At 41.2% G+C, this 123395-nt stretch overlaps 1 protein-coding gene across 2 annotated transcripts; it reads right to left on the reverse strand.

Moving 5' to 3' along the window:
* Window positions 1–17538: 17538 nt before the first annotated feature.
* On the reverse strand, window positions 17539–95422 carry tafa5l (TAFA chemokine like family member 5, like). Of its 2 annotated transcripts, XR_013792939.1 has the most exons (6): window positions 94474–95421; window positions 63706–63855; window positions 46393–46520; window positions 42352–42417; window positions 24932–24979; window positions 17539–17741 (listed from the first exon to the last, which is right to left on the reverse strand). XR_013792939.1 is itself a non-coding variant. In XM_079557780.1 (5 exons), exons 1-4 carry the CDS (start codon window positions 94568–94570, stop codon window positions 24956–24958), a joined length of 399 nt encoding a protein of 132 aa, XP_079413906.1. In that variant the 5' UTR covers window positions 94571–95422; the 3' UTR covers window positions 17539–17741; window positions 24932–24955. The 2 variants fall into 2 exon arrangements, 1 of the variants encoding a protein (XP_079413906.1); XM_079557780.1 differs by lacking the exon at window positions 42352–42417 and having other exon boundaries at window positions 94474–95422.
* Window positions 95423–123395: the final 27973 nt, after the last annotated feature.

Here is a 123395-nt window from a genome sequence, read left to right on the forward strand (position 1 = left end):
GAGATAAAAATAATACGAACTGCGGCATCTGCCAATAGTGTCGCCCCTCTAGCAAATAGAGAAAAAAAAACATCTGTTGTAACAGCAGGAGAAGGGCAAGAGGGAGGGAGACACTGAGCTTTATTGTTGAGCTATAGACTTTAAATTGAGTTCTAATCGACAGCTAACCTGGCAAAAAAACAGATGGATAGTGTTCTTTTTCTATAGACTTATACCCATATTCCACTTGGGATTTCTCCTGTTGAAGACATTTGTAAAGGGGTGAGACATGAGGAAAGGAATGTATGGAAACAAGCTAATGACAGGCGCATTAACATACTTGTGCTTTCACTCAACTTTTTTCCAACGGGTTGTAGCAGCTAAATGGTGGAATGGTGTTGATGTGATTGTTCATATAGTCAACACTGTCATGAAAAATGGCTTGATCTGTCACACCAAGTCATGCGTAGTTAGAAAGAAATGTATTATTAAAGTGCCGTTATTCCGGGAAGTAAACTCGGTCCTTTAAGTAATGCAAATGTGCAAATGTTTTAGACAACATGCACGAAAACAAGCTGCTGTAACAGATTGACTCTAGTTCGTATTATCTTACAATGGATCAAGGCCTAGGCACAGTTCAACATGTGCTTGGCACGGCACCGGCGCACTAACGCACTGGCTCTGTTCTCTGGTTGAAGTTACATCAAGCACCAAGTTCCTCATCTGAGTCAGATCCAGAAATTGTTGAGATGGCTTACGCTTGTATTGCACGTTACAAGCCACATTGTAGTCTTTATTCACATACTCAGTGGTGGTGAGCCAAGGGTGTTCGGGTCCGATCTTTCCACTGAAGGGTTCACTAAGAAAAAGGCTTAGCACCACTGTACCATGTTTAGCATGCTACAATTTGTCTTATTTACTTTCTTTTGCAGAAACCATCAGCCAATTAGGGGTTGAAATCGGAATATTAATAAAACAATGATGAATGTGAGCATTTCCAACAGATAACACAGGGGTACTGACCTGTGCACCAGAGAGACATTTCCAAAGGGCAGAGGAAATGGAATGGCACGACTTTTTACCCTGTCCTGTATTCAGAGGAGCAGAGGACCATCGAATATTGAATAAGCCGCTAAATATATAACACAATTTGAATTTAGTGTAGAGTGTTTAGTTGCTGCCACTGCTTCATCATTGTCTTAATTATGGCCACACTGCCTTTGCTATGCCCAATCCCGTCAGACCTTGGAAGCTAAGCAGGGAAGGGCCTGGCAGGAGTGAGTGAGTGAGTGAGTGAGTGAGTGAGTGAGTGAGTGAGTGAGTGAGTGAGTGAGTGAGTGAGTGAGTGAGTGAGTGAGTGAGTGAGTGAGTGAGTGAGTGAGTGAGTGGTCGGTCGGAGGGGCCGATGGCGCAGACTGGTTGCCTCGCTTCTGTCAGTCTACCCCAGGGCAGCTGTGGCTACAATAGTAGTTTGCCACCACCGAGTATGGAGTGAACAAATAGTGCAATGTATAGCGTCTTTGAGAGTCCAGAAAAGCGCTATATAAAACCAATGCATTATTATTATTATCATTAATTGAATCATGTGGATAGAATGAAAAAACACGCTATAAAACAAGTGACTGCTACATGTGTGAATGCTATTACAAAAAAATAAGCTTTTACTTTCATCAGCATGTCCCAACAGTTTTGGCTTAGAGCATGTTTGAAACCTCTACCACAGCCCACATGGATCTGTTTGGCTTTCCAAACGCATGCCTTTCAATTAGTAATGTAATACACACACACTTAATGTGGACGTATTAGCTTCTCTGCGTGGTCTGTTGCTTAATTGGCTCATCGTAAGTCGAGGTTAAGAAGGTCCAACGTATGAATAATCATTTCCCCTCTCCTTCCATCTCTATCTATGCGTTGGCCCTCCCAGTGCGCATGGTTGATGTATTATGCTATTTAAGTATCCCTTTGCCTGCGTTCGTCGAGATAAGAACTCTATCCGTTGCCTTTCAGTGTCTCATTATGCTAACAATCCCGGCATAGATGTATACGGCTTGTCACGCTAATGCCTTATCGTTAACTGCTGTGGTGCACAAACTGCGGCAAAAACTGTCACGAGCTTTCATGGCCTGAATCAATCACGCATTGGCCTCAGCTAACACGGCGCTGACCACCAGGCCAGGCCATATCAATATGCAATTAGGAATAATGTTTAATCTGAAAATTGCATTGTGTTCGTGCGTTGACGGGCAGTTTTATTGTAATCCATTTTTGCAGTTGATGAAGCCATGTGACTTCAATGAACACTTGATCGAAACCCTTTCTTCCAAGCTGAGATGGCTTAACTCAAATGCCATCAAAGGGTGTTTACTTTCTACCATAGAAGTTTTTTCTTAATAGCAAGCATCCATTTAGACTCGGTGTGTACAAGTTTTGCTTACATGTGGCAACTCCTGCTCATTTGTATGGGTTTGGCCGATAATCAGTGTGTACAAGACATCTCCAGTCATTCCAGTGTCTTTATAAATGTTTTACTATTGTGTTAAACCTATGTCAAAACACTGTTTTACGTTTGTGTCTTACCTTTGGGCCTGCAGCAGCAATTTTAGATCCATGCTAAGTGGTCATTTGCAGAGTGGAACTTGTAAACACAGCTTGCAAAGTGAGTCATTCCTCTTCGGTTTAACAAGACGTGGAGGTCACAGGCGGCTAATGCGGTTAGCTGCCAGGACTCTGCAGCAAGGAGCAGCAGGACACCAGCGCCGTGTGTGTGACTGCTCTGAGACCTGGATGATAAAGACCTTCATTACAGGTAACAAGGGTAGATTGAATATTTCAAGTTTGCTTACTCAAAGAATGTCAAGAGAGCCAGAAGAATGACTTTACACCAAATAATCTCCTTATTACACATCCGTGTTTTATCAGTCAAATCCTGTGGAAACCAAATTTGAGGCATTGGCTTTTACATTGAATATTAAAGCAGTACTCAGTAACTTGTTTACCTTAATAAATCCTTTCCGTAGTACCTCTGGGGTAATACTAGTGTTAATGGGATGATTGGGGGTCTTTCATCTCCCTCTGGTGTCTCTGGCCAGAAAATCGTGCTTGCAACTTTCCCTGCTCCGACCCGGAGGCCCCAGTACACACTAATAGAATCACGAAGAAGAAGCTAACAGGCTAACAGGCAAAGCTAACTTCGGGCTAGCACCACTATAGCAGTATTTACAGCCACGTTTGAGAGAAAAATATTATCCCCATCGTGTAATTGGATGCACCATATCTCTCTCTCCCTTTGTCTTTTCTGTCAGCGTAGTATTTACTCTCACGGACAATTAATGAGTAAAAAAAACGCAACATGCTACGACACCTCCAGTGGCGCTTATGGCCTCTAGGCGGTGAGTTGCTTAGTTCTACTTTAAGTGCATATATTCGGCCTGCAGCTGAAAGTAGTTTTGAGTTCTGGGTTATGTTGAAGCCCGTGGTTATACTACGATCACCAGCACACTATTTGGACTGTCATGTGAATTGTGAAAACTATGGACTGATTCATTGCTTTTTTAAAACACAACTCTACTTCATAAATAAACCAGAGTATTTTTGTAATCATGTCTGTCATTATCAAGCTAGATGAACCTGTGTCTGCCTTTTAGTTAATTGTAAAAAATGTGGGTCAATCATAGGCAGCCCATTGATTAGCTTATTTAGCTCGCTAGATCCTCCCTCTGGTCACACAAATATCTTTAAAAAAAGGGGGCGCGAGAATCAAGTTGAGAGATCAAGGCTAACAGGTTGAACTTCACTACCTCCTCCTTGTATCATTTATTTGACATTTACCATGAAAGAGTCCAGTAGGGCCCACTTACCCAGGCACACTGAGCCTTCATTATACGTTTTGTACATGTTTCATTCCTCACTGCTCTCCACTTATCTCCATATTCAGAATCAGAGCAAGAATTCAAATGGATGCAATTGATTATTTTGAGCTGTATGCTTGTTTTTCTTTCATTCTATCCCTGTTTTCTTGGAAAGCTTATGCATCATGATGAGACACGAAGGCCTAAAATAAGCCTAATAACTCTTGCTTCTCTGCTTTTATGCAACACAGCAGAAATGACATTATGATATGAACTGGCAATACTTCTAAAAAATAAGAGTTCTTCCCTTTTTAAGTGCTCTTGGAGAGCTCCATTATTGGAATTATGGACTTATTCTCTGAGGTTAATGTGCTTCATATAGGCTAATGCACGAGTGCCTTAGCATGCATTAGCATCTAAAGTATTTAAAGAAGTACATGGACCCAAGCTAGGCCTGAGTCCTCCATCTAGTCATCCAGTCTAAGTCCAAGTGAAATGTTCAAAGACCCTCTGAAACCCTCATTTACACCAAATTTAATATCCCTATTTTCTATTGCATGCTGGTCATCACACAGTCACACGCTGAGAAACAACCATGTAGTAACCTTTGTTGTAAAAGAGAGTATTTCCAAATCCTCCACAGGGCAACATCTAAAAAGTACCTTATCTATACATTTGTTATAGAAATCAACCATCACATCATCAAGTAAATGATTATTCTTTTTCTGTGAGCAACATCAAACCCAAACCAGAATGATCACAGACTTGATTCTCGTTATTGATTCATCTGATTTTGTGACATGGAGCTTGGAGCTTGTTCCTTTGAAGAGCCAAAGACTGTTCCCAGTGGGATTCTCCCTCCTGACCCAAGATGGACTCCCCTCGGTCTCAATTACTGCAGCCTCTTCCCGGATTTCCTTCTTCCCACCCGCTCTCTCTTTCTCTCGCTCATGGTGTTTCCAGAGTCTTGTAGCGCCGCTGGAAGCTTGTGTCCTTCACCTTCTGATCTGCTCTGCTCTTTGAAGATAGCAAAGATGGCGGGGGTACTAAAGCGTCCCAGGGCATCGATTCTGCCCCTGCTTATCAGAACAATCTGTAGCAGCACGCCCGCAGTTCTCTTGTTGATGGCACATTGCGGGTGGCAGCAGTAATAATGTTAGATGAACTGTGGGTGTGGGTTGGATGGGAAATGTGTGGGATGTTTGATCTGATGGGAGAGGAGTGCCCGAGATCTGGCTGAGCAGGTTTAAAGCAGGAAACTGACCTCCTGGCTGTTTTGAATTGAGACATATTTTCCTCTTCGATTGGCCATCATTACCTTTGATGCTCATATGCTGAAAAGAGAACTATTAGTTTAGCTTTTACTGCACGTTCCTGAAAAGCCGCTTGCTCATGATCAATGGTGCATCCCTAAAAATAATTAAGCGTTGGTATTTTTATATCAAGATATGTTATAAATTTTAAATGAGCAAATAACTCATTTCTAAAAAAAGTGATTACGTACTTCAGGCCATTTCATTTTGTTTTCCTGACGACAACAGGCACCATTGTGTGTGCTGTCAGGTAGAGAAAACTATTCTCAATGAGAAGCTGAAACGTATCTATATGCAGTAACTATGGAACATAAACAGAGCAAAAAAACAGACACACAGACAGATAATTAGGCCATAACAGTGTATATGTTTGAGTTTGTTCACAAAATGTCGGGTTGGAGGGCAGTCTATGCATCCAGATGGAAATAGTCTAGACTGAGATGAATGCCCTGAAGGTTTATTCAGTAAATGTTTATAGAAACACAGATAGTCTGTTTACCTGTGTGCTGCTGTGTGGGTGGATTGGGACTGAAGCAGACTGACTTTTGAGGGAGACAGAGAAAGAGAGAGTGGTGGGTGGGGGGAAATACAGTAATAATAATAGCTTACTAAGGTATTGCTAATAACAATAACAAATGCCAACTACTTGTACTGAACGATCTACAAGCAAACAGGTGAAAAAGCACCAGTGAAGTGGTATACATGCCTTTCAGTCATGTGACTTTTGTTGTTATGGTGGTCATTTTCAATACCAAAGTAGAATTATGCAGTACTACAACATGTAACAATATCTCTACTCAGGATATAAAAGAGGGACAACTGATTGACACAAAATTAAACAATACGGATCATCTAAGCGGAAAAAGGGGAACTATTGTAAGGCGTAATAATACCAGGAGTAGTTTGACGAGTAATATCTTCACTTTACTGGGCGGATGTCGAACTACTCCTGGTATTATTACACCTTATAAAATAGTTCCCCCTTTTATCCGCTCAGAAAATCCACATTGTTTAATTTTGTGTAATTATACTTTGTAGTGCAACACTTCACGTAACCATATTTAAATAGGGAAAACGTGGAAGAGCTCGGTAGCTTCTATCTTGACCTAGTTTGGAGCTATAGTGGAGAGGGGGAGAGGATAAATGCTAACGCCGTCTGTGCTGTGTTTACGTGACTGAAGGCTCGCGTGAAGACCAGACAAATACAAGAGAACTTGTCTAAGCTAAGGTAAGAACATTATCTCAGTATGTAAAAACGGTGGCCTATTCCTTTCGCGGCCTTCGCCACTATCAAAAAGAGGCTTGAGAAGAACCTGAGGAAGCGCAAATGTCCAAGAGGTGCAGAAGAGTTCCCAAAACTGGAACCGCTCAAATCGTTCAAAAGGTTCGGGTTAGAGCTTATACAATCCAAAAGCTGCCAGAAAGATAATTTAACATAATAATACATAACAGTAATCTAATATATTAAGAAGATTTTTTGACAGCCTTAACTTACTAATTGGAATTTGATCACCACAAGCAAGAATTAGCTCCATCACTGCTCTGATACAGACTGACACATTGAATTCTTACCATTGGCCAATTGTACATCTGCCTGTGACCACATAGTAACCCCTAAAGTATTGTTCTGAACATTCTAGCTTGCACAACGTTCCGGTCTCTACTTTTCATTTAACTCTACACACTTCTCTTAGCATGCAAATAGTATCACACATTTTTTCTTTTTTTTTTTTGGAGTGATTTCCATTCTTCACCATTCAATCAGACGAGCGCATTTGGCCTAAATCACTATGAAACACCCCAGTTCCACTTGGCCGCACACATCTGGCCACTGCTGCTGAACCTCATTTTGTTTGGACTATTCCAATGTGGCAATCAAAATGAATTAGCATGACAATTTTATTCCTCCGAAGGCTCAGGGCGGCGCACATTTTATTGATGAATTTCAATCAGGACTCGACAAAGGTGCACTAAAATGGCTTGGCCCTGTTCAGCTGCTGACCTTCACAGAGCTGTTGTACGGAGGAGGGCTGCAGTAAATGTTTCTAATGTAATCATTTTCTCTCAGGGGCAGGAGCAGTGATGAAACGGGCTGATCTAGTGGTGATGATGGTAATAAATCTGCCCATGTGTTGTATTAGAAAAGCCAAATCACTTTCGTCTAATCTTCGCCTCAATTTGCTGGCTTCAGTATATTGTCATTTGAATGATGAATGCCCTTGGATACTATCAGTGAGACCGAATCTGGTTTTGTGTTAGGCTGCGATTGGAGATGGACTGGAAACGTTCAAAATGTGGGATCATACTTGAAAGATAATCTCCGGGGATGTTATCATTTATATTAGGTCTGTCTGCAAAGTTTGGCAAATAATTACTAGCTGTTAACTACACTAAAGGAGCAGTTAACAGCACTTGAGGACAATCAATTGTAAGTATAAGTTTTGGGACTTAAACTACTCTACGTCCCCAGTTTATACTTTAAACAACTTTACACCGGAGAAACTGCCTATATTCTTTCGGCCGCACAAAGCTCTGGGACTCTTCCTCGACACCCTCAATCTGTCAGAGTGAGGGGCCCCTGGAGCTGATCTGGAAGGCCCCGGGACGCTGGCACCATCAGACCAGCCTCAATGACACTCCATATCAGAATGAGCTAAGGGGATCTCATTTGTGTGGACAGAGATGGTGAGAAAGTTCCCGAGGGCAGATATGGACAGTGCCTAATCAGCCGTCACAATATGGTGACGTCTGTCTGAAGGGATAGACAGCTGGAGGTTACAGAGCGCAGTGATATTTCTCTACAATACACACTGGAGCTTGTGTTTAAAGGGGCTTAGGAAAGAAGAAGGTTGATGACAAATACTGTTTGTATGGAGATTTTTGCCATGTCTGAACGTTCATATATAAGAGAATTCAGTTCAATTAACCAACAGATCTATTAATGACCATTAGGATTTGCAGCCACTGACATTGGTCCGTTGGAAATTATACCATCTTCTTATACAGTATTTTACATATTTGATCTTTATTTAACCAGGACAGTCCCACCGAGAGTCCTGGCCCTTCAGAGATGCCCCTATAGAATATGTTTTTAGTGGGAAACCGAAGCACCAGGTTGAAAGTTACGGGGGAGAACATGCAAACCCCGTACAGAAAGGCCCTCCCGGCCCACCAGTCGAAGGCGAGCGCTGTTCCACCAAGGCGCACAAGCCAATAAAAAGTGATAATAACAGAATAAACTGCAATATGATAACACCTAAAATATGTTACAATAAAAATGTCTGATGACGATGTCCCGTAGTTGTCCCTTGTGGATTTTTTCCTCCAAGCTCCAATATCTCATCTGCTCACCTTTATTAGCCTCTACGCTAAAATGATGAGTCCATTGGTTAAATTCGGCTGGGCCCGCTCTCCTTGACTTACTAAATGAACCGAGTGAAGGATGCTTTGCTCCTCTGCATAAACGCTCGCAGCAAAATCCAGTTTATTAAGAGCCATAAAAAACAACATTAAAATTCACAGCCAGGGGAGCGTCGCCTGACCCCCGGAGAATGATAAATTAGCTTGTGTTGCTCTAGCAAAACGACCATTTTATACCTTCATCTTCCCCCCGGGCGGCTCTAACCCTTGCTCTGCAGCAGTGGACTCCAGAGGTGGGGCCTGTGTCTTCAGCTGCTTTGATGAGAATGATTCAGAGCCGGGAATGACGTGTCAATCAGGCTCTGGGCCAGTGCGTTAGCTCGCCTACAGACAGGTGAGCGGAGAGCGGAAACGGCCTAAAATCTGTTAAAATGTCTGAGTCACTGAAACGCAGACATCAAGGAGAAGTAAATGACAGCTGTCAAGAGATAAACCTGCTCTCATAGGACATTTTCTGTGCAGCTTAAAGACAGGATAGATTGAGCCTAGGCTGCAGCAAATGTAAAGCTGGAAACACAGTGAATTTTAGCACAATGGCCTATATGCACAGAAGCAACTTGTCTTCTGGTCTCCTGCTAATGTTCGTTTCCTATGAGAGGTTGGCCATGCCTTGCAATAATGCCTTGCAGAAAATGTATTTTAAAGACTGACTATTTTGCTTGACAGAGTTTTTCTCCGCCCGTCCACTGGGGTGCTAGACTTTACCATAAAAAAGGTCCTTAGTACTCGTAGCATAGAACTCGTTCAATAGGGCTCGCCTGTGTTACGTCATAAATCAAAATGGCGGTTTATGACAAAATGGCCAATTTATGGATTTGGAGGATTTATTAAGCTGAAGAGTTATCGGACTGTGATGAAATGTCATCAGTCCTATATAAACACAAATTGGACTTAACTGGATTTGAGAATAGGTTCACAAACTAGGAATTTTTCAATCGTGTAACATATAACGCAGACTTTAGATAAACAATAAGCTGTAAAACTTTTAAACTATACGGGCATGTGCATAAACATTCAAAGATTTCAAAGATTAAAATGGAAAAAAAAAGAAAATTTGACAAAGAGCAACAGCGTGATTGTGCAGGTGCATTAAGTGATAGCAGCAGATCTAAGTAGAGCAGAGCAAATGGCTGGAACAGGTTATTCCTTCATGAGTCTGATATAGAGTTATTGGGTATTGTTTTCGGAGGGGAAAACAATACCCAATTGTTTGGATATAGATCAGACGGGATCTATGGGTCTGAATAGACCGTAGCCTCCTGCCTGAGGGGAGAGGGGTGAATAGTCCGTGTCCCGGGTGAGAAGGGTCAGCTGTGATCCAAGCTACACGCCTCCTGGTCCTGGAGGTGAACAGGTCTTGGAGAGATGGGAGCTCACAGCTAATCACCTTCTCAGCAGCACACACAATGCACTACAGTCGATTCTTGTCCTGGTCTGTAGCGGTGGGGAACCACACGGTGATGAAGGAGGTGAGGATGGACTCGATAATGGCCGTGTAGAACTGCAACAGCATCTTGGTCGGCAGCTTATGTTTCCTCAGCTCAGAAGTACATCCTGCCTTATGTTCAGATTTGAAGCACACAACCTCATTTTCTCATCAGTTTTATAAAGCTCAAGCTCTGTTTTAATGTTTAACAGCAGTGAGTCTACGTTTGGACAAGAGCACCTTTTAGCATTTTTCCAATATTTATGAAGTTAGCATAAGAAATGTACGCTTCACTAATCCATCTAACTTTGTGCTGAATTTCATGCAATTAACGTAATGCTGACTAGAAAATGTTTTAGAAGCTCTTTGGAGCCTGATGTGTCCGGCACAGTTACGTTAAACTTTAAAACATAATCCACACAAATTGTTTAGATCTGCAGATGTCGATTCTAATCAGTAATTTACGAGATTGAAGCTGTAGTTCTGACAAAATGGAACATCCAACAGCTTTTATGCAGGATTTACTGAGGATTTACTTTATTCAATTTATCATACACAATTTCATTCACAGTCAAAATCGTTATCCAATAAAGTCATTGTTTTCATCTCCAGGGCCCGTTGCCATTGAGATATCAGAAATTCCCCGGATATCTGGAGAGCCCTATAGCAAACAGTTAGTGAACGAGTTAGTTGTTCAATACCTTTTTTTTTTTTTTTTTTTACCACATTACAAAGTTGTTCAAATCAAAAACATACCTGCAGTATTGTGTCATCTTTGGATCTTCACCGGTGGCCAGCAGCAGCTCCCAAAAAGCTCCTCCTGAGGACCCACGTATAGAGAAAATACTTTCCTCACCTCTCGATCTCTTGCTTTATCCTGTCATTGTGAAATAAAAACACTCGCGCTGCACTACTCTTGTCCAATTTGCTCAGTGTGGTGGCCCATCAACCTATGGTTCAAACTACATTCCTGCATGGGGCTCCAAAATGGCTGGCAGCGGCCCTGAGTTTGAGGCCAAATTATGATCCTTGTGCACATGGCTGGATTTTTGTATTTTTTTCTTTAACTCAGTCATATTGTTGTAAATACATTCTGTCCCGAGCCGTTTGGGTTATGTGACTCAAACATGACTCTTGTAATTTGGTTCTAAGCTGAGCAAAAGTCCATTGACTGGCTCTGTAGTGTAGCAAATTAGCATTTATGCGCACATAAAAATCCATTTACTGAACCATTAGGTTAGCCCTGGGCTGATGAGTCTCGGGTGATGACACACTAGGGAACACGTGTAGCTAGCTCACTGCCATAAAGGCCATCACTTAAGAGATCACATTTTTACTACCTAAAGATATGAGAATGTTTTATGGGGGAGTTTCTTAAATGCCTGCTGTGTTTTTTACTTGCAAAAATGGCATAATGACTTTCGTCCTGCCTGTCACCATACATTGTGGCAAAAGAAGTCAATGTAAATTAATTTTCTTACCCAGGGCACTGATCCTGTGGGTGCTGCCGGGCTCGAGCACCCACCCAAATCTTTGGTCACTTTTGGTTTACAAAATGATATAACCTGTAAATCAAAAGAGCCATCTTTTCATCCCATCTCATGAGCGCGGTTCATCATTACAGTGATATAACAGCGGTGGCGGTGCAGATGTACCACTTGTTTAGCTCAATATGGGGAGCGCCTCATTTGGGAGCAGAAGGAGGTGAGATCGAGCCAGATGCACATGTATTTTTCTTGGGTTTTCGTTTTTTTGACTGGGCACCCAGACTGAATACAGTACTCTGCTCGTCTCTCAGCTGTCATTTAGTTTAGTTTATTGGTTTATTTTACATGAACAATGTACAAAAAACATTCATCTTAATTTACCAATCAGCAAGAAACATCCACCGTAGGTTTCCTTCACAATCTGTGTCAGGCCCACCTCTGTAAAAACTCCTCCTCGTGAAGAATCCGGATGATGGGAATATAGTATGAAAGTAAAGGAATACATTTTGGTAAGTTGAATAATGATTAAACTAAACTGGCTCACTCTGTCGTGGTTTGAAAATGGAAGAAAAATGTCTGCAGGGTTTTTATGTTCTAATTCAAACAGCAGAGGCTTCTTTTTATTATACTAAAATATGAAGTGGCAAGTCATAATTGAACAAATAATATCATAGTGGTCAAAGGAGTGGATTTGAAAGTCTAGGCGGTCATAAACAGCTAGTTCATGACAGCTGTGCTTCGCCACAGTGAACCCAACCTGTACTGTCACACTAAGCCGCTCGCGTTTGTTTACAAAAGATTCCTTATGGACATTGCAATATTTAACCACATAAATTAAATGTCATCATTGTCTGTTTGCTTCCCCCTGCCACTTCCTTATCTGCGTGTCATCTGCTGCTCAGACACCTGCACATGGAAGCGTGTTGAGGCCGGAGGGGATCGGAGGTGCCACTGTCGCACCAAATCTGCTCAACCATCCCTCAAGCTAATGACAAGGCGGTGGCAGCGGCGCTAACAATTACAAGCTGGCCCAGATAGGCAGAGCAGCAGCTGGGGGCTCCATGTACTCTAGACCTGTACTCTCGAAGCAGGTCTCCTTAGTCTATGTTACAACAGCCGAGTGAAATAGAGGGTAAAGTGGCAGACACAGACTCATAAGAGCTCTTCTCTGTGACCTATCTAAAGGCCAATAGGATTTAGTGTTCCACAAGAGTTCCACTTATCATGTTATTTTATCAAAAGTGCGCGACTGGTTTTGAGAACTTGGGAAAATCTCAATCTCTAAAGGAAATGTGAATATGAAACATTTTACATTACAAAAAAAAAGGGATTTGCACATCATTTTGAATGTTGAGGATGTGTCACGTTGAGCGCGAGAACATTGAATACATTTGATGCCACAAAGTATGAATTTTAAGAGCAGTAATAATGACCTAAAAAGTCATGCAGAGTGCGGAAGTGGAGAGAAGCTTCAGTGGGAGCTCATTGACAGAGTGGAGTCAGGCCAGTCAGAGTGTGTGGGAGTGGAACAGTGGGTCTCAGCACAAACACCACTGGAGGAGTTGAAACAGTTACACAGACCCTAGAGCAGAATTACTACTGTGATCACATCAGCAGAGCACTTGCATATACATTAACAACTATGAAGCGCTATCATTAACACCACATAGTCTGATGTTTTTGTAATATAGGCAAATTTAATGATAATCTGTCATAAAGCTGTCCTTTTGTGGAAAAAACGCACTCAATTCTTACCGTAAAACATACAATATATAACATTAATTTTGTCCAATCCAGAATTAGAGCAGATGATCTTAGTGGCTGGGTTAACCTTAACCACCTAAACCTTAAAGTAGGGGCGTCAAACATATGGCCCGCGGGCCTGATCCAGCCTCGAGATGATTTAATCCGGCCCCTGCCCTGTAGAGCATAAATTCCAGAGTGTGTGGAAAAAAAAGTGTCTAGCCCATTCCTTTGCGGAGTTATGAATTTTTTAAGAATAACCAGAATGCTCATTCTTGCCACTAGGGGGCATTAAATAGAAAAAAGAAAAGAGTTCAACACGTGTCCAGCAGAGGGCACTGACATAATAAGAGATCAGGGTGTAAACAACACATTATAGCCATGTGGTAAATGGACAGTCTGCCCTAGAGCGGCCGTGGCTTCAATAACAGCTGAACACCACCACCGAGTGTGGAGTGAATGAATAATTACTACTTTATTATGTAGTACTTTGAGAAACTTGTGACACAGGCTTGTAAAGTGAAATACAAGTGTACGCCGTTGATTTTAATGAAGCTACAGTCAAGTTGGGGCTTTGACCAAATCACAGCTTATTATTATTCATTTATTGGAAAACTGTTCTCTATTATATGCGACCCGCCGTGGGAGCTGAATTTCAGCCCGTGACCCAAAATGAGTTTGACACCCCCGCCTTAGAGGGATATTTCAGGATTTTTGACATAGGGCCTCATAGTTATCCAGAGTGTTGTTGATTTCTGGAGTAGTGCCAGGCTAGTGCATTTCTACAGTAACAGCTAGCCTGCATTATAAACAGTCTACCCCGCTCCACAGTGCACCTGAGGGAAATCACTTATAACACCAGACTACCGATATAAAGGTCTGTGTCGATGATGTGTTGAAATACAACTGACCTCGCATCAAACAAATGACCGGATTTTGTCTATTTTCTAGCAGATCCGCCGCTGCGTAGCTTACAACCACAAAGCTGATGGTGCTCAAATATAAGTTATTTTAAATGCAAAATGGTTAAAATTATTCTATCAACACAGACATTTATATTGGTAGTCTGGTTTTATAAGTGATTTGCCTCCGGTGCACTGTGCTCGGGTCAGACTGTTTTTAATGCAGGCTAGCTGTTACCGTAGAAATGCCCTAGCCTAGCACTAGCCTAGCACTAGCCTAGCACTAGCCTAGCACTAGCCTAGCACTAGCCTAGCACTAGCCTAGCACTAGCCTAGCACCACTAAACTCTTCAAATATATGGACTGCATGAATAAAAAAAAACATCTCCAGAAATCAACAACACTCTGGATAACTATGCGGCCCTATGTCAAAAATCCTGAAATATCCCTTTAACATAGAAGGCTATTTTTAAGAACTTCATATTAATACTTCAAATCAAAAATATTATTTTTAGTCATTTAGTGTTGAGGAGGGGAATAGAAGCCCCTTCTCTCACAACGCCTTTTTGTAGTATTTGAAATAAAATAATTGGGCAGAGGTTTGTTAGCTCCAATGCGGCTTTCAAAAGAAGCGCAGAGTCAAAAGAATACAATCTCATCAAATATTAATGTTTCAGTGTGTCGGAAGTACAAAGGGGCATTTGCTTTCTATCCAATTTCAGGATGCTGTCTCGGCAGGACGCCTGTTATCTTTCCTTTACAACTCATAGGCGATAGTCCCTTGTCAAACTCCATTATAGATAGTTCCAGGTGCGCTGTGTATTCACAAATACTCGCAGACAGTTTACGGATCACAAGATGACCTCCTTTTTGATGTTCCCGCTCTCATTTTGCAGAGACTGGCGATGCTGACTTGAATCAAAGGAATAGGATACACAAGACCAAGTGTACCATGAATGATGTGTGCAATCAAAGCGATGGGTTCAGGTGGAAAAGGGTGTATTCTCGCAGCACGTCCAACATTTAACCTGGAAAGTACAGATGAAACATGCGCACAGACTCCTGGGAGGGCATGTCCTCTTTATATCCTCACATGCATACATTACCATGGAGATGTGCATAATATTTAGTAAGGAAATGAGGGAAATGTGCACAGCTGCAACCTCAAAGGCAAGTGTCTGTGTTGTGCTGTGTTTCTGTATTTCCTAGTGTTTGAAATGCCTCAAAAGTCATGTAAATAACCTTTGCAAAGTGAAATAGAGCTGGATTCTTTTTAAAATCCCATAAAAATTTCAACCAATTTAAATTATGCTTCTTTATTTTTGTGCTCTTTGTTGGTTTTGTGTTTGTGTGTGGGTTGTCCTGTAGTACTCTTACCTGTTCCTCGCATCCGGGAAGTAATTGGCTTCCCCAAAAAAATCCCCCGCAAAAATCCAAACTGCCAGTAGAGAAACATTCACCGAAACAATATCAAAAGAGAGTGATTTCATGTGAACGCTGAATTGAGTCATTTCAATTGTAAGATTGGCTTAACATTGCAGCAGTTGAGAATTTGCTACGGCTATGATGACAACACAATTTCTGGTGACGTATAAACGGCTAAGCAATATTCATTATGGAAACGCAAAGGAGAAAATCTCTGTAGACAAAGATTCCCAAATACATTTAATGACACATGAGTTGATTTTAATTACAGAATTCAACTGATTGTTATATCGTGGATTTTTTCCCCCACAAGTGTCCATAATAATTCTTCCATTATAAATATCTGAGCTGAAACAAAGGCCGATCCAGGTTCATCAGTCCAAACATCTGGATTTTAAACGTCCCATGTGCCCGATGCTCAGCTCTGGTGTGGGCATGTTCCGGAAAATATACAAGTGGATGGAGCATGGATATTTCACAGTGTAGCTCTGAAGTGCGCACTCTCACAAATGGACAACATGCGCTCACCATTCACTCCAGGTCAGAGCGGGACAGGCTGTAGTCGGAATAGCACAGAGGGGACATCAAGGGCCGAGGTCTGTATCAGTTATTAAAGGGATAATAAAGGCTTTGACTATACACCTGCATAATTTACTCCTGCCCCACAATGGGACTTGCAACATGGGTGAAGTGTCTTTCCCACGGAACAACAGCAGTTTGGGCTTACAAAGGCTAATACCTAACTATTGTGTTAGTCTTCTTTTATGTGGGGAGGTTGGAGGATCATTTGTAAATGGTTTTGAGGGTAATGTAAGATTAAATAACGGCCACTTCACGAAAAGAAGAGGAAGAGGGTCGGCAGCGAGCAGGACTATCTATGTCTGCTAAGAACAGAGTCATCGCTACAGGATGTTTTTTCAAAGAATTCATAACTTGTTGCTCACACACAGGTGAAATCTTACACAATAGCTAATGCAAAAAAAACAGAATTTTAAATCAGAACTAAGTAACTCATGCCCCTAGAGGCCATATGCGCCACTGCGGGTGTCGTCTTTTTTTTTTACTCATTAATTGTCCGTGAGAGTAAATACTACGCTGACAGAAAAGACAAAGGGAGAGAGAGATATTGCACATCCAATTACACAATGGAGATAATTTGTTTCACTTAAACTTGGCTGTAAATATGCCTTCGACCCGGAGGCAGGGAAGTTGAAAGTGTGGGTTTCTGGCCAGAGACACCGGGGGAGATATAGATCCCCCCAATCATCCCATTAACCCTTGTATTGCCCCCACAGGGACTACGAAAAGGATTTATTAAGGTAAACAAGCTACTTAGTTCTGCTTTAATGATTTACTCTTAATCATAGGCTCATATAGGACATAATATCGGATCGAATATTGCTTGATGTGTCCCCTTAGTGCATATTGGGAGTACAACCTTAGACAATTAAAATACGCCAGTGTCCACATTTCCCAACCTCTAAGTGCTGTGTACAACATGAGTGACAAAACAGACCCATCTAAATCTAAATTTTCACCACGTTACAAAACATAACTTAGAAGCAAATATGTCCACAACTTCCACATTGTCCCCTTGCGACCGCTCTCATTTCTGTCCGTTCTAGTTCACTCCCATGCATTTTCACCTGTTGAAGTTGCTTTGTTTGTTTTCTTCCAAATGGCAATGTTCAAGGCCGGGCTCCATTGTTCACCCAACGCAACCTCCGTAAACTTTAGCCGTCATTAAAGAAAGTTGTCTGGAACATAACCCTGGGCGCCGATTGGTGATGGTGCTAAAGAAGATGGATACTGTGACTTCTGAACGACCTTTTGACAAGTCGAAACCTCTCCAAGGAACCATCGCCCAAGTAATAATAGCCAGGGACGAAAAAGAGTGAGGGAGATTGAAGACAAATATATTCCGGGGCTGTTTATGAAGTTGGCTTTGCGATGGATCTGGTGAAAGGGTGAGGGCTGAGATGCTGCTCACTTGAGTTATTTTTTTTCTTTCTTTTTTTTCTTTTTACAGTTCTCTCGAATGTCTGAGGCAGAGAAAGAGCAGCAGAAAAAGTAGCAATGTAAAAAGCGCTGAAGGTTAAACCGGTGTCAAGCCTGGTGCGGAGTTCCTTAGAGACAATCGGATACGATGTGGAGGTTGGTGCTGATTGGCCAGGTCCGGTATGAGAACATTGATGGACCTGTTGGGAATAAGGGGACAAGAACAGCATTAAAATTAGAGTTGTTCTGATATCAGCACTCATTCTGGATTTTGCAGTATTACCACAGAATTTCCAGTGATGGTATCGGTTATCAAAACAAATTCACAGATCTGAAACAATGCTGTTTAGTATTTCTTTTGAAGTATACGCAGATGTGAGCCCCTGCTGTTTCTTACTGCAAATGACTAGAGCAGCTTAAACACTGGCCCTGAAAGGTCTAAACACATTCATGTTACCCCTCTGTTGCCTTCACTTATTCTTTAGAGTGGATGATTGGCAGAATTCAGCAACGTTGTGACACAGTTAGCTATGTGGTATCGGGGTAAGCGTCTTTTTACAGGCATCTTTATGGTTTTTATTCACACTGCTAAGTTTAGAAGTGTAAATATTAGGGGCTGGGTTTAATTAATCTATTTCAATCAATTCCTAATGTAAATATTCACATTTTTACTTATGCTTCACAACTAGAAGTTCCAGGTTAGATTCCCACCTGGGACGGGGGCCTTTCTGTGTGGCGTTTGCATGGTCTCCCCGTGTCTGCATAGGTTTCCTCCGGGTACTCCAGTTTCCCCTACCATTAAAAACATGCACAATAGCTGAATCCTCCAGCCAGGTGTTTCTGACCACCAGCCTGGCTCCACATCTGGAGATGGGTCCCCGGGAGCAGCACTTCAGCCGCCCACTGCTCCTTACGGGTGGGTCAAATGCAGAGGACAACTTTTGCTGTACAGTTGATGTATGGTGACAAATAAAGCACCTTTACCTTTAGTTCTTCTGAGAATGTCTTCCATATCCAAGTAAAACTTGTACTGCGTGATACTCTTAACTGAATCGAAAATCAATCAAATTTAATTGTGAATTGTGAATTTAATCCCTTGTGAAGTGAATCGAATCTAATCTATTAGGGAAATCCAAATCGATAGATCAAACAAGAGTCTATAGAACAAGCCAAGTTTATTTGTAAAGCCCAAGAGGAAGATGTTAAAGCTTCACTTAAAACACAAAGTGAAGAGAGCTGATGAAAATACTTTCAGCTGTCATATGCAACAGCTAAACAGTTCAGAGTGTGACTAATAATAACCATTAAATGTTCTCGCAACCATTTTGATAAAGTTTAGATTCATTTATAACATTTTGTACACAATGTTTTGTAATTATACAGTATCTCGAGACAATATAAAATGGGTACTTTGGGTACATTACATATTTATAAAAAACACTGAAAACTGAGCACCCACTCTTCACCCACATCCACTTAATCAGCATAATGGTTAGATTGTCGCATTGCTTTTGTGAGGGCAGAAATGCCGCTAATTTGCCACTGACAGGTGAACTGAACACCACTGATTATACAGTATGGTTACTATGGCATCTGTCAGGGGGTGGAGTGTGCAGCGAAGTTAACTTTTTTAAGAGTTAAGGATAAATGGCAGCTGATTTATAGTTAAGACAAACACTTCCAGCATTTTATCCTGTTCCTACACAATTCTCACTTTCTACAAACCGTAGAGCAATCAGTGGAGTTTATTTTCATTGCTATAATATATAAGAACTACCTATTGGTATACATTGGAGGGAACATCTGTTGCTCACCAGCATTCAGGTTTTCTACCTATTTACACAAACAACTCCGAGAGCTTCAACACTCTGTTAAAGACACATCTGTTCGTACAAACTTTTTTATTTTTCAGCATTTTTTTCTCTTATTGAACTCTTGTTTGTCTTGTTTTTGTAAATGTGCTTTATAAATAAACCTGATCTCTTTAGAAACTAGAAGATATCACACTGGCATATCTCCTGTCAATACGCTGTGAGATTTAACTGTTATCTGCCAAAGATAGAAGCGCAATGCAAAATTCATGAAACCGTTTCAGTAATCCTGAATCTTCCGTTTAAATAGATATTTTTTGTGTGTGTACTGGCCAGTTTTACAACAACAATTTATATCATATTAAAGTATTCTCCAAACATACGTACATTATTTTAAAGTATACTGCAAAACTACAGAGGCTCCATATGTCTAGTTGTGAAAGCCTCGATGAAGCAATTTATCAGACCTTTAAATCAGTGGTTCTCAAGTGGTGGGTCTTGGAACCGTATTCAGTGGACAGTGAGCCTTTTCCAGAAAACATATTTTTTTATATTTATGGTCAGAAAAAGTATAGAATCACTACTCACTCTGTTAAAGCCACACCGCGTAAGATTTGACCCAATAAACAAAATGGAAATACAAGAATTTATTTTATATAAATATTTTCACCATTGAAAAATACCTCAAACAAACATGTACTTTTGGTCTGCGCGGCTCACCTCTGCTAAAACATGACTATAACTTTACCGGGAGTAGGTACGTCTCTAGCTCGTTTCCATGGAGACATCAACTAAAGTCTGTAGAATTGAGAGATAAACAGGTTAAGTCCTCATCCAGATGCATTCTTTGATTATCCACTGCAAAAAAATAGCATTTTCTGTGTCGAGCTGGTCATTGAGAGCAAGTTTTGTGTTGATGGTACAGTATAGTCCAAAATGTTACGCAGTGTGCCTTTAAATGACTGTTATCAGGTTGTTTTTATCATAATAAAAAGACAAGAAAAAAGACAATATTTTACATTAGATTTCATAAGTCTAAGTTGTCAATGACGGTTCTTGAGTCATCATCTGTACTCTGTAGTTGAAGTGTCGAAAGTTTCGCCTCTCATCCAAAAGGCATCATCAGTGACACTAAAGTTTCAGCTCAGTCCACGGACTAGATATAGACCACTGGGAGGAGTTTAGCTTGGCTCAGTCCCTCCCCTCTATTAACGGCTACTCTCACCTCAACATCTTTGTAGCTCGAAGTCTTTGTAGTTTTAAGTCCTTACAGCAGGGGTAGGCAAGTTTGCGTCACGGAGGACCGATTTTCATCATTGCCAAAACACCAAAGGCCAAACCTCACCATTGTAGCCTAAAGTTAAGAACCATTTTGTGCAAATGCCAATGTTTCACATCAGTGGTTCTAAAGTGGTCTGGCTCCGAGACCCGCCATTACCTTAATGACAAGCTGCGACCCAAATAAAACTGTAATTTATCATACATCTTCTTTAATATTGTATTTACCACACATGTTTTTATTGAACAAGACGCAGATTTGCTTTTAAGACTGAAATTATGATCAAAACAACCCAATAATATTAATTTTAAGAAACGTCAGTGTGTTTCCGTGTAGTTTCAGATGGATAACATTGAAAAAAAGTTCCCTGTAGGCTCGCGACCCACTTTTGAGTCCCGACCCACCCGTTCAGAATCACTGTTTTACATTATATATGACCAAGTGGGATGTTTTGAAAGGACATCTAAAAAATACACTATAAAAAGAAACAATTTCTGGCATTTTTAGAGCACTTTAACAGGTATTTGATCCCTTATTTGCATAATAAAGTTTCTGAAAATCATATTGGGGGCCAGGGGTTCTGTGCTGGCCCCCGGGCCTGACGTTGCCTACCCCTGCCTTACAGCCTGACTCACACTTGAGTTTCAGTCTGAACGGCCCTACTCTCAGCTGATAACTGCTAACTACCTGCCTATTGCTCTGTCCTGGGCTGAGTGTCAGCCTCATTAGCATGACAGAGCCCTCCAGACCCTCCACTACAGTACAGAAGATGACTCAAGAACCTTCATTATGATGGAGAACTGTACGACTGAGAGCCTACACATAAGTCTAAGTCGTATTCGTGTCACGGTATGTCATCCCAAGGTGACTGTGGGTCCCGACGCCATACCAGTTGAGTGCTTTAAATACCAAGCACACTATAGACGATGTGTAAGTTACAATCATCTAGGAGCCAGATGGAGTTTACAGTGATTTATTCTTCCCATTATGCAAATAATATGATAATTAGATCATTCAGTTAATGACAGAGCCTGTTTGTAAGAAGTGCAAAGTGAACACATGGCTGCTGTGTTTTCCAAACGGTTAAGCCTTAATGTCGAGGTACAGGACGTAAAGTGAAATGAAACGTTTCACTTCATCAATAATTAATATTCAATTTAAATGTAGACTAGAGAGGAACCAGTGTAATTTAATTGCCCAATACCCACATGCATTAGCGGGGTGATAAATAAAGCGGAAAGTGTGTGGAATTTAGTGCCACTTTAAATCTCAAAGTGTTTACATTGCGCTTTCCATTAATGCTTTTAATTTACTCAGTTTAAGATACAACTGAATATTTCATAGCTTAAAGCCAAGAAGCATAATAGTGTTTTATCTCGGTGTAAGTGCGCTTCAGCTTTTACTGTAATTCTTATCTTAAGCAACCATTGCATTAAGTTCCTCCCTGTAATCCTATTGCTTGAAAATATGCAGTTTTAATAAAGTGGCTGAGTAAATTCAAGGCTTCCCTCACTGACAAGCTAGAGCTGGACCGTCTGCTATTTTGGTGACATTGTTTTTTTTCCTGTTTAATCGAGCTCTATGATCAAATACAGATACTTTTACCCTTCGAGTGGCAGGTATTTAACTAATTACAGTGAATTGTGAACTTTGAGAAGCAGCAGATGGCTTTTATTACCGCTTAAAGGGAGTATTTGGATACGCAGAGCACTCGAATAATGATCAAATCCACTCCTATCATAATCTATTACATTCATTTCTCATCTTCTAAGCACCTCTCAAATCGTTCATATAATTAAATGTACTCCTTGTATTCTGCCTGTATTCTCCACCCCTCCACAGCAGCAAACCCCCAGCCACCTCAGCATTTTATTTTCATACTCTACAACTAAACCCCATGTTTATCCCTTCAATAGACTATTCAGTGCACCGTCTTATAATTAGTCTCCTCACACATGCTACATAAAGATTTCATTCAGGTGTGTAAAGTCTTGCAGCAAATAATTAAAGTGCTGCGCCGCGCTTTGGCCTAGGATAATTAGCTTTTCTCTTTTTGCCTCTGCGCGCTGAAGTACTTTGGTGATTCACGCCGACGGAAAACAAAAACACCACAAAGAACCCACTACTGTTTTTGAAGATGACGGTTTTTGAATGGAAAACTTCCCAAAGCCCTATTGTGTGCAATCTCAGAAATGTCCTTAGTAGTGCTGTCAGCCTGCAGTGGGATAGTGCAGTTAATGACTTAATTCTGTCAATCATTTCAGCGAGAAACCCATTACAATGATAATAGCCTGCCTGTCATGAATATGTTATATGAATAAATCCATAAATGCTCATCTATAAGCGATCATTGGTGACAGCGGACACATTTGACACACAGGTCTGCGACATATAAATCATTTAGACACATAAATATGAGTTGGCAAATCCACACAGGACTGCACAAATTCCCCAGGCTGGCAAATAAATATTTATGGCGGCCCCAATTCCCCTTTTTCTCTCTGTCCTTGGTAATTGTGCATGATTCATTTTGTTTTCTCAGCGGAAGAGTGAGAATCAATCTTGGAAAATATCGGCCGGGAGACATAAAGCATGGAGATTCGGGACGCGGCGGGCTGTGCGGAGTTTAAAAGCTTCGCAGACACTCCGTCATGTTGGCGCGCACGGATTCGCTTCGATCTCTGAGTAGATTTGCTGCTGTTTTATTGGAGAGAACACAAATGTTTCGGGAAGTGGAGTCGGCATGCCTGAAGACGGAGAGTGGGCCCGGGTCTATATGGGAACTTTTAATAGGCCGGGTGAATACTGATGTGCTGGAGGGGGCCGCGAGGCTGGCAATCAAATCATGCAAATGGTGGCACTGCTAAAGCAATTCAAGCTCAAATCAGTCTCCGGCTTCACTTGGGTGTACAACCAAGGTGCAGCTTTCAAATGCAATAAGTCACATTTTCAATATACTTTACTTACATGATATGAAAGGTTTATGCTATTGGGAGGACATTTATTTGTTTGCTGATGCAATACAGCTGGATGGTGTTTCATTCTTACCATCTTACTGCTATGCATGCGTAGTTTGTTTTATGTCATGGAAATACGACAAATCAATTTGGTTTAGATTCGCTGAATCATGGAAGCAATAAAGGAAAGTTGTTAAGGACAACACTAACCTTTACGTGGCCTTGTGGAACACGGTTGCTTTACTTCAGCACCTTTATAGTGCCAAAATAAAGCACTATAAGGCTTTACTTTACAGGTGGCTACCCTTAGTAACCACCTGATACTAAGGGTAGGTGGTTAAATGTTCTCATAGCATATTTGAAAAAAATAGATGTAGCTTCTTTGTAACCGCTGAATGAACGATGCTTTCCCTGCGCTCACTACATACATTTCTCAATTGTTATCTGTGAAATGTGTCCAAACTGTTTTCCTCCAGATCGGTTTGCCAGCTTCAGGCATTTGTGTTGACAAAGACAAAGAAAGGAACAAAATCTTAACCTCTTAACCCCCGCCTAAACCAAGCGCATCATCTTAACCCAAATCTAAATGCCCATAGGTCAGTGTAACGCCTCATTTAAAACTCATTTAAACTGATCTGTTTCCTTGCGTTGTTGCTGCGTTGTAATTACTGAAAAAAACATAATACCCCCTCTTTAACTAAGGGGCTTGATAGTAGCACTAGCAATTGTATGGTTAGATTTTATATTTTGTCTCTCTCTGTTACCTTTAAACTAGTTGTCCATTCTCATTTCATTTTTTTTTATTAGCATTTTTAAAATTTCACACAGGCAGGATTTGAGATCAATATATTGGTCTGAAAAAAAGAAGAAATAAAAAAAATGATAATAAAAAATGTCCCCACCACTCATGTCTCCTATCCTGTCTCTAACCCATTCGCTCTAACCCATTTTTTTTTATGTAAAAAAAAGAAAAAGAAAAGAAAGGGAAAAAAAATACTCTTAATTACTCTAATTACTCTTTTGACATTCCTTTTGATTGTATTTTTGTTTCAGTTTGTCACTTTTCTGTCGCTTTCTTGTTTTTGTTGCATATCTGTTGCTTATTTGTCACTTTTTCATCGATTTATGTTACTTTGTTGTCGTGTTTTTTTTGTGTCCCTCTTATGTTGCTCTTTTGCGGCATTTTTTTTAACTATTGCTTTTTTTTGCACATTTTCCCGTCTATTTGAACCTCCTGAGTGTTTCTTGAGGGCAGATGTGACAAGTGAATTTCTCCTCAGTAAAGTCTTATCATATCATCAACACTTTAAAAACAGATCAGAGCATAGACATCATTCACTTACATCCATCCTGTGTTCCAGCACATCTTACGACGGCTCCTTGGGCAACGGCTGTGGAAGAGAAAAACAAGAAAGTAGAAGGTCAACATCACAGCACAAAGGGTCAGGCTTCACTCACTCCTGTTACCCCAACATCCCTGAGCACGGAGGCCTTGGACGCACAGCAGCATATGTCCGTTTAAAGGCACAGATGGCATGTTCTTCCAATTATATCTACGACCAGCGAGCAGAAGCTGAAGGTTATTTTGTTCTGCCCGGGTTTTTATGACCCCAGAGGACACCGCTCACTTTGCCAAAATGACAGAATATACGAACCGGTAATGGCCGCCTCATCATTCGCAATAACGACCGAGAGACCGGAGCTTTATTTTATCTGAAGCATCGCACACATAGATGTTTTATTACTAGAGCAGTTACAGAGGGAGGTTACTTTAGGTTACAGTGTGTTTTGCTGAAAGCTCAGAGTCCTTGTATGTGTACGGTATGTTTTTATTCCATAGTTTTAAATGCACATTTTAGGCAAAAAACAAACAAACAAAAAAACAGGGACACATGGTTGTAGGCGGCCGACCACCACACAATGCCTTCTAACCTGTGGCTATTTTTGCTGTAGGAAACTTTTGCCTCTTTTTCCATCTGCCCTGTATCATCTACATTGCAGAATACTCAACAATATATTAGTTTATTTGGTTTTATCATGTTCTTGAGAAATGATTGTAGTTTTTCCTACACTGGACCGTCACATTTAGGAGCAGAACAGTGCATTCATTGAAAGTCTTTAAAGCAGAACTAAGTAACTTAATAAATCCTTTTCGTAGTCCCTCTGGGGGTAATGTATTGATGGGATGATTGAGGGGTCTTTCATCTACCCCTGCTGTCTCTGGCCAGAAAACCACAATTGCAGCTTTCCCTGCACCGAGCCGGAGGCCCCAATACACACTGATGGATCACAAAAAAGAAGCTAACAAGCTAACGGGCAAAGCTTATTGTGGACCTAATGCCATTTCAGCAGTGTGTACAGCCAAATTTTAGTGAAAAAAAAATCTGCATTGTGTCATTGAGTTGTGGCACAATGTACAATATCCCTCTCTTCATGTGTCTTTTCTGTCAGCGTAGTATTTACTGTCACAGACAATTAAACTTTTTTTTTTAAAGCAACATGCTACAACACCTGCAGTGGCGCTTAGGGCCTCTAGAGGCCTAAGTTACTTGGTTCTGCTGTAAAATTCCTCACTATATATATTCAAGAGTCATGTACAGATAGGAAACATGTAGCTATACAGTTGACATTGGTGTACTTTAATTTTGTTAAGAATTGTTTGGAGAAAAAACGGCTCAATATCCAATGCTAAGTGATACATGTAAACAAATGCCAAAAGACACAGAAATGAATGGCTGCTAAGCTAAAGTTTCTATAAAAACGCTGCTCCTTTCGACCTGGTACAGCACCAGCAGTCAGATATATTTCGACAATGGATGCATTTAGTTGTAGGATTTTATTCAAGGTTTAAGTGAGTTCTTTTGACTCTAGTTTGACTTTTGAGCACAGCCAGTTTCCTTCCTGCTGCGCTCTAGGAGCGAGCAGGAGCAAGAGGGGCTGCTCTGTGTGTGCAGCCTGGAGGAGACATATCTCGCTTCCATACTACTTTTAGTATCGATTTAGTATCGAGGAATCGATTTCTTTTAACACCCTACTGCCTACACAATACCCCTGCACATGCAAAAAAGAGGTTGGTGTGAGCAAGTTTCCTGCAGTTTATTGCCCACACTGACAAAGTAACATACAACCGATGATGTTCCGCAGTGGAGCTTTAACCTATTGACTGGACATTACTTCAAACACATGATAAACTTAAGGCACCCTTTATTATCCCCATACATTCATTTACCCTTTATTTTTGATGCCTGAGGACCCATTTCCAGAAACACATCCAGAGAGAGACCCACCCAATTCGAGGTTTTAACCCAATGCACTTGTGCCTGCAGCTCTGTAGTTTTACTAGTTAAGGTTGAGTAAAATTGTTCGTCGCACTTGAAAAAGAAAGCCTCTACAAATATTATATTACAGGTAGGATAAAAGTTATTTTTCATTATTACAGTGAAACAGCCCATTGATCCGGCAGCTGGTCTAGTGTGCCATGAGATTGTGTTGGTCTTAAAAAAAACAAAAACATTTATTTTACATTGACCAGAGAGCAGAAACAGCCCTTTGCCTTCTTATTATTGTGAATGAGTCACTTTTGTGAAGATAATGAGTCGGCTAATCATAATCAGGAAGTTAATGATGTGTTTAGCCAATCAGAGGAGCCGACTGGAGACACGGCTGTCTGGGCAGAGCATTGGCATTCCCAGCAGCTCCTCTCAGTGCTGTGCCAAGCCCCTGCAGCAACTTGGTATTCTGCTGCCCACCCTCCCGGTCTGCACCACCCCAAAACACCCCCCAGCCTCGTCTGTGTCTGTGGCTGCGTCTGTCCGAGGCGCTGATCCATCACACTTCTCCACCAGCATGTCATCTAAATGCTAAGTACTTTCACTGCATCTTTAAATCAAAACAGCCAAAGAAAATGAGCACGGGGTGAGCGCGTGGAACTCATGAAAGCTTATAAGGCACAATAGAATCGCCCTCAGTCTTTTGATTACATTCATTTTTGAAGGGGGAACGTTGTAGAAGAGGAGGAAAGTGCAGCTCGGAAACATTATACGATTTAGGGAGTTTTCCGCAGTGAGATTCAGTCTCGGTTTACCCCAGGTCACATGCAAAATGCAGGCAAATGATGTGACTCTAAACACGAATGGTGAACTTCTTAACCAGACGTCAAATGACACAATGTTGCCGATCTCTCACAGTGGTTATAGTTGCACAAGTTGTGTGTGTTGTTTTTTGTTCTTTCTGAAAATGATAGTGTTCAAATCTAAATGGAGAGAGCGTGTGGATCGGAGTTTAAAATTAAAACTTGCAATTATTGCAGCTAATAACATGCTGCAGTGTATCTACAATAACAGCAATCAGCGGAACGGGCAACTCTGTGTTAGCTATGCCGTCATCTGGTTAAACCCGCGCTTCAAAAACTTGTTTAATCACGACACCCAGTACAACCATTATACCATCGCCCATATGATTTGCGTTTGTGGTTTTCAACCCCTGGTGGTTCTTTTCCTTCGCTGAGAACCATGAGCTTAACAATCATAAATTCACACTGTCTTCTTTATTTGAGCAGCTGGAGCTTCTTCAGTCAGACAGGTGTTTTTGTTTACTTGCTTTTCTGCTTATTTCCTGCTGCCTTTATAAGAATCGAGCCTGACGGGAAGTACAGGAAGTAACCAAACCATGTAAAGCAGGTAAACAAACACTGCTGTCTGACAAAAAGATATATCAAATCAAAACATGTCCAAATGACCTCTGGAGATATTTTGCTTCCTCCTATAGACACGCAGCGCAAATCGCAAAGATGACTCACTATTTCAACAGACACACAGCTTTTTGGAATGACAAATTAAAAAAATTTAAGTCTCCCAAAAAAGTAGACCTGCTGTTTAGAAGTGTGAAATCATACTCCTTTTTCCAGGCTGTGTCAAACAAAGGGAAGAGCGCTTTAGCCCCTGCCTGCCTCGGCCCTCTCGGTCGGACTGCAGCCATCGATCGGAGGGCTTCTTGCAGTGCAGCGGAGTGCTGAGGAGGCAGGAGGCCCACACTATTAACTGCTGCCACTAATTAAAAGGGTAACAAGGTGAGAGCACCCCACAGGGACTCAGCCGACTGCCTGGGCCCAGTAAACAGTGCTCAGAGCCTGTGGAGAGTACGACACAGCCCGTCCAAGGACATCCAAGTCACATTCATCTCCCGCTGGCACCGCACTGGGCATATCCACTGATACGGCACACTGACAAGGCACTGAGCAGTAATAAGTGCTCCGCTAATTGCTTATGTTGCTGTAAAATTGAAACATTTGGATGTCGACTCGGAGCTGGAGGTGCCCCTGTTTTTTTCCAAGGCGCTTGTAAACATCAAGAGCTGCGCGCAAATGATAAAGTTTGTTCAGCGCAATTAAAGATGCAGAGCTTGGGTGGTTGGAAGAGCGGCGGAGAAGATTGGCAAAAAAATATTAAGGGATTCAATTAAGTTCTTGCTTATCATCTGGCAGCATATGGGGATACATGTATATTTAAGCAACCTAAACAGGAATACAGTGAAAAAGTACGTGAACCCTTTGGAATTTTCTCACATTGCATTTCTGCCTGAATTGGTCTTAAAATGTGGTTTGATCTTTCTTCAAATCACAATGATGAGTAAACAGTGTCTGCTTAAACTAATACCACCCAAACAATTACATGTTGTTATATTTATATTGGCCATAACATGTGAACATTCACAGGAGAAATTCCTAAGGGTTCACATACTTTGTCCTCCCATATACGAGCCTTTGAAATCAATAGAGATTAGTCCAGCCATGTGTTAAGTGGGTTACAGAGCTGCTCAATTACATAATAAAAGAGACTATAAAATGGCCAATCTTGCCTTCATAGCCACAAATAGAACGATTTTGATTAATTGAGAAAAAAAAACAAAAAATGTACATTTAATTGTTCGCGGTAGACAAATGGTTGTGTGAATTTTCTGATCTGTTAGCCATGGAGCAAGTTATTAATGGAGATAATGTAACATTGTAACTCTGCAACATTGCTGGCATAGTATAGGACACCTCCTGAACACCTGAGAACCTACTTCTTGGACCACCTTCATAGAAACATCTAACAAACTAACAAATATCCGCAACAAAAAAGTCTGAAATTTCAATGTCGTTGCCTGGACTATGGACCCATTGTCTTCTCTGAAGGTGCCCCAAGAGTGGAGACAATATTCAAAACATGTGTGAGATGTTTTTAGGGGTCCCTTGAGGGAATTGTCTCTCTCCCGTGGAGTTGTGACATCACTTCTTGTTAATTTAAAAAGGAAGTTTGGGTCACATCGGTGTTTTAATCTTACATAGAGTTGATAAAAGGGATAGTCATCTTGCATGTAAGTTATCCAAAACCCATAGGAGAAAATGTAGTATCCATTTTTCAGGCAGAGATGAGTTTGAATAATTAAGAATTACTTTCAATTACTCAGTGCGCAGTGAAAAATTCTGTGCAAAGTGATAAGGTAATTATAATGGATCCGAGGCATACGAAAAGAAGTTCAAAGTGGTCAATGAGTGAGAAAAGTTTTTAATCTTAATGACAATTTAACTGCAGAGAAACTTCAATTGTTTTGAATCTTGTTTTTAGATAACATTACAACACACATTGGCCGCCAAAACCGAGGGCCTTAATGTTTGTTTGTTCAGCGCTTTGGGGGAAATAAGCGCATTTTGGTGACACTTCAAGCGGCAGAATTATCCCCAATGGTGATTTTAAAGCCACACAATCTTTGGAGCCATCACTGAACTTTTCCCTGCAGTATCTGTCCTAACAAGTGGACTTCCAAACTGGACTTTTTAGTGAGCTCCATTAGCCACAGTCTGTGCTATTAGCGGCCACTGCAGTTAGACTAACAAGCCCGGCTCAAGTCCACTTTAGATCCGGAGAGAGTGCTTTGTGCCCCCATATGCCCCATAATAAACCAAAACATCATAAGGCTTTTGCACAGAGCCAAAAACAACAGTGGCCCAGACAGCAGCTGGCTGGAAAAGCACGCAATTTACTCTCTAAAGCAGTGAACAGAAAATTAGAGCTTTTTCGAGGAAAATATGAACCGGAAAAGTTCGAACTTTATATGGTCAATGTTATAGTTAATGATAATGGACTCCTCAGAAATTAATAGACACTAGAAGTAGTAAAAAAAAAAAGTACTGATCATTACTCGAATTTGTAGATTTTGTCCACTTACAATTCACTCATGCTGGGAAGTGAAACTTGTCTTAATTCATGTAAGAGTCACTTCAAAATTATACTACCAAGAAGCAAAAAGTATGAAAGTGTGATGAAAGTTCTCCAAGAAGTACTTCATACAGTAGTTCATGTGCAGTAAAAGCTTAATTTAGTCTTCTCTCAAATGTTAATGACCCTAGAAAGGTGTAAAAGGTGCAATTGGCGCTGAAGCTTCTGTATAATAGAAATAATAAATCACAAATCTATTCACAATCGCAATATCTTTCCATCTGTTCTAAAGGTCAGCAAACGTTATGTAATTTAGGTCAATCTATCCTCAATTATGAAAGTATCTCAACTGCCACACAAGTCTTCATCTTTGGTGTCTGAAACTCAATAACCCACTGACCACTTTAAACATGCACGGGTTTCTTTGAAAAGGCTGGGTCACTGTGTCTGTGCTTTGTCATGTGAACCAAATCCTGAGCATTTCCCGTAGTTCCTCCCTCAGTTAAAAAGAAGAAGAAAAATGATGACGCATCAATACCATCAAGAATGAATGATGGTCCCAGAATCTTCCGAACAAAAAATTTATATTCAGAAAATCATTCATAAGGGAGAAACACACAGAAAGCTCTCATTTACACTCCAACGCTGCAAACTGCCTTCCATCTTTTGTGTTTCTTATTCATATATTCCTGTGCTTATAGTGCCAAATGGGACAAAAATGATAAATTGTGGTTTGGAGCTTCCTCATCTACTACTACTAAAATATATACAATATATAGTAAGTAAAGAAAGAGGTCAAAATGGCTGGGTTTCTGCTTACTACTAAATTAACCACTCAGTGTGATTATGTAATCAATCTTCTTTGTGGCAATTCATTTAAAACATGTTTAAGAAGTCTGATTCCTGTAAGTGTCTGGTTCAGTTCATCTGGATGGTGTTATTTAAATTCAGACAGAATGATGAATTGTGTTTACCTGTCTCAATGGTATCTGCACTTTAAATGTATTAAAAACCTAAACTGGTCAACTCAAGGGCGAATGGAGAACTGAATCCATAAGTAGAAAACAAATACGGATTTGTCTGCGAGGGACGTGACCGTTTGAGCAGTGGGACAGGAGTGGCAGTAAAGTGGCTCGCTACACTTAAAAAATAGAAAATAAACAGAATAACTTCTCAATTAGCTGAAATTGAAGAAAATCAGTTGGTAGTAATTTGGCAATTACAAACAAAAGACGAGAAAGCAAAACAGAAAAATACAAATACAAAAAGTTTGGCACAATGCAGCGCTGTGGAGATGCACATGTGAGTGAACAACTCCAGCAGTGCTGCCAAAACCTGTTATTGTTAACAATCTGACACCAATTGTTTGAGATTTCACCATGTGTGTAGTACTACATAGTCGTAAAACAAAAACAGCAAAAGAAAGAGACAGAAAATCATCTTCAAGAAAGTGTCTACAGCTTACATACAATCTTGTCTGAAAATATACACATTAAATAATAATTAGCACGTTATGAATGCATAACAGGAGTTTGTAGTTTGAATCTTGCCATGAAAGGTTTCTGGGTGTGCGTTTGCCGGTTCAGTTCCAAAAGTTGTAGCTGAAATAGCCACTGCCTCAGACTTTTTTGTGACCAGAGTGCAGACTAAAACAAAAATGGCAGTTCAAAGCCTGCCAATGACAGAACTTCAAACGGCACAGCGTGGTGAAGTGGCTGAAAGTGACAGGGGACCACAGTCATCCCTGCACTCAGATGGAGAACAGAGGGGGCCAGCGCATGATCGGGACACCACAGGGATGGAGAAGAAACAAAATGTTAAGACCAAAAGGAAAGAACAAAACAAACACAAGCGCAGAGCTTTTGGAATGCACGCTGGAGTGCGTGTGATCAGAGCAGCGTTTAGTCCATGTGATCCATCATACGCTATCTGAATGCCTATACAAAGGTGAGCTGTTTCTTCCATTTCTTTACATCGCTATCAATCTAACCCATTCCAATGCATTTTCTGCATCAGCCCACACGCTGTCTGCTCAAAGACGAATGATGATGCCAGTGCAGCCGACAAACAGATGAAGACGAGCCAAAGAAGCACATTATTCTCCTGGGTGACATGAATAGAAGAAGTATACAGGGAAACATCCACACTATTTGCTTGTAAGGGAGTTCTACAAGGACACATCTTTGGTCCCAGAAACTTTCGACATATATTTACAAAATATATGTTTTTTTTCTTTTTAGCAGGGACTGAAAAAGTTGTATCGCCTTTCTTAGCTTTTAATGTAATTAAGTAATGATTATTTTATTACCAGAGCGGACATAGCAGTTAACAAATGATAACGCAATCCACAACACACACATATAGCACGCTAGATTTTGTTATGCTATGTCCATGACGTGGACGTAGATATTAAACACTGCATATGTACACACTTTTTTAAGTTGTGGGTGTCCTGTAGCTGAATACAATAGTTAACTTTATCACGACTTACTTTCCCTGTACTATCGATTTAGATAAGATTGGAGAACTTGTGAGAGCTGGTGCTCCTTCAACCTGACATATTCAGTGATATTATTCAGCCCGGCAAAATAAATAAAATATTTCATCCCATTAAGGATGCCAGGGAGGAGGTTTAATCCGGCCCCCGAGGCAATTCTCTGTAAGTTATATTTTCTAACCAATAGAGATCAACATTCCAGGAAGTAAAAATCCCATTCGTATCCACCATAGCATTGATTAAAATTAGCGGAAGGGGACAAAAAGAAGTGTAGCTTTGAGAAACTGTTTGAGAGACTGTGGATATTAAAGCTTGGCCAAATGTCTGTGTGCTCACAAAAGTAAACATCCCAACAATAAGTGCTAACCCTTGACAGAGCTCAGAGCTACTGCAGCTAGAGGAGTTATATGCCTGATCTCACAGTGGGGTGTAATAAAACAGAAGCAGGACACAGTGAAGCTGCTGTGAGCTACAGTCTTCAAACAAGAGACAACACTGACAGACCTTAACGCTATAGGAGAGTTGGCCTCCACAAACGTGCACGACTCAAATAGTTTTTGATTAGTTGTTCTACTGGACAAGACTGCATGGGATTGTCTGGGTAACTGAGTACCTGAATACCGTATTTTCTGGACTATAAGACGCTCCGGATCATAAGTCGCACCAGCCAAAAAATGCATAATGAAGAAGGAAAAAAACATATAAGTCATTTCAGAGTTTAAGTTGCACCTGCCTTGGCAACTACCTGGGAATAGAGGCGTAACTGTGCCATAGACTCCAAGCCTCTCCCGGCAGCACGTTTTTCAAGCACCCATTTGCAAACTCGTTCCTCTAGCTGTGGCCATCTAGCTTTTAGCCAGCGATGAGCAATATGTGTTTTCTTCATTGCAGCAAGAGTAACCTCTGCTTTTTGCCAGTCCCGCACAAGTTTCTCGCTGACTCCAAACGTTATCCTTTTTAAAATTTCCAATATATACAGTAAGTAAGTAAGTAAGTAAGTTAGTAAGTAAGTAAATAAGTGCTTTATTTATAATTTCCAACCGTACAGTAGCAGAAACTGGTACACAAGCCTTAAGCGCCCTCTAGCGGCTGTCAATGTGAAATTATATATTTTGATATATAAGTCGCACCTGAGTACAAGTCGCAACCCCAGCCAAACTACGGTAAATAAATCATTATTTAAATGATTGAAACATGTTTAAGTGGTACAGCATTTTCACAAAACATAGCACTATATAGTACCCACAGGTTACTATATACAGTATCTTGTTATTGGTGATGTTCTGCCCGCAACCTGCCCTCACAGCAGAAATTCGGTCCATGACCCATAATGAGTTTTACACCACTGCAGTAACAGTTTGGACATGATGGACTGGTTATATGGGTGCACACAGAATTTAAAGCTTGAGAATGTGTATGCTACAGTGGCCTAGATTTTATATGTTTAGTCTAACCTGTGTGTTTTTTTTTAAATGAAAATGGGTGCATTTGTAGTAAAGTATAGTAAATAACTAATTATGGCCGCTTCACTCTTCGCTCTAATGCATGTATATTTAACAACCTACTTAAGCTTCTTCATTATGCCTGGTATTTGGGCTAAATGAATGCTGCTGGTCATGGCTCTACAACAATTAATGGGAGTGATTGGAGTATCATAGAGCAGCTTTATCTAACCGCAGCAGCCCACTGAGAATACAAATGTCTTTGAAAGGGGTTCACAAGGCACATCCGCAGCAGAACAAAAAGCATTCATTTCCATAAAGCATAACAACACTCAGAGCATGCCGAAGATAAGTGCTAAGTAACGTACAAGCGCTGAATTAGGCTAAAAGCCCTGGGAGCGCTGAAGGGGCCCTTGAAAGCAAATTTGATTCTAAACAAAAAAAATATGCTGATTTGATCCCTCCCACAGAACATAGGAGCCCTATACATCAAACTCTATTTAGGTCACGATGAAGAAGCAGTGGAATCATTTAAAACATACTTAGATCAATGCAAAATAATAGCATTTGTGGTTCTGCATTGGTAAATCACAAATATGACTCAAATATGAACAATGTCGAATCAACCTCTTAGTTATTCACAATGAAGGGCATTCATTTAATCTGGTGTATGTACAAACACAGTAAATGATAACATGTAACCCAGATTGTCAAATAAGCAAAACTCGCACTGTTCATGTGTTATAAAACAATCATTCCATAATAAAGCAGATTTATATCTTAATTACACCAGGAAAAGAACCCTCTCACGCAGAAAAGTTTATGATTGCAATGATCGGCCTCAATGACTGAGCTGAAGTCTACAAACAATAATTTGCAAAATAGTACAAAATAAAGATAAGAAAATCCCAGGCTGTGACACAATTGGAATAACTTTTATGTTAAGATCTAGTTTAACTGAAAGTAGCAAAAACATAGGAACAGAAAAACATTACTCACTTGGTCAATTTTTTGGGGAAAAAAGTGACAATATTACATTGATACACACACACTTTTGTCATATGATTAGTTAGCTATTAAATAATAAAACTGATCTAAATGGATCTTTTTCCTCGACTTATTGCCACCTTGTCGTCACTTTTTTCACATTGCTTTTTTGTTGCATTTTCATCACATTTTCATCGCTTTTTGTCACTTTTCTGTCACTTTTCTGTTACTCTTCTGTTGCATATTCATCCTCGATTTCGACACTTTTTTTCAAGATTAGATTTGGGTAAAGCCAAACTGGAGAAAATATGCTCGGTTCAGGTGGGGGTTAAGAGGTCAAAGCATCTGTTCACAATTCATAGCCCAAACCAATAACAATTTCATAAATCTATGTCCGAGACAGCCACTATGATCAATGCCCTTCAGTGTGCTCGGCCAAAACAAACAATGGCTATAAATCCATAATTAGTTCAGCGGCTCCCCCTCAATTAATCATAAGTTTAAGCTTCAGTTTTGACAGCCCTAAATATAATGCTAGTAATGTCACCACAAACATTGTAGCATCACTATTGCCCATGTTCACAGAGATGAAATACCATATCAATGTTATTTTTGTAGAGGGTATAACCTTTTATACCATGGTCTGGGTGAATACTCAATTCTGATTGGCAAACTGGCGTGCGTTAAAACTGTAAAACGCACAGTTGGTCCGGCAACAGATAAATCATGTTCTATACATTTGTTAAGTGGAGACGTCACAGCTCTACTTCCGGGTTCGCACAGACTGGCAGATGTGCAAGAATCTACAAAAAACTCTTCAAAACCACAATCAATATTTCTGAAACTCAGAGAGTTACTGAACATACTAACTTATCAGGCACATTAGCCAAAAATGCTGTACCTACTGCTATAAAAGTAATATTTACCAAATTCGCTACATCTGGGTTTAGCGGAGCAGCTACGCTAACAAACGTATATGTTTGTTAAGTGTGACATCACGACTTCCGCTTCCGGGTACTAGCAGACTGGCAAATATGCAAGAAAGAAACCAAAAAAAACATAAATATTTCTGAAACTCAACGGAGAGTTACTGAACCTACTTCTTTCTCTCATTAGCCAAAAATGCCGCACCTACTGCTAATAAAGTATTATTTACGAAAGTCACTGCTTCCGGGGTTAGCATAGCTGCTGCAGCATTTGCATTTTTCTCCATTATGTAGCGATTTTGGTGAATATTACTTTCATAGCAGTAGGTACAGCCTTTTTGGCTAATGGGCCTGATAAATAAGTATGTTCAGTAACTTTCCGTTGAGTTTCAGAAATATTGATTGTGATATTAAAGAGTTTTTTGTAGTTCTGTAGTGCACATCTCAGGACCCGGAAGTAGAGCTGTGACGTCACCACTAAACAAACGTATATCACTCCACTGCAGCTGTTTCCATAGTTTCCATAGTAACGACAAACACTTCCACGTCGTGCATTAAAACTGTATAATACATGTGAATCTTCCTCATTTAAACCAGCAGTTAATCAGCTGTCCATAGCTATATTGTCAAAGTTTGTTGAGTCTGTCCGTTACTTCGGAAGACTTGTAAATTAACTCATCACACCATTCATCTAAGTTTGGGCTTGTAGCATCTTTCCAATGTCTTACGAGAACTCGTTTAGCCAACACAGTGCCCAGTTCTGTAAAAAATAAATCCTTTCTGGTTTGAAATGCCCACATTCCTTGTATGCAATTTGTACTATCTTTCCAAAAGATACACATTGTGAATACTAATCTACGAATCCGATATCTCGAAGTCTAATGGAGACGCGAACACTGTCACCTACTATTACTAATGATGTCATTCTCGCCAATTAGAAGTAATAACAACTTTATATCCCGCGCTTTCAGTAATTGGAACAACTTGTATTTGCTCCACACCACCTCACACAGTGGTAGCTGTAGTTCAAAGCGGCCTGCTCCGGCTGCTGCATAGTGCCACGCTGCCTTTGAGGAGGAGCTCATTAGAAGTCTGTGGTCAGAGGGATGCAGCGTAGCAGTGACCATGGCGACACACGACTGCGCCGCGCACACTGATACCTTTATAGCCCGCCTTTACGTAACGCACTTCATACAGTCTGCCCGGTGCTCACACTTCTGCAGACAGCTCCATCACTTAGCCTAATTGGACAAGTACATATGGCGGCGTAATGAAGAGCGTGTGCTTTTTCGGCTTTACATTTGTAGCTATTCGGGTTCACCCTCTGATCCTGTGCACCTCGCCTTGTTACGGCGCCTAATCAAGATGTTTGTGCAGTGAGGAAACTAACCCTGAATGCAAAGCAGTCACTGGAAACAACAAACATATTCTGTTTATGTGCGGATGCAATGTCGGACCGGCTGCTGCGAATGCGCTTTTCTATGAGAGCGTTTGTGGTAACTGCCCGTTGTGCTGTCTCGTAAAATGTAAAAATTGTAGAGACATTATTGGTATGCCAGCCGCAATCAATCTGCTTTCGGAAACACACTGCCGAACACTTGAGCGTTTGAATTGTCAATTTTGTCTCATAATTCTGAAACATTAGGACTGTTCTGCAAAGTATACAGCCTCGAGCACTTGTCACTACAATAAACAAGGAGGGAGCCACTTTCTTATTCTATGGCCAGGGAATATGAGCTGGATATAAGCTTTTTTTTTATAACATGCAACTCATTTAGAGACAATCTGCTATTAGTTTGCTGTGATTATCAAATTATCTTTTGACTCCATGGGGATCAATTTACGTAATTACACTATCACCAAAAAAATGTTGTGGGTGGTGGCCAATACTCAGTCATTCTGGGTGCAAGAAATGTATCTAACATCATCCTACAGTTATAACCTGAGTGTCAATTAAGGCCTGAAATGTGTTCTTGTTTTCAGCAGCACTGGCCCACACTGTCACTGGGACAAAGCTCATGACACCAAAAGGGGGCCCACCCAAAAAGCAAAACATAGTGTAAAACATGACGCAACTCTCTATGACCCACTGGGCTCTGCTTCTACAAGAACAAACTTTTGAGAGACGCACCCCACAGCACAAGATGTTTCACTCCAAGACAAACACAAAAAGAAGAAGCTTATTATTTATTTACTTTTTTTTTTTTTGCATTCTCCATTCTGGGCTTTCCATATTCATTATATTGTTTTACTAAAATATGCAAAAACATAGACCCCACCATTAATGTCTCAACATAAAATTATATTTTACTGCCTCACCGCATTAAGGTTACAGGTTTATTGGATGTCCTGCAGGGACACAAACCTGTAAACATGGAATCTATGGTAAGCTATGGATTTTCTCTGGGCACTTCAGCCTGCAACCAACCAACTTCAGACTCACAGGCGATGCTCACACTGCGGGTCTTGATGCTCAGTTCTAATTTTGGGGGATAAAAAAAGCAATTATTTCGAAGTGTGCTACTATTTGTAATTAAATACAATGTGTACGTGATCTCCTGTCTCAACAAATGTGCTTGTGTAAACATCGATTGAAACACGGCACTTCAGATCCGCAGTGTCAAAGTTGAACAACATTATTATATTTGTTGCGCTGCTATGTAGGTCACATGGTTAGATAATGGTTGTTTTTCTGACTTGTCTAGTGTATCATTTATCCAACGTGGAGAATGGAATAACCTTCAGCAGTATGCAACTTGTTGTTGCTCTATTTTCGTTTCCGATGCTGAATTTTCTCAGCATTCAAGATGTTTCAACTAAAACATTGATACTTTTCTTATCTACTCTTTAGCTGGCATTAGTTTGGCGGTGCGCTTGGATCCGTGGGAAGGCTCTCAGAAGTGTTGTCGGGTGGTTGAACTGCATTAGAAACCTCAGTGCGGAAATGATCCAATTGGAGAATGCCATACTTATAATTCTGAACTCACTGCCTCATTCCTGTGAAGTAACATTTTTGGCTCGACTTCATAATGTGACTGACGCTCACTCTGGCATGGAGAACAAATTCTGATGGGTTTACAGAAACATTATATTGTTTGTAGAAACAAAAATCCTGGGTTTAAATGGCAGCAATAAAAATGGTTAAGATTTAAAGGAATATATTTTCCACGCGTCCTGCACGGACCACTGATGCCTACGGCTAGTTTTCACTGTGCAGTAATATATCATCAAAGAAGACTTTCTGTTTAAAAGAGCTCAACAACAGTGGCCCAGATCGTAGAGCAGATCGTCTTATAACCAGAAGGTTGGCGGTTCGAATCCTGGCTCCTGCAGGAGCAATAAAAAAGCTAAACAAATTACATGTTGGAGTGGCCAAGTGTCTGTATTATAGTTAATGATCCAATCACACATGATTGTAATGACTTCTTTACGTAGTCATGTTGCCAAGGATATTCAGTGTAACACAGTCCAGTAATTATTCCTTAATGTTTTTCCATTACAGTTTATTAATAGGTATAATTGATATTTATGCAACATCTCGTTGTGCAAGAACGACTTTATTGATCTCACAATGGAGACAAGAGGAAGATGCACTTTTTCACTCACGTTTTAAAGCAGCATTAAGTAACTTGTTTACCTTAATAAATCCTTTCTGGAGTACCTCTGGGGGTAATATAAGTGTTAATGGGATTTTCTCTTTTGCTCTCATTTCCATTTGTTCTGTTTTGATTTTTCAGTGTATCTGTTTTTGGGTGTCATTTGATGATTCAACAGATATGATGCCCATCTCAAGAGGGATTGGGGAAAAGAAATGGGGGGGGGGGGGGAAATGTGCTATGCCTGTATACTATACTGAAAAAATTGTAAATTGCAATAATGGCATCACACCAATAAAAAGTTGATAGAAAAAAAAAAAAATGTTGGGATGATTGGGGGGTCTTTCATGTCCCCCTGGTGTCTCTGGCCAGAAAACCACATATGCAACTTTGCTGCCTCCGGGTAGGAGCCACCAATACACATTAATGGAATCACAAAGAAGAAGCTAACAGGCTAACGGGAAAAGCTAACTGCGGGTTAGCGCCACTTAAACAGAATTTACAGCACAGTTTGAGTGAAAAAAAACATCTCCATTGTGTAATTGGATGTACAGTATAATATCCCTCTCTCCCTTTGTCTTTTCTGTCAGCGTAGTATTAACTCTCACGAACAATTAATGAGTAAAAAAACGCAACATGCTACGACACCTGCAGTGGGGCTTATGGCCTCTAGGGGCATGAGTTACTTAGTACTGCTTTAAGAAAGTCTCTTGGTATGGGTTGGTATCGGCTATTGTTAAAGCACTTTGCACTACAGCGCTTTATAAATAAGGTTTTGATTGATTTTCAATTGATTGGTAGATACTCAAAAATGATTAATTTGTCATTTATTAGAGAATAAATCAATACAGAACATTTCTATAACTTTCCAAATATCCCTAAAACTCTGCCTCAGGGGAGTTGGGTCCCTGGGCACTGCTCCCAACAGGTTGCCACAGCGGCTCAGGCTGAAGGATGGCTAAAATGTAGAACAAAGACATTTCCCTCCGGCCAGAATGGAACAGAAAAATCTCAGTGTAACATTTGTTTCTACGTGCATGTTTGCGATTATCTTTATTTAAGATTTTCTAATAAAATAAAGGCCATGTAACAAACACCCAACACCGAGGGTGGATACAATTTGAAACTTTTTTTTTAAGCATATGAATGTTGCTCATTGATATTCCACACCGGCCCCCAAATCCCACCCTTTATAGATCCAATTTTTATGTAACCTTGCATTTCCCATCCACACCCTGCTGTCAAGTGCATAATGCCCCTAACACCCCTGCACCCCTCGCTCGCTCTCCGCCTCCGAGAATATCATACCTTTCAGCGGCTGGCTAGTGAAGACAAATTGCCGACTTGTTTTTGGGGACCAGCCTCCAGAGGGTGATTCATATTAATGGCTGGCTGGCAGTGGAGAGCGGCCATATGCAAACTCCATTAACAGGTTAGGCAGGAGACTGTGACCCCATGGTGCCACTGCGGGGTAAACACTGGGATTGGACACTGTTGCAGGTGTGTCCTCTCGTGTCCACTGCAATTGCTTTATCATCTATAATAACAAGGCAGGGCGGTGTGTAGATCAGTGAGATTAAAGGCGATTCAATCTAAAGAGTGCGCAATACGTTTTAGTAGTTTAGCTGTTATTAATTCAGGCCTCTGACAAATGTAACTCTTCTGAAAGTGTGAGCAATGTCTAATTACAGTTGCAATACTTAATCAGATATTATTCCCAAATCATTCTAGTCCTTGAGGTATGTGAGCTTCATTAAGATGATGCTAATCCTCCAACACTTACAGGTCATTCGCCAGTACAGAGAAACATACTGTGCGGCTCTACAATAAGTATTAAACAGGTCAATGTGTAAAGCTATATAGTTTTCAGAAAATATTGATTGAGTTCACTAAGAATTGGTGCCGTATTTCTCCAATGACATAGAGGCTTTGTAAAAGTAAGTTATAGACTGTCTCCATTAATCAGCATTTGGGATATGAAAACATACGTGGCTCTCACAGTCTATGCATGTTGGTAGTTCATAAGAAATGTGCATAATTCAAATTAAGCATGTACATGGCATGAAGAGAACTGTATGTAATGTATGTAAAAATGCAAAATGAATTTCTGCCTCACAGCAAGAGGGTTGTAGGGTCAATCTCTGGGCTGCCATGGATTCTCTCTGGGCACTCCAGCTTCTTCCTATACAGTCCAAAGACAGAGATGTATCGGTGAACTGGTAAATTGCCTCTGGTGAATGAATGTGAGAATGAATGATTATCCTAGAACTAACCAGGGGTTCTCTAAGTTGTATCCCAGGACAAGAGCAGGGATTACTATACTGGAAAGCAAAATGAGTGGATAATGAACAGAAATGGTGACGTAAGCTGCCATCCACATTGCACATTCAGTAGTACATCTCAGACAAAATCATTGCAAACAGTATGATACTCACCGAGCGAGAACAAATTATGAGGCAGCAAACCAGCCAACACATCATATGTTTAAGGAAAGTAGTGAAAAAACATTTTTCTGTTAAAGTTGGAAGCCTCTTTAGTTAAAGGCACACTGTGTGACATTTTGGATAATACTGTTACACAAGCATTCTCCTCATGAGCAGCTAGACACAGGAAATACATTTTGCCATGGATTATTGAAGAATGGATTTGGATGACAACCTAACCTATTCAAATCTCATATTTGGCTGCCTTTTGTCAACAGCTCCATGTAGACAAGCTGAAGACTTACTTTTTATATAAGAATAAGTTATAAGAGTATATAAGGATAAGGAAATAAGAATCCTGTTCACATCTGTTTCTCTCACTCACAGCGTGATCAATGGTCTTATAGATTTCTCATTTGTGTTTATCTTCCCAAATGTGCTTTCCTCCCATTTTGGGTCTTAGTACAAAAGCCTCGTTTGTTTTGCTGCCAAACCCTTCCTACCTCTGCCCACTCAAAAACCAAAGGCAAGCTATTATCCGATAAGTCTGCTGAGGAGTGGCTAATTGAGGATGCAGTGGCATATGCAGTGGAACTGCAGAGTATTGTATGCTTCATGTTGCATCTGTACAGAACTTGGGATAGTGTCGCTAAGATGTCTCAGGTCTTACTACAGTAATAAACTAATAGAATGTGAAATACTGGAGTTCGAAGGTAACCAACAAAACAGTTCAAAACTGATTTGAAGCATTATAACATTCAATCCCAAACTGAGCGCTACGATAAGAGAGCTGTTATTCTACATCAGCACCCAGACAGGGTGAGGGACAGAAAGAGTGGGAGCTAAATATGAATGGGCAGACTCTGAGGTATACAAACAGCACAAAGCAACAGCATCAGGCTCAGGGTACACTTTGACCCTGCATGCAGCTGACTATACGAGGCTTTTCTTGGTGCTTGGCTATAGCTTGTCATGTTTTGCTGATAGTACGTATCAACTGACTGCACTGTCTTGTCTCATTCCATCTGTCTCTGATGTTCTAGGTCTTCTTCTGTCTCTCTTAGCAGATCAGTGATAGCTGCTCCTTAATTCTCTGTTGACGAGAAAACGAGAAGAAAAAACAAGCAACCACTGTGCAGTATGCACGAAGGGCTGCTTTGCTGAGGTGGGCAGACTGAACGAAACACCTAATTAAAGTACAACTAATTGCTTCCACAATTAGTTGTAGCAGACAGCCTGGAGCATGTACCTGACAGCATAGTGGGCTTGTTAGGGCAGGTATGTTGTCAAAACAGTAAACAACTATAATGATTATCCTATTGAATCACTAACAACACTGACAGAAAAGAGGAACACTGAATAGATGGACTGGGAGAAGTGCCAGGTGATTGCTGAAGGCCACTAACTAGGGCTTTTGGCCAAAAGTTTTAAGTCTCAGAGTAAGAAGTATGAATGAAATCTATAGATTTAGTGTCACTTGCATCACAAGATGCCAGGTTAGACATTCATGCAGTTGAGTACCTCAAACATTGCACTGTGAAAAATGAGAACTGCATTTGAGCAACTATTGGCTACTCAAAATGTTTGTCAGGAGCTATTTAAAGGGGAGATAATGCTGAATTAACTTTTTTGTTGTTGCTTTTAATCCTGTTGTAATTGTACTGTGTGCACTTCGTCAAGAATCTCCAAGAGAATCTCTTTTTCTCCCCAGAAAGGCCGGATAATGAGAGCCGAACTCTGCGTATGGCTGCCTGATGAATGGAGAAACCAACGAGCCCAAAGAATAAACCAGTGAATCCATGGGAGAATCTGTTTGTTCATTCATCTCTGGCTTTGGAAGTAAAAAGCCCATTACGTAACAGAACACTCTTTAACATGGACTGCCATAGCAATCAAGACAATTAGCTGATACGGGATAACGATTATTCCTGTGTTCACACTGTGGGCCCAGTGCCGACACGTCTTTAGTGCTGAGAGAACAGAACTCTTTATGCATCAGGCAGGCACAGAGTCGCACAGTGTGAAATTGCAGGGCTTGCGTATCGCGAATGGCACAGGAGACTGTATCCATGGCTACTCACTCGTGGGCCGGCAGAACATGGTGCCAGGGGAGGGACTATTGTTGGTCATTCTATAAGCGACAACTGAAAACACCCAAACTTGGTTATTCTCTAGTCTATTCTTCTCTCCATAAGAACTGGATTATGGAATTCACTAGACCACAGAAAAGGGAGGACAACACCTTTTATCTGTGTTAAAATAGCCATGTATTGGAGAATCTCAAGGCTTAATTTAAACTGAAGCTGCCTCTAAACCCAGCTCTGTCTCTGTTGTTTTGACGGACACAAGATATAAGCAAATGATCTGAGACCCCACAATTTGATGCTATACATAAAACGTTTAATTCTAATATGAGAGATTAGCATGACTTTCACCAGATTTTAAACTGCCAATACAGTATTTATGGATCACAGTCACGGTTGCGCAATAGTTCCGCCACAGGATCCCGAACAGCATCATCCCCCCATCATCGCTAGAAACGTCCCAGTGCTTTGATATTCATTGTGCTTAAAATAAGTTCTGAATATAGTTATTACATCGCGCAGCCATAATAGCAACATTGGGCTCTGGCAGCGCAGACTATAAACACAGTGTGGAGAGCCCACAGAGGAGCAGATGACACTATAGGTGCTGCTAAAAATGTTTTGTGTTCATTTGCATGTCTTATAGTGTCAGGGAGAGGTCACAGACAGTTTTCAGCCATTCTTAGCGTTAATAATTTAACATCTGATTCACAGCCCGTCAGCAAGTTCAGTGCTTTTTATACGGGAACACCGATAGTGCAAGAGAATTTAAAAATGAATAACTAGGACGGGGGAAAAGCTTCTTTGTGATGAAATGAAATTACTACTTCCACTTGATCAAATCACACAGCTCAGGAATGTAATGTATTATGGCTTTTTGCAACACTTTCATTTGACGAGATACAGTATATGTTTCTTTGACTTTCATTGTAATTATGTATTTCTTTGTTTGATATGGACATAACAATAGCATTGGACAAACCAGATGCATTGCTGTAAGTGTTAGAGCCAAACTGCTCATTTGCAACACCTTTTAGACACATTTAACACATGTGCAGTATATAAGAAAGGGTAATATTACACATCAACAACATACATTTCATGCAGCGTTACCATGACTTCTGTTCAAGCTGTTTCATGTCAGCCTGCAGTTTTAAGTCAGTGGGCAGACACGTCCTCAGTCTAGAACCATTAAAGGAGAATCTGCACTGTACAAAGTTTGTAGCTGTAACAACATTACCTGTTTTAGACATACTCCAAGCTTTAATCTTGGGAAGTAGCCAGAAAACTTTCAAATTTATTCTGTTAATCCTTAATGCTAATGCAGAGCTAATCTAACAGCTCAGTCATGTTCAAACTTCAGTCTTTTCTATATCCTTTATACTGGCAGTCGACCAAACGCATTAATATTAAAGGCTATGGCTATGAGTTTGCCATTAAAATAATGAGTGTGGGAGCTCCAGACCTCAGAGTTGGATGCTGCTCACAGTATTTTTTTACTCTATATCTGAAGACAAATATGCTGTTTTAGTGGAAGGTATTGGATCTAGCCATGTGCTAAAACGTCACGTTCTCCCCAGGGCTCAGAGGAGTTCACAGCAGTGATGTTCACACATATGGAGAGCATTAATGAGTTGTCATGTAGATTACCGTGACAGTCTTGATGCGGCCGCTGCCCTTGGTGCAGGTCCATCCTGAGCGGTTGAACAGGAGGCTGCAGAGCTCCCCCTCTAGGCAGGGGACCATCTCGCACCACTGTCGGCTCCTCACGATGCGCGCTAAACAGGCAAAAGACAGAGGGGAAACAAGTTATTAAACATTCATGAGAGAATAAAGAATATGAGAATGTGTTCGCACAACTGAATAGCTCCCAAAAATAGTATTTATTACTTACACACCCCAGTTCTTATAGGGTGTGTTTGATTAGCTACGTCACATGATGTCTGAACCCATAGGGAAAAATATTTCACCAAATTTTTTTTTTTTACAATATGCACATGTTATTTACATGTTATTTACAATATACACATTTGGAGATATGAATACAATGGTTTGCACCATGTTTATATCAAAAACCTGAAAGTTTTGGTGACAACAAAAACATTTTTTTTTTACATTTTATATGACTACACCAATCTCAGAGTACTCGTCATGTTGCAGAGCAAGCATTGGTGTATGTGTGCAAGAGGCGTCCTAAGCTGATCTAAATTGGTGTTTTGCTGTGTTTGGGTGACCAACATAGTATACCATATTCTTATAAACAAGAGCTTATATCATAAAATAAACAACAACACTGCAGTGATGGTGCACCATCAAAAAGATTATTTCTACTTCTACTTCTACTGCATAGTACTATGTCCCCCTCTGTCTCCCAGTTTTATAATCTGACAGAAAATATAGATAAATAACTTTCAAACTGTGTTTAGAAGAAGTAAAAAAGTGTATTGATACGACTGGTCTATCTAACATACAGATCGTTAAATCAAACTTATGGATGGGGTGACCCGCACTGTACAGTACTGCATATTTTTATATAAATACTAAAGTCTAAAGCAAAACGGTTAAGACTGGATTCAGAGCAGCTCTTTGTCAGGCAGCAGATGAAGACCTCCACTCCACATGAGCTCAGACACACGCCTAAACAGCCTGGGACTAAGTCTGTCACTGTCATTATTGAATTAATATAAACATTACATTATAGTAGATTTTCTATTTAAAAAAAATGCAAATTGGCCAAATGGAAAAAACATGTTGTTTTTTTTTACTTTATTTGAGTGATAATACTTTTTTTTTTTTTTTTATTCCATCATTGTCCTGCTTTGCCAACAAATGCTTCATGTTCTTCCTTTACTTTCTTAAAATCTTGTCTCCCAATGAACACGTATTATAAACGTGTTCTTATAATACACTAAACATTAACCAAATAGTAGTTTGGTTAATTTAGGTTTAGTTAGGCATGAGTAACAGGTGTGCACATCATATGAGTAGACGACAATTCACAATCTTATGAGGAACTCTGAGACTCAAAGAGCAAATACGCAAAATAGGCAGGACACGTCTTCAAATGTGGATGATCTTCTGAGCCTGCACTACATTAATTTGGATCTCGTTGAGGAGCCATGAAATCTGAAATGCCTGTGGTGGTAACCTTTACAGACCAGCTACCGCTTCCTAAATTACTCTCTCACAGCAGCAGAACAATGAGGTTTTTTATGTTTTTGACATTTTGTTAAATTAAACTCCACTTCAAATGGTCCTTGAATAATTTTCTGGTATAGGGCTGAGCGGTAAAGTATTATTAAATCATGGAACTTTCTTGTCTTTTTTACTATAATTGTACCCATAATGTATAGCTCTTTCTCTCAGGCAGCAGGTATTGGTGGAGACGTAAAAAATATTGTTTGAACATTCACTTTTGCTGAGGATCATTTTCTGTGTCAGTCATTAACAAACCCTCCCACAACTTTGGTTAACAATCAAGCACACACTCACAAAATAAACAAAAACAATGAGCAAATACATATGCATAACAATTCATTTCTCAACTTTCCATTTGACTGTATTCGACAGGTATCGTCAAATACACTTTTGGATGGAGGCAGCCAGCGAGGTAATTGTTTTAAATGCCAAAGTAAAAAGAATATGACCAATTACTAAAATAGTAGTAATTCTGTCACTGCAGATAATCAGATTGTCCTATTCTTTTCTGCCTGTCGTGGCGCTGAATTAGCATTCGCCTGTAGTCGACGCTGATAAGCACTGATTGTTCTTTACACAGCGCACAAAAGCAACACTGAAAGGTTATCAGCTCTCCACGGGCCTGGCCTGGACTCTGCTTCTGCTGTCCCACTATCCCCCGGGGCAGCGCATTGTGGAATGAGGTAACATGGTGGGCAAATTGAAAGAGAGGAACTGTGATTCGTTGACAGTTCAGAGAAATGAGGCAGTAACAGGGGAAAAGAGGGGCGATGAAGAAAGGGAGGGCTGGTGACATTTCACTGTGAGGTTCTGGTCCAGGTCTGGTTAACAATCATACGTTGGTCTTTGGAGTGCGAGACTGCAACTGCCACTCTGCAATAACGTTCTGTCATCCTGTGGTATTTATCAAGCTTAAAGTATGTCGCCACACACATGCCCGCACTGAATTGGTCTCCCCTAGCAAATAATAGCTATTGTTGACACATGGGAAGAGCAGCTGTGCTTTTAATCTACACTGTATTGCTATGGCGCCAGACACATCTAAGGTACAAAACGAACCAGGAGCCTGGTGCAAACAAGCGTGTGCAAACACCACGCTTCCTCAACCCAACGAGACAAAACTAAAATGCCAAGGCAAATAGTTTTGCTAGCTTGGGAATGAAAAGGAAAAAAATGGAGTGACCTCCACCCTACCCTGACACAGAAACATGCCACAGTGAATTTTCATATTCACAGTCATCCGTCAGGCTCAACAAAGCGTAGATTTATCAGTGAGTTGCAGATGTAGTTTTGAGTACATTACAGGGCCAGCGAAACTCAATTTCCAGGGGCACGGAATAAAAAGCTGAGTTGGCAAAGCGTTGGGAGTGCTGACTAACCATGGAAAGCATAAGCTCAGCCAGAGCAGAGCATTGGAGGAGGCAGGCTGGAATAAATGCATTTTTCAGCGGCTGCCACGGGATACCGCCACTCGATAGCTCGCCCTTGTAACTTTTTCAATGCCATGCGCGACACCGTTACTTGATCTATGATGGCTTGATGAATTTCTTTACGCCGTAAGCTGTGAAGCAGTCGTTCGGTGAAATGGGGAGCACAGCTGTGATAACTTCATCAGCAACAGCGGAATGAATAGCACAAACCACATCAACACAGTGCAGTTTGGCTACAGCGCTGTCACCATCCATCAAAACAATCTGCCCAAAACGCTGGCACACACTACAGTAGAGGCTTTTAAAAGACTTCCACTGCGCATCCACCTACCTTCTACAGCACCATTTAAAGCTCAGAGAAATATTCATCAGCTAATTCATCAAGTGCATTATTGTTATTTTATGGTAATGCTTTGTATTGTGTTCAAGCACAACATGACTAATGTTTTGTATTGTGCTCAACACTTCATGACTAATGCTAAATTACATCCGATGTTATAGGTCATTTTTAAATTTTCATTGAAAAAATAAATGAGCCTTGGATTTCTGTAAAATAAGTCAGTTAACGATGCCATACTTTTCTAATGTTGCATCTGTTTGGTCTTGCCATGTTTTGCATTGCGGGAAATTCAAGTAAGTTAACTTATTTTTTTGCATTTTGAGGCAGACACAATGTTGGAACCATTCGTGCACTACATCATGTTTAGCCTCCTTTCAGAGCAGACATTTGCATAGAGCGATTTTGGCTGCTACACACAGCTTGAGTTGTGGTAACACAACCAGAGTTTACTGTTAGACAGTCATTTATTACATTGTTTACATCAGGGGTCTCCAACCTTTTACCTCTCCAACCGCTACTTTTACACAACAAGAACGACGGAGAGCTACTTTTTCTTCAAAAACACTTGTGTAAAATGCAACTTTGGTGGACTTCAACCAGGAGAATTACTATTTCAAAGAAAATGACTTGAGATTAGTCCTTATACTTTACAATATTGACCAAACTGTTTGCAGATTGTGTTCAGCATGTTCAGAACAAACAGAAGATGTAGAAAGTCTTTGGCCAGCTACCTAGAAAGGCCCGGCAAGCTGGTAGCTCCCAAGCTACTGGTTTACATGATGTTTTAGTACTTTAGAGAGTAATAGTAAAACATATTAAATATTACGTAATATTGTAAAACATTTTCATGTTGACCCAATTTTGGGCCCGTGGTCAAATCTGTGTTATTTTGTTTGTTTTTACTCAGGCTTTTGGCCTACAGTTCCAATACTCCCAAAGTCCCAGCTGTGCATTGAATACAGTTCATGTTGTGTGACAGTGCAGTGAGCAGCAGCAAGGGTAATGGAACATCTGGCTGTGTTTTTTGGAGTAGGCAGGGTCTGGTTGACACCTGGGTGGCCCGTCCTGTTCCCATCTCCCTGAGAGTCCCACTCAGGGACAGAGAACATGGGGCCAGGGCTCATCAGCTGCCAGTGTCCCTGCTGGCCCCCACTCCGGACCTCCCCCTAGATCACACACAGGGCCATCTGTCCCGCTCCTGCACTGTGCCAAGCCCTGTCCAGCCCAGCAGAAGACAACACCGCCAGACGGGACTCAGAGCAGGGCAGCGTGTTCGTCTGCCTGATGAGATTCTGTCATAAGTGACATCAAATTTTTACCAAGGCCAGAGGCGATTCATTTAAATTCAGATGAGTAAGAAATGAGAGGGAAAGACACAAAAAACGACTCTTTTTGATGATGGATGGCAGGGATCAAAAACTACTCATTTTGAGTCATTGGAAATGTTGTTACATGCCACTTGTGCAAAATATTCAACAAGCAGCTCAGCCAAACAGTATAAACAGTAATTAGCAAGCCTTCTGGACAATGTTAATTAAGCTCCAATCAAGGATCGAAGTGTGTGCCACCAGATTCTCGGCCCTCTGTCCATTGTTGCTGAATCACACGTCTAATAATTGGATTCTTCTAATTCTGACAACACAGAATCTATCCATTTACATAATGCAGCAGCTAAAAGTAGCTATGTTGTTAGCTCCATATTCAGGCTTTAGAGCAAGATTGTGTTCGGACTCAGGGGCTGCCGTGCAATGACATAACTGATCATCTATAGTTAAAACGTACAGTAGGATGAAGGAAAAAACGGTAAAGCTTGGTTCATGAATTGTGTGGTCTGCCTGTCAGTCGTCTGTGCCTCAGCTGTTTTGTGTAATTGTCAGTACATGTGTTTCATTCTATCGGAGAAAAAGGGCCTTCAAGTTTAGAGCTTGTCCCTTTTATGTATGTTAGATTTTCTATTACTTTATGATTACTAGTCATTTTTAATATGTTTGAACCTGTAGTAGTGATTTAACTTTTTATCGCAAACTGTCTCATGAAATTTATATAATACTTTATATGGGATAACAAGAGAACACATATTTAGAGAGCTTTTTCATTGGCTAAATGATTAAGTCTTTTAGATGACATACAAAGACACTGTGAAAGTTTCACTGTGTCCCATTTCAGAATAAAATGTAAATGTAACTACTCTCTTATTACTGTTACTTGCCGTCCCCCCTGATCAGGGTCTAGGGCTAGGGTTAAGGTTAGGGGTTGGGGTTATGACTAGGTTTAGGAACGTCATGGTTTTCAAATGAGGTGTCACACTGACATATAGGTTGTAAGCGCGCCTGTCAATATGCTTTGGGATTTGGACTTGCATAACCCCTAACTTTAACAATAACCCTAAAATGGCAGGTAACAGGTTAAATCTCCCGTTGAAACGATGGCCAAGTGCACTTTTTCTTTGACAGATTTGTCGTTACTGCAAATTTCACTTTATGGCAGTCTGTCTGTAATATTATGTTCAATGTGCAAGTATAAGTAAAACTTGGGGTAACACCTAAAGAGATCAACATCCGTTCTACAAACTTCAGAAAAGAGCTTTAAGAATTGCTCATAATGTTTGGTTCAGGGATCATACAAAACTGTTTTTACGATCAAAGACTTGATTACATTTAATACTCTTGTTGTAGTGAATAAAGCAAGTCATAATCTTCTCCCAGAAGGGATTATAATTTAAGAGGATAATTGTGATCAGATTTGAAATCAGGGTGTGTCGCACCACCCTCAAAAGTATGTCTATCACCCAAGCAGGAATAACATTGTGGAATGGGTTAAATAAGGAGAAATACAACAAGACACTTCAAAATACTGTATGAAGACATTATCTTTCAAAATAATGGTGGATTGCACACACAATCATGCGTACACATTCATTACAGCCACACACATGATTGTGAGTCTGGGCCTGACTGTGATATCACATGATCATGCTCGTATTATCACCTACAGACACGTGGACATGGATGATATATCACACATATACTGTCACGTGTTCATGCACTGGTTATGGATGCTTATATTTAATAACAAGATGCAAAGGCATTGTTTTTCATTGTTAAACATAATAAAATGCATGTAACTCCTTAATTGTTGTTGTCTTACCATATTTTACCTTTTATTATATATCTTGTTTATTTAATATTCTTATGCATGCCCCCTTTAGCCTTATAGTTTAAAGTTTTATAGCTTATTTTTTATCTAGATTCTGTGTTATATGTTTTATGTTGCACGTCAGCACTGAGAAAAAATCCTAGTTTGTGAACCTTTTCTCAAACCATGGCAATTAAAACTATTTGATTCTGAACAAACATGTTTTCTGTGAGAAGTGAAAACAATTTTCTCCCTATGAAAGCATAATACAGATCTAATAGGCGACATGAATGTGAGGTGGGTGCAAATAAGCACTTGCTTCAGCCTCTTTTGGGCTTCATTGCTGTGTAGTGAGTATGTGTGATGTTAATGATAATGCAAATGTTCAAATAATGAAATAATGAAATAAAACAGATGAAGATTTGGTGATGGAGTAATGAAGTGTATGTTTGTCTTGCTTTATGACATTTTACTATATTCAATTCACTAACACTGTCTCACTATCCATCATTCATTTGATCAATTTTGGTTCAAATGTTTCTGCAGTCTGCAGAATGTTATCGCTAAAGCCATCAAGCTTGAGAGTAATGTGGTGGCATGGCAACACTGAGACGGGACCAGACAGTGAGAGGAGCAGATTAGAGGCAGAGCAGGAGACGTGCAGCGAACAACACCTAATCCTCCACAGTGAACAGAGCACCCCAGAGAGCACCACAGTGACACACGGCACAAATACACACAGCATGGAACCAGGCTCAAAAAGTGAAACGCATAAAAACACGCAAATACACCATATTTTATCTTGACTGGTTACAGTGTATCTACTGGCCTCTCGTGGGACTCGTACATGGTATTTGGGATTTGAGCTTTTCATGATATTCCCAAAGACGACAGTGTCACGAGAAAGGTTTGAGTTCATAGAAAATAAACTTTCAGGTTATTTTTGACAATGACGGTTCCTGTGACATATTGAAATAGACTACATACTTGAAATATTCCTTGATCCACATATATTTATTTATCATTGTTGCAACTATAGTAGAAGTAGGAGTATTTTTGGTAGTTATTTAATACAAACGAACAAAAAAATACTGCTTATTTCCAAATACATCCTGGCCCTAATTCAAATTATTATTACTATTATTATTATTTTCTAACTATTTGGAGAAGCAAGGACTCTTTTTTCCTGGGCACACAGACTTTTTTCCCCAGCTCATTCAGTTGCCTGGAAACAGTGTGAAGGAACAAGCACATCAGATCTGTGTGCACAGCTTAATATGAGTTGGTATACAAAGCTGTTATCGCATGTGCTAACCTGTTTCGGGCTGGGGATTCACAAACAAGGGTAAAATCCAATATGACATAAACTGATGGTCCTTGAAGAGAAGTTGCGAGGCAGAAAAAGCTCCCATCATTCACAGCTACAGGGCAGAAGAGGATGTTTATTGAAGTTTGAGCGCTGACGTGTAAACCCCCGCTGCCAACGTGCCAATCATCTACCCTGGCACAGGAAGTGTTGGGGAGCTGTGTACGGATCTGCCATTTATAGAAGATTCATTAGAAATCCAGTCAGTGAAAAATCAAGCAATTTATGCTTGGACAAATAGCTGAATGGGAAAGTATGTATATTTGCAAGCTCATATTTGTACACAGACTGTAATCAAATCACTTAACATCAAACTGAAAATTGAGACGTAGTAATAATAATTATACAGCTGATGGCTTAAATTCAGATAGGATGATGCTTTTGGCAAAGAGCTTCAATCCCCTTTCTTTCTGTAGTTTGCATGTTCTCCTTATGTCTGTAGGTTTCTTACCGGTGCTCCGGGTTCCCCGACCACTAAAACGTGTACAGTGGGCCATGATGTGTGAAAGGGATGTGTGCATGTGTGTGTGACTGTGGGAGAATGAATGTAAACTACCCCATATGTTTGCGTACAAGAGTCCCATGTGTGATCTTTAAAGCAGTACTAAGTAACTTGTTAACCTTAATAAATCCATTTCGTAGTCCCTCTGGGGTTAATACAGGTGCTGATGGGATGATTGGGGGGTCTTTCACCTCCCCCTGGTGTCTCTGGCCAGACACACTAATGGAATCATGAAGAAGAAGTTAACAGGCTAACGGGCAACGCTAACTGCGGACTAGCGTCACTTAAAACAGTATTTACAGCCAAGTTTGAGTGAAAATAAATATCTCCATTGTTTAATTGGATGTACAATATCCCTCACTTCCTTTGTCTTTTCTGTCAGCATAGTATTTACTCTCACGGACAATTAATGAGTAAAAAAAACGCAACATGCTACGACACCTGCAGTGGCTTATGGCCTCTAGGGGCAGGAGTTACTTTGTACTGCTTTAATATGCATTGTCCCAAAAAATTAAACAACAAACTTCCGAAGTGTTTTGAACTGAGTGAGCAAAATAATTACACATCTTAAGAACAGCGCTGTCACAACACAGCATAGCCGAGGTAAACGCACAACCAGAGAAATTAAGGAAGAACCTTGAACTTGTGTTTTCTGCACACAAGCCTCACAAAGGTTTCACACAAAGAAGCGTTGCTCAGAAAACCACGCATTGTATTTGGTAAATCTGTTTAGTTATTTCTGAATGCATATAAACAAATCACCCTTTCATACGCAGCCATAGGAACAGTCACTCGTAATATGCTATACACAAACCTGTTTGATAGATGCTTCAAGATAATGAAGATATATTGAAGATTAAAGATGAAACTGGGTTGAGTCTCATTTAAAGCACATGATGATGTCAATGAAAACAAGCTCATACAAATGGCCGATTTAGTAATATTTCCAGCACCTGAGTGAATCTATAAATAACTGAGTCTGAAAGTATAAGGGGACATGCAAGGAACAGAGTGTGACTTGTTCAAAAGTGGTATTTTACCGTCTGCATTAAAAAATTAAAAAATCAATTTTAGTGTTCACATGAACTTTAATTGTATACTCAATATTTCAATTAAAATGAATGTTGTGTCTAACAGAGTTGACAATCATGACAATCAATCATTTTTTGCTGTTTGTTTTAAACACTATTTAATATGAAGCCTGTTTCTTTACAAAACTGTGTAGGCCAGACCTCTCTCTTAAAATATACTGTGTATGTAACTGAATTAATGTAGAGCCTTTAAAAAAATAGGAATTTTAAAACCTGTTTTGTCCCAATTCTCAAGAAACATTGATGTACCGGTATTTCAACTATTATTTGCCTCTTCAACTGGTGGTCATGTTGAACGGCTGTCACCATGGGGGAAAAGATTAATCAATAGTAAATACAGAGAGCCATAAACATGCACTCTCAGCAAACGATTGAAAATGTCAGTCATTGAGTATGGGCCTTTTTTACAGTGAACTGACATTCTCTGAATATTCCATACATAAGATATCTGTCGGTCACTTGTTACATTGTTATAACTTTGCATTCTTACATTTGATCACTTTGAAGATGATTCGCTCAATGGAAAAAGAAGCCTCCAAAGGTCAGTACTGCATTTGTTGATTTATAATGTATTGTTATAAATCCCATTTTAAATCTAAACCACACATCTCCATCAAACCTTTTACACAAAACCCTGTTTATTAAACTACAACAAATAAACCTGGTAAAGTAAATAAAATGTAAAACATTTTTTGACTGAATTGACAGGGTTATGTGTAAAAAGTTAACTCCAACATGTCTTTCTTAGAGTGAATGCAGTGACATTGAGAAATCGGTTTACACGCAAAGAACACAAAAACGAGGACAGAACCAACCACACAGCACAGGCCCTTGTTATTCTACATTCCTTTTGTCTTTGGTCTAATTTTAGTCTGATTATTACTGACCCCTTTAGCTGCAGTGTTCTGTTTGCATATTTACATGAAAACTAGAACATGGTTTTTGGGCACAGGTCCAGAACACCATTGTTGCACCATTGTAACAACTGACTTTAAATAAAGCAGTGACGTCATGAGGCTCAAACATGTGAACAATGAGAGCAGCGAAACAGACTGTAAAGTTTGTTGGCTCTGTTTCACTTGAGATTCACGACTTCAGGGACACTTGGATGGTGGAGGATTCATGTGTTAAGAGACATGTTAAGATGCTATAGTTTTGTTGAACAACTTTACTTTGCTATATGTGACGAGGATCTGAAAATAAAGTCTGTGTAAGTGAGACACAACCACAACAAAGTTATTCCTCACATATGTGAAGCTTAAACTTCATTTGTGCAAGCAGCTATGGAGGATGTGGGAGTGTTAAAGTTATTAAACACTGGCAGAAAGCTCTTTTTTCTTGATTAAGTTTACTGTGTAAAGAAGTATACATTTTTCCGATTAAACTGGAGTGTCTCGTTTAGCAACCATTTAAGGGCACACACACTATATAACTGAGGTTTAAAAGCCTGCTTCAAACCATGAGGGCTAATATTTTTTTAAAGAGAACTTTCAGAAAAAATAAAGTAAATACAGGCAGTGAGTGTACCAGACAATTATTTAGAACACTGAGTTCAAGGACAAATGGTTACATCTCTAGTCTTTCTTTTCACTAATGTGATATGTATGAAGGTTATACCTCATCCTATCACTTCATCTTGTGCAATCACTAACATGCACCTTATGGTAACCATGTCATCCATATTAATGATGGGATCTCTCAATTGTCTCAATAAACTCATGACTGATTATTCTGTGTATGGCAATTACTATGATTTATCTTCAGTGGAACTCAAATGGTTGCATTAGGTTGCATGTGAAAAACTCAGACACAGTCACTGCATATCAATGAACTGCACATAATATTTCCAAGTGTCTCTGTATTTTATATATCACATTGGAGAAAGGCGCTGGTCTGCTCCCGCTACTGAAGCGACAGATATATTAAAATGACCCAGTTCAATATAACTAATAATATTGCTTGGTGAAAGAAAACAGTTTTCAAAGCCCTGGAGACACAACAGAATAAACATGTTTATGAGAATGTAAATTGGTTTATGTGCTTAGAGAGGCAGAGTGCCTTTATAAGAATTCTCATGAAAAGCAAGGTGCGTTGCTGTGAACTGGAGGTCACACAGGTTATCTGAACACACGGGCAGCTTCTTTCCACAAGAGAGTCTATTTCAAGGCTGCGTGTGTAATTGATGCCATTTAAGCTTAAATCACACATTAAACTCAAGGCTCAGAACCAAATGTGTGACTTTCACGGTTTCAGGTACAGTATCTGACTGCATTCTCAGTCACTTGGGGCTACATACTGTTTAAAGAGAGCAGAGTTTTGACATCTTCAATTTGGAATTAAGGAATTAAAGTAATACAGTCCAAGGATCAATAAATCAATCAATTCATTTCTCGTTCATTATATTCCTTGTATTAGAGGCTCAAGGCTTAATGTTCGGCCCATTTGTGTAGTTGATTCTTTAAAGATACTTTTATCAGTAGCATGTCGAGACAACCACTCCTACCTCCTATTTGAATGCAGGAGAGTCTGGAACTGTCCAAAAAACAAATGTTTCTATTGTTTGATTTAAAGTGAAGTGAAGTTACACTTACAACACTCCAATCACAGTTGTTTAGTAATAGCACATCTATCAAACAGTCTCTCAAAAACATATTGTTAAATATGTCCATATCAATCCAAGCAAACTTCATAACTCTCTAACAAAGCCGCCATGTTCGCTTTGATGCGGACGGACCACTTTCTTCCATGGTGCAAAAAGAACTGTGCTTTCCCTCACATTTTTCATGCATGACAATGCACTATGTCATGCTGTACGTATTTCTGGGCCCACCCGGGACCTTCTAGCTGTGAAGCGGAGGCGCTAACCGCTAACTGCACTATCGTTCCGCCCTTCTATTCTATTGATCTGATGTATTTGTCTGGCAGAAACTGTCCTCATTGTGCGTTTATCTGTACAAACTCGTGTGTGCTCTTTTTCTATCCCATATTGCTTGAAAATGGTGGTCTGCTTAAAGGGGCTAGAATCAAGTTAGTCATTTTATACTGACTACTGCCACCTCAGGTCTTATGCGCAGCTGCAGCTTCTATATTAAGCTCGTGCATGACGGCACTTCGGACCCGAATTTGAGTGACAGTGCAGGATTTTAGAGGCAGTTGTGGTGAACAGAGCTGAGCCCATTCTACATATTAGGACATGGCTGGAACATGTAGGGGGATGAAAATACTTAGTTTTAACATTTTAAACTCCATATAGTCCCTTTAATAATGTGGAACATCCTTTTTCAGTTGTTTTTCTCTTAACTGGGCGTAACTGACAACTAATTATCACAGGCATCTGAGATTGATGTCAGTGATTCAAAGAGCCCTGAGAAACAATACCATCTATGAGTTTAATTGAAAAATATTTATTTAACCTTTATGGCACTGAAATACAATTTGCATAATAATTGTTGACGCAGTGTAGTTCAAGCTTTTTTTTCTCCACACCTAAAAACATAGCAGATCGGCTGGAGTTAGCGAAAAAAAGCTCTTTTTTTTTTAATGTACGTAGATTCTCAACTCAACACCCTCCCTGAGGGAAAAAGCAACTATACGAAACATCACATCTAACTACATTTCTTAATTTAATAAAAGCTTGTTCAATCAATTCTTCTGACCCTGGGCATGATTCTCATTTGCCCCTGTGGCCTTTCATCAAATACTGCTGTGAGCAGGACCTGTCTCCAATGAACAGGCCATTACCAGAGTGGGAGGCGTGCTGCAGCAGGACACCAGTAACAATCAATTTCCTGCAGCTGTAATCATACGTCTCTCCAAGATAATTAGCATCTGGTGAGTGTTAGCACCGGCGTCTGCACCGCGAGCATACTAGGAGCAAAGTGGAGGACTTTGACACTGTATGTGCAACAGGGGGCACAAACAACAGGATGAAGTAAGGCCAGCAAGGTTTAATGAAAGAAATGTATGGAATTTTGAGAGCCAAAATCTTTTTCATCCTCCACAGGCAGACTCTTCCTCATCCCTCCAAACTCGGATCATCTACTTGAGATACGGCGCAGAACCCTCAAGCTCCCGGGTCGAGCTTGAGGGTTTCACTTTCGAGCACATCTCTCATGTCGCCTATTTTCTGTTTCTTGTATTAATTCAGTGTAAAAATGTGTATCATTGTAAATCTTACAAATGACATCCGTTGATCCATTTGTTCAGAAGATCTGATATGATCATGGACGTCCCACCATTAAGAGAGGAAATCAAATAGCTGAACTGCCACACTTCAAGTTGTCTCATCTTTATGATCTCAAGACGCACATCAATATCTCGCGTCCAAAGTGCAATCTCTGAAGTAGGCCGTTTGCATCCTTAACCATGGCGCATTAAGATCAGCAGGAGGCAGAATCAAAGTGACCCTTAAGACAAGAAAGAACAAAAGACGTAACCAATTTGTCAATGCTACACTGATGGACGGCGGAAGGCCCGGCCAATGCAGAGCTAATATCAAACCGTCGGCCAACATCAAAGGGGAGGCAGTGAGTATCGATTTTCTGGTTATACAACTAAACTACATCAGCGGGTGCCGTTAATGAGCGGAGCAGGAAGCCCATCCATTTAAGTCGATTTGGACTCTTTGAAACATGCCCGGGCCGGCTGGGGTATAGGAAAAAGTGCTAGCATTACAGAAATGAGTTCATGCAAGTTGGACATGGGCAGTTTTATGTTCTTGACCATTGTATAGTCAGGGAAAAGACGTTGCTTTCTTCTTAATTTGTTTGTATTGTATAGATGGATGTTTGCATTGACATTGTGAAAGAGAAGTAGGGGTGGGCATCAACATTAAAGATTGTCTTGATCACACTTTGGATTTCATTACCATCCACGTCCACTTACTGCAGATTTATCCTGTCTTTATCAGAAAACTTAAAACTATCTGCTTCTTCTGAGAGTTCACACTTGTGATTGGGTTAAAGCTGGTTGACACACAGCCTGACTAACCACAAGGAGCAAAAGTCGCATTAAACAGGAAAGAACTATGAATCACTACACAACCCTCTCAAAAAAGTCATATCCCTCATCCCAAATGTGAATATACAAAATGCATGACTCATCTACATGTCATACTTTGAATCCTGTTTGTTAGAACTAGAGGTTGAAAAGGCAAAGTCCAGAATAGGGATGCACCGATCCGATACGGGTCTCGGATATCGAAGCCGATACTGGAAAAAATACAATATCTTGTATCGGCTATAAATATCCGATACTGAACTGATACTAGTTTTGGCTCGCCTTAAAAACGTAACTTTTACCACCTAAATCTAAGTGAATATGGGCATGCTGTGTGTCATTGTAAAGCTAAGAACCTGGGGAAACCAACCACTGAGCTACTTTTTAACCTCTGCAAATGAATTTTTGATCGCTGCACAAAATTTTGCAGTTAGCAATCGCATGCTAAAGCTAGCGGAAGCATGCTAATGCTAAAGCTAGAAAGCAACGAAAACTAATCAAGGCTGGGTCATAAACGATGATACAAATACCTAAAGTAGCCTTATAAAACAACCACTGCTGATGCCAAGTGTTTGTATTTTAGTTTAAGAAATTGCTGATCTAACACATTTGTAATGATCAGATCACTTAAAGCCTGTCATATACCCAAGGGTTTAGTGTTGAAACGGCATCCTTGTTAAATGTTTATCCAAGAGTTTATCAATAGATATAATTAATAATTGATCTGTAACATAACATTAAAATATGACTGTATTGATCTTACAGCAGCCACTGTAAAGAAAGTCTCTTGGTACTGGTAAATATCGGATATCGGCAGATACTCAAACCCCAGTATCGGTGTCGGTAGCAAAAAAGCTGGATCGGTGCATCTCTAGTCCAGATTATTCCTTTTTTCCGATTCAAAATCATCAAATTGAACTTGAAATTGAATCAGTGATTTTTGTTTTTACAGGACTTTTGCAGAACGTCTTGAAGCTAGTGCGAACTGGGATCGTGTTACATTTCACATTAGCTCTAATTATGTTGAAGTCGGTCGAAACTAAATCTCTGGAGACGCACAGATATTATCTATACCTGCAGTCTTTGCATTTGGCTAATTATGGGCATTAACATTTTGATTCAGTGGTGATTAATCTTGCAGCGCTACATAAACGTTAATTGTTTTTAGGAATTCTTATGTTTTGCTTTTACAGTACGGCAGAGGAGCAGTGTGCAATTTCTTTTTTGAAACTTTTTCCATCACAGTTGTGCAGAAAACTACGGGAAGATTACTTGTTGCCATAGCTATTGCAAAAGAACATAGTGTTAATGTTGCCTCATGACCTGCAGTTCTTTTTGATTTTCTCAGCCAGCAACTATTCAAAGTGTTTTCTGTAAGTGGCTATACTAAAACAGCAACTGTGCACTTTCTTCAAAATGTCCTTTTTTCAGCTGATTTTTTTCCCTTTTTAAACAACACGCATTTCTATCTTTGCCAGCATTTCCTTTGATAAGCCTTAAAGGGGCTAGATGCAAGTTCGTCATTTTATGCTCACTACTGCCACCTCAGGTCTTATGCGTAACTGATGCTTCTATATCAAGCTCGTGCATGACGGCACTTCAGACCCAAATTAACACCTTTTTGAGTGACAGTGCAGGATTGTGGTGAACAGGTCTGGGCTCATTCAACACATCAGGACATGGCTGGAACATGTAGGGGGAGGAAAATACTTAATTTTAACATTTTTAAACTCTGTATACAGTCCCTTTATGTCTCCAAAATTATTTTCGAATGAGTAAAATAGTATCAATCAGCAATTTGCTTGACATTTTTTTCTAATTCAAAGAAGTATTAAAGGGACTAAAGGGAGTCATGCACGAGCTTAGTATAGAAGCTGCAGTTACACATATGGCCTGGGGTGGCAGTAATGAGTATAAAATGGCCAACTTGCATCTAGCCCCTTTAAAGTAGATAAATAAGGAGAGCTGCTGTACTGTCAATGGATACAACACAAGGAGCTCATTTGGAGGCGCTAATGGCAACTTTCATTCAAGAAACTGTAATTACAATAATCAGTGGACGTAGCACTCCACATAAGTAATCCGGTTTTGGATGAACTTTTTTTTTTCTTGTGCTGTGCCACACAACGACTCATGATTCCACACTCCACACGTAAATAACAATAAAAACTCTGAGCATATTTTAAATTAAAGTTAGGCCTGTGCTTTACTAAATGAATAAGAAAGTAATTCCAGGCCAACACAGCTGCATCACTACAGTGGCATGGAGGCACTAGATAAAGTCCGACGACATGTGCTCTATCCACAACATGGTTCCTCTGCCGTAGACCTGTACCTTTTGTTTCCTGGTTGTGGAATAAAATGGGTTTTTCCTTTCAGTTTACTGTAAATGAAAAAAAGACCTTGCTGCGCTGGGCGTCTAATTATAAACATTTTTTTTTCAATCAAAGTGTGTGCTTATAAACTCATTGGGGTTTTAGAAATGCGATAGTTATGTTAAGAATGAAGTTTGATTTAAAATGTGAAATTCATGTTCTCTTTCTTTCTGAAATGTGACCAAAATCGCTCTTAGAATTGAAAAAACAGCCTCCACAGTAGCAGCATGTGTTTTAGAGTTTGGAGGAGTGCAATGTAAGAGTTTTGTGTATTAAAATATACCAAATCACAGTAAAATAATGTTAAATCTGGTGGTGAATAAATAAATGCCTAGACTTATTATCCAATTCTGAAAATAATGGATGTTTTATCTTAAACTAAGCAAACCACAAAACTGCTGAGCATGGCATTCCTCAGATATAAGCTTTATGACAGATTCCAGAAGTGATAGGTGGAAAAGTTTGAAATATTTCATTACAGTAAACAATAAACTGCAGGACCACGCAGGCAGGACATGTTGCACTCACCGTCTACACAGGCTGGTCGCGCCCTTGTTGTCCCAGCGATCTGACCTCTCCGGCAGGCACATCGAGCAGTCTGCCTGGCAATGGTCCGCCTGGGAACACTATTGTCTCTGTTTAGCATCACAATCTCACAGGTCCCCACCGCTAACTGGCCTGCAACACACACAGAGACAAAGATCATGTAACGCAAGTGTCATCGAGCTTATTTCTCCACGGAAAACAAAACTTTGCTCCAAGAAAAACTTTCTTAGTATTTCGTCCTTGTGGAAATCATTCTTTCGACTCAAAAAATGACTTTTCAACAAGGCCCTCGAAGGTATTTTATACCAAGGACACAACATAATTCAAATGCTTTTCTTTTAGGCTTTAAACGGCAAAGTTTTTTTTACAATTCAACAAATAACTCTCAGAAAATATGTATAAAATGGGAAATTATTGATTATTACATTTACTCACCAAACATTTATGAATATCTTTCTCAACAAACATTAGTGTGAAATAAAAAAAACAAGAGAACACATTAAAAGCCGGTGCATCAAGATTCTAAAAATAAAATAGTTATTTTAGTGTGATTTGCTATGTATTTAAACTCCTGAATATGACTGCACAGAATCCTCCACTTCAGAACTGAATCCTTAAATCAAGCTGTAACAAAGCTGCTCTGCGCCATAACGATGAGATGATGGGGTTGACTGCTTCAACAGTCCAGTTTCAATCCCACAAAGTTCGGCTCTGCTGGCTGTGCAAATAGCCACTGTCCTAACACAATGATTACCTTCTCCCGACTGTGTGTTCTATTCTCACCCATGTCCAGCACTAAGACGGACTTCTGAGCTGCCGAGGCATTACAAATTGATGGATGACTCAGAACAGCGACCTGTTGTTAAGCACTTCAGAAAGCCCTTACTTCAGGGCTGTTTAACTATATTTTTACGGGGGTTTGATTTTTTTGGACGGCTATAGCTTGTGGGGCCAACATTCAGTTTGCAAAAACACTATACCCCTAAATAATAGATCAAAAACAGAATCTATTTCGGGCTTGGAGTGAGAGAATACTAATACCTATAATTACAAATACAACAAAGGGGAGTGCTTCAGGGTCCTTTGGAAACATGCCACACAGGAGCTCTTCTTGAATGAGGCCGATGCCAATAAGAGTCTTTTTAAGTCTTTTAAGTATAGGTAGGTGGGCTGAGGTTCAGACCAAATTAGTTGGAGGGCCACATCTGGCCTGCCCTGCATCAGGTACATAATATAATAAGAAAATATCCAAACTCTAACCCTAACTCTATAGGTCCAATGTCTTACTACATTACGTAGCTCCAAACTGCTAATACACATTATTTCATGGTGCATATGTACTACAGAGGTACAAGTTATTACACATTGTTACAAAGCACATTGCATTGTAGTTCATTGAATAGGTACACAGTATCAAAGGCAGTGTAAAATAAATGGTGACCCAAAATTGTGAGTAAATTGTAGTTTTATACTCTGCTTGGCCATGGTTTGTCCTATACACATATGGCCTGAGTTTAGCCTTGGTAATAGGGCTGCAACTAACGATTTTTGGTAATCGATTAATCTACCGATTATTTTCACGATTAATCGATTTGGCTGTGAATGATGTATGAAAATTTTATTTTTTCCATTTTTTTTATCACAAAACACTAAAGTGGCATTGCTTGTCTCATCAAATCAGAGACACAGACGGATATTTCGTACATTTTCAATGTATAAAACACTACATACACTAACTTTGAAAACAAAGTATCATAAATCAGAAATTCAATTCAATTTTCATGTCATGTTTGCTCTATTTGAGTCTAATTTATCGATTACTGAAGTAGTTGTTGACTATTTCACTAATCGATTAGTTGTTTCAGCCCTACTTGGTAACAGCATGAACTTGATAAATGTATTTTTCTCTGTCAATAATAATGTCTGTTTCACACTAATAACTTGCATCAGCACTGAAAAATACTTTTGAAGGATTATTGCTGAATGTTCTCTTCCCTCCAGGGGGCTGTGTGTAATAGCTGTTCCCTCAGCGCTTCAAGGCCTATTTGACAAAATGATTCAAATTATTCAAAGGTAATGATGCTGTCTTAGAGAAACAACTTTTTAGAACGCATTAATTATTCCTGTGTTCTTTTACCGCCATTTGTCAAAACAAACACGGTCATTTCCAAATTCAAAAGATGTTTCCATGCACGAGTGAAAATAAAAACTAATCGATAAGCTTCTGCACTGTAGCAGACTCAGCTGGCGAATTTAACACAATCCATGACAAAATCACTGACGTATGCCGTGTATTACCCGCTCTACGCCGGTGGTTAGGAGTAGGATAGAAAGTGGCCCCGCAAAAGGCATTCAGTGAAATCAAATCAGCCGGGAGAAAGTAGACTGGAGGCAAGTTAGTGCTGCAGTGCTCATGAGGTCAAAGCCTGGCATTTGGGGCTTTAAACTGCTGCTATAGCCACTTCCCAAAAAATCACAGATGTACTGAATCAATGCTAACTGCCATAGGACCACAGTCAAGCCGATTTCAGAGGCTTCAGACTTTAGAAGGACGTTTTACATCAATGACAATGCAATAAAAATGAGATGAATGACTATGTACTCCTAATTAGTTACTATGAAGGACATTTACTTATATTTCAGCTAAGATCACAGATATATATAGAAAAGGGGCTGTCTACTCATACTACAGTGAAACGCCTTTTACCCCCAGCAGTATTTTGTGGTCACGGATACTGAATTTGTGTTGAAGAAAACGAAACCGGTGCGCGGTGTCAACAGCGTCTTATGAGAGATTGCAAACTTGTTGTGTAAAACCCCCTGCGATTGTAGTAGTTGGACTGTTCCAAGTCCCCCGCTAGTTGCCGCTATAATGGTACATCCCACTTTGCCTGGGCTTGTTCGAGGTAGTTCTGCGCAGTAGCGTGTGTGGAGCGGTTGCTTCGGTCTTTGTCCTGAGAATGTGCCGTGCGTGTGCGTATATATGAACGTAAGTGTTGTTAACCTTATCGTCATTACCCATTATGAGTAACACGTTTGTTAATGTACATAGTGAAGTCCGCATGCTAGTTTGTAGTTTGTGCAGCCACGAGGCACCCTAAAGGCACGGCATTAGCATTATTCAAGATGGAGTCGCCACGTGCAGACTTGCCCACAGCTAAATGTAGCCCTGCCCTTGCAGTACCTTTTTCTGTCCATAAGAGGGCGGCATTTGGGCACTTTAAAGCTGCCCAAGTCTCGTTTGTTTATGTCATTATTTATCCATACTATTTTCACTTGTACATCCTGTTCAAGATGTTTATCCTCTTAAGAATTATTATCGACATATTGCATGACATTCAACCTTGATTATTATTACATTGATTGTAATTATTTTCCTTTTTCTGTTTTTATAGAAACCACACACACACAAACACAATCAATGACTGTTCGACCCTGTAATAAAGTTTGGGAAATATAAAGCAGTGGATCCATCCTCATCATTTCAAGTCACCTTACCTTCTGACCGAGGCTAGGGATATCAAGCTGTAACACACCAGTCAAGACGCACGCACATTGTTCAGTTCAAATGGTCCTTCGAGCCGGATCTGTTACAGCTTTCCCTAATGGCGACATCCCGATATGATGAAGAAGGCGCCCGTCCCAGGAGAACCCACCGGGTCCCAGGACATCTGGACGACTTCATTTTGACTTATCCATCACAACAGCTTAATCCAGTGTTTCCCGATACTGAAACAAATATTTCAGTGCCTTAAACATCTACCCCAGTGCACCCAGGAGTTGGCATCGAGAGGTCACCAGAGATGGAGAGTTTACGGAGGATGGAGCAGTTCGTAACCCAAGTCCAGGATCAAGTAAGGGAGATACAGAGCACACTGCAAGCGTCTCTAAACCCCGGCCGGAGAGCATTACCAATGCAGCAATTCCCCCAGGCACGGAGCCTCAGTTTGCCTCTGCTCACTATGGACAATAACCCTCCTACAGTAGATCCTGCTATGGGCAGTTTAGAGTACTTTCCTCCTTCATTTCCATTATCAACTGGTACTGAGTTGAGCACTGTACATCGGATCTCTCCTCCCACAGTACAGCCCGTCGATCTCCCCCCAACTCCACTGTCAACTGCGGCCACTTCCACTGTAGCGGGAGTTACTGCTCAGCAGCCTGTTTATGTTATTGCTTCTACTCCGTCTATTGCACAACCAGCCCCAGTGGTATCCATGTCTGCTTTTACAGCTACTAATCAGCCACATCCTCCCTGGCAGCAACCACAAAGAGACTTAAACTGGTCTGCATCACTCCCTACCTGGTCTGCATCACTCCCTACCTGGTCTGCACCATCCAATGTTGCCCAGTACAGATATCCTGGCATGATGCAGTATCCTCCCTCACTGCCACCTGCCATGTCCACTCCAGGTTTCCTACCCTGGACATCAGGCCCACCTCTGAGTCAGCCATATGTTGGTCCAGTACTGCCTCCTGTGGTGAGCACGCCGTATAGGTATCAGCAGCCTGTTTCAGCACAGCAACCTCAAGTCAGCTCACAGTCTGGTGTACCTCAGAGCATATCACAACAATACGCCTCACCCCAAGCTGCACCTGAGAGACCAAACCTGATGGAAATGGCTATATCTTCTTCATATGGCATCCCTAAACCTAGTCTAATCAGCTTCACCACAGGGAAGGAGAGTGACTTTCTCTTATTAAAGAAAGGACTTGATGGAGTTTTGGGACCACATCCACACCTATCTGAGGATTACAAATATCAAGTATTGTTGGATCATCTCAAATTCCCTGCTGCCTTTCAAATTGCAAAGAGGTATGTCCACGATCCTATGCCTTTCACCAAAGCAATGCAGGCTCTGCAGCAGCGGTACGGCCAGCCTCGACAACTAGTCCAAGGTGAAATAAGCAGCATTTTGAGGGCCCCTGCAGTGAGAGCTGGAGATGCACAGGGGTTTGAAGACTTTGCTCTGTCAGTTAGTAGCCTGGTGGGGCTATTAAGTTCTATGGAAGGAGCAGCTAAGAGTGAGCTAGAGTGCGGCTCTCATGTGGACAGGCTCCTGAGTAAACTTCCTTTCTCCTATCAGGACAGTTTTTCTGAATATTGCCTCTCAAAGGGCATCCTGCAGAGTGGCTCAGCCAACACTTATACTCTCCCTGACTTTGCTCAATGGCTGGAGAGGAAGTCACAAGCCCTTCAGATATCACGAAGGGCTACTGAAAGCTACACCGCTGATAAATCTCGCTCAGACCGCAGAGATAAATCATCCAAGCAGCAGAAGCCTCCCTCATCGATCTACTATGGCACTGACAAGGCCACAACGCCTCCTGTCAATGGTACATCTGTCTCCAATGAGACCAAAGGTGCATCTAAAGGCAAGAAAAGGGAGAAATTCAAGCCCTATTGTCCCTTTTGCAGCAGTACAGAACATTATTTGAGTTCCTGCCCTGACTTCAGTAAGTTCAGTACCTCACAGATTGTCACCTGGATCAATGATAATAAGAGATGCTGGAGGTGTGGTCGGGGGCATCAGCCTGACAGCTGTAATCTGAAGAAACCATGTGCCACCTGTGGAGAACAGCACCTGCAGATCCTCCATGAAGCAGCAGCCAGCTCTAACCGGAGCGTTTTAACACTGAGTACAGCATCCAGCATGGTGTATCTGGACCAGGCCACACACTCCGGTAGAGTCATGCTTAAAGTAGTCCCTGTCACACTCTACAGTAATGGCCGATCTCTGTCCACACACGCCATTTTGGATGATGGATCAGAGAGGACTATTGTTCTATCTGCAGCAGTTCATTATCTGCAGTTAGACACCACAGAGGAGTCCCTCACACTACGTACTATTAGACAGGAAGTTTCACAGTTACAAGGAGCAGCTGTTTCTTTTGACTTGAGTGCATCTGTATCTTCTCCAACCAAACATCACATCAGTAATGCTTTTACTGCCAAGGAGCTTAATTTGGCCAAACAATCCTGCCCTATGGACATACTCCGTCAGAAATACCCTCACCTGGCTGACATTCCCTTTAAAGCATTCAAAGATGTGCAGCCTATGCTCCTTATAGGCTCCGACAACGCACAGCTGATCACTCCCCTGGCGCCTGTCAAAGCAGGCCCATTAGGCAGTCCTGTGGCTGTAAACACCAAGCTTGGCTGGGCCATCCAGGGACCTGCCACCTTCCTGCACCAACCTACCGACACCTCATGTCTGTACACATCCCTGCTACCAACTTCCTCTCAAGTGCTAAGGCACAACGTTGAAAAGCTGTGGCAGCTAGATGTGCTCCCCTTTCGATCAGAGAAAGAAGCCACTCGGTCTAAACAAGATAAAGAGGCACTGGAGCTACTGCAGACTAATACTGAACGTGTGCAGGTAGATGGAGTATCCCGCTATGCAACTCCCCTGCTGCGGCGTAAAAACGCCTCCAAACTACAAGCTGGCCCTGAATCAGTCATGGCTCTCCTTCGGTCCACAGAGAGGCGCCTGGCTAAAGACCCTGATTTAGCTGCTGTGTACAATGCAGAAGTACACAAACTGGAACAAGAAGGTTACGCAAGAAAACTCACTCCTGCAGAGGCAAGCAGCACAGATGAATCCTGGTTTATTCCCCATCATATTGTGCATCACAATAACAAGTCCAGGATAGTTTTCAACTGCTCATTTCATTATAAGGAGGAATGTCTCAACGACCAGCTGTTGCCAGGCCCAACACTCGGCCCCTCTCTAATAAGTGTCCTGTTGAGATTTCGAGAGTACCCTGTTGCTGTGAGTGGGGACATACGCGGCATGTTCCACCAGGTGCGGCTCCTCCCCCAGGACAGACCTCTGCTGAGATTTGTGTGGAGAGATATGGAGAGAGAGCGCAGCCCAGACATTTATGAGTGGTGCGTCCTGCCCTTTGGCACCACATGCAGCCCCTGTTGTGCCACGTATGCCCTGCAGCGCCATGTGCAGGACCACAAAGAGGGCAACGAGCGAGTGCTGGACTCCGTTCTGCACTCATTTTATGTTGATAACTGTCTGCAGTCTCTGTCTTCTCCTTCACAGGCGCGGCCACTGGTTGACGACATCAGAGAGTTGCTATCTACTGGCGGCTTTGAAATCAGACAGTGGGCCAGTAACTACCCAGAGGCCATAGCTCATCTCCCCACAGCAGCAAGATCACCTACCTGCGAGCTGTGGTTAACAGCTCACCAGCCAGACCCGCAAGAACCAACCCTCGGCCTGGCATGGCACTGCTCTACAGACCAGCTCAGTTACAGATGTCGACCTGTATCTTCTCATGACCCAACTATGAGAAACATCTACACCATCCTGGCTTCACAATACGACCCATTGGGCTTCATTATTCCCTTCACTACCCGGGCTAAACTTATTGTGCAGCTCCTGTGGCAGAGGGACAGACAATGGGATGAGCCAATTGATGGTGAGCTGCTACAGCAGTGGCAAGAGTGGGTGAGTGAGCTACAGCATCTGCAAAATATCTGCCTGCCCAGGTGCTACTCTACTCCAGACACACAAGATGGCGCTGTCCAGTTGCACATATTCTGTGATGCATCAGAGCGTGCTTATGGAGCAGTGGCATATCTGAGGTTTGAAACAGCAGGACATGAGGTGCACACTGCCTTTGCTATGGCCAGATCACGTGTAGCCCCCCGAAAACAACTGTCAATCCCCCGTTTGGAGCTGTGTGCTGCACTGGCAGGGGCACAGTTGTCTAAACTTCTCCTGAGCGAGCTTACACTCCCCATCAGTGACACTACTTTGTGGACAGACTCCACCACTGTACTAAACTGGATCCAATCTGAGTCCTGCCACTACAAAGTTTTTGTAGGCACTCGCATTGCTGAACTACAGGATCTCACTGAATCGGCCAAATGGAGATATGTCCCTTCGGCCTCTAATCCAGCAGATGACATCACCCGGGGAAAACCACTGCGTGAGTTATCTGCACCTAGCCAGTGGATGAATGGACCTCCATTTCTGATACAACCACCCGATCAGTGGCCTGTTCTACCAGCTACATGTGCAGACACTGCAGACAACACTGAGCTGAAGAAATCTGTATTCTGTGCTCATGTTGCCACGAGTCCTGCACAGCCTGATCCTGCACAGTACAACACCTGGACTGATTTAGTGCAGGCCACTAACTTGTCCTCTCACGGGGCGGCTGCACCTCCCATGTCAGCAGCCCTGCGCCTCGATACAGAAATCCAGCTCCTGAAACAGGCGCAACTTGACAGCTTCCCGGTCGAGGTGCAGGCACTGAAGTCTGGGAAAGAGGTACGCACAGACAGCCGACTGAAGAACTTGTCGCCAGAATATGATGCTCAGCTTGGCCTCATTCGAGTAGGTGGCCGCCTCCGGCGAGCGGAAAATGTGGACATTGATTCTCTGCATCCTATCGTGCTGTCACAGGACCACCCTACTACTCAGCTCATCATTAAAGACTATGACTCACGCCTCCTGCACTCTGGACCCGAGCGCGTCTTTGCTGAATTAAGGCGTATCTACTGGATCTTGAAAGGCCGCCAGGCTGTGAGGAAGCATCAACATCACTGCTTGGAGTGTAAGAAGTGGAGAGCCAATCCTGTACCACCTAAAATGTCCGACCTCCCTGCTGCCCGGCTCCGCCTACATCAGCCTCCATTCTGGTCCACCGGAATTGACTGTTTCGGGCCTTTCATCATAAAGATAGGCAGAAGACAGGAGAAACGCTGGGGCATTATTTTTAAATGTCTCACCACACGCTGCATTCACCTCGACCTACTTAATGGTATGGACTCCGACTCTTTTCTTATGGCCCTGCGTCGATTCATAGCTCGCAGAGGGAAACCGTTTGAAATATTGAGTGATCAGGGCACCAACTTCAGAGGAGGTGACAGGGAGCTGCAGGAGGCATTTAAAGCAATGGAGCCACAGCTACAGGAGAAGCTCAGTGAGCAGAGTATAACTTTTCGCTTTAACCCCCCACATTCTCCACATTTTGGGGGAGCCTGGGAGCGGGAGATCCGCTCCGTTAAATCCGCACTTCAGGTAGTAATCAAAGGTCAAGCTGTTGCAGAAGATTTGTTGCTTACTGTCCTTATAGAAGTGGAAGGCATACTCAATTCCAAGCCGCTGGGATACGTGTCATCTGACCTTGCGGACATCGACCCTATCACCCCAAATATGTTGCTCATGGGGCGGCGAGATGCTTCTCTGCCTCAAGCAGTGTATGGCACAAGAGAACAACTCGGGAGGCGCAAGTGGCGCCACAGCCAGGTCATTGCTTACCATTTCTGGACTCAATTTACCCAGCGCTACCTGCCCGGACTACAGCACCGCCAGAAATGGCAACAAACCACTCCAGCTCTGACAGTAGGACAAGCTGTCATGGTAGTGGACTCACAGCTCCCGCGGGCGTCCTGGCCTGTGGGCAAGGTAACACAGGTGTTCCCCAGCCCGGATGGACAGGTACGAGTGGCGGAAGTGACAATTGGAAAGCATGTTTACCAACGCCCAGTGGCTAAACTCATTGTCCTACCTGAAATGCCTGTTGACAGTACTTAATTTAACTATGTGGGTTTTAGTATTTACTAATGTGCTATGCACATTAGGGGGCGGCTGTGTAAAACCCCCTGCGATTGTAGTAGTTGGACTGTTCCAAGTCCCCCGCTAGTTGCCGCTATAATGGTACATCCCACTTTGCCTGGGCTTGTTCGAGGTAGTTCTGCGCAGTAGCGTGTGTGGAGCGGTTGCTTCGGTCTTTGTCCTGAGAATGTGCCGTGCGTGTGCGTATATATGAACGTAAGTGTTGTTAACCTTATCGTCATTACCCATTATGAGTAACACGTTTGTTAATGTACATAGTGAAGTCCGCATGCTAGTTTGTAGTTTGTGCAGCCACGAGGCACCCTAAAGGCACGGCATTAGCATTATTCAAGATGGAGTCGCCACGTGCAGACTTGCCCACAGCTAAATGTAGCCCTGCCCTTGCAGTACCTTTTTCTGTCCATAAGAGGGCGGCATTTGGGCACTTTAAAGCTGCCCAAGTCTCGTTTGTTTATGTCATTATTTATCCATACTATTTTCACTTGTACATCCTGTTCAAGATGTTTATCCTCTTAAGAATTATTATCGACATATTGCATGACATTCAACCTTGATTATTATTACATTGATTGTAATTATTTTCCTTTTTCTGTTTTTATAGAAACCACACACACACAAACACAATCAATGACTGTTCGACCCTGTAATAAAGTTTGGGAAATATAAAGCAGTGGATCCATCCTCATCATTTCAAGTCACCTTACCTTCTGACCGAGGCTAGGGATATCAAGCTGTAACACACCAGTCAAGACGCACGCACATTGTTCAGTTCACTTGTAGCACCAATTCTTAAAACAGTTAGCCTGGACACGCTGCAACCTGAAATCCAATCAAAAAAGTCAATCAAATCCATGTCATATTATATCACGGTGTTGCCGTAGCGACGACCAGAGCTCTCCATTTACTCTAATGGAAACATGTTATACAGTAATTGCACAATTTTACCAAATGACAAGGGCAAATGGAAACATTGTTTTTGTCATTGCTTATACCATAAGGTTTCCAAGAATATATACAGTGGGGCACAAAAGTATTTGGTCAGTTCCCCATAGACTTCCTATTGAATTTCGGCCCCACTGCAGTTTTCATATACTCTCCATGAAAATCCCACAACAGTGAGAATCTAAACATAGTGAACCGGACCATCAGGACGTTAAGAACGCGTCAGGAGAGTTAGGAATAAGTTTAGACCACAACAAACTATTTCAAATTAACAATAAGCTTCATTCATCAGTTTGAAAGGAGGAAAAGTGAGTTGCAGGTAGGGCTGTGCAATTAATCGAAATTAGATTACGATTTCGATTACAACAGTAAACGATTACAAAATTAGCATAATCCCAAAAAATCGATTATATATATATATATATATATATATTTTTTTTTTTTTTTTTCAAATGTTTTTTTTTTTGCAAAGCAAACTTGCGTTATTTCAGGCCGCTGGGATTATTTTCCCTTCGCTTTTCACGTGCCATGGCTCATGCTTTTGTCTGACATAAAAACAAACAGCGCAGTGTGATGATGTCATCAGGCCGCGCTGCTCAGTTTACTTGTGCAGGTGTGAGGGCTGGCCAGCAGGGGGCAGGTGTGAAACAGGGACCTCTCTTTAATCAAGGTGTACTTGACATCATTTGTACTTTTATGACTGTCCAGAAAACATAAAATATCATAATAGTTTTTTGATTAATAAATAAATAAAATAAAGATAGACTTTTTTTAAAGGCAACAAATAATCGTTTGAATAATCGTGATTTCAATTATGACAAAAATAATCGTGATTTTTATTTTTTCAATAATCGAGCAGCCCTAGTTGCAGGGCCTTTAAAGATTGCACTTGGTCATTAGTTCATTTCAATTGATGTCTTGACCTGAACCGTGAGATCATTGGCTTCTCATAAAACAAAGCCGCAAAACGCAATCAAAACCTGTATGGATTGTTGTAAGATTCACCAGAAAACAAACAAAATCTCCTCATGCTCACCTAATAACCATGTCCTCTCCTCCCACTCCTGACTGTCAGTGGACATTACATATGACATTTAAATAACAATGTAGTTGACAGGCTGAGGACAGGTCTGCTTGGAGTAGAGTGTAGCTCTGACAGGCGGCTGGTGTAAGAGGAGAGTAAGCTGAGCAAAGGTCACTGTCTCGACACTCCTACTTTTTTCATAACGCTGTGATCAGGGGACTCCTTACTGAGGATTACACTCAACCCAGACAAGGAAGTGCCAGTTTCAAGGCTACAGATGTTCACAGTGTGGTAGACGTTCACAGACTGCAGAGATCCTACTGCTCAAAAAAACCTGTATGTGATCTCCTGTCTGAACGGGATGTGGCTTGACTGTGTCATGCATGTGCAGTAGAGGGCACAGAGCACTGCTGTTCGAGAGAGTAAAGATGAAACAACGCCGCAGATCTGGCTATGTTCAAATTGTTGGAAGCTAATGGAGCCAATGAATCAAGAACTTTATCATCTGAAGAAGGAAGAGAGACTGTTTTTTGACTATGCACTTTTGAGGAGCAGAGGCAGTGCTGTCTTTAAGTAAGTTGTTTACCTTAATAAATCCATTTCATAGTCCTTAGAATTATTAATGGGATGAAAGACCCCCCGTCTTTCATCTCCACCTGGTGTCCCTGGTCAGAAAACCACAATTGCAACTTTTCCTGCTCCGACCCAGAGGCGCAATACACACTAATTGAATCACGAAGAAGAGGCGAACAGGCAAACGGGTAAAGCTAACTGCGGGCTAGCATCACTTAAACATTATTTACAGCCACGCTTAAGTGAAAAAAAATATCTCCATTGTGTAATTGGATGTACAATATCCCTCTCTCCCTTTGTCTTTTCTGTCAGCGTAGTATTTACTCTCACGGACAATTAATGAGTAAAAAAACGCAACATGCTACGACACCTGCAGTGGCGCTTATGGCCTCTAGGGGCATGAGTTACTTAGTTCTGCTCAGCCCAACTGAGGAGAGGAAGGTGAGCGGCTTCACTCACGCTAACTTCATTCACAACAAGTGCACGTGTTGTTTTCCTGTCTGCTCCCATCTACTTCAAAAAAGACTTAATGGCATTTGCAGTGGATTGATGACGTGTAGGTCAAATAAATGCAACCCAGACGTTCAGACTGAAGTCGCGTTGCAAAAGATCAGATACATATCAGATTTAGGACCACATATCCAAGTGGCCTGAGTCACTTAACCCTGCAGTAACACTATACTAACTTGGCTCATATTGTATGTATCCATGCAAGCATTAAATGGTAAACTGGTGAAAACGAGGCTTCCAATCTGCGACTATCCCATTTCAACAAAGAGTATCGGTAGTTCTCCATTACTTCTCATCACTTCAATGAAGAGCCGAACAAAAAGCACAAAAAGATCTTTTTAATCTGCGTTTTATGTTTTTTCAAATATGCACTAATCTCCAGAGAAAGACAGAATGCTAGTGTTGATGCCTAAACTAACACTTGGTTCCCCCTTTGGTAAAAAAAAAAGAACAGTGTGAGATGGTTTTTGCTTTGCACACATCTCCAGGGGCAAGTGAGCTCTAGCTGCATTAACATTTCAAGAACATCTTGACGGATACAAAATCTTTGTCTATGATTTTGGAGCAGAGATAACATGATTATCTTGAGGACTCTTTTCAAATGATAAATACTTGCTTCACTTTGTAATCTCGTAACCCATCACCCACCACCACTGACAACAGCCAACTTCTCTGCTCAGAAGGTGCTGGAGGGAAAAAGTGCCACCACGGGGCTGGCAGTATAGTGTTTGGTGCCCTGACTCAACACACTGCAGATGAATTGGCCCAATACAAGCCTGGAGGGCGATAGAGCATGAGAAGGGAGTGCTTGAGAACAAAAGTGCTGGGAGGGCCCTTGCAAAGTCCCTTGAGCAAAAGCTAGTACTCCGTCATCCATCTGGGACTTGATCCATGCGACAGGACTGAGGTTAGTGTCACTGAGAAGCCTGACCGCTCTCCATTTCACACAAAGAGAGTGCCCCCATGACATACTTTATAAACTTTTAATACATTTACAATCTGGGAATATAGTTTTTGCACATGGCCTACTGGACACAACGGCATATTCACATCTTGGTCAAAAATGTATCTTTATATGGCTTTTTCCTGAGGTATTAATTGTATCAGTGTGTAGGAGAGGTCCTTCACCATTTCTAATATTAATTACTCGAAGACTGAAACATTTCAAGATATAGTCGTGGTATGGAATGCAGACAGAAGCTCTCAAAGGAGTGTCAGTGAAAGTGAGGAAATGTGTTATTTATGTGTGCTTAACTGCAGTTCGTAGTCGTGACACTTGAGTTCAATACAGAAAAATTCAGTGTCTTTGATTATGACCTTGGATTTTATTCTGAACAGGGCAACCCTTTAAGCTCTATACACTCAACAGGCATGAAGAAAATATCAGAAAATGAGATTCCAAGGCTCTCAGCTTAACACTACGGGCGATTTCACACTTTATTAGTCCACTCCTTTATAGGAGCTCTAACAGTGATTGGCAGCACCATGACCTTATCATTGGATCACAAGACGATACAAGAGCAAAGTGGCAGTGCATACACACACACGCGCCCTGAGAAACAGCTCGGAGCAAAGACGTGAGTGCTCGCTACATATCAGCTCTTTGATCAGACCCGCTCCACAACAGCTCTCTGCGGCAGCAAATACCACTATTTCTGCTCCAAAATCTGCCGGAGTTCACATACACTATGCAATGGATTTTCATCTCTTTGTCGTTAAAAGACTAAGGACCATCTACAATACTGCCTCATTACCATCTCCATATCATAGGGGAAACACACTGAGCAGTGTAACGCCCTGTGGCTACCTGCCATTTCAAACTCTCTGGTAATTCTGTATCAAAGACTCATATGTGACCATGAAAATAGAACATTATTATGCATGTGACTGGTTTACGTAATTAACAACAACACCAAAACAGAAAAACTAAATGCAGTTACATCATCTGAACATGCAATGGATGTCACATAGAGTTAGTATTGTATTGATTAGGTTCAGGAGCAGGAGCACGCCTCAACCATTTCCCTTGCCGCCAACTAACCCTGCCTTAGCCCAACTACCCTTCTAATTACCCGGATGCCCCATTTGCACCAGCCAGGCCCATTCAACAATGTTTGCCCGAAACTGCCGACCCCACCCTCCCTCCCTAAATGTCCGCTTTATCTTTCAACGCTGACTGCTCTGCTCAGAGGGGGGGTCCATAGTCTCACCCGGCGATCATCATCATTATCATCATTACCATCTCACCTTTGATAAATTCTTAATCGCACTTTCTGTTGTGGGTGGGTTGAGGGTGAGTCAGAAATGGTAATGATGATTCTTTCATGTTTAATCATAAATAAATGATGCCAATAGTTCTGACCAAACATGAGCAGAATTCCATATGATTGTTGTGTCTGCATTAGAGATCAGAATAAGTACGCAAAGGCACAACAGTGAAGACAAAACGCTTAAAACTCCAGTGTCTTTTTTTCTGCTGAAGAATGTACGCTTCTAAATTTCTCTTGACAAAACAACACATCTGTACTACAGTAACAAATATTGAAAATAAATAAACTCCTGTCTCTTACCTGAAAGACAAAACACTTGTAAAAGATTGTTAAAGGTGCAATATGCAACATTTGATGCGGAAAAAAAAAAGTTGATATTTGTGCGTATTAGACCTTGTAGTGACCCAGCGGCTGTATGAGTGGTCAGCATGGCGCCATTACTTTCCATCACAGTGATCTCTAGGACGCTCCAAGATCATTTGAAGGTTTTCACTGCTGACGGACCCTCTCACTAGAAAACCAACAAAACAATTGATCCTGGAGTGTTGTGGAGACCACATGATCAAAACGCGCCTAGTTGAACGACTCACACAGCCACTTGGTCACTGCAATGTCAAATACGCACATCCATGTCAAAAGTTGCATAATGCACCTTTAAAGATTGTTTCATAGTGTTTACAATATGTATTCTTAATAACTGTTTTCTTAAAAACATATTTCATCAGTTGTTCAAATGCGTATTGTCCACCCTTGCGCACATGTCACCAACTACTTGAGGAGTGCATGTTGAAAAAAAATGTAAGTGATCATGTTCTTTTCATGCCTAAAGAGTAATAAAAACACTTTGGGAAAAAGCCCTGAAGCAGCCGATCATAATTTGTGCATGAAAGGGTTAACTACATATTATAATCTCCAACCTTTTCACATGATGAGGTACTTATATGTAACAAAAGCCACAGAGAGCTACAAATGCATCAAAGAGGCTTGTCTATTTCAACCAAAATTACTTTTAATTAACCCTGTACTCTTCTTTATGCGCTAAAAAGTTTGCAGATTCTGTTCAAAATGTTCAGCACCAAAGAAAATGTCTCTAAAATGTGATTAAAGTTTTCCCATCGACTTATGAAACTGGGAACATTTTGGTAAATTAAGTTTTATGTCAGACGAGTATTAACAATGAATATAATTATAGAGAAGAATTAGCAGTGATTAATTGCGATTAATCGAATTTCACAAGTGCGATTAAAAGAATGAATCCATACACTGGGAGTTATCGACATTACTGTGGCGGTAAATGGTAAACTCAGGATGACCGGGCGTGTGAACGGTTTTAATCTTTGTTCCTTTGTTACAGTTGGAGAATGGGAGACATCGGGCCTCGAAGGCATTATGGCAAAAATCTGAGATCATTAATGACAGAATGTGGGCTGAGCCTTGAACCAAAGAAAGCAAAATTGCACTTCTAATTCTTAATCATTTTATTTCACCACTAAACCCTTTGGTTCATCTGGCCCTATTTCCCCATGTTCCAATTCCCTTTAATTAAGATGTTTCTAGTCTCCTCTGATAGCTCTGTATCAGATTGACCAGACGTCACTCAATGTTCAGCTGCCCTTGTGCACTTCTTTCAGAGAATTGGAGCCGGGCGTTGCATAGAAAAAGACTTTGATGTCCCTTGATGAATTTCAAATGAAATGAAATGACGGCCAACTGCAAAAAGAACAATTACATTTTCAAATTAAACTGTATATTTCTCTGAAGATTGTAATTGGCTAATAAAGACAAATCCTGTTTTAAAAGGAGTAAACGTCTATTTTATAGCAAGAATACATTTAGTCCGCCTCAAAGCATAATTGCCAATATCATATTCAAAGATTTTCGGTAATAAAACAACAACTTTTGAACCCTGAAGGAAAATTACCGACAAAGCCAATAAAACCAAATGAAGCCACAGTGTTTGGAGGGTGTAATGAGGCACAAATCTCCAAATTAGGCCTGTGCATGTGAAAGTATGGTCAAAGGTGAATCTCGGTTATGGACATGCGGCTTTTTAATTGCTAGATCCACAGCCTCCCGTGGCAGAAACAGCATCTGGCTTGGACTTTAGTGCAGCAAAATGGGATTTTTTTTGTGCTACATGGTACTGAAGTGGGAAAAAAAAAATCCTATAAACTGAGATTCACTTTTAAGGTCAGACATGTCAGTGTCCGTAAGCCATAATACTAAAATACATATTGGTTTGGACTGAATATGAGAAAAATAGATCTATAAATAAATCATTAGCCCTACTCCAAATACTGAGTTTAGGTAGCTAACACAAGTGATTTAAAAAAAAATGGTTTGTACTTAAAACTAAATCCAATTTAATTTTTTTTTACCTCTGGGAGCTAACTTCTGGCTGCATTGTGTTGGCTGTTTTTATACACCCAAGGCCTGAATCCATGGCCTTTGAGAGCCAATCAGAGGCTAATCACAGCACTACACACAATAACAAGTTGGTGTGATTATCTCCTTTCTATTGTGTGTGTCTTTTAGAACACAAGTGCTCTTCTCAAGGATGAGAATGTGGGGCTGCCAACAATGAGGCCTTTGGAGAGTGTGACAATCATATTAGCATGTACTGGAGCGGATAGAATTTCAGCCCACGGTCTCAGGAAGATTTCAAACCTTGTGTGAAACAATATGGATATTAACAAAGCAAGTTCTCAGTCAGCATTGTACGGTGAAAACGAATCTTGGGGTTATACATTTTACAGGTTACACTGTATAACCTACGTGGTGCCCAGCGTTCACTCCACTCCAATAATTGCACACGCTGAACAACAAGGTCTTAGTATTTACACATCCAAGAGCTTGGAATTACTTTGCAAATCTGTGTGTTTCAGCGGGCAGATGGTGGTGTTTATAGTAATTATAACCATAATCATATGTAATGCAAAGCTCTCCAGTTTTTAGCATTTGCTAAATGTCAAATCATTTAATACTTAGCAATATTAGCCAAATGAAGCAGTTGCAGCTGGGCGCCTCAAAATAATACTCCCACTGTGGTTTGAATTAGCTATTTATGCAACTATTCAAGGATCATTTCATGTTTATGTCATTTAAAGTCTAAAGCAGGCCATGCATTCTCACACTTACACATACGTTTTGGACATCAGTGTGTTTTGCTTTGTTTTCTTTGTTTTAATATAATGTATTTTCCTGAGAGTATTACTTCAGTGGTTAACAATTCTTTTACAATTTTGTGTCAACAGAACATTGACCCATGATCAAAAACTTATTTTTACTCAGACACAAGCTCAGAAACACTATCCTTCCGTAGGCAGATAAAGTGGCTTATATATTCCCCTCAGGTCCACTCCTCCTGTGTGAACCCCGCTGAGCCAAGACCTGTTATGATCCTGTGTGTCCGTGTCTGCTCTGAGCAACCTGGGACAACATCAAACAGCAGTCTCATTCAACTGAGCGTGGCCCCGGCCAAGCGCATATCATTACCTCCACAGCATTGAAAGCATACGGCGGATACCGTGCAACGCGCCGCAGTCAGACCCCTGCAACCCCACGCACTTGCGCTGATAGTCCCCTGCGATACGATGTGACGCAGGGGAGTTTTGTAATAACGGCTGGTTTTAAGGGAATAGCAACCCTTGATTCTGTGTGTGATGAGAATAGTAGACTTTCATCAATATTTATGCGAGAGAGCTGGGGGCTTGTAATGGTGCCTAAGTACGCAATCTGCAACCCAAGCCTGTCGGAGATGAGTTGAGAAGTGCAAAAGTATAGGGATGCAAGCCCAAGGGTAAGAGATGTGCCACTCTATTATAGGGTCCATAAGAGTGGTTCTCAAAGGTGGCAGGGGTTCCTTCTGGTGGCACAAACAGTCCTCTCTAGCTAGTCCGTTCTCAGAGCAGTGGCCAATTTGGTACCATAGCCTCCTGGGACCTGTATTTTGATTTTTTTTATTTATTATTTGACTTAATTTGAGTCGAAGGGTTAAAAGAAACATTTTACAATTCAGTACTATCTAGAAGACTTACTAAATTGGAACAACAACAAAAACCTCCAACTTATATTAATTTTATATTAATTAAAATGGATGGATGGATGGATGGATGGATGGATGGATGGATGGATGGATGGATGGGGTACTTTGACAGATTCAAGCAAGCAAATGTGTGAATGAATGGCCTTTCAAGTTAAAATCACCTCTACAGTGAGTATGATAATGGTTTGGCGTTTCTTTAATATATGTAAATGAGCAGTGATGGGGTCTGTTTTTGTTAATGGAGCCACACAAATTGCCCACACACAACAGCTTTTGCCTGCCGTGTCCTCAGCTTCCTCCTCTGAACCTCCACTGCCCTGTTCTAACAATGGGCCTTCAGCTCATCTTCTCACAGCAACAAGTCTGAATCTCCTGTCTCCAAGTTTAATCCAAATGCCTATCACAAAGGACATGGAAGGAAAATGTTTTTTGTAAAAAGGCTTGAATGTAAGAATTTTGGTAAACATTTTCTTATAAAAGTAAAACAAAGAAGAAGTAAGTTGTTTACCTTTAATATACCTTTAATAAACCTTTACCTTTCCATAGTCTCTCTGGGGGTAATACAAGTGTCAATGGGATGGTTTGGGGGTCTTTCATCTGCCCCTGGTGTCTTTTAGCCTGGCTAACACCAGACTGGGGACCACCAATTCATTTTCTCATAGGAGAAGTGTGGTTTACGATCGTCCATAGCCGTTTATTGGGCGCTAAGAATGTCTACCATGCGTCTACACGTAGCCACAGCCAATCGTGTCATCGTATGAGATGACATATGACGTACCCAGTGTAAACTTTTGAGTTAAACTATTTAGAACACGGCCTAAAGCTTGATCGAAAAATACCATCTCGTCTGCTGCTGTCATGTTTGATCCGTAAATAAACGTTTTCTTTTTTATCCGTAAATAAACCACAAGCTTCCGTATATCGAATAGCGCGTCATCATCTTGCCGTCCCTCCTCGTTCTGTGATTGGTTCCCAAATCCATGCGAAAATTACGGCCATGTTCCCCAGGCTGCTGTGCAGTTCGAAATGATTCGAGCGCACACAGCAGCATGGTGTTAGCCAGGCAAGGTGTCTTTGGGCAGAAAACCACAATTGCAACATTCCTATCTCCAGGTTGGAGGCCCCAATACACACTAGTGGAATCACGAAAAAGAAGCTAGCAGGCTAACGGGCAAAGCTAACTGCGGGCTAGCGCCACTTAAACAGTATTTACAGCCAAGTTTGAGTGAAAAAAATGATCTCCATTGTGTAATTGAGTTGTGGCACAATGTACAATATCCCTCTTTTCCTTTGTCTTTTTTGTCAGCGTAGTATTTATTCTCACTGACATTTAAAGTTAAAAAAACGCGACATGCTACGACACCTGCAGTGGCGCTCATGGCCTCTAGGGACATGAGTTAGTTCTGCTTTAACTTTGGGTTTATAAAATCTGACTGATGAAAATTCTGCCATCTTTGAAACAAAGTCTGAAAACCATTATATATTGTTAGGAAGCTCCATTCAGATATACTGCATGTAAACAGCCTTACAGACACAAGAACAATGTCCACTAGAGGACATAAAAGCATGGGCTAGGTCCCAGGAGGCGAGGCAAGATTGGGCTCTTACTTTTGCCGGTGCATTTTATAATTGATTTAATTTTTCTTGGCTATGGGCCATTTCACAAATTATTTGCGCACTATAACCTGCTGCTACTTTGCCTCTGCTCAAAGACCGCAGGTGAACAGCTCGTCTATTTTGATTGCGCAATGTCTCTGTCAAATAAATAAATAATAAATATGAGCCAAGGAAAGTGTGAACAAACACTTAAATCAGCATTCATTAAAAACAGTGTGTACATGAGGGAGGGATATTTTATGCTGTTTTTGTGTTTACTGGTCAGACATGAAGAGTTTTGTTGCAATCAGGAAAAAAAAATGGGTGGTCATGTGATTTTAAGCACTGAATTGTCTTCCTAGCATCCTTTTTTTCTTGATACTGGACACAACAGTTGATATTTACTAAGGTCTTTGTTTGCATCTGTGTCTGAAAATGGTGTTGCCAGTTCTACAAACAAGAAAGAAAAAGGTTTAATACTAACAACCCATTTGAGCACTGGCGCAGTTCGTAATCAAATGTTTGCTATGACACAGCAGTCTGACTAGTAAATAGACCAAACTGGCCAAATTTCCACCTCACTGTTAGGAAGCTGAACTCTCCCTTTTCCTCTCCCTGATGCCCCAAGATATATGTATATGAAATTGCTCTGTATTTAAAGGCAATGTATAACATTGTGGACTATGCAGTCGCCATCAATATAAAACATGCACCCAATTAGCAGCTCCACACAGAAAATGCTATTTCTGCAGTGGGTAATCAAAGAATGGATTTGGATGAGGATCTAACGTCTTTAAATCTTAAATTCTGCTGCCCTTAGTTGACATCTCCATGGAGACGTATACCCACTCCTGATGAAAATATCTGTCTGTATTCTATTTTTTTTTATTGGGTGAAATTTCTACACGATGTGGTTTAAAAAATTGTTGTTGTTTTTTTGGAGAGTAACGTAATTGTGATTCGCTGCATGTGCTTCACATGTTGTGAAATTTAAATAAAACATAACTGAAATAAACTTAATCAAACAGGGAATGATAGGGAGGCCAATATGAGGTACTGTTGAAAATAGGGAAACTCATGAAATCAATGCTTTCTGTTTAAACTATTGTAAAAACAAATGTTACTTGAACCTCATAATACGTCAAAAATCGAGATATTACTCCTCAACTCATTGTTCCTGTAAAAGGTACAGCTCTCACATCAGGTACACGTAGTTTTTATTTCGTTTTTTTCTTCATGTTGACATTTTTAGAGCTGCACTATGCATTCTTCTCTATGAAAGACCCAGTGGGACTTCAGAGAAGAAGGCGGGAAAAGGCCTGGGATGAGATGTCCTCTATTTGCCCAAATTTAATTCTCATGTCAGGTGTGTAGACTCCCTGCCCACAGGGAATGACAAATTGAAACTTCTCATACCGGGCGGTAAGGAGGTGCACCCTTGGGAGACAGCCCAAAGTCGACAGCACAAGATTGTTTCACTGGAAAGCAGTGCTGCTGTGTCACTTCACGGGACTTCAAGCCTTCTAAACTTGCTTAAATGCTGTTGTGTGACAGTGTCTGGGGCAGTTTTAAAGTCAAAATGAGAAATATTTCCAATTGAAAATATTTATTTTGTTTTGGGAGTACTACTTACTGTATGGGCGGTGGTACAGCGGTTAGAGCTTATGTGCTTCAAAGCAAGAAGGTCCGGGTTTGATTCCCACCTGGACGGGGCCTTTCTGTGTGGAGTTTGCATGTTCTACCCATGTCTGTGTAGGTTTTCTCCGGGTACTCCGGTTTCCCCTACCACGAAAAACATGCTCAATAGGTGGATCCTCCACCCAAGTGATTCTAACCATCAGCCTGGCTCCACATCTGGAGATGGGTCCCCGGGCTGCAGTCATCCATTGCTCCTTACGGATTACTCCAGCAGCATCGAAGGACAGGTCAAATGCAGAGGACAAATTTTCCTACAGGGAATATAAAGTACACCTTGACCTTAACAAAGTTTACTAATAGTTTACTACTGAGCAGCTAACTAACAAGCTTACTAATAGTTCACTACTACACCACCTTCTACAAATAAACTACAGCCGCAAGTAGAACGCATTAGTCAGCTTACATACTCTTTGTGGTTTTACTCAAAATGCACCGCATGTATGTATCATTGGATCTGGGTTCTTTCTAGCTTGGTTTATTTTACAATGGCTCCGATAGATTTCTGTCTTGAATCATCAGTTCATGCTGCAGAAATATTACAATGTAGAGTACACAGACAATTGGTTATGGCTGAGCTGTGGCTGGAGGCGCCAGGAGCCAAAAGCAAACACTATCTGTGCAGCATGTAATGTGGAGAGGACACTGAGGCACAGTGAATCACTTCATCTTTTACTCCATTCCACTTCCCCTGTTTGGATGCAAATGCACGCAATCAGCAGCCGATGACTACAAGCTCACAAGATATGCGCAAATTGTAATGGTCATAAGTGAGAGTTTATAATGCATACAGCAAATCGAACAGGAAATAGAAAATGACAGCACAAACAGTTGGGAGAGGCCCTCTGCGATTAAGACACTGCTGTACAATGTACAAGTTTTAATAGAAATATTTGGTGTTATACAAGTCAAAGTATGTTCACTTAGTACCAAGGAGCTGCCTTTTTCAATAGCCTTTCTATCAAATTCTACAAATCTCTGCAGGCAGGTATATTACACCACTGCTCCTTCTTTACCATAAAGTGAAATACTTCCTTTATTAGAATACTTAGAGAGCAGAATGAAATGGCCCTGCAAACTGAAGTTATTTACAGCACTCTGTCAGTGATGGCGCCGGTTCAAGCCACAGCTCTCCAAAGAGAATAACAATGCATTGACGCACAGAGCAGCTACTCGCTCAGCCACGAGGGAGGTCAATGCAGACGAGCCAAGATGAATTCGTAGCCGACTGTGCATTGATGAAATATGAGCTTTGTGTGCTGCCAAATTGATTTAGCTGTAAAAATTCCTTTCATTTCGTTCCATATAGATGCTCGTGCATTTACCACTCCTGCCCATCGTAGCGAACTGCGTACGATTTGCTTACAATTTACAGCCAAGGTCATAATCAGAAGCGGCCCCTCCGTGTGCATGCCTAACACGGCTTGAAGAAGACTGGAATGGAAATGATCATTTTCACTTCTTTTCACTTCAAAAAGCTGTAATTCTCCACTGCTCTGATTAGTTTAATGCTTGGATGGAAAGGGGCTGTTCAGTGAGTTAAAAGAGAATAGCAACCAAAGAGTTTGAAATTCATCAGACTGATGTCCTGTGAAGACTTCCACTCCCACACACCGAGCAATGTGTTTAAAATTAACAAGTAAGCGTAATAGCAGCCCTGGTGTTTTATCGCCATGAATAATGTCTGGTTTGATAAAGAAGTATCACCTAACTGAAACATAATGGCTGAAAGTGTTGGCCTATATCTGATTGACATAAAATGGCCGGTCACCAATCACAGTTATTGATGCAGTCATTCAGAGTGGCACATCTAGTGTCTGTTAATCATGTTTTGAAGGTCTCCCTGGCAACTTGTTTGAACTACTATCTTCGCGACTTCGTTTCACCCACTTAAACTCTTAACCCCCACCTGAACCAAGCACATATTCTCCAGATTGGCTTTACCCGAATTTAAAAGCTCTTGGAACAAAGTGTCAAAATAGCTACAAAAACAGGGGGGAAAAGCAACAAAACGTTTGACAAAAATAAGACAAAAACAAGGATGAAAAATGCAACAAAAGAGCGGCAAAAATTGACGAATATGTGATAGCTCTCTCCAGTCGTCCAAGCTCATTCCTGTTTCAGCCGCTCATCGCTCAGAAAAAAACTTAAAAAGACCAGGGACCTTTTTAAGCTCCCTGGTCAACCACTCAGCCGTTTCCCAGCCGTGCTACGACCGTCCTCCACCCCTTCCTGCGCCTGGCCTATCCTCAGCTCTGCTTGTCATTAACTGGCCAACACACACTCATACCGCCATTCTGTCTCTGTGAGTTGTTTCAGGTTGCATTAGAAAATGTGGGGGGAAAAAAGTCAAAAGGGACAACAGCACAGCAACAAAGATCCATTTAGATCAGTATTGTAGGTCTAAGCTTTCAAATGTGGTGCCACCCTGGCCTGTAGGCTGTAAGCTACTGCTGAATGCGGGCGCGGGTTATTGCCTGTGCCGCTCGTATTAGTTGAAGTTATTGCCTATTATCAATCAGTTTAGTTTAACTTTAGAGACTTCACGTTATCGTGATTCTTGTCCCAGTGGGGAAATGTCTCCTCGTGATTTGACCTCTCGATCAACTTGTGTCACCGGGCAACTTGTCCCATTTCCAGAGAGCAATTTGGATCGTTTTTTTCCTCACCGAGAGTTTGGGTCTCTCAGTGTTTTAGAGCTAATAAGAGAGGCCAGGCTAAACTGAGGGGTCATGGTCACATATGGTTTGGGCATGCTCGATGGCAGCTGCCTGAAGGTGAGTAAACCAGAGCAAAAACTCCAAAACATACCAACTTTCGTAAATGTTTGGTTGTCAAGTGTGAGTCAGCTGAAGACCTTGACTATAGGATGAATATTAATCATCTAAAGACTAAGTAGGTATCTTAATCATTGACTAAATGCCATGTGTTTTGTTGTTTTGGCTGGAGGTGAAAAAATCTAAAATGACTGGGGAGCATCGGGTCGAATTTTGTAGGGAGAGTTGGGCCACAGAGAAGACATTGATGTCCCACACACCTATTCATAAATATACCCAACTGTGCTTTTCTGGAGTGACTGAAGAAGTGGTGGATGGTCTGTTATTGTGGATCTTCTGTTTTGTTTGCAGAGTTGGGAAGACAAAAAACTTATTCCAGTCACTGTTCTCATGCTGCTTTATCTAGGAGGTACTGACAGGTCTCCTCATATATGTTTCCTGTGGTCATCAAGTTCTGTATTTCGACGAACACCACATAGTTTCCTATGTGAAGGACCTGTTTCATGTAACTCTTACCAAATAAACCATACACATACTTAAAGATGTTATCCTGTCATAGATAAATGTTAAAGTATCTACCCTTCATAATAGTGACCCAACCCTCCCTCGGTAGTAAGCTAAGATATGTCTTATTATGTGAACCAACCCACCGCCAATGTTCTACCATAAATGTGTTTTGATCAACTTCTTTCGCTATTATCACGTTAGGCTTATTCAACACATGACTTAGTGACACAGCATTGGCACTGCCCATATGAAATAAATGAAGCTCTTCCTAGTGCAAGTCAGTTGAAATTTAGTGGCACAGCTTGTGGACATATTTCATAAGAGCCTTGTCATTGGCATCGACAGCTTGTGCAGCCAAGCCCTGACAGGATACATGTGCTTCTCCTCTGCAGGACAGTTATTTACGTCCACAAGCACAGATTGGATCGCTCAAACAACTCAACGTGACACGCTAATTATGACATGTGCCCAAAATACGAAAGCCGTTTGCAATAGAAAGAGTGACTTTAATTCTCAATGTTATTCTGGGCTAAAGCTAACAATAAGGATTCCCAGGATCTTTTTTTTCAAGCTTAACAATCAGTTCTAACTCCGAGTCAGATAAAGCTGATAAAAAAAATGTGATTCCTGTTGGTTGCTCCAATCATGGTCTGTTCCTCTCTCTCCGTCAACATCAACTAGCTCTGTCCTCTCATCTCTCCCAAAAAGTAAATAAAGAATCTCTTGTGATAATGTGATACACCTGATAAGTACATAAGCACCACTCGGTTCTGCTTCAATAGCTACGATCAACTGTGCAAGTACTTTTATGCAAATACATCTCTTGAATTTCTCCACGCACAATACCATAAAATTGAAATATGTGACTATGTACAATTTACGACAGTGGACAGCGGCCCAATCACGGCCTCTTGTTCCACTAAATATGCAGCATGCTGAACCACTAGACTGTCAATTGCATCACAGTCACAATGTTAAGTAAGTCTGTCAATAAGGCCTGATAAAACCTGCAGGATTTACATGCCACTTAAAACGATGTGAGAAATGTGCATGGCAAAGCACAGTGTAGGCAAAATATGAAAATCCACAATTAAACGTTGAAATTAAAAGATATTCAACTAAGATAACTTTCACTTACCTTCTTTAAAATGAGCTGCACATTTATCTGCCCACAAATCAACATGTATTTTTTTTTATCACTGGGAACATTAAACTGCTTGGTGAATGAATCAATGTGTTAACAGTGCCCAAGCAGCAATGAGTTGACTAATGAACAAAAAGGGGGAATGAACAAATTAGCTCGTGCAAGGAACTGGCTTCTTCGACACGGACTGAGTGATACTTTATTGATTATTCACCGGTCTTGCCTTGGCTTGTGGTCCACTGCAGCGAGAGACAGTTAAGCAGAGATCAAATAAAAGATTTGTGAGAGATCAACAAACAGCAAAGTGACTTTCTTTCTCAGAACCCCACCGCGATTCTTAAGAGAATCTTTCACAATATTAGGCTTGCGATTGTAGGAAAGACAACAATGATTTTATTGCAGAATTAAAGCAGAACTAATTAAGTCATGCTCCTAGAGGCCATAAGCGCCACTGCAGGTGTCGTAGCATTTTTACTCATTAATTGTCCATGAGAGTAAATACTATACTGACAGAAAAGACAAAGGGAGAGAGGGTTTTTGTACATCCAATCAAGCAATGGAGATAATTTCTTTCACTCAAACTTGGCTGTTAATACTGTTTAAGTGGCGCTAGCCCGCAGTTAGCTTTGCCTGCTAGCCTGTTAGCTTCTTCATGATTCCATTAGTGTGTATTGGTGACTCCAACCCGGTGCAGGCAAAGTTGCAAGTGCGGTTTTCTGGCCAGAGACCCCATTCGGAGATGAAAGACCCACCAATCATCCCATTAACACTTGTATTACCCCCAGAGGGACTACGAAAAGGATTTATTAGGGTAAACAAGTTACTTAGTTCTTCTTTAAGAGTTGAATGTGTCTTGAACAGAATAAAGATCTCGTTTACTTCCATCCTCATGACAATTCCCTTTCCCTCGCCAGCACGTGTGCTTCCTATTTCAGGCAATGCGATGACGGCAGGTTAAAGCCATGGCCAGCGGTATGCCTATAGCTCCAATTTGCTGTCGAGTATTAGCAGCACACTTCTCTGACCCGCACACACAGTGGTCCCAAAGGCTCGTGGTCGACAAAGCAGAGAGGGCCTGCCACTGCTCTGTGACTGCACCGCTGAACCGGAATGTGGTTCGGCGAGGAAATCCAGGCGTTTCCAAATTTATTGTTGAATAAACTAGCAATGTGGCGAGCGCCTGACAGGCCATTTATTGTAACGGGCACTGGCCCAATGGTGTGCCTGGGCAGGTCGGCTGTGCTTTGATTTCCTGTCTTGGGAGCGGTGACAGATGAGCTATAGCAAAGGCTCTCTTCACCACAAGGCCTTACCTCGCTGCCCACCGCCCCGGTACTCTCACTTCAGTTTCTCTTGCTCTTTCTGGTCCCTACGGAAAGCTGCAATCTTCTTGATGGACAACTGGTGGATTTCACTTCAATTTGCTCGACATCAAACTAAAGCCGGAACCACAAATCACAGACTGGTTCTTAGACAACTTTTATTCAACCTCAAAACATGGAAAGTACTGATGACAATGTAACGTTGTAGCTTTGTTGTTACACTTTTTTTCATTCCACAGTGATATTACTACTGGTCTGTTTGTCTGTCTCTTGTACTGCAACATTGTGGGGCAGAGCCTATGTGGGTGTCACATAATAACGTTAGGGTTTCGGCCATTGTTTTTTTCAGCTATGTCAATTGTAATTATAAATTTTTTTGTTTTTTTTTTACAATGCCTTTCCCGCATCAAAAATATATCTGGAGTGGTGTTTTGCTTCATTTGTGCTTATTTCAGTGATCTTACATAATAATTATAATATAATACCTTTAATTTATAATGCACTTTACATGCAAATATCTCAAGTGCTACAAAGGACAGAGACTCAAAAAACCAGAGACATTCACATTACAGTTTATATATTAAAATGGGAATCAAAAATTCTTCCTAAAAGACTCCAGGGTTTGTGGGGCCGATGTGGCGGGAGGGTGTTCCACAATGTAGAAGCGGCTGCTTGAAATGCTCTCTCTCTTATTGTCCGACGATTTGTTTTTCGGGACAGAGAGAAGGTTTGTGTTTGTGAACCGGAGATGCCTGATTGTTTATTTTGGTCTCGCTTTTTTCCACTCAAACTCATACTCTCATCCATGATACACCTTAGCTTTAAAGCCAGACACCTTTACCAAACTGATTCTTTCCATAATCAAATTGTCCCCTGTGCACATTACCATGTGTGTCAGTGGCGATCATCGTTCTCTATTCACAGCAGTAGTAGCACCCTCAGCTATAGTGTCATGGAGGTTGAAAAGCCTGTAAAAAAGCCTGATAAAAGACCTGTAACACGACCTTAATGTCAACTTTTGTTAAAAATGCGAATGCTCGTATGCTCTTTCTCTTTTCAGCCTTCAAAGGAAGGACATAACAATTACTCCATGCTCCATTCTTAACATGCCACTCAGAGCTCGGAGGAAAATTCAGAGCTATGGCCATAATGCTGCTATGACAATCCAGGCAAACAAAAGCAAGCCGCATTTCTTCATCAAATATCTACAGTGACAAAGATCAGTGAGCATTGATTAAGCAATTTTCATACAATAAGGCCGTAATGAGACCATTTTCAACTGAAAATGAGTCGATAACGAGCGTCTGAAGGAGGAAAGCAAGGTTGCTGTTCACAAACGCCAAAAGCTATGTTCAGGGGCTGCAATAACAGGCTGGTGACAAGTGTTTTATGAAGAAAAGCATTGAAAATTAGAAGCAAAGGGGCACATTTCAACACACAAGCAGTTCATTTTTCACACCACTGTCTACTTTTATTCTTGACACGTTGCCAAAGACATTGATGTGGGCACTATCCGCCCTCCATGGCGGTAATTATGCTGCTGGCTAGTGCTTGATTAAAAGATCTAATCTGCAAACTTAGTGTTCGACATCTCCCTGTGAGTCTCAGCACTTTAAGCTAGTTATAGCCCTTTATAGTGACACCATGTTTAGTCATGGAAGGCGGCCAATGACATGCAGGAAAAGTGTGCCTGATTTCTTTTTGTTGTTTGAAAGTGTGATTGCACAATTTGATGTATTATTCAAGTGCAGACAACTTGAATGGGTACAGACCGAAGTTACAAAGCTCTCAGTGAATGCACAAGGACGATCTGCAGCTGAGAAAGAAAAAATCATAATGGTGCATCTGGATGAAGATTCGGCAGAGGCACAGACACATAGTTGAAGCAGGTAATTGTAATTACAGAGCTTTTGAAAAAGTGAAAAGTATGAGATATTACATCAAAGAAGACAATTTGGTGGCCGTAAAGTAACTGATACTGAGGTGAGATGATTAGAATTGTTGATAAAAGGATGAATTGTTGCATAAAAAAATGAATAAAGGCAAGTGATAGCTTGTCATTATTCATCTGCAGATCCATAGAGTTAAGTATCACATGTTAGATGCGAGGTGTTTGAATTTGAATAGAAAACCTTTTCCTAAATCTTCAGCTGATTTGCCTTAAGATGTATTCATAATGTGTGAATCATATACTCAATCACTACGTTTTACATGTGAGCCAAATCGGTGGTGGATATTACTCACTCTACAATTGAACATATTTATTTTGTCTGTTTTGCAATCAGTAAAAAGACAGCATAGTCAACTGGCTTAAACTCAGTCCTGTCACAGCGTTCAAAAAATCCTTCAAATGGCAGAATAATGGGATACAAATGTGCAGACTCACAACCACAAACCGATCACATTCATTACCAGAGCAACTCCATGGGCCAGCCTCATAAAGAGGAGACAAGTGGCCCTTTGGTCTGAATCTTACTATTGTAAAAAGAACAATTGAAAAAAAAGTCTTAAAGTTTTAAGGCCTAAACATTTTTTGCATTTTAAATCATATATAGATAGAATAGGCAGCCTAGAGAATATCCATTAGTCAAATACAGCACAGGCTATGGTGGAACAGTAAAGGGTCACATTGGCCGCTTTGTACTTTTCTAAAAAAAAAAAAAAAGCCTCGGACCACCCGTAGTACTGCGCCCCTGTGGAACTATAAGCGCCAGATCAAACTAATAGCTCTGCGTGGACTTACCCTCTCTGAGCAGATGGGAGTAGATGAGCCAGAGGAGCAGCAGGCAGCAAAGTGACGCACCTCCACCTGCGGAGAGCGTCTTGACTCCAGACTGCATCCTATACCTTCACAGCCCGGTCGGCGAGCTTATCCAAAGTTTGCGCTCTCGGTACGGTTTCAAATGTCACCCAAACCTCCGAAAAAGTGGCTAATCCAGTGGCGTCTCCGCAGCCTGTCGTCGGCATCCATTTTGAGGTTCTAAAAAAAAAAAAAAAAAAAAAAGGAGAGGAGAGGGAGCAGATAGTAATCCCCCCCCTTTTTTTTTTTTAAATACCTCGGAGAACAGTAAATCCAGTCAGGTTTCCCCCCCCAAAACACACTAAGAGCTACAGTGTCACCAGTCCTTTCCAAGGCGCCAGCCACAAATACTTATTTCTTGAATGGTCTTGTCACCAGCAGTTTTGCGTAATCTCTCCCCTCGGTGGTGCCGGCGGTGCTGTTCGTGAAGTCAGCACTAGCCCCCCAAAAAACGTCTCCCCCTTTCTAATTCTCTTCCCTCTACATCCCCAACTTCTTTCCCGCTTTCACGTGAAGTCCTAACATTGTACCTGGATATCGAAACTTCAAAGACAGAGGTGGGAGGAAAGAAAAAAAACAGGCTAGTGGCACAAGAAGGGTCGTAGAGCCAAACCCCGCCTGATGAAACCGCTTCGAGGCGAACTTTATCGTGCCAGCGCCGCGTCACCTGTGCGCCCCGGGGATGCTCTGGGAAGCTGGTGGGGGACGGTACCTCGCTTTTCGGACGACAGGAGAAGTAACCACGCACAGAGTAAGACCTCCGATCAGTGTCGTTCAAAGAAAGGCGGTGTGGTTTTGCCTTTGCAGCCGATGCCACGGAGCGCGGCTGTAGCCGAGTTAGCTCTAGAGTCCACTGTTTTCCATCTGCTCTCCTCCCTCCCTCCCTCACTCCCTCACTCCATCACACACACACGGGTATGGGCGCCCACCGCACGCACGAACACACAGCGTGCCCTAATTCCTCCTCCAAAGTGGGAGAAAAAAAACTTTAGGCTCCGGGCTATACATCCTAAACTGTTACTGAAGCCATGATGCCTTTTTGGGTTTTTTTCTTTACTCTCGGTCTTGGAGATGTCCTATCCGAGCCCATGGGAGAGCAGCAGCGCACCAGGCAGCCTCTTTCCTCCGCGCTGACTTCCTCCCATCTCCACGTTTTCCAGGTCTGTTTCGTGCCCTTGAGAGCTTTGGTCTATATAGTAGGTCCTAATATCTAGCATACGGGTGGGCGCTTGAAATTGTGAGCGCACTCATCTTTGGACAGAGGCAAGAAAAGATATGCTATTTTTATTGCTCACTATACTTATGCCCTTTAAAGAATAGGGCACATTATTAGTGCTGCCACTGCTGGACATGACATCAGTGTGTGAGTGTACTTGTCCCAAGGGTGGATGTTGCTAAAGAATCATGGGCAGGGGGGAGCAAGGAGGTCCATGGCTATTTTTAAGATTATGTGCTAAAAGAAAGGCTGCTCATTTTAAACAATATTGGCTTAAAGTTGGCCTATATGACAGAGTATATTTGATAAATATCAAGGCATTACAGTAGCTACCAATGTAATGTCCTGAAACAAGTAAACGAGCTGTCTTGGACTTCTACTTTTCTCATACTTTTTAATTTGTTCGCACCACATTGTGATTTGTCCCTCTGACCGCCCAGACAATTAGACATTTAAAGGAACAGACCACTGTTTTTACATACTGAGATATTTTCCTACCTTAGCTTAGACGAGATGATGCATAACTGTCTGGTCTTTGTGCGTTCGCTCAGTCACGCAAATAGATAGGAATATGCTGGGAGAGGCTAAACGCTAAGAACGTCTTTGGTCTGATTGCGTGACTGAGCGCACGCACAAAGACCATAGTTACGCATCAACTCGTCTAAGCTAAGGCAAAAATGGTGGCCTATACAAGCGATCGCTGTTATTGTTTACTTCCGCAATTTTCGCCGGATGTTTTGGTGAATGGTCGGCAACAGCTGATGCATACAGGCCTCTAACTCGGTTTTATATAATGATAGATCTGTTACAGCGCAAGAGAAGCAATGCACTGTTTATGGACATTGTTTTTGCTGATTATAGGATTTTAATAAAATGTTTATCAAATATGAAAATGTAAAATGCCTACCATGGCCAACGAATGTGACGACATCGCGATCGCTCGTATTCCTTTAAGCATAAATATGACCATCATTTTCAAGCAATATGGGAAAGAAAAAAGATCTCTCTGCTGATGAAAAGCGTGAAATAGTTGAATGCCTTGATCTAGGTATGAAAACCTTCGATATTTCATGAAAGATTAACCTTAATCATCGTACTGTTAAGAGATTTGTGACTGATTCAGAACACACACAGATTTGTGCAGATAAAGGCACAAGGAGGACGATTTCTGCCAGACAAATACATCAGATTAAGAGAACAGCTGCTACAAAGCAGCAAACAGATATTTGAAGCTGCTGGTGCCTCTGGAGTCTCCCGAACATCAAGGTTTATGCATTTGTGCATAAACCTTTGAGCCTCAAAAAGCAAAACATCTATGAGGGTGGGAGGCAGTTTTCATTCAGACAGCAGCTCTGGGAGGCTATTCTGACATCCTGCAAACAAATCCAAGCAGAAACTCTCCAAAAACTCACAAGTTTAATGGATTTAAGATTTATTTATTTTTATCAAGGGCTCATATGTTAAAATAGACCTTGACCTGTTAAGATGTTTTTTATTGAAATAGCTTTTGATTTCAGTAAATATGCCCTCCTAATGCTGCAAATTCAACAAATGAGCTTTAAAATGGATTGAAACCCTGAGTTGCATAAAAATTTGGACCAGTAGATTTTGAGTTTTTACTATATTTATTTTTGAAAAAACAACTATTATCACTGGGAGTTTTTTTCAACCACATTCAAATGATCCTCTACCAGTTAAAGACTTAAAAATTATGCTGACTCTCATTTGAGTTGACAATTTAGAAAATCTGAGAAAAATTTCATTTGCATAATAATCTGGAGCGCAGTGTAAATCACCATGATTCCAGATAAACCACACCAGTTCCTCAAACAAATAGGCTACTCTATGTTCTATATTAGAGACTGTGAGTAGCAATCTCTACTATTATATTGGTTGCTGTTGTATGTGTGTATGTATAGTAAATGTGTTAAAGCTCTGAAGATGCCAGTCAGTCTTCTGAAAGAGCAACATTATAGAATCTCTTTCAACTTGAAGACCATAACTATAAGTCTAGTCACACACACATATGTACAGACCAAATTCCAGGACCAGTAAATGTGCACTTTATTAGCAGATGGAGGAGTTCTGTGTGAGCGCAGCGGTGCCATCAGCCTTTCACTGAAGGGCTTTTATGATGACGTATCGGTGGTGGCCAAGGCCCATCCCATCACAGCAAATGTATGAAAAATGACTGAGCTTTTCACTGTGGAGCTTGTTTTGCTATGGTCATTGGTCAAGCATGCTCTCATGATTTCTGCATGACGACAGGGACAGTGGAGGAACTACTGAGATCTGAATACAGCTCTATTTGTAATTCTTTTAACGTTGTTGTTTATGCAGTTCAATTTGCATTTATTTCATTGAAACCTAGATCCAACACACAATGGGCAACTGCGATTTCTATACAGTTTAATTTTGAAAACCATAAAGAGATAAAGTTTGTTTTAAAATAGTTTTTACATGATTTCACTGAACTAGATATTCTGAAATCTACATGTGAAACGTATGGTTTGTTGGGTGAGGTTCAAAGCAAACTTTTCTAGAAAAGTCATCAATTTACACACAGGTAGTAATTGCCTTAAGTTTTTGTTTGGTCCATTCTTTAGGGGTCAAGAAGTGAACATGAATCTGTGAGAGAGCAACCAGAGAAACTCAAATCTGTGATATATACAGAGGTAATCTTAAAGCAGAAAAATTCTAAATCTCAACAAACAAAAAAACAGACAATAGAAAATCACATAACACATTTTGCCAGAGTTCATGACAACCTCAGACATCACATGACTAGACTTGTAACAGTTCGGTTCATGATATGTGAAGCACAACACACTCCAGGACCTAATACTAAGCATAGTATTTACCATACAAGTCAAGTTAGTTTTTGTTCAACTTTGTGAGACATGGGAACCAACAAGTGCTTTAATCCATATAGCTTACAGTTACTGACTTACTCAAACTCTTTATGAAGGATGTGGGGTCAGATGCCATTATTAGTTTTTATACATTGTTAAGCAATTCATCATTAGATCAGATTTAACTGTTTCAGTCATCAGCAACACTATCAACATATTTTGGTGAAAGAGATAGGCCTTCAGTGTAAAAATGTGGCCTTTGGCATTCATTTATAAGAGCTCTTGTAAAGTGTTGGCTACATTTGTGACATTCAGAGACAATGTTCTTTAACATCTCCAAAGCTATGCCTGTAAAACCATGTTTTACTTTTCAATGCTGTTAAAGGGGGGGTGTTATGCAAAATCGACTTTTTCAAGCTTGAGTCCTCCTAGGAACGCCCCCACCTCCTGGAGACGCCTCCGAGCTTTCGTCACCAGCCGAGTAACCAAACACTGCTCCTTAGCAGAACCCCCTCCCCACTGATGCCACAGACAGCATGTGGAGGGGGCGAGTCGGAAAGGGTCAGAGGTTCTTAAAGAGACAGAGGCCTATTTCAAGACATTCGCTACAGCCATTTTGAGATAGCAATTTTATACAAGGCAGTTATTCTAATTTACTGCATTTACAGACCAGCAGAAGGTTTCGTCATCATTGTAGTGTGCTATAGACTGGTGCTATGTGATTGAAAAAAGCATAATACCCCCTCTTTAAGAAGTCACTGATTGTCTGGAGAAAGACAAGAATATCCATATGAAGCCTAGTAATTCCTGTTATATCATAATCCCCCAAAATGTACAATAAGAATCAAGTTGTGTGTAGTGTGTAGAAATGTAGCAATACTTTTATGACTGCTTCATCATACTACTCTCTTCGTTCAGTCAGCTGGACCCAGCACACGCGATCACTGTGACATGGATGTGGCATCTCCCTTTGAGATAACCCTGTCCGTTCTCCTTAAAAGGGAAGGAGAGCTGATCTAATGGGTACCATGTCTAGATCCTGTTGAGCCAAAAACATAACATTCTAACAGAGTTTATTGAGAAGAGCGTAGTCCAATGAATATCCAAAGAGCACACAGTGGCCTCGGCAAGTAGGGACAGCCAAACCTGGTTTGGCTTGGATATTTCCTCTGTTTAAAAATGTACATAATAAGGCAATTTAGCAGTTGTAGTTAATAGTAACTGAACACGTAACTGAACTGGGAATAGAGATAGAGATTCCTCCGCAGATGGGGCTGAAGACTGTGATATTTAAGTCTGGTCATCTGAAGCAGAGACCTCTCCCCAGTGGGGTGTGGGACAACCATGTGAAAAGTCACGAACAGATGACAGATAAAGGAAACAATGTATCATAATAAACAGACTAAGTGCAGTAAGAAGAGCTAGAGGATTGGCCTCAGTGTACCATACTTCTCATAGAAGTGTTACTTGCTCAGGCTCATTTTGAGCCTAGTCTAAATGGTAGAGACTGTGTCTGCTTCTTTAACATGAGCTGGAAGTTGATTAGCCGGAGCTTGGTAGCTGAAGGCTCTACCTCCTACTGTGCCATCCTCTGTAGCGAGATTATAAAAATAATAGCACCAGTAAAGTTTAAAGTTAAATGACCTACAAGAAAATATTTGTCCTAAATAAACATGTTTCGCTGAACACAAATACACACCAGAGCTTCACACACTTTGACATTGTCTGACTTTTACGGAAACTCATTGCTGCCAATGTGAGTGAAACATTTTTGACTGTGCTTTCTCGTTCGAACGTAATACCATCTCGTTCTAACGAGTTGCCAATGTCGTTCGAACGAGTTGCCAATGTCGTTCGAACGAGTTGCCAAAAGCCCAACGCACACCAGAGCGCAGCGGCACATCATCTGACGCGCGTCCATTTCGGCACAGGCGGCGCGTCAGGGCACTTCAGTTCAGAGGCTTTTCCTCAGACGCGGTGCCGCGGGGTAAACACCTAGGCCTACGTTTTTGACCTGCTGCAGAGGCACAGACGGGTCTCGGCTGTGACAAACAGGGAGACCGCCGTACACTTTGTTTAAGGGGATGATAGAAGCAGCGGAGACAGAACCATCATCAGGGTTCAGGTGGAGCATGTTAAACTCACCAGCCCCCTTTTAACCTGCAAAAGAGAGCCACGTTTTCTCTCTCTCTCTCTCTCTCGCAACACGGACATACGTGTCTTATTTTATTAATGATAAATGTATGAACTACGCGTTTAAAGCACCACATGGTTTGAGGAAAAGCCTGAAGTGCCCTGACGCGCCGCCTGTGCCGAAATGGACGCGCGTCAGATGATGTGCCGCTGCGCTCTGGTGCGCGTTGGGCTTTTGGCAACTCGTTCGAACGACATTGGCAACTCGTTCGAACGACATTGGCAACTCGTTCGAACGACATTGGCAACTCGTTAGAACGACATTGGCAACTCGTTAGAACGAGATGGTATTACGTTAGAACGACATTGGCAACTCGTTAGAACGAGATGGTATTACGTTCGAACGAGATGGTATTACGTTCGAACGAGATGGTATTACGTTCGAACGAGAAAGCGCAGTCAAAAATGTTTCACTCACATTGGCAGCAATGAGTTTCCGTAGACTTTGTACTGATGGAAAATGTCAGCAAAAGAACGCTGCAGCACTATTAACAATACTGCCTTCACTACACAAAGCAACACACGTTAAGAAAGAGCATGAATTATTCACCAGACGTAGACGTTGTATTTTTTGTCAACCACAGCTATTTAGAAAATTTGAAGCCTGTGTCATTTTATGTCATAACATGTGCACAGATGCAATTAAAGTAGGAATACATAATACGAGTAAACATTAAAATAAATATGAGGGGTAAAAATAAACTGGCAGATTTTTTTTTTTTTTGCCAGGCTTGTTGGTGACACTGATGGATTATGATTAATTACGGCGCAGCCTGCTGGGACGCCACTCACGCTCTGATATGTGCCTTTTGTGCTGATAGCAATACGCAGACAGAGAAGACAAACAATTCACACACAAAAAATTCCGGGGTGCCTGAAAAAGATAGCAGTTGATAAGCTACAGATAATACTGGCTCGATATTTTTGGTCAATATGTTGGACATTGTTTATGCTACTTTTTCCAGTTATGCCTCAACTTGGTCCTTGTGCTGTCCTTGCGTTTCCCAACCAGGGGTAAGGGGACCCTGGGCGATTATAATCAATCCACAGCAAAATGAAGGAATGGAATAGATAGTAGGGCTGCTTGGATTACTATTATTGTTACTTTGAAAGTGGACATCTTGATAAGCACACTTTTACAGACAATGTAGACATAGACAGACCAAGAATAAGCATTGATATGTGTGTAGGTAAAATACCAGCTTCTGAATGAGTGGATGTATGAAAGAACACTCTGAGCGCACACTGTGTAATGGTCAGCATAACTCAAGGCCATTTCTGCTCTGATTTAAAAGCAACGCGGTACACATTGTTTATGTTCCAGGCATCTTTTACTGCAGTAATTTATTGGTTTGTTAAATATACCTGCTTACATAAACACGGGGATACTGGAACAGGTGGTGAATTTGTTACAGTTAATTTGCAACATTTATCAAATCACTGGGGACAAAAAGCAAATTAGAGGCTTGAAAATTTATGAGTACAAGCACCAGGAAACGCAGTCCCTGCACAGTGTTATTTGTTAGCTTCTATCAAAGTGCGACAGGCCGCAGCCATACCCAGCACAGTTTTAATCCTTGTCTCCCAGCCACCTGCTGTTCACTGCTGCGCTGTACGGGCGGCGCGGAGGCATATGGGCCCACGTAGCATCTGTAAAATATAGCCGCAGTTTGTTTATTATAGCAGTGTGTTAGGTGGAGAAATGGATGGTGCCGTTTCAAAGTAGTTTCTGAGTAAACTCCTGAAATAATGGACTGCATATTTACTCCAAAAGCCTTACTCCGTTTTTTCTTTTAAGTTGGTTGCTTATAAGGGACTTCTGCAAAATTAGTCTTGTGAGGTGGATTGTTTGTGCACCCTGTACCGTACCTTAATTCAGTTAGGAACTTTTTTTTCCTCCTGCCTTGCTCAGTTTAAAGCATGAATTCCATATACATTTTTGTCCCGTATTTGTAGCCTCAGCTATCCTTGACTTAGAATGCTGCCTGCATATCTTTTAGAAAATATTTGGTGTCACATTGTTGTTTGTGGCCTTGGAACGGCACTGGTTTTAAAACACTTTCTCTGTGCTTGTAAAATATGAGCAGCTGCTGTTGCTTTTTTTTTTCTTTTTTGGTTTTGGATTTTCCTGGCTGTGAAACCGAACCGATGAGGCACAAATTCACATCAGAGGGACAAAGACTACACTAAGTTTCCAGGGTCAAGCGAACTCTTCAACCTGCTGCCGTTGTCTGAGGAAAAAAGACTTTATTGAAAACTGAATTTGAAATTTGATATTTTCCACAATGAAACAGAAAGTAGGCAGGAGGAGGTAGTATAGTGAACAAGAACAACATGTCATTTTACTCGCACAACATTCTTGAAAGAACTATACATCATTTGCGATAAAATGTGGGTTTAATTTCTACTTCTATTAATTGTTGATGATACATGGATTACATGCAGTACATACCTCATAGAGAAAAGTTTGTTGACACTGTATCTGTCGTCATAAGTGTTGCAAATTTAGTAAAAAATATAATATGTTCAAATACTTTTCAAGGACTTGACCATTCATTTTATGTAACAACTTTGCACTTGTCCTTGTATTTGAGGAGTAGCCTATTAGTTTAAAGTAAACTTGTCTTTAGCCCAACAAAATAAATCAATATCTTCCCTGGAGCTGAACAAATAAAGGCTTGCAGCTGTGTTTCCGTCGGTAAATGATGAGAATGTGTAAACAGATGAGAGCAGTGTCCCCCGCAGCAGCAGTGCAGCAGTCGCCGCTGGCTCGGGCTTTCTAAATAACTGCCCATGTTCCACATGAGTGTCAGCTTGTTTTTCACGGGCGTTAACTCCCTTCTGTCGCATCCATCCACATGAAGTGAGTGACATGCCAGTCAGCCGGGACATGGACGAGACCCCTTTTCTGCTCGGCTGGACTTGTTGAGGAGCCATTGGAAATGGCCAAAGGAGCGGCTGTCCTTTTGAGGAGCAGTGGACCTTGTAAGAATAACGTAAACAAATCCAGCACAAAAGCAAGGTCCCTCATGCAATTACCAAAGACAACATGGCCATCATAATGACTCATCCATGTTTGAAGAAGCTTTTCATGGATCATCTCTGAGTGCATCCAAGAGACGCCCATCCACACAATGCATGTGCATCTATAATCAATCATTGCAAGGTTAGATTAACAGTGGCATTCTCAGATAAATAAGCGCTTTCCTTTATCAGGCGCAAGTAAACACAGCACATTCATCCGGTGATTCACCTAGTGAAGGGTCTCGCCCCTCTTACAAATACTCAGGGCCAATTAGTTTTTCAGAGCACCATAAAACAGATCCCCAAGGATTTGAAGACAAAAACAATTGCTTAGGTTAAATATTTAATGGAAGTAACATACATCCATATGAATAATGGACAGTATATGGTTAATTTGATTTTAAATAAATGCAGTGTGATTGTGATTATCAAACAGCATAAAGAGCAGCCTTTCACATGAGCATTAGCAAGTGCTTTATTAAACGATAATATCAGATGGGCAGTTCAGGGTCTCAAACACCCTCCTGACTGTACAAGTGCACCAGTACTGCAGTGCTGTACTCTTACATCAATTTACAATTCGGTTTCAGAAGCTAGTTAACCAGAGAAACACCTACAAATCTCTGTGAAGACCTGGGGCACTCAGACCAGTGGCAGAGCAGCATGGTTTTGAGGAGGGATTAATGCAGATGTGTTGTTGAGTACCAGTGCACTATAAGTACATTCTTGACTCTCAGAGAAGTAGCGGCATGCTCAAGGGGCATTATTAGAAGTACCGGTACAGAGTACCAGTGCATGCCATGCTCATAACATATCTCTAATGCAGGAATTGAGCAGTCCTATGAATAACATAACTTACAGCTGGACTATATTGTTATTCCATTTCACATGGTACATACAAATGGGTATGGCTGTCCATGCGATTGTTTACTTCATTACAAATCTGTCTAGCTGGTCCATTCATTGCCTAACAATTTGTCAAAAAGTAAGGGAAATAGGTATTGGTGTATTGATGCCCTGGCCCTTCATTAGCACTTACAGATCCATAACCACATGTCTTTCCCTTGGACTCAATTCAACACTAATACTTCCAGGGGGAGGTTAAGGGAAATTTCTTTTAAGCACAGAACCTGAAGGGTTGGTTAGCTAGCGATATCGAGCTCTCAGTTTCATATGAGCACTGGTGGTGGCAAGCTAAATCAAAAATGCTGAGTCAATAGGCTAGTGATTCCTTGCAGCGGCCTGCGATCGGTTCCAGTGATTTACCGAGCTGTTTGCATGTGTACAAAAGCCTCTGAGAACATTTCAATTACTATGTGTTTTTCTTGTCCATTCCATCACAACAGCTGCGTCAAGCCCCAGGAAATGTTGCTTATTTTCTGGCTTGTCGGTTTGAAAACGCTCGCAATGATGAAAGGGGAAGCAGTCAAAAGCGATTGGAAACTAATTTTGGTTCTCTCTTTGCTTCCCAGCGCTTTGTCGGTGCCTCATTGTTCGGCGGGAACTGTGGCTTTGGAGTGTTTGTTTTTGATTAGGAATGTTTAATGGCCTCTACACATTCAATTATCAGCAGGCCGCTCCACCAGTCGATAGTCATCCTCTCATTAATGGCCCAGAACTGATTACCAAGGACACCGAGAGAAATGGCTCAAATGTTATTCATTCAAGGCGCTAATTAAATCCTCCTAGGTGGGACTTTCAATCCCACCATGAAGTTTGCCAGCATTCAACTTCAAGCCATACTTTTGATATTTTTTCTGGAATGACATGGAAAACAGACTTTTGTTTTGTTTTGTTTCCCTGCCTTTTCTTGTTCTCTTAAAGATTGTCATTTTCCTTATATAGCAGTGGATATCTGTAGGAACGAATAACCATTTACCGATAATGTCATAGTTATTGTGTCCTTGGCTGGTTATTATATTATTGGCCTGACAAGTTGAAAATCGATCACAAATGTTCTGAACTCAGCCAATAATGTATCAATTTGAATATGTTTTTTAAACACATTAAACATTGTTTTTGTGCTGGTTTTTCATCAGCTTTTTCTATTTTACTGCTTTTTTATCACAATCTTTTTTCATTTGAGGTAATTTGCATTTGTCCACGACGGTATCCCAGAAGGTAAAGCAGGTCGGTTCCGATCCATGCTCCAACAAGTGCATGACGTTGCTGTGTCCTTGGGCAAGGCACTTCACCCACCTCGCTTGTCAATCAATCAATCAATCAATCAATCAATCAATCAATCAATCAATCAATCAAAACTTCATTTATAAAGCGCTTTTCATACAAGACTGTAACACAAAGTGCTTTACAGATTAAAAGCAGTTCCCGCCAACCCAACCACCCACTCTTCCAAACAGACAACAACACTGCTCACCCCACCCCCCTCCCCATAGCCACATACACACACACATACGCACACACACACACGCACACACACACACACATTCCCGGACAGACGCACAGGATGAGATAATGGACGTAGCGCTGAGTCTGGGTACAGATGAACCAGGTAAGGTTGTATGAATGTGGTGCATGTGAGAGTGAGCGGTTTGTGGTGGCCCAAGTGGCTGATGGGACTACTTGTAAGTTCCTGCTCCAGTATTTGAGTCTGTATCTTCTTCAATCTTTGACTAAAACACAGCTTGGTACAAGGATGAAAGGATAATGATTTCAAAAAACACACACAATATGATAATGCTAGTTCTCTTGACAGAATCTTTCTTTTTCTGCTACAGACTACTATTGTGCCATTGACCTCTCTGACCACAACCAAGCGCTCACTCACAAATGTCCCACATTCATAATTATGCAATATGCCCTGCCCAAGGACACGGCGATATCATGCATATATTGGAACCGGCCACATTTCCGTCATAAGAACCCACTTAATGCTCTGGGCTAAAGGCATGTGAGATGTGACAAAAAATAAAATTGTAAAATACAAAAGCTGATGAAAAAGACACAAAAAAAAACAGGTCAAAACAATTTAGAGAAAACAGCACATGACATTATTGGCTGAATTTATTACATTTGTGAACAATTTTCATCTTGTCAGGCCAATAATAACCATCCAATAACATAATAATTATGACATTATCGGCTGGTAAATCTTTATTACGTTATCGGCTTATTACATTTTGAAACTGGCCAAATTTATTACGTTATCGGTTCCTACAGGGTCAGAATTTAAACGTGGGCCTTTGAAGGAGAATTGATAGACATATTTGGGGGAAAACTATGTTAATTACTAAAACAAGTTCACATTATGTTTTTGTAAGTTGATTTTCTGTCCCGGCTCAGACAATTTGCTGATTGTCGCTACTCGCTCTTTACTCCCTATCCTCCTATGCTGTTGGGTTGAATAAAGCCTAAAGGCTTTCAGGGATTACATGGTTTATATTTGGGCCACACCTTGTCATTCTCATGTTGGTGGGTCATTGTCCTAAATGAGTTGAAAATCACAAGTATATTCAAGGCATGGTAAAGAGTCTACGTTAATCTTGATCAGCAAAGGTTCAGGAAGAAAATCATTCATGCTCACTACAAATATTTCAGTAGCACTTCTTTTCTTCACAGACTGACCCCCCTCTGTGAACGACTTCCTTGCGGAGCTGGTGCAAGCGAGGCATTCGACAGACCCGCTGCAGGAACAATAGGCAGCTGGCAGAGGGCCTTGTCCAGTCTTTGAAATTTCCAACACAACAGTTCCGCTCTCCTCTGACAATATGGTGAAGGCTATCATTTGATCCAGACTATAAAAGAAATCTGGTCGTTCAACAGGGAGAGCTTAAGCGTGCTTGGCTGAGAGTTCATTAACTGCGCTGTCTGTGAGGAGAAAAAGAAGAAAAGACTGAATTTAATGGTTTTTAGTGTCGTTTGTCATGTGGTACACAAAAGAACAAGTAATCTCAGGCAGGAAGCTTGCATCAAAAGAGCTAAACTACGTTCCTTCACAGTGACAAAAAATATTGATGTTTCGTTGGTCGCAAGAAGGTCATCTTTTTCAAAGAGAGCAGAAAGTTGGAGCTCATGTGTTTTATTTTATTCCATTACGACCCGTTGCGGTGGCAAGACCTGACTTTTAATTTTACACTGGCAAATATCTTGTGAAATTGTTCCACAACTTTCATAGGTGATCCTTGAAGATTTTTGGAATGCTTGCTTTTGAGATTCTCCTTTCTAAATCAATGACACTTTGTTTCATGTAGCTGCAACGAAATAAGGCATTTATACTAACCTTATTTTGCGTGTTGAAATTGATTCAATTAATTTATCATCTACTAGTCAGACAAACTGTGATACATGTACATTACATTTACTATAATAGTTCTGTTGCGTATTAGTATTAAAGCAGTAGTAAGCAACTCATGCCCCAAGAGGCAATAAGCGCCACTGCAGGTGCCGTAGCATGTTGCGTTTTTTTACTCATTAATTGTTCGCGAGAGTAAATACTACTCTGACAGAAAAGACAAAGGGAGAGAGGGATATTGTACATCCAATTACACAATGGAGATTTTTTTTTTCACTCAAACTTGTCTGTACTTGTACTTGTCTTCTTTGGGATTCCAGTATGTATTCGTGGACCCCCCCAATCATTCCATGAACACTTGTATTTCCCCTAGAGGGCCTACGAAAAGGCCAAAATTAAGGTCAACAAGTTACTTAGTACTGCTTAAAGTCATTTTATTATCAATGTCTTACCAAATGAATCCCATTCAACTTAAGCATTTGATTGGTACTAACAGTGCACAGACTCAAGCCCACCACTGACTGATGTAACATAATGCGTGATACGCTTTCATACTTTGCCAGTTTGTTTGTTGGAAATCTTGACTTCAAATGTATATTCGCAGAGAAGTTGAGCTAATGCTATGCTTTGGTATAGGCAAGGAATTGTAATGCCAGTCCATAGCGGAATGTATTATGGTTGTTATGTGATGTGGCGCTTCGTAAAGACTCGGTTAGATCTAGTGATGGAATTTTACACTACTTTAGCGTCCTACCCGAGCAATGTAATATGAGGGGAAATGCTTTTCCAAGATTGCAAGTAGCTCTTTATATGCAGTAGCTTGAAGCACTTGGCATTTGAAAGTGGGGGTTGGCGCTGTTATGCCTGGCTCTCTCTTAATTTAAGTAGTGCACATACTAGTTATAATGTCAACCATTTTACAGCTTCTAGTTGAAAATTGGTGTTTTTGATCGCCAAACACTTTGTGAAAGATGTAAAACTTGTAGATGAGATCTGATGTAGCAACATGCAAGGCTGGTAAACTTAAATGGCCAATGATGTATAGCTGAGGTATTGGTGTCACATATCTGTCCACACTGAGAGGAAAGAGGAGTTAATATCCTTCTGCAAGTTTGTTTCCATCACTGTAACTTTTCTTTAAAACACAGACCTATCCCAGTGTTAGGCGAGATACTTGTGATATCTGTATGCAACCATCTCTCTTTCATTTGTTCCTACCTTCCATGGAGAACTCACCAAGACACCGTCTGATTCCCATCTCCATGTGTCACCTCGGATTTGATCAGTAATGCTTGATGGAATCACTGCCTGTAGCTCTATATGGGTGTCTCCAGTTCAGCCGCATATCCAAACTCCTCTGGCCGCCAGCCCTCTTATGTGTCAGCCCTGCTTTCATCAAACGGATAAACACCTTCATACTGCTGAAATATGTATATGCGTACCCTGAAACTGACAAATATGTGCTGTTTGTGCCGCTTGAGTGGGTGACTGAGGTGCCTTGAATATTAAATCAGCCCCAGCAGCAGAGACGCGGCGTGTTCCTTTGGTATTCACCTTTGACGGGAGAAGGGGAACACGAGCCCAGCTTACTGTCAGAAGCAACGGGGACAATCAGGAGAGCATCGGCGCAGCGGCGAAGTGACTTTCCCAGGCCTTGTCTATCTGTGGCTCCTTTTCACGTGTTTCCATGAGAACAGCAGACAACGTGAGTAGGTGTTGTCGCCCCTGGTGCACAAGGAACAGCCACAATGAACAGAGAGAAGGCAGAGCTGGGAGCTTTGTGTTATGGGTTTACGAACTGAAAAACACCCTTTCAACTGTTCTGGAATTCCCCAAACTGATTTTAGACCAGTCATCTTATGAAAATAACACAGATAATTGAAGGCAAGGAGGAAATATTATAAAAAACATTTCTGTGAAAAAATGGTACTGTGCAACGTGTATACAAAGTTTGATGCATAAAGATCTTGCCTTAAAGCTTTTTCTCTGCCTGTAAAGACCGTCCAACATTGCGGCATTGTGCTTAATATTTTAAAAGCATTTGATGATGCAATTTCATGCACTATAATGCACTTTATTAGTATACATGCATAGTGTAAATCTAAATCATGTTGTGCACATAAAGGGCCCACATGACTGGAACGGGAAAATGCTTCTCTCATATAAGACCTTTCTGTGTGGAAACAAGTACATGCTTTCTTCATGCAAAACTCTCGTACTCCTCTGTAATATTTCATAGGAAGAGTCCAGAACCGAAAACATGTTAACAAAAACAGAAGAACAAATACAAATCAGCCAAGAAAATCCATTTTGCAACAAACAACAGGTTGTCCATATAGTTGTCCAATCCGCTGCGTTTCAGAAGATCAAAGAGGATCCTTCAGGAAAACAGAATTTGGTATCTTTCCCCATTTGAACCAAAGAATGTTTCAAACACATGCATTATTCATAAAACTGTGACATACAGTTTAAAATTCACCACAAGAGTCTTGCCAAATGTAGTGCATAGAACATAAAAGAACTACAACTGGTAAGTACATGCGAGGCTGCGCATGGCTTCCCTGATCCCTTTTGTGAGTCTCTCAATGCCATTTGCAGCCTTCTTGGACACCATGACAAAGTGGAGGAGTGCAGCACTATTCATCTTGCAGCTGTGGCCAGGAGCCCCTGACACCCTGGCAGACAGAAGGAAATGGAAAGAGGGCTGCAGCGATGGTGAACGCACTTTATCTGCGCACAGGCCTGGCTTATCCTCCAGCTGTGTGGGCACTGCCACTGAATGCAAACAATATGGCTGCAAAATGTAGGGCAGCGAAGAAAAGCAGCTTGGATGGCGAAGTTACAGACGTTTAAGCTATCAGCCGACTTTCTGTGCAGAGGATTAGCGGAAGTGATGTCTTTAAAAGAGGACTTTGCATCACTGTTCTTTGTCAGAATAAGATAATTGCAAAGGATTACAAGTTGGGTCTTTTGTTACGAGTTCGGAGTCTGACCAAGCCTGTAGCTAATACTTTGGGAAAACTTTTTTAGACTGAAGCAGCCTAAATGGAAAGCTGAAGATTAGGAACTTGTTTCATCTTTTTACTATAGTGTAATTCAGGTTACACCCTGCCTGAGTGGCCTGTTCATTGTTGCATTGATGCCGATAAAGTAACATTTTTATTCCCTGAAAGAGAAATTTCAATGGCTGAAAGATGTTGGAATATAAAGAGAACAGTGACAGAATATTGTCACTGTTATATTCTGGTTCACTGTTACCGTGGACCTGTTGTCTTTTATTTATCAGGTTCACATTCAGGATAATGTCATAGTCTCAAATGGAGAGGAGGGAACAATAATGTGGGAAAGGATAAGTCTTTGAAAGAAATCAAACAGATAATCTAAAATGTTGAACCTGATTAGAATTTGGTAGTGACTGGGTTCAACAAACCTGCTATATATCTTAGGGCTGAATGTGTCAACTAGCTAAACAAATGTTTTCAGCCTTGTAACCACTTTCTGAAAATGTTTTCACTTTGAACTTTGTGCCAGTTTTTGGATCAGCCCAGAAATTATAGAGATATTAGACATTAACCATGTCAAAAAAATCTGCATTTTGATGGCACCATTGTACCATAGCTGCAAACCAACTCACTTTAAACTATAGGCTCTTTTGGCCAATAGACTGCGTTACAATTTGATCTGTTCCCCATAGAGACGAGGCAGGCAGGAGGGACTGTGAGCTGGAGAGAGGAGGAGTGGAGAGAGCGAACAGGTGTGGCGATATGACGGAGGTCAGTCAGGTATGGAGGAACGAGGTTGTGGGTGGCTTTGAATGTGAGGAGCAGGATTTCGTGGTGGATGTGGTGTGTGAACTGATGTGGAGCCAGTGGAGCTGTTGTTGGACGGGTGTGATGTGGTTCATGGAGGGTGTGTGTGTGATGATGTGGGCAGCTGAGTTTTGAAGCAATTGAAGTTTATGGAGTTTTTTGAGGGAGACCAAACAGGAGAGAGTTGCAGTAGTCGAGACGGGAGGTGACGAGGCTGTGTACAAGGACGGCAGTGGAGTGAGGGGTAAGATGTTTTTGAGATGAAAGTAGGTAGCGTGGGTGACCTTGTTGATGTATGAGGTGAAGGAGAGAGTGCAGTCAAGGATGACAACCAGACTCTTTACCTATGGGGAGGGGGAGATGGAGGAGCCGTCATGAGAAATGGAGATTTTGTTTTTCACTTAGGGTTGATTTGGTACCAATGAGGGGAAGTTCAGTTTTATTGCTGTTTAGTTTGAGAACATTTGAGGTGAAGCAGGATATAATTTCACGGAGGCAGTCTGTTTGGGAGGACGGTAGGAGTGTGGAGAAGGGTTTGCTAGAAATGTAGAGCTGGGTGTCATCAGCGTAGTAGTGGAATTGAATGTGGTGCTTTCCGAATATCTGACCAAGAGGGAGAAGGTGGATTATGAAAAGCAGGGGACCAAGGACAGAACCCTGAGGAACAGCTGAAGTGACGGTGAAGCGCTGTGAGGTGAATGATCGGGGTACCGTTTGAATGATAGGAGTGGAACCGGGAGAGGGGGGTGCTTGTGATGCCGATAGAGGAAAGTCTGTCCAGGAGGAAGGAGTGTGTGTGAACCAGAGTCAGCGGAGAGAAGATGGTCATTGGTGATATTAAGAAGAGCCGTTTCAGTGCTATGGACGAAGTGGAAGCCAGTTTGAAATTGTTCATACTAGGGCATTAACGACTAGTGATTTTTAGAGGTCGACTTATTTGTCAAGATAGTTGAAGTTGAGTCGCAACAAGTACAATATGTTCACATCCAAATCCGTCATGTAATAATGTAGGCTCATATGTAAGTTTTGCAGTTTATTTTCTAAGGTAATATACAATATAGTGGCTTATTTCAATTTCCTAGGTTTTAACTTAATTTTTGGGCAATGCTCAGCACTACCTGTGCCCTCAAAAACATCACGTAGATCTGCGTCCTCTACCCTCTCTCCTCCTCCGTTTGTCTCGCTCTCGTCCTGGCCTCATCTGTCTCCTTTGCACTGTAGGATCATCTTCATTGTAAATTCAAAAACAAGCTTTCAGTCCCAGAGTGTTGGATTCTATGTGAGTCAATGAGAGAGAAAAGTTTAAAGCAGCGCGTGCGATGGGTGCGATGGGTGCGATGGGTGCGATGGGTGCGATGGGTGCGATGGGTGCGATGGGTGCGATGGGTGCGATGGGTGCGATGGGTGCGATAGGTGCGATGGGTGTGATGGGTGCGCGGTAACGGTGGAGACAAGAGATTTCGCGGGTGAAACTATATGTACAGCACTAAAAGTGAACGCGAACCGGCAAAAACAACTAGCCGCTTGGTAACTAGGTGTCACATTGTTTATTGTCTCACCGAAACATGGAAAAGGGTTGAACTTTGACATTAATGTTAAAACAAGGCAGCGAGAGAGAGGGAGGGAGAGAGACGACGAGACCACTAGTCTGTTAATGCCCTAGTTCATAGATGTTATTGGAATGGATGAGGAAAGATTGGAGTATATGGATTGAGCAGAGTCGAGAATTTGGGAGATGAAAGGTAGGTTTGAAATGGGTGGCAGTTATTGAGGTCAGAAGGATCAGAACCAGCTTTCTTAAGTGACAGCAGCAGTTTTGAGAGGGAAGGGTACGGTTCCCGCAACAAGGGAGGATCGAAATATGCTAGTGATGAGGGGGGACAGGAATGGAGGCTTTGACAAGAACAGTGGGGAGAGGGGCAAGTTGACAGGAGGAGGTTTTGGATTGCTGGTGGAGATTTAGCTGACAGAAGGCGAGGTAAATGTGGAAAACAGGTGGGTCGGGGCTGAGGAAAACAGAGCAGGTGGGTTTGGAACAGAGGAGGGAGGGAGTTGCAGGTCGATGTTTTTTTTAACTTTTGTGCGAAGAAAGAAAGATGCCAAGGTATCGCAGAAATCAGAAGAATAGAGACGTGATGGAAGTGAGTCAGGAAGGGTTGTGATGTTTGAGATGAGTGAGAGGAGTGCCCTGGAGTTGCCTTCATTTGAACTGATTAAACCGGAGTAGTGTGTGGATTTGGCTTTGGAGACGGAGTCCTTGTATCGGAGGATGTGGGTTGTGTACACGTCTGCGAATAGTGAGTTCAGTTTTTCTGTACAGTCTTTCAAGTTGGCAGCCTTTTGCTTTTAGCTGTCTGAGAGTGGGAGTGAACCAGGGTGCAGTGTGAGTGAAGGAGACAGATCGAGTTTTGTAATTCAACTGGGAACAATCACTCTAGTGTGTTTGAAAATGGATATGGGGTAGCCTATGCACTTCTTATCATTTTAGAATTCTCTTGCTACATTAGAATGTCAAAATCTCTATTGGTGTGTGGGGGGCAGTTTAAATGCTAATTCGACCACAGAATTGCAGCTTCCCTCCACGTCAATGTTAAACTACAGCCTCTTGAATGTTATGACGTCAATGCAACCTTTCCGATTAGCACACTTAAATATCGGTTCAACAAAATCATACTTCCAAATTTCAGCTTGAAAGATCTCTCAAGGTCACACCAGCTTAAGTAAAGCATTTTTGTTTTTCATGAGCGGAAACGTCCAAGCTTTCCCGGGGCTTTCACTCTGTATTCCAAAACGGTTTCTGTCACAGTGGCGTTCAATTTTCATATCCTCAAGCCAAAGACAAGAGCATATTTCCTCCACAGCGGGAGAGGCCAGCAGGTACCGCACTCTGCCTCGCACTTCTCCTAACACGTCAAATTTATCAGCGCCACTGAATCATTTCTACCGTAAAAGGTTAAATTATAAGAAACACTTTTGATGATCTTTCTGATTCCCCACTGCAATTTAAAAGCCATCTGTCTATGTAAAAACCACTGGGACGGAGGCGGTAATTTAATCTGCACCATTGGAATTGCACTTTGTACAAGACGGGGATGGCAGCAATAGGGGACAGTATTGTAAAAGGTGTCTCTGGGGTTATCGTCATTTCGAGTTTTGGAAGAATCAGCAGTGCGACGTCTTAATCGAGATGAATTTGATTAAAACCGGTAAAGCGCACGAGCGTGGCAGTTTTTGTAAGCTTGGATGGTTCACAATAAAACTGGTGAAACTTTTCCTAGCAAGTACCACCGAGGAAAATATGTGATTTTGTCTGTTTAATACAAGATGATACATATAATACAAGACTAAAGATTTAACCTCCCCCACCTTAACCATTTTTCCAGTTCGGCTTTACATTACATTAATACATACATTTTTTTGACTGGAGAGTTTACAGCCTATAGGCCAGTGTAACGTCTCATTTGAAAGCTAAGACCTTGAAAGTGATCTAAGATTTCACTTTTTTGTCATATTTTTTATGCTTTTTCGTCATGTTTTTGTTGCGTTTTGTAACTTTTTTGTTGCTTTTCCGTTGCGTTTTCATCCTTGTTTGCTCGCTTTTTTCAAAAAGCTTCTAGATTTGGGTAAAGCCGAACTTGGAGAAAATGTGCTCGGTTAAGACCCTCTGAGATCCATGAGGTCATGTTTGACTCCGAAGATAAAGGGTATGTTTATGTATATTATGAAAGTCCAGGTGGTCTTGAGGTAAAACACTACACAGGGTACATTGAAAGGAGGTGTGTTAGTGTTGTTAAAGGGCAAAAATGACCTCATATACCTTTGAGTCTCAGACGGTTGAGCCGGGGGTTAACAGAATAAATTATAAATGTAAATTTTCTACTGGGACACTAAAGTAGGCAAAATTATGCCTTCACTCTATAAGCAGATCCAGAGATAAACTAGTCTGAAATGCTGCTACTCCTCAACTACATCATGCATTCTTTACACCAGAGTTTACGCCCTATCGATTTACAGCAAGGGAGTTCAAACCTCTTTTTCCACAGGTGCATACTGAAAAATATATGAAGTCAAGGGCCATGGACTGGCGGTGACTGTGACGGATCATCAGGAAGTCAACTCATCCAAATCTAAGAAAGGATTTACTGTGGTCCTATCTGCTACATCTAATTCATACAGAGGGATATAGTGTGGGAACAGCTGGGCTCTGCATTTACAAATATTCCAAAAAGTCACAGTTTTCTGTCACTTACTGTCATGTCAAATGAAACCTAATGAAGGCAAAAAGTGAAAGTGCACTCTCACAAACTTTCTTAAAAGTACCTTTTTCTCTGGTGTTCAAAAAGGCAACTCGGTTATGTCAAACTGGATCTTGCTTGTATACTTTTTTGTCATTATGTGCCCCAGTAACATCGACCCTAGATTTAGGAGAAAAAACATTGCATCCGTTTTACTGAGAAGATTATTTTCTCTCTCTGCACATCCATTAACTTTTGAGAAAATGCACTTTGAGAAAGGCCTTTTGTTTAGAGAAGACAATACCAAAATAACTAATCAATGCTGTGTCAATGAGCTATTTTTGATCTCTCTTTTTTTAATGTCCAGTAAATGAGGAGATAAAACAACATTTACAAACGCATTATGCAACCGCCCATGCCCTCCAGCAGACAGGCACACACACAGAGCTTTAATGTACAGCTTCACAGTAGTAATTATTACCCGCTCTGTTTACTATCGCTTTGCTTTCACGGCCCAGAACTTTGCTTCGTCTGGCTCTCAGTAAATGCATTTTCAGGAGTTCCAATTGCTTGCTAAATTTACCTGCGCCACACTAAATAGGGACACAATTAGATGGGAGCGGATGATGAACACAGAACAGGATTTACTCCCAAATAGATGAATGCCAGGTGGTGGTGGTGGTGGTGGTGGTGGCTCTATCCAATATTGATCGACGCAGATGTTAAAAGTCGCTTTGTAATTAGTTGTACAGGTGCATTTTGTCACTGAGAGTGGACCCGGAAGAGAAATGCAACAGCAAAGACATCAAACAGAATCACAAAGAAGAAAAGGTCCAAACCCGTCATTAGTCTGTGTTGTCTTGCAAGCAACATTTTATTTAAGTTGATGTCCTCAAAGAAAGGGGTACTACTAATACTAATAATACTGTACATTGTCTACAAATAATTCCCGAATTGGATACATACAAACCAGATTTTTCCCCCCCATATTGTCAGTCTTTTAAAGGTGACTGAGAGCCCGTCTGTCCGTTAGTTCGTTCATCCGTCCTACCTATCTATCCATCAAACAAGCAATCTATCTCTCTGTCTTGCTCCCTATATTTTTCTATTGACAACAAAAGTACAAAATGACATTTCAGGTCTTTGGTACACGCCTGATCATTTTAACCTCTGACATCCTTTTCTTGTGCCAGACATACTTGACTCAGTCCTTCAATTTTTTGTCTAAAAAGCCTCATTATTTTGAACTCATGGTAAAACCCTCTTCTTTGAGATTTCCTGGCCATATTCCAAAGCCTCCCACTCCAATTCTTACCAATTGTCACAGCAATCAGAACGCCGGCCACTTCAACATAGAAATGCTGCCTACTTTCCCTCGCACAGCTACGATAATGACTCATCCTCCAACAGCAGTGCTAATCTTAGCATCCATTTAGCAAAAACGTGTTCCGCCATTATGACAAGTGACCCCTATTTCTTTTCATGGAAATGACTGCTTACCGCTTGAATCACAGAATGGCCGCCAGGCACATAATTCAAGCTCTGTCCGCAAAAGTGCTGTGCCGGCAGATTATGAAGAAGGCCTTGAACTGCATGAAATACTACAGCGTTTAGAACACGTGAGGACGTACAGTGTGGGGTCAGGCTTCGGAATAGACTGCCCGGCTTTTCGAGGGGGTGGATTCTTTTTTGCAGAAATTCTAAGAAATACCTTATTTTGAAAAGCCACAGTCCATACCTTTGGCAATCTAAAATATATATATATATATATATATATATATGTGTGTGTGTGTGTGTTATATGGTTTATTGCATAATACATGTTTAAAGGAATATTTCAAGATTTTTGACATAGGGCCTCATATCCTAGTTATCCAGTGTGTTGTTGATTTCTGGAGATATATATATTTTTTAATTCATGCAGTCCTTATATTTGAAGAGTTTAGTAGTGATAGGCTAGCGCATGTTTATGGTAACAAGTAGCCTGCATTAAAAACCTCTTCAAAATCATCGGGTAGTCCTGTGTTTTTAAAAAGCTCCTTTGTGAATTCCACGTGTAGTAATGCCGGCCGCAGGTAAACAAGCTACTGTAGATACGGTAACCTCGCAGATCACTCCGCCGCTGCGTAGCTTACAACCAGGAAGCTGATGCTGCTCAAATATAAGTTCTTTTAAATGCAAAATGGTTATATTAAAAAAATTAACACAGACATTTATATCGGTAGTCTGGTGTTATAAGTGATTTGCCTCACTGTGCTTGGGTTTTTAATGCAGGCTACTAGTTACCATAGACATGCGCTAGCCTAGCACTAGCCTAGCACCACTATACCCTTCAAATATAAGGACTGGATGAATGAAAATTTAAAAAAAATCTCCAGAAATAACACTCTGGATAACTAGGAAATGAGGCCCTTTGTCAAAATTCCTGAAATATCCCTTTAATGGTACCATGTGTTGTAATTTGCACACACTTTTCTATAAAAATAAGAACATCAATCATTGTCACAAACAGCTTTAGACAAACTCACTTAAACTTCATTTATTTCTGCAGAAGATGAAACATTTTTTGATCATTGATCATGCTCCACTTCCAGCATGTCGTGTCCGATTCATCGCTCATGGAAAACAATATAGCATCCTTAATGACCATCTAATTTTGAACAGAGGAAAACAATTTTCATTGCTATTAGAATATACGGCTGTCATTTCCAAAAACGGCAGGCAGCGATTGTTTGGAGATTGTTTTCATTCTACAATGCAATGAAAATGAAAAAGGCATTAGCACGGACAGCGGCTAATAAAGAGAGAAGGAGCCGGAGGAGGCTGAGGGGAAGAAAGTGAAGTCGACAGAACAGAGGGAGCAGGGGGAGGGGGGGGGGGGGAGAGGCGCTCACATCGGGGTAATCAGGCGAGGAGCAGTGGAGCAGAATTTACAGCTGTAATCTGGAGTCCCATAACCAAAGCATCTGGAGAGGAGACACAACAGATTCTCATTTGGCAGAGTTACCACACCGAATGATACGGTGTGATTGTCGACTGGCGCCAAGGCATTATATAAACTACGAGGTATTGTGTTTTAGAAAACTATAGTGTAAAGTAGCTAACTTGGGATCATTAAGAAAGACTAAGATGTCACTTTTGCCTTTGGACTATCGGTTTTGCCATTATGTGTGGATGATTGTGAAATACAAATATCTTGTCTTAGCTTTCTCTATTGCAAGACAACAACACAAGGTTTAATTTTGTATTGAATCATTATGTGAGATTACAATAATGCCTTGTTGAGGTTTTACTCTCCTCATTAGAGCTTTCTACGTAACATTTCCCTCAATAAATAGAATAATGTATATCACCATTTTCACTATTCATTAACAACACCTCATGTCTCCTTATTGTGCTCAGCTCTTCTTGTCTCATAACGTTAGCTGGGGGTGGGTCATGATTATAGTCCATATTGCTTTGATTAGTCAATCATTTGGTTTAAATACTTTAGGGCCTTTCCCTGCTTTATTTTTGATAAATCGTGGCCAAAAACAATATTGAAAGTGTCCAGTCGAGCCCTTAGTAACCTTGTGACATAGCAATATGTAGAAGTTGGAATGTTCCGCAGTGTGGGTTTGGGTTTACAGGTAATAAATCTGTTCTTTTGCATTGTGAGAGTCTGCTGTATAAGGGTATTTTGGCTCTGTGCAGGTGTAGAAATGGTCCGGGAAAACACATTTATTCTCTTTGTCCACATATCTGTAATTAGAGGATGTGGCTTTGCAGTGGATTGTATCATGTGTGTATTTTGCGGAGGGGCAGCTGCGCCAAGGGAGCAGGTGGTAAAGACCAAAAATGCGAAAGAGGCTAAACTGTTTGTTTATGAGAGGACTTGTCACCCTTTTTTTTTTTGTCACCAGTTTCATTCAAAATGCAAGGAATGTGTGACCAGGTGAAAAATGTAGCTTTGCTGGCCGATTATACTGAACAACATGCAGAGTGACATGTTTTGATCACTGGAAGAATGTGCTTAACCCATTAACCCCCTCCATTATCTCTAGTTTGGTCTTGAAAAGCTTCTTCGAAAAAGCGCCATAATAGTGACGAAGATTAGACGAAAACAAGGATGAAAATGCAACAAAAGAGCAACTAAAACATGACAAAAAAGCAATTAAATAAGGAGGAAAATGTGCAACGAAAACGCAACAATAAAGTCAAAAAAGAGCAACAGAAAAGTGAGGAAAAAAAGCAATAAAAATGTGGCAAAAAAAAACAACATAAAAGGGATGACAATGCGAGGAAAAAGCTCCATTTGGATGAGTTTTGTAGGTCTTAGCTTTCAAATGATTCGTTACACTGTACTACGGCTATGACCTTATGGATTTGTCGGAAGCTGAACTGGAGAGAATGGTTATGGTGGAGGTTAAGAGGTTAAAAACTTTAAAATATGTGATGTGGTGCATAAGCGATTTTCGACTACTCTTTCCTCTTGTCAGTGGCTGCGTGCGGGTTGGTGTATTCTGGGCACATCCATTTGGGACCAGTGCCCAGAGGCCGTCACTACCGCTTCCAATCTCCCATCTGACCCAGTACAAGTGTGGACTTCCCTGCAGACCAAACCCGGACTGAACTGCTGCCAACTCCCACATGACGAGTATAAATGTATGGATCATTCAACCAGAGTGCAGGTAAATGTCACCCTCTTCATTAGTGAATTTAATTATTTAGCACATCATGTACAATAGACTGACTTTATCTTTCCGTGCCTGAGTGGAACCTCAGGGAAATTAAACAGAAGAATAAATTATTAGGGTGGTCATTGCTTTTGTCTGCACTGTGGCCTTCCCCCTGAAGAAATGTTGCTTCTAGGAATTGTATGCCTAAAGTAAACAGCTCCCTAGGGGCATGGTAACATTGCACATCCATAATGCTTGTCAACCCAATCTTTGTACAAGGGTAATATATCCCCTAACGGCCTGCATTCTCTACGAATCGGAAAGTTGTATCTTATCCAAAGTGGTGTAGGATTTTGGGAAACACTTTTTTTCTCTCTCTTTTGGCAAGGTCTATCAATCTCTATTTCCTTGCCGCTATTGGAACATCACTCATTGTGGGTTGCGCTCAAGGTAGAGCTGTCTGAAAGGTAGAACACAGTGATGGGGCTTGTGTTGTGATATGGGTTATGCGCACATGGGGACGACTTTACAAAATAAAATCAATATTTGTAAGTCCAGACTTATCTTAAAAGTGGATGCAATTTCCTCTGTCCTTGAATTGTGCATTTTCCCATTCAACAGCAGAGAGTAAATTTGATGGAATTGAGCCGCTCTGAACAAACAGTTGCGCCAAATAATTGTAACAAGAAAAAGAACAGCAGTTTTCCTCTCAGACATCAAATGAAACCAAAATCTGCCAAGCTTGTCCAGCGTTTTGATTTGTGTTTCAAATGGAAATCTCTTGTTTATTGAACGGGCACATCAAAGTGCTGTTTGGATGGTGAAATGGTGGAAGGTTTTTGTTAATGACCCATTACTTTAAAAGACATCTTTCTCATGTAATGCATGAATAGAAGAGCAACCACATCTCTTCACATCCAGCTAAATTTGTAGAAATTAGTAGGCAGCTGAGAGAGAGATTGTGGCTGAATTGTGCCTGGCTCGGAGGAGGAGGAGCTGGTGGAAGTCACTGATGGAGCACCGTGTCCGCAAAGCAATTTAGGGGGAGATGACATCCGCTAAAACCCACAGAAGAGAAGACTAAGTACAGTGGTTAGTGTGGAGCACAAGGGCTGAATCAGCAATGTTTCAATGAGAATGAACTGGGGGAGTGGGCAAAGGATACTGAAGGAAAAAGAACAGTTTGAGAAAGATTTGTCAGTGTTTTCTGAGGCATATTGATGATACAAACACTGATCTGCATTAGATACAAACAGAGCAATCAATGGGCCAGATCCTGTGCCTGGTGCAAGGACACACTTGGTCGAAGCAAGGTTTTAATCTTGCCCAAATGTGACAATAGGCTGTATTTACAATGTGTGTCGGTGCCACGGTGCAACGTTTACCTCCTGATTAATGAAGAGAGCATCAGTGGTGGTCGTATTAAGCCTTGTGTTTGCTTTTTGCATCGCTGCTCCTCCTGTACAGATCAGTCAAAAAATCCAAGAAGGAGCGCATTTCACAAACAGGGCAAATAACAAACTTTCATCAGTTCAGCCCCTCTAAGAATCCTGCAACTGGGGCGCAACTGCTCCAATAAGCTACAATTTCCTTTAATTTGAGTAGCCATGCATAGCGTGTGGTGGCACCGCGGTTAGTGCTTGTGCTTCGCAGCTAGACGGTCCCGGGTTTGATCCCCGGACAGGGCCTCTCTGTGTGGAGTTTGCATGTTCTCTTAGTGTCTGCATAGGTTTCCTTTGAGTACTCTGCTTTCCCCTGCCCAGAGTCGGCTGCGGTCACAATAGTACAACATTTGAAACTATGGGCCAGACAAATGTGTCTGCTATGTTACAATGTCCACTGCTGTATAAGGCTGACTGAAAAAAAGTTTGTAAAAGGCTTTGGTGTGAACCCAAAGGTTTATTGTTATCAGACAGTTCAGGCACAGTGCATTTGAGTTGCTGTGTAGTGTGAGCAATTAAAGATCATAATCTTTAACTAACCTGCTCCCAGGCTCATTGGTACTCCTTGATTCATATCAAATATGACAATTTGTAGATAACCTGAAAAATTACACTGAGAGAGTCTGAGGGAGTGAGAAAATCACATCTGACTGCACTAATCACATTTACGGCACATAAAGCGCTGGCTCAGTCTGGTGAGTGATTACAATATTTCTAGACTCTGACAATAAAAGGTGCCATGATTTAAATGTGTTTTATCTGGACTGTGGTTAATGAGACTGTCCTAGTGTGACCCTGCTGTATTCTGAGCACAGCTTTATGCTAATCCACTGCAGCACCTTGTCATCAATGCGTCTAAAGTGACAGGGTGAGTCCAGATGCCAGCTCATTGTCTCTGCTTAGCATGCTGCGATCCTAGACGAGGCGTTTGTGGTCTCGCCGCTGTGGTTAACAAGAGCGCCAGTGTCCAAACACCGCTCGGCCTCAGTGTCCTGTAGGCCTATCGAGTAACTGCCATAATGCTCTCATGATGTGTTCGAGGGGAGCGGGCCGGCCACCAGTGCTCTGCCTTCTTTTTGCTGTGTAATGAAATATGTCTCCCTTGATGTATGGCTGCGGGAGAAGCCCAAATGGAAAATTGAATCACACTAACTTAATTTGTGGTTGGGGCAATCAAATTACTTG

The sequence above is a fragment of the Gobius niger genome, assembly GCF_951799975.1.
Source record: "Gobius niger genome assembly, chromosome: 6".
Classification (NCBI taxonomy): Eukaryota; Metazoa; Chordata; class Actinopteri; order Gobiiformes; family Gobiidae; genus Gobius; species Gobius niger.

Bases quoted from the DNA above. Each gene is read 5' to 3' on its own strand.
- tafa5l (XM_079557780.1), bottom strand. From the start codon at position 94,570: ATGCAGTCTGGAGTCAAGACGCTCTCCGCAGGTGGAGGTGCGTCACTT. The intron at 63,856-94,473 runs GTAAGTCCACGC...TGTGTGTTGCAG, and splicing joins CTCCCATCTGCTCAGAGAGG to GCCAGTTAGCGGTGGGGACC. The intron at 46,521-63,705 runs GTGAGTGCAACA...TTGCCTGTTTAG, and splicing joins GCGACCAGCCTGTGTAGACG to CGCGCATCGTGAGGAGCCGA.